We start from the raw sequence: 133,078 nt of genomic DNA, 5'->3' as shown, positions 1-133,078 counted from the left end.
TGACAATTGTACATGATATCTTTTTAGCATTTCCGTGCACAGATCTGAAACATCGTTTTCCAACTTTTGAGAGGACTCTCTCTCCTATGCTCTCATGTAGTTAGAGGTACCGTAGTCCTTCTGGTCAGCCCATATCTAGCCTCAGTTCCTCTATGACCAATCACGAAGAGCTGTGGAACCCAGGAACAGCAATTCTTAGAGGCATGTTCAGGTTTCCACTGGAGCAATGCAGCAGTCCTAGTAAGTAAGGGGGATGTAGGTTGGCTGTATGCCGTTATGAGGACATGGATATGGGAGTTGGTGGCGAAATATAATTACAGAAGTGTAATGGTTATGCAAGGATGTTAATAATTGGCCTCTGATAAGAAAAGAGGATAAATGAAGGATAAAGGGGTTGTTAATAGGGGGGTAATATATGCCGTTAATCACTGATAATGAGGCAAATATAAAAAAATTACAAATATTGGGTGCACACCCTAATGAAATGTTCTGTACATGCCTGTTGGTGCTTTTAATGGTCTAGATCAGGGGTTCTCAAACTCGGTCCTCGGGGGCCCACACAGTGCATGTTTTGCAGGTCTCACAGAATCACAAGTGAAATAATTAGCTCCACCTGTGGACCTTTTAAAATGTGTCAGTGAGTAATTAATACACCTGTGCACTTGCTGGGTTACCTGCAAAACATGCACTGTGTGCGCCCCTGAGGAACCCCTGGTCTAGATCAAGTGATCCAAGACTATATCCTTCACACCTCATGTTTCCACTCCATCGGAGAACTAGATTGATTAACTGAGCACCGTGCAGGAATAAACACATTACGGGTGTACTTTTCAGTCATTTTTTGACAAGAAGTAGTCATCCAGTGGACTCTTAATGGTTGACAGTTGTCAAGTCCAAGTTTAACCCTACCCGTAGTGCCTAAACATAGTGTCAAAGTCGAAAAAATAAGAATTTACTTACCGATAATTCTATTTCTCGGAGTCCGTAGTGGATGCTGGGGTTCCTGAAAGGACCATGGGGAATAGCGGCTCCGCAGGAGACAGGGCACAAAAAGTAAAGCTTTAGGATCAGGTGGTGTGCACTGGCTCCTCCCCCTATGACCCTCCTCCAAGCCTCAGTTAGGATACTGTGCCCGGACGAGCGTACACAATAAGGAAGGATTTTGAATCCCGGGTAAGACTCATACCAGCCACACCAATCACACTGTACAACCTGTGATCTGAACCCAGTTAACAGTATGATAACAGCGGAGCCTCTGAAAAGATGGCTCACAACAATAATAACCCGATTTTTGTAACTATGTACAAGTATTGCAGATAATCCGCACTTGGGATGGGCGCCCAGCATCCACTATGGACTCCGAGAAATAGAATTATCGGTAAGTAAATTCTTATTTTCTCTATCGTCCTAGTGGATGCTGGGGTTCCTGAAAGGACCATGGGGATAATACCAAAGCTCCCAAACGGGCGGGAGAGTGCGGATGACTCTGCAGCACCGAATGAGAGAACTCCAGGTCCTCCTTAGCCAGGGTATCAAATTTGTAGGATTTTACCAACGTGTTTGCCCCTGACTAAATAGCCGCTCGGCAAAGTTGTAAAGCCGAGACCCCTCGGGCAGCCGCCCAAGATAAGCCCACCTTCCTTGTGGAATGGGCATTTACATATTTTGGCTGTGGCAGGCCTGCCACAGAATGTGCAAGCTGAATTGTATTACACATCCAACTAGCAATAGTCTGCTTAGAAGCAAGAGCACCCAGTTTGTTGGGTGCATACAGGATAACAGCAAGTCAGTTTTCCTGACTCCAGCCGTCCTGGAACCTATATTTACAGGGCCCTGACAACATCTAGCAACCTGGAGTCCTCCAAGTCCCTAGTAGGCGCAAGGCACCAAAATAAGCTGGTTCAGGTGAAACACTGACACCACCTTAGGGAGAGAACTGGGGACAAGTCCGCAGCTCTGCCCTGTCCAAATGGACAACCAGATATGGGCTTTTTTGAGAAAAAAACCACCAATTTGACACTCGCCTGGTCCAGGCCAGGGCCAAGAGCATGGTCACTTTTCATGTGAGATGCTTCAAATCCACAGATTTGACTGGTTTTAAACCAATGTGATTTGAGGAATCCCAGAACTACGTTGAGATCCCACAGTGCCACTGGAGGCACAAAAGGGGGTTGTATATGCAATACTCCCTTGACAAACTTCTGGACTCCAGGAACTGAAGCCACTTCTTTCTGGAAGAAAATCGACAGGGCCGAAATTTGAACCTTAATGGACCCCAATTTGAGGCCCATAGACACTCCTGTTTGCAGGAAATGCAGGAATCGACCGAGTTGAAATTTCTTCGTGGGGCCTTTCTGGCCTCACACCACGCAACATATTTTTGCCACATGTGGTGATAATGTTGTGCGGTCACCTCCTTTCTGGCTTTGACCAGGGTAGGAATGACCTCTTCCGGAATGCCTTTTTCCCTTAGGATCCGGCGTTCCACCGCCATGCCGTCAAACGCAGCTGCGGTAAGTCTTGGAACAGACATGGTACTTGCTGAAACAAGTTCCTTCTTAGCGGCAGAGGCCATAAGTCCTCTGTGAGCATCTCTTGAAGTTCCGGGTACCAAGTCCTTCTTGGCCAATCCGGAGCCATGAGTATAGTTCTTACTCCTCTACGTCTTATAAGTCTCAGTACCTTAGGTATGAGAAGCAGAGGATGGAACACATACACCGACTGGTACATCCATGGTGTTACCAGAACGTCCACAGCTATTGCCTGAGGGTCTCTTAACCTGGCGCAATACCTGTCCCGTTTTTTGTTCAGACGGGACGCCATCATGTCCACCTTTGGTATTTCCCAACGGTTTACAATCATGTGGAAAACTTCCCGATGAAGTTTCCACTCTGCCGGGTGGAGGTCGTGCCTGCTGAGGAAGTCTGCTTCCCAGTTTCCATTCCCGGAATGAAACACTGCTGACAGTGCTATCACATGATTTTCCGCCCAGCGAAAAGTCCTTGCAGTTTTTGCCATTGCCCTCCTGCTTCTTGTGCCGCCCTGTCTATTTACGTGGGCGACTGCCGTGATGTTTTTCCCACTGGATCAATACCGGCTGACCTTGAAGCAGAGGTCTTGCTAAGCTTAGAGTATTATAAATTTACCCTTAGCTTCAGTATATTTATGTGGAGAAAAGTCTCCAGACTTGATCACACGCCCTGGAAATTTTTTTTTTTTTTTTTCCTTGTGTGACTGCTCCCCAGCCTCTCGGGCTGGCCTCCGTGGTCACCAGCATCCAATCCTGAATGCCGAATCTGCGGCCCTCTAGAAGATGAGCACTCTGTAACCACCACAGGAGAGACACCCTTGTCCTTGGATATAGGGTTATCCGCTGATGCATCTGAAGATGCGATCCGGACCATTTGTCCAGCAGATCCCACTGAAAAATTCTTGCGTGAAATCTGCCGAATGGAATTGCTTCGTAGGAAGTCACCATCTTTACCAGGACCCTTGTGCAATGATGCACTGATTTTAGGAGGTTCCTGACTAGCTCGGATAACTCCCTGGCTTTCTCTTCCGGGAGAAACACCTTTTTCTGGACTGTGTCCAGAATCATCCCTAGGCACAGCAGACTTGTCGTCGGGATCAGCTGCGATTTTGGAATATTTATCAGGAGATCGTCCAAGTAAGGGATAATTAAGACGCCTTTTCTTCGAAGAAGAGTCATCATTTCGGCCATTACCTTGGTAAAGACCCGGGGTGCCGTGGACAATCCAAACGGCAGCGTCTGAAACTGATAGTGACAGTTCTGTACCACGAACCTGAGGTACCCTTAGTGAGAAGGGCAAATTTTGGACATGGAGGTAAGCATCCGTGATGTCTCGGGACACTATATAGTCCCCTTCTTCCTGGTTCGTTATCACTGCTCTGAGTGACTCCATCTTGATTTGAACCTTTGTAAGTGTTCAAATTTTTTTAGATTTAGAATAGGTCTCACCTAGCCTTCTGGCTTCAGTACCACAATATAATGTGGAATAATACCCCTTTTCTTGTTGTAGGAGGGGTAATTTGATTATCACCTGCTGGGAATACAGCTTGTGAATTGTTTCCCATACTGCCTCCTTGTCGGAGGGAGACCTTGGTAAACCAGACTTCAGGAGCCTGCGAAGGGGAAACGTCTCGACATTCCAATCTGTACCCCTGGGATACTACATGTAGGATCCAGGGGTCCTGTACGGTCCCAGCGTCATGCTGAGAGCTTGGCAGAAGCGGTGGAACGCTTCTGTTCCTGGGAATGGGCTGCCTGCTGCAGTCTTCTTCCCTTTCCTCTATCCCTGGGCAGATATGACTCTTATAGGGACGAAAAGACTGAGGCTGAAAAGACGGTGTCTTTTTCTGCAGAGATGTGACTTAGGGTAAAAACGGTGGATTTTCCAGCAGTTGCCGTGGCCACCAGGTCCGATGGACCGACCCCAAATAACTCCTCTTCCTTTATACGGCAATACACCTTTGTGCCGTTTGGAATCTGCATCACCTGACCACTGTCGTGTCCATAAACATCTTCTGGCAGATATGGACATCGCACTTACTCTTGATGCCAGAGTGCAAATATCCCTCTGTGCATCTCGCATATATAGAAAATGCATCCTTTAAATGCTCTATAGTCAATAAAATACTGTCCCTGTCAAGGGTATCAATATTTTTAGTCAGGGAATCCGACCAAGCCACCCCAGCTCTGCACATCCAGGCTGAGGCGATCGCTGGTCGCAGTATAACACCAGTATGTGTGTATATACTTTTTATGATATTTTCCAGCCTCCTGTCAGCTGGCTCCTTGAGGACGGCCCTATCTATAGACGGTACCGCCACTTGTTTTGATAAGCGTGTGAGCGCCTTATCCACCCTAAGGGGTGTTTCCCAACGCGCCCTAACTTCTGGCGGGAAAGGGTACACCGCCCATAATTTTCTATCGGGGGGAACCCACGCATCATCACACACTTTATTTAATTTATCTGATTCAGGAAAAACTACGGTAGTTTTTTCACATCCCACATAATACCCTCTTTTGTGGTACTTGTAGTATCAGAAATATGTAACACCTCCTTCATTGCCCTTAACGTGTGGCCCTAATAAGGAATACGTTTGTTTATTCACCGTCGACACTGGATTCAGTGTCCGTGTCTGTGTCTGTCTCGACCGACTAAAGTAAACGGGCGTTTTAAAACCCCTGACGGTGTTTCTGAGACGTCTGGACCGGTACTAATTGTTTGTCGGCCGTCTCATGTCGTCAACCGACCTTGCAGCGTGTTGACATTATCACGTAATTCCCTAAATAAGCCATCCATTCCGGTGTCGACTCCCTAGAGAGTGACATCACCATTACAGGCAATTGCTCCGCCTCCTCACCAACATCGTCCTCATACATGTCGACACACACGTACCGACACACAGCACACACACAGGGAATGCTCTGATAGAGGACAGGACCCACTAGCCCTTTGGAGAGACAGAGGGAGAGTTTGCCAGCACACACCAAAAACGCTATAATTATATAGGGACAACCTTATATAAGTGTTTTCCCTTATAGCATCTTTTATATATTTCTAACGCCAAATTAGTGCCCCCCCTCTCTGTTTTAACCCTGTTTCTGTAGTGCAGTGCAGGGGAGAGCCTGGGAGCCTTCCCTCCAGCCTTTCTGTGAGGGAAAATGGCGCTGTGTGCTGAGGAGATAGGCCCCGCCCCTTTTTCGGCGGGCTCGTCTCCCGCTCTTTAATGGATTCTGGCAGGGGTTAAATATCTCCATATAGCCCCCGGAGGCTATATGTGAGGTATTTTTAGCCAAAAAAGGTTTTCATTTGCCTCCCAGGGCGCCCCCCTCCCAGCGCCCTGCACCCTCAGTGACTGCCGTGTGAAGTGTGCTGAGAGGAAATGGCGCACAGCTGCAGTGCTGTGCGCTACCTTAAGAAGACTGAGGAGTCTTCTGCCGCCGATTCTGGACCTCTTCTCGTTTCAGCATCTGCAAGGGGGACGGCGGCGAGGCTCCGGTGACCATCCAGGCTGTACCTGTGATCGTCCCTCTGGAGCTAATGTCCAGTAGCCAAAGAAGCCAATCCATCCTGCACGCAGGTGAGTTCACTTCTTCTCCCCTAAGTCCCTCGTTGCAGTGATCCTGTTGCCAGCAGGACTCACTGTAAAATAAAAAACCTAAGCCAAACTTTTCTAAGCAGCTCTTTAGGAGAGCCACCTAGATTGCACCCTTCTCGGCCGGGCACAAAAATCTAACTGAGGCTTGGAGGAGGGTCATAGGGGGAGGAGCCAGTGCACACCACCTGATCCTAAAGCTTTACTTTTTGTGCCCTGTCTCCTGCGGAGCCGCTATTCCCCATGGTCCTTTCAGGAACCCCAGCATCCACTAGGACGATAGAGAAATATAATGATACATATGCCTTGCACTAACCCCATGCACATGCCCGCTGCTCGTGCACTCAGTCCTCCGTGCGTGCACATATACGCAGTTTGCGTAGGAGTCGCTCCAGCGATCCTGTACGTGATACGCGGTTTGCGTAGGAGTCGCTCCAGCGATCCTGTACGTGATACGCGGTTTGCGTAGGAGTCGCTCCGGCGACCCTGCACGTGATATGGGTATTTACGGTAGAGTTTGTGAGCGTTTAGCGTGTTATTAGAACATTACATATTTAACTCAAATAGTGCATTTTGTACCCACAGTTCCCCTAGACCATGTCAGCGAGTATTATTAGTTTAAACAGTTCCTGGACAGAGAGATTCCTCTTTGCATGATAGGAAGGGTCAGATAACGGTTGGAAGGTGATGACTAGTATCCAGCTGTAGGGTATTTTGAGAGTAACATTCCGGTGTTGGTTAGAGAAGGATCGCATGTTCCTGCGTATAGTTATGTACAAAAGTATAATATAGATATTTACTGTATTTATTGTATATTATGTATGCGGCGGGAATCCAGAGGATACCACCCACAAGAGCAGTTGGGGAAAGACACAGCCCATCTCTTCAAATCCACCTATGACCTTTACTGTAATGTAGAGACACATCTCTGTGTCCAATGAACAATGAGATTACAGTGACCATTGTATTGTGTATGCATGTTGTGTATAAAAAGACCACTGTTGCCTGGCCAGCTGGAAGACTCTGAACGCTATCTACCTGATAACGGAGGACTGGACCGTTTGCGCTTGCGAATGATTCTCAAGTATGTACATTCTCTGTAGCCATTATTCTCACTTATTCTGTTTAGATTTCCTTGTTAGTCTGTAGTGTATAAAGTGTACTGTTTTTACCTTTTATTGGAATCAATCCACGGAGGCCGTAGAACCCTGTGGTTTCAACTACAATCAGTGTTGTGTTTTCACTTTCCTGCCTGGGCTTTTAAAGTGGATTAACCTGTTTAAGGTGTATAAGCATTGTTAAGGTGTATGCACTGCGGATACTTTGTATCACCAGCGCTACTTAAGGTTTAAAGGTATTAACATCGTTGCAGTGCTTTGCTGCTAAGGTTTAAAGTATAAGTATATCCTTACATTGTTTCATTAATAAGGTTTACAGTATTTCACTCTGTGTGCGTCCAGGCCGCATGTACATTGTACCCACGGCACAGCATCTGATACGCTAAGAGCGTATCAATACGGTACTCAGTGCGCAAATAGCGTACTTAGTACGTAGCGTGAATCCGTGTGCGTAAGTGCCGCGTGTGTGTTGTGCCCACGGCACAGCGTCTGATACGCTAAGTGCGTATCAATACGGTACTCAGTACGCAAATAGCGTACTTAGTACGTAGTGTGTGTAATTAGTCTAGCGGCCATAGCGGCTCCACGGTAATAGCGAGTCTAGTGATATAGCTTTGTGTTTTAAGATAATAATTGACATTATCAATAGCCTCCCTTCTCATAGCCTAGCCCTCTCCCTAGTGTCTAACCCTCCCTGTAGTGCCTAACCCTAACCTCCTCTCTCGTAGCCTAACCCTTCCCCTAGTGCCTAACCCTCCCTGTAGTGCCTAACCTCCTCTCTTATAGCCTAACCCATCCCCTAGTGCAGGCATGTCCAAACTGCGGCCCTCCAGCAGTTGAGAAACTACAAATCCCAGCATGCCCTGACACAGCTTTAGCATTCTCTGACAGCAAAACTGTGTCAGGGTATACTGGGATCTGTAGTTTCACAACAGCTGGAGGGCCGCAGTTTGGACATGCCTGCCCTAGTGCATAACCCTAACGTCTCCTCCCATAGCCTAACCCTTCCCCTATTGTGTCACCCTAACCACTGCTCTCGTAAGCCTAACTCTCCCCTAGTGTCACACCCTCCCCCTATTACCTAAACCTAACCTCCCTTCTCACAGCCTAACCCTCCCCCTAGTGCTTAACCCGAATACCCCTCCCATAGCCTAACCCTCCTCCTAGTGTCTAACCCTCCCTCTAGTGCCTAACCTGATCCACCCCTCCCATAGCCTAACCCTCCCCTTAGTGCCTTACACTAACCTTCTCCCTAGTACCTTACCCTAAATCCTCCCCCTAGTACCTTACCCTAATCCTCCCCCCTAGTGTCCAACCCTCGCCCTAGTGTCCAACCCTCACCCTAGTGTCCAACCCTCACCCTAGTACCTTACACTAACCCTCTCCCTAGTACCTTACCCTAATCCTCCCCCTAGTACCTTACCCTAATCCTCCCCCCTAGTGTCCAACCCTCGCCCTAGTGTCCAACCTTCGCTCTAGTGTCTAACCCCACCCCTAGTGTCTAACCCTCCCCCTAGTGTAACCCTCCCCCTAGTGCCTTACCCTAGCCCTCCCCCAGTACCTTACCCTAATCCTCACGTTGGGGCTAACCCTCCCCCTAGTGCCTTACCCTAACCCTACCCCAGTACCTTACCCTAATCCTCCCGTTAGGGCTAACCCTGCCGCTAGTGCCTAACCCTAACCCTCCCCATAGTGCCTTATGGGTATGGGACTCAGGGTTGACAGTGCCTACGTCGACACCTATTGGTCGACAGTGAATAGGTTGACACAGAAAACAGGTGGACGCGACCATTAGGTCGACATGAACAAAGTCGACATGGAAAAAGGTCGACATTAGTTTTTTTGTGTTTTTTGGTGTCATTTTCTGCGTAAAGTGACCGAGAACCCCAATTAGTGCACCGTGTCCCCTTGCTTCGGGTTAAGGTGCCTCGCTCCACTATCGCTGCGCTCGGCAAAGCTTACTATTCCCAGTTGTAGTTTGCGTGGATCGTAATGTATGAACAAATAAAAAAAAATATAGAAATGTAATACTTACCGGTAATTCCTTTTCTCGTAATCCATAGTGGAAACTGGGGTTCTGTACTTTAGTACCATGGGGTATAGATCGGGTCCACTGGAGCCTGGCACTTTAAAACCTTTTAGTGTGTGTATGTGTGTGCTGGCTTCTCCCCTCTATGCCCCTCCTACCAGACTTAGTCTATGAAAACTGTGCCCGAGGAGACAGACCTATCACGAGAGAAGGAATACATACAACAGCGGTGAGGCAACAAGCCAATACACAACCATAGCCATAAGGAGGGCACTAACCAGAACAGAGGATAGCAACACTAACCTAACCAGGATAGCAAAGACAACCCAACAACATAAGGGGACCGCAATGGCGGGCCAACCAAATATCTACACAGGTAAGCAGGATCGAAGCACTGAGGCGGGCTCCCAGTATCCACTACGGACTATGAGAAAAGGAATTACCGGTAGTTATTAAATTCCTATTTTCTCTTACGTCCTAGCAGATACTGGGGAACTGTACTTTACTACCATGGGGAAGTCCCAAAGCTCTCAAACGGGTGGGAGAGTGCTGAGACCCCTGTAACACCGCCTGACCAAACTGAAGGTCATCCTTAGCCAAGGTATCGAACCTATAGAATTTAACAAACGTGTTCGAACCAGACCAAGTAGCAGCTCAGCACAACTGCAAGGCCGAGACACCCCGGGCAGCCGCCCAGGAAGAGCCCACAGACCTCATCGAGTGTGCCTGAATAGACGTCGGCAAAGGCAGAGCCGCTGAAGTATAGGCCTGTTGAATGGTCAACCTGAGCCAACGAGCAATGGATTGCTTGGAAGCCAGACGACCAATATAGGTGGCATCATAAAGGACAAACAGCGAAGCAGATGTCCGATGATGGTCCGGATTGACATAAATCTTCAGAGCCCTGACCACATCCCAGGATTCACAATAGGTTGATTCACATGAAAAGCTGATACCACTTTCGGCAAAAACAGGATGGGTCCTAAGTACCGCCCTGTCTTCATGAAATATCAAATAGGGGCTCTTACAGGATAAGGCCCCCAATTCAGAGACTCGTCTGGCAGACGCCAATGCTAATAAAATTTCTCACTTGGAAGACGGTGATGTTAACTCTACCCTATGTAAGGGATCAAACCAGTCCGATTTGAAGAAAGGTCAGAACCACATAGAGATCCCACGGAGCTGTGGGAGGTACAAAGGGCGGTTGCATATGAAGAACACCTTTAAGGAAAGTTTGTACTTCCGGCAACATTGCGAGTTGCTTCTGGAAGAAAATAGAAAGTGCAGAAATCTGCACCTTGATGGAACCTAAACGCAGGCCCATGTCCACTCCCGCTTGTAGGAAAAGTAGAATCTGACCAATTCTAAATTCCATGGGAGAAACCTTTCTACTTTCACACCAGGAAACATAGTTTTTCCAGATACGAAGATAATTTTTTTACATAACCATCTTTCTGGCCTGAACCATGGTGGAAATATCTCAGGAGGGAAACCTTTCCTTGCTAGAATCTCCCTCTCAACCTCCAAGCCGTCAAACGTAGCCACTGTAAGTCAGGACAGATTAATGAACCTTGCTAAAGAAGATCGCCTTGGAGCGGTAGAGGCCATGGATCCTCCAGAGCCATGGCTAGAAGGTCCGTGTACCACACACGTCGAGGCCAATCGCAATTAGAATTGCCTGAATGCTTTCCCTTCTTTGTCTTTTTAGAACCCTTGGGCTTAGCGGTAGAGGAGGGAACAGATACACAAACTGGTATGTCCAAGGTGTCGTCAGCGCGTCCACTGCCACAGCCTGCGGATCCCTCGTCCTGGAACAGTAATGACATAGCTTCGTGTTGAGATGGGAAACCATCAGATCTATCTGCGGACAGCCCCACCGGTGAATTAACTGTTGAAACACCTGAGATGTAGGCCCCATTCCCCCGGATTGAGGTCGTGCCTGCTGAGGAAGTCTGCTTCCCAGTTGTCCACTCCCGGAATGAATATGGCTGAGATGGCCCTTGTGTTGGCCTCAGCCCAGAGGAGGATCTTTGACACCCCTCGCATCGCCGCTCTGTTTCTTGTTCCCCCTTGTCGGTTTATGTACGCCACCGCCATGGCGTTGTCCGATTGAACCTGGATCCCCCGATCCTTCAGGAGATAAGAAGCTTGCAGATCATTGTAAATCGCTCTGAGTGCCAGGACAGTTATCGGCAGAGTAGACTCCTGATAAGACCATAACCTCTAGAAGTGGGCCCCTTGGGTCACGGCCCCCTAACCCCGGAGGCTGGCATCCGTAGTCAGGAGAATCCACGAGTGGATATTGAAACTCCTGCCTTCTACCAGGTGAGAAACTTGTAGCCACCATAATAAAAAAAAAAATAAGGTCATTTCCTGATGCATGTGAAGATGAGACCCCGACCATTTGTCCAGCAGATCCAACTGAAAAGGCCGGGCATGAAATCTGCCATATTGAATAGTCTCGTAAGCAGCAACCATCCTGCCCAGTAGGTGCATGTAAAGGTGTATGGATACCTTGCAAGGATGAAGCACCGAGCAGACCATAATCTGGATAGTCAAGGCCTTGTCCATTGGGAGAAACACCTTCTGAGACACTGTATCCAGAAGCATTCCCAGGAACTGAAGACGTTGGGTCGGTTCCAGGTGAGATTTCTGAAAATTTAGGATCCACCCATGATCCGTAAGTAGGCGAGTCGTCAGATCAATGCTGTGCAGTAGACACTCCCTGGACATAGCCTTGGTCAGGAGATCGTCCAAGTAGGGGACTATGTTGACTCCCATCATAAGCAGTTGCAGCATCATCTCCACCATAACCTTGGTGAAAATCCTCGGAGCTGTGGACAGGCCGAAGGGCAAGGCCTGAAACTGGAAATGGTCGTCCAGGATGGCGAACCTGAGGTAAGCCTGATGAGGGGGCCACATGGGAATGTGTAGGTAAGCATCCTTGACATCTAGAGACACCAGGAACTCCCCCTCCTCCAGAGGGTAGGGACTGCCCGTAGGGATTCCATCTTGAAATTGAACACCCGTGGATACGGGTTCAGAGACGTCAGGTTCAAGATGGGGCACACCGAACTGTCTGGTTTGGGAATGACAAAAAATACTGTAGTAAAAACCCCTGTTGTGTAACGGAGGAGGTACCGAAACCACCACCCCTGTCTGCAAAAGTCTTTGAATAGCCTCTTGCAAGGTAACTTTTGCTGCACGTAAAGCTGGTGAGCCCAACTTGAAGAATCTGTGAGGAGGGAGTGCTTGAAATTCCAGCAAGCATCCTTGGGAAATGAGATCCCTCACCCAAGGATCCCGGCAGGACTTTGCCCATATGTGGGCGAAGTGTTGAATACAAGCACCCACCTGAAAATCGCCTTGCCGCTGGGGCCAACCATCACACAGAGGGCTTAGTGGCAGGGGATCCGGTGTTCTAGTTCAGGGAGGCAGCAGCTGCTGCTGGTTTACTGGACTTACCATGGGATCCTCTCGGAGTGGTGGAGACACCCCTGCCTCTGAACATTGCCACACGAAAGGACTGCAAGGAGGGTCCTGTGTTAGAACGACTAGCAGGCGATGCATCCGACGGCAGGTAGGTAGACTTTCCCAGCGTTGCCTGAGAGATCCATTTATTTAATTAGTCTCCAAACAAGGCATCGCCTGTAAAGGGAAGATTTTCTACACCCTTTTTGGAATCAGCGTCCGCTGACCATTGACGTAACCACAGAGCTCTGCATGCCGAAACAGCCGTAGCAGTAGTGCAGCCATTTATCTTGCACAATTTCTTTACAGCCTCGCTCATAAAATTAGCAGCATCCTGTATGTGTTGCAACAGATTAAGGTTAGGAGGAAAAAAAGAGGAGGAATCTGTATTGTCGACGCACTGGAGGAAGAGTTAGTTTAACATAAAATATAACCTTTATTAGATATACGCTAAAATAAGATGTAACTGAAATTAATATCCCAGACTACAGTGAAACATAGAGGTTAAAATCACGAAGACTAACAAATATGTAAATGCAAAGAATTGGAAAGAGATGTGAGTAAAGAATAAATAAGATTTTACTTACCGATAAATCTATTTCTCGTAGTCCGTAGTGGATGCTGGGGACTCCGTCAGGACCATGGGGATATAGCGGCTCCGCAGGAGACAGGGCACAATAATAAAAGCTTTAGGATCAGGTGGTGTGCACTGGCTCCTCCCCCTATGACCCTCCTCCAAGCCTCAGTTAGGATACTGTGCCCGGACGAGCGTGCATAATAAGGAAGGATATTGAATCCCGGGTAAGACTCATACCAGCCACACCAATCACACCGTACAACCTGTGATCTGAACCCAGTTAACAGTATGATAACAACGAAGGAGCCTCTGAAAAGATGGCTCACAACAAGAATAACCCGATTTTTGTAACAATAACTATGTACAAGTATTGCAGACAATCCGCACTTGGGATGGGCGCCCAGCATCCACTACGGACTACGAGAAATAGATTTATCGGTAAGTAAAATCTTATTTTCTCTGACGTCCTAGTGGATGCTGGGGACTCCGTCAGGACCATGGGGATTATACCAAAGCTCCCAAACGGGCGGGAGAGTGCGGATGACCCTGCAGCACCGAATGAGAGAACTCCATGTCCTCCTCAGCCAGGGTATCAAATTTGTAGAATTTAGCAAACGTGTTTTCCCCTGACCAAGTAACTGCTCGGCAAAGTTGTAAAGCCGAGACCCCTCGGGCAGTCGCCCAAGATGAGCCCCCTTCCTTTTGGAATGGGCTTTTACCGATTTTGGCTGTGGCAGGCCTGCCACAGAATGTGTAAACTGAATTGTATTACAAATCCAGCGAGCAATCGTCTGCTTAGAAGCAGGAGCACCCATCTTGTTGGGTGCCCTACAGGCTAAACAGCGAGTCAGATTTTCTGACTCCAGCCTTCCTGGAAACATATTTTTCAGGGCCCTGACAACGTCAAGTAACTTGGAGTCCTCCAAGTCCCTAGTACCCGCAGGTACCACAATAGGTTGGTTCATGTGAAAAACAGAAAACACCTTAAGGAGAAATTGAGGACGAGTCCTCAATTCTGCCCTGTCAGAATGAAAAATTAAGTAAGGGCTTTATATATGATAAAGCCGCCAATTCTGACACACGCCTGGCTGAAGCCAGGGCTAATAGCATCGTCACCTTCCATGTGAGATATTTTAAGTCCACAGTGGTGAGTGGTTCAAACCAATGTGACTTTAGGAAACTCAAAACAACATTGAGATCCCAAGGTGCCACTGGGGCACAAAAGGAGGCTGTATATGCAGTACCCCTTTTACAAACATCTGAACGTCAGGCACTAAAGCCAGTTCTTTCTGGAAGAAATTCGACAGGGCCGAAATTTGAACCTTAATGGACCCTAATTTTAGGCCCATAGACAGTCCTGTTTTCAGGAAATGTAGGAAACGACCCAGTTGGAATTCCTCTGTAGGGGCCTTCTTGGCCCCACACCACGCAACATATCTTCGCCAAATGCGGTGAAAATGTTTTGCGGTTACATCCTTCCTGTCTTCGACCAGGGTAGGGATGACTTCATCTGGAATGCCCTTTCAGGATCCGGCGTTCAACCGCCATGCCGTCAAACGCGGCCGCGGTAAGTCTTGGAACAGACAAGGCCCCTGCTGGAGCAGGTCCTTTCTTAAAGGTAGAGGCCACGGGTCTTCCGTGAACATCTCTTGAAGTTTCGGGTACCAAGTCCTTCTTGGCCAATCCGGAACCACGAGTATCATTCTTACTCATCTCCCTCTTATGATTCTCAGTACTTTTTGTATGAGAGGCATAGGAGGGAACACATACTCTGACTGGTACATCCACAGTGTTACCAGAGCGTCCACCGCTATTGCCTGAGGGTCCCTTGACCTGGCGCAATATCTAGTTTTTTGTTCAGGCGGGACGCCATCATGTCCACCTTTGGTTTTTCACAACGGTTTACAATCATGTGGAAGACTTCCCGATGAAGTCCCCACTCTCCCGGGTGGAGGTCATGCCTGCTGAGGAAGTCTGCTTCCCAGTTTTCCACTCCCGGAATGAACACTGCTGAGAGTGTTATCACATGATTTTTCGCCCAGCGAAGAATCCTTGCAGTTTCTGCCATTTCCCTCCTGCTTCTTGTGCCGCCCTGTCTGTTTACGTGGGCGACTGCCGTGATGTTGTCCCACTGGATCAATACCGGCTGACCTTGAAGCAGAGTTCTTGCTAAGCTTAGAGCATTGTAAATTGCCCTTAGCTCCAGTATATTTATGTGGAGAGAAGTCTCCAGACTCGATCACACTCTCTGGAAATTTTTTCCTTGTGTGACTGCTCCCCAGCCACTCAGGCTGGCATCCGTGGTCACCAGGACCCAGTCCTGAATGCCGAATCTGCGGCCCTTTCATAGATGAGCACTCTGCAGCCACCGCAGAAGAAACACCCTTGTCCTTGGAGACAGGGTTATCCGCTGATGCATCTGAAGATGCGATCCGGACCATTTTTCCAGCAGATCCCACGTAAAGGTTCTTGCGTGAAATCTACCGAATGGGATCGCTTTGTAAGAAACCACCATTTTTCACAGGATCCTTGTGCAATGATGCACTGATACTTTTCCTGGTTTTAGGAGGTTCCGGACTAGCTCGGATAACTCCCTGGCTTTCTTCTCCGGGAGAAAACATCCTTTTCTGGACTGTGTCCAGAATCATCCCTAGGAACAGTAGACGTGTCGTCGGAAAAAACTGCGATTTTGGAATATTTAGAATCCACTCGTGCTGTCGTAGAACTACTTAAGATAGTGCTACTCCGACCTCCAACTGTTCTCTGGACCTTGCCCTTATCAGGAAAGCGTCCATATTTCTTTTAAGAAGAATCATCATTTCGGCCATTACCTTGGTAAAGACCCGGGGTGCCGTGGACAATCCAAACGGCAGCGTCTGAACTGATAGTGACAGTTCTGTACCACGAACCTGAGGTACCCTTGGTGAGAAGGGCAAATTTGGACATGTAGGTAAGCGTCCCTGATATCCAGTGACACCATATCGTCCCCTTCTTCCTGGTTCGCTATCACTGCTCTGAGTGACTCCATCTTGATTTGAACGCTTGTATGTAAGTGTTCAAATATTTCAGATCTCACCTAGCCGTCTGGCTTCAGTACCACAATATAGTGTGGAATAATACCCCTTCCCTTGTTGTAGAAGGGGTACTTTGATTATCACCTGCTGGGAATACAGCCTGTGAATTGTTCCCAATACTGCCTCCCTGTCGGAGGGAGACGTTGGTAAAGCAGACTTCAGGAACTTGTGAGGGGGAGACGTCTCGAATTTCCAATGTACACCTGGGATACTACGTGTAGGATCCAGGAGTCCACTTGTGAGTGAGCCCACTGCGTGCTGAAACTCTTGAGATGACCCCCTACCGCACCTGAGTCCGCTTGTACGGCCCCAGCGTCATGCTGCGGACTTGGCAGAAGCTGTGGAGGGCTTCTGTTCCTGGGAATGGGCTGCCTGCTGCAGTCTTCTTCCCTTTCCTCTACCCCTGGGCAGATATGACTGGCCCTTTTGCCCGCCTGCCCTTATGGGGACGAAAGGACTGAGACTGAAAAGACTGTGTCCTTTTCTGCTGAGATGTGACTTGGGGTAACAAAAGGTGGATTTTTCAGCTGTTGCCATGGCCACCAGGTCCGATGGACCGCCCCTTTATACGGCAATACTTCCATGTGCCGTCTGGAATCTGCATCACCTGACCACTGTCGTCTGGCAGATATGGACATCACATTTACTCTTGATGCCAGAATGCAAATATCCCTCTGCGCATCTCGCATATATAGAAATGCATCCTTAAAATGCTCTATAGTCAATAAAATCTTGTCCCTGTCAAGGGTATCAATATTTTCAGTCAGGAAATCCGACCAAGCCCCCTCAGCGCTGCACATCCAGGCTGAGGCGATTGCTGGTCGTAGTATAACACCAGTATATGTGTATATACTTTTAGGATATTTTTCAGCTTCCTATCAGCTGGCTCCTTGAGGGCTGCCGTATCTGGAGACGGTAACGCCACTTGTTTTTATAAGCGTGTGAGCGCCTTATTCACCCTAAGGTGTGTTTCCCAACTCGCCCTAACTTCTGGCGGGAAAGGGTATACCGCCAATAATTTTCTATCGGAGGAAACCCACGTATCATCACACACTTCATTTAATTTATCTGATTCAGGAAAAACTACAAGTAGTTTATTCACACCCTACATAATACCCTTATTTGTGGTACTTGTAGTATCAGAAATATGTAACACCTCCTTCATTGCCCTTAACATGAAATGTGTGGCCCTAAAGGAAAATACGTTTGTTTCTTCACCGTCGACACTGGAGTCAGTGTCCGTGTCTGTGTCTGTGTCGACCGACTGAGGTAAATGGGCGTTTTTACAAGCCCCTGACGGTGTCTGAGACGCCTGGACAGGTACTAATTTGTTTGCCGGCCGTCTCATGTCGTCAACCGACCTTGCAGCGTGTTGACATTATCACGTAATTCCTAAATAAGCCATCCATTCCAGTGTCGACTCCCTAGAGAGTGACATCACCAATACAGGCAATTTGCTCCGCCTCCTCACCAACATCGTCCTCCTACATGTCGACACACACGTACCGACACACAGCACACACACAGGGAATGCTCTGACAGAGGACCGGACCCCACTAGCCCTTTGGGGAGACAGAGGGAGAGTTTGCCAGCACACACCAAAAACGCTATAATTATACAGGGACAACCCCTTATACAAGTGTTTTCCCTTATAGCATTTTTATATATGTAATCATATCGCCAAATAAGTGCCCCCCCTCTCTGTTTTAACCCTGTTTCTGTAGTGCAGTGCAGGGGAGAGCCTGGGAGCCTTCCTCACAGCAGAGCTGAGCAGGAAAATGGCGCCGTGTGCTGAGGAGAATAGGCCCCGCCCCCTTTTCGGCGGGCTCTTCTCCCGGAGTTTGTGAGATCTGGCAGGGGTTAAATACATCCATATAGCCTCAAGGGCTATATGTGATGTATTTTAGCCATAAAAAGGTATTATACATTGCTGCCCAGGGCGCCCCCCCCAGCGCCCTGCACCCTCAGTGACAGTTGGTGACTGTTGGTGAAGTGTGCTGACAACAATGGCGCACAGCTGCAGTGCTGTGCGCTACCTTATGAAGACTGAAAGTCTTCTGCCGCCTGTTTCTGGACCTCTGGACGTCTTCAACTTCGGCATCTGCAAGGGGGTCGGCGGCACGGCTCCGGGACGAACCCCAGGGTGAGACCTGTGTTCCGACTCCCTCTGGAGCTAATGGTGTCCAGTAGCCTAAGAAGCAAATCCATCCTGCACGCAGGTGAGTTTTCTTCTCTCCCCTAAGTCCCTCGTAGCAGTGAGCCTGTTGCCAGCAGGACTCACTGAAAATAAAAAACCTAACTTAAACTTTTATTCTAAGCAGCTCAGGAGAGCCACCTAGATTGCACCCTTCTCGTCGGGCACAAAAATCTAACTGAGGCTTGGAGGAGGGTCATAGGGGGAGGAGCCAGTGCACACCACCTGATCCTAAAGCTTTTATTATTGTGCCCTGTCTCCTGCGGAGCCGCTATATCCCCATGGTCCTGACGGAGTCCCCAGCATCCACTAGGACGTCAGAGAAACAAACGTGTCCACATGTGTTTTTTTTATGATATATAGCACTCTTAAGCTTTCTATCGGTATCCGAGTGTTTTTGATGTTGATTCACTCGTATATTGATATCTGAAAGCTGTCTTTAGTTTATACTCAAGTCGTCCCTCTATCCTGATTATCAATCTTTAGAGGTCGAGCCTATCGCTAATACAAGTTGAGTATCCCTTATCCAAAATGCTTGGGACCAGAGGTATTTTGGATATGGGATTTTTCCGTATTTTGGAATAATTGCATCCTATAATGAGATATCATGATGATGGGACCTAAATCTAAGCACAGAATGCATTTATATTTCATATACACCTTATACACACAGTCTGAAGGTACTTTTAGCCAATCTTTTTAATAACTTTGTGCATTAAACAGTGTGTGTACATTCACACAATTCATTTATGTTTCATATACACCTTATACACACAGCCTGAAGGTTATTTAATACAATATTTTAAATAACTTTGTGTATTAAACAAAGTTTGTGTACATTGAGCCATCAGAAAACAAAGGTTTCACTATCTCACTCTTACTCAAAAAAGTCCGTATTTCGGAATATTCCGTATTTCGGAATATTTGGATATGGGATACTCAACCTGTACACCAATTTACTCGATTGACTTTTTAACCTCAGGGGAACCTTCCCTACTATAGGGGCTACGAGCGTAGATAGATGCAAATGCAGTAGTCTCCCAGTGAGAGTTATGAAAGTCAAATATGTCTTCAATAATTATTACTGTATATCCTCTGTATGTATGATCCCAAGTTGGCTTTAATTAGGGAGTAGATCTTCAAATATCTCAAACGCGCCACATTGGATGTTGACATGGTTATGTGTGCTGCTTGTAACTCTACCCCGTCTTCAGCGGGGTCACTCATGTGTGAACAATGTTCCTTATCTCCACAGGGACCAAATTCACAGGCACCTGACTGGCTAGATAGTTTTAAAAGCATGATTCAGAATGTTAATTCAGAATTAGCCGCGGCTAAAAAAAGAGAGTCAGGTATTAAAGCGCTCTATTGATTGTGTGGCTAAAGCAGCATATACCAAGAAGGCTTCTCAGCCCCCTCTAGTGGTTTCACATAAATGCTTTTAGATATCAATATACGAGTGAATCAACATCAAAAACACTCGGATACCTATAGAAAGTTTAAGAGTGCTATATATCATCAAAAAAAACACACGTGGACACGTTTTCTATTCTTTATTCACATTTCTGTCCAGTTCTTTGCATTTACATATTTGTTAGTCTTCGTGATTTTAACCTTTATGTTTCACTGTAGTCTGGGATATTAATTTCAGTTACATCTTATTTTAGCGTATATCTAATAAAGGTTATATTTTATGTTAAACTAACTCTTCCTCCAGTGCGTCAACAATACAGATTCCTCCTCTTTTTTCCTCCTAACCTTAATCTATGCATACTGTAGTTGACAGCATCCCCCATACATACTGAGCATTGTTCAAGATACAAGATAGGGGTTTATACCTGTGGGCATGTGGTGATGATCCACATACACACACAATAATATAAGAATACATGTCTAGTGTGCGGATAGACAGTTTTCGTGTGTTGCAACAGAGTAATGACCTCATCCCGGGGCAGAGAGTCTAAACCATCAATAACCAAATCAGACCACTTAACCATTGCCCTGGAAATCCACCCACAACCTATTGTGGGGTGCTGTGCTACGCCTGCTGGCGTATAAATTGCCTTTAGAGTAGTCTCAATTTTACGGTCAGCCGGTTCTTTTAGGGATATAGCCCCTGGTAACGGCAGCACCAATTTCTTAGACAGTCTGGACACAGACGTGTCGACTGATGGGGGGTTTTCCCATACCTTCCTGTCCTCAGCTGGGAGAGGAAAAGTAGTTAAAAACCTCTGAGGAGTTTACATTTTTTTTATCAGGGTTTAACCAAGTTTCCCTGGCCAGGGAGTTTAATTCTTTAGACACCGGAAAAATTGCTGAGCTCTTGTGTCTAACATTAAAGTATAACTCCTCATCTGGTTCCACCTCCTGATCCGGTATATGGAGAACCTCTCTTGCAGCAAAGATGAGAGCCTCCACCGCAGGGGACAGAGAGCTGTCCTCATCCATATCATCATCATCCACATCAGGCTGATCAGAATAAGACTGGAGCACCTGTGGCAGTCAGCGTTGATGTGAAACCACTAGAGGGGGCTGAGAAGTCTTCTTGGTATCTGCTGCTTTAGCCACACAATCAATAGAGCGCTTTAATACCTGTCTCTCTCTTTTAGCCGCAGCTAATTCTGCATTAACATTCTGAATCATGCTTTTAAAACTATCTAGCCAGTCAGGTGCCTGTGAATTGGGTCCCTGTGGAGATAAGGAACATTGCTCACACATGAGTGACCCCGCTGAAGACGGGGTAGAGTTTCAAGCAGCACACATAACCATGTCAACAGACATTTTACACAATAGTAATACAGCGCAGCTCAGCGACCAACACCTCCACACAGACCCCAGAGAGCACCTGGAGTGACCAACAGCAGCACAGTGTGTAGAAATATCTGTATGATCTGATAGGAGCACAGCGGCGCTACCACTGGCGTGCTTCTCCCCTGCTATGACCCCCTGGTACCAGTGCACAGTCCGTAACAGCGTGGGTCCCTGGAGGAGCAGCGTGCATGCAACCTTAAAGATCCGCAGCAGCAGGAAATGGCGCCTTCCCGCCTCGTCCCTCTCCGGGAAGCCCCGCCCCTTGCAATGGTGCGTGGTTCCTGATTAATAGTTTATACTGGCCATGTAATTAAACATCAAAATAAGTATAACAGTACACACAAAGCCTTGGGAGACAGTGGGCACTGCGGAGAATTAGGCCAGAGTCAGTTCGTCCGCGGCGGGCACTGCAGCTCATGGCCCGTGACCGCTGCGCAACATGCGCCCAAAACTGTATCGGGGATCCGCTAAGTAACACTCAACGCACCTTGTAACTTCGGCATCTGTTAGAGGGTGGCGGCTAGCTGCCGGCGTGTGCACACAAACTAATGATGTGTGATCAGTACCTCAGGAGCTTATTTCCTGTCAGCTGGGATTACGAACAATTAACCCTCAGGAGGTTGGTTCGGTCCCCCCTCTAAGTCCCACGAAGCAGGTAGACTGGTTGCCAACCAGAGCTACCTGATAATAATAAACTAAAATAAAAATAAAGGAAAATCTCTGGAGCTCCAGAGAAATGCACCCGGCTCCTTGGGCACATTTTTCTAAACGGAGTCTGGTAGGAGGGGCATAGAGAGGAGGAGCCAGCACATACACACACTAAAAGGTTTTAAAGTGCCAGGCTCCAGTGGACCGATCTATACCCCATGGTACTAAAGTACAGAACCCCAGTAACCACTAGGACGTAAGAGAAAATGTGAAAAACTCGTGTCAACCTTTTTCCATGTCGACCTAATGCATGTGTCGACATATTTCTGGTGTCGACCTAGTCACTGTCGACCATTAGGTGTGTCGACATAAGTGCTGTCGACCCAGAGTCTGGATACCATGCCTTTCCCTAATCTACCCCCTAGTGCCTCACCCTAACCCTCCACCAAGTGCCTCACCCTAACCCTCCATTAAGTGCCTCACCCTAACCCTCCCCCCTAGTGCCTCACCCTAACCCTCCCCCTAGTGCCTTATCCCAAGTCTCCCCCTAGTGCTTCACCCTAGCCCTCCCCGTAGTGCCTCACCCTAACCCTCCCCTAGTGCCTCACCCTAACCCTCCACCAAGTGCCTAACCCTCCACCAAGTGCCTCACCCTAACCCTCCCCCCTAGTGCCTCACCCTAACCCTCCCCCTAGTGCCTTATCCTAAGTCTTCCCCTAGTGCTTCACCCTAACCCTCCCCGTAGTGCCTCACCCTAACCCTCCCCCTAGTGCCTCACCCTAACCCTCCAAGTGCCTCACCCTAACCCTTGTCAAAGTCAGAAAAATATCTCTATGCACACTGCCATATTTGCACCTCGCACTGGTCTGCGCTGCGCATGCGTGCACTCTCCCGTGAGTGCGCATACTCGCTGTTGCGGGCACCCGCGGGCGCGCGGTATGTGCATTTACGGTAGAGTTCATGTGTTCGTAGCGTGCGACTCAATCGTTACATATTTTCACCATATAATGTATTTTGTAGATCATGGTCCCTTTGATAGAATCTGAAAGTTTGGTTAATATAGAATGTTCATGAACAGAGAAATCCCCCTTTGTTTGATACGAAGGGTCAGACAGGAGTAATACAGTGGTGTTTAGTACCCATCGGAAGAGTATTTAATTAGCAATATTCCGGTGTTGGTTTGAAGCGGATTAATCGCTCGTGCGAATAGTTATGGACATAAGAAGTTTATGTCCATTTACTATTATTTGCACTTACTTATCCATGCGGCGGGAAACCCAGTTCCCCACCCACCTGAGCAGTTGGAAATCGTCACAGCCCACCTGTATGAATCAACCTATGACCTTTTGTTATAATGCGAGGAGGAATTCCTGTGTCCAATGAACAATGAGATTGTAGGGACCATTGAAGTGCATTGTGTGTGGGGCATAAATAGACAAGCCGATCACATCCAGCTCACTCTTCAACGGTTATCATTGCTGAAAATCGGGAGCTGGATGTCCAGAGGCGCATGCGATCGTTTCCTTTGTGCGTAAGTTTTCTCCGCAATCATATTATCTTTCTTGTTGTTATGGGCCATATCTCTCTCTCTCTCCCTCTTCTCCTCTTTCTCTCGTAGTCTCTTAAACGTAATAGTATTGTATTGTATTTTCTGTGTAGTTATCTGGTTAGGTAGTCTATGTTATATTGTAGTGTATGACTTGTATTGTATTAATTCTTTTGCAAGTATAACATTCATAATATATATATTAGGCGTTGGACCCTAAGCACGGTATCTGTGTATTTCTTATAGTGTTAAGTATTCACAGAGCGTCGGTGACGCTCAATCAGCTTTTAAGTTAATAAGGTTACACTGTGTTGCATCTACACCCTATCTCTACACTAAGGTTTTACAGCATATTACATTGTTTATGGTTTAGATTTGAAGGTTTAACATTGTGAGCGTCAGCGCCGCTGGTGATCTCCTCGTGGTCCCGAGCGTCCGCTACGCTATAGCGAATCATTACGTTAGTCGGCAGCCAATAGCGTGCCTGCCTGTGATCTCTCGGCCGTGAGCGAACGTGACGCTTGAGCGTCTCGACCACGGCTAAGCGATCGTTACGCAACGAGCGTACCCTTACGGTACTCCATACGTAAATAGCGTACAGTGTTCTTAGACCTCATAAAGGGTTTTATATAAGATAAATATTTAGCTTTATCACCCTCCCCCCTAGTGCTTCACCCTAATCCTCCCCGTAGTGCCTCACCCTAACCCTCCTCTAGTGCCTCACCCTAACCCTCCACCAAGTGCCTCACCCTAACCCTCCACCAAGTACCTCACCCGAACCCTCCCCCTAGTGCCTTATCCTAAGTCTCCTCCTAGTGCTTCACCCTAACCCTCCCCCTAGTGCCTCACCCTAACCCTCCCCCCTAGTGCCTCACCCTAACCCCCCCTAGTGCTTTATCTTAAGTCTCCCCCTAATGCTTCACCCTATCCCTCCCCCTAGTGCCTCACCCTAACACTCCCCCCAGTGCCTCCCCCTAGTGCTTTATCCTAGGTCTCCCCCTAATGCTAACCCTCCCCCTAGTGCCTCACCCTAATCCTCCCCCCTAGTGCCTCATCGTAACCCTATACTAAGTCTCCCCCTAATGCTTCACCATAACCCTCGCCCTAGTGCCTCACCCTAACTCTCCCCATCTAGTCCATACAAAATGTTGAAATTTCATATGTCGACATCAGCTTTGTAACAATGCCAACATCACGGCTACATCCCCCTCCTGAGAGGATGGTGTGCTGTCATATCTTTTTTATACACTGAAAACATTGAGAAAACCTCTGAACAGTACACAATATGGGGCTAATTCTGAGTTGGGAGCATTGCAAAACAAGTAACTTGGCACCTGGAACAAACCATGCTGCAATACACGAGAGTCAAATGCATTTATCATGTTTGCATGCAGGGTAGATACTGGCTGCTTTTGCATGTAGCCCACACATGCTGGACTACTTTCTTTTTACAATGCAAATGACATTTGAGTTTGGACACATCCCACCCAATTCTAACTCTCTCTGCACCTGTTACATCTGCCCCACCTGCAATGCAACATGGATTTGTCCAGGTGCAGTTACTGGCTCTTTCTGGCTTTACTCCCACCTCAGATCAGCCCCAATATATGTTTTTTTTTCTTCACTGTGCTTTTCACTCTTTTATCTCCATGTGGGCCTGAATACTGTTTATGTCTTAGGGTGTGTACACACGGTGAGATATTTTATTTCGATTTTGACTATATAGACAAAATCGCAAGAAAAGTTAGTGCAGATCGCAAGGTTAAAGTCACCTTGCGATCCCGATGCGCGGTCCCGCCAGGTCGGCATCGCAAGAAAAGATAAACTGTGCAGGCAAGTCAATCCTTGCTAGATCGGTGTACTATCTAGTTCATCTCACATGTCAATGACATCTCACATAAGCCAAAATCTCACATAAGCCAAAATCGTAAGCACGCATAGTCCATAGCTCAAGAAAAGTTAGTCAAAATCGGTGGTGCTGGGCTCCGGGGGAGTTCAGGGGAAATCGCAAGTAAAAATCAGGCATAGCAAGGATCTCACCGTGTGTACACACCCTAAATCATCCGAGAAGTTAAAAGCTTCTTCCCTTCGTGGCTGCAATATTTAGTACATATCTGATTGATGTGTTCTACGCAATAAGTTCGGTAGTGCCGGCTTGATGCTGGAATTACTTTTCCTTAAGCTTACTCATCACAGAGCAAACATGACATATGGGATCCTGCCAGCACAGAGCGGTGGAAGAAGATTATTAAGCTCTAGGTTCACCCAGATCTCCTTCATAATGTCATCTGAAACGGACGTCTACCAGGAGCATTAGACTCTGACCAGGAAGATAATAAGAGTTATGGAGACTAGACATTTTTGGGTTGGTAACACACAGTGACATGATATGAGGGTTAGAGCAGGAGTATAACAAGGGCTGATGACTCCTGATGTATGAGATACCTCAGAGAGTGTGGGGGAGGAGACTGGTCAGATCTCTGGGCTGGTAACACACAGTGACATGATGTGAGGAGGAGAGCAGGAGTATAATAGGGGCTGATGGCTCCTGATGTATGAGATACACCAGAGAGTGTGGGGAGGAGACTGGTCAGATCTCTGGGCTGGTAACACACAGTGACATGATGTGAGGGGGAGAGCAGGAGTATAATAGGGGCTGAAGGCTCCTGATGTATGAGATACACCAGAGAGTGTGGGGAGGAGACTGGTCAGATGTCTGGGCTGGTAACACACAGTGACATGATGTGAGGGAGAGCAGGAGTACAATAGGGGCTGAAGGCTCCTGATGTATGAGATACCTCAGAGAGTGTGGGGGAGGAGACTGGTCAGATCTCTGGGCTGGTAACACACAGTGACATGATGTGAGGAGGAGAGCAGGAGTATAATAGGGGCTGATGGCTCCTGATGTATGAGATACACCAGAGAGTGTGGGGAGGAGACTGGTCAGATCTCTGGGCTGGTAACACACAGTGACATGATGTGAGGGGAGAGCAGGAGTATAATAGGGGCTGAAGGCTCCTGATGTATGAGATACACCAGAGAGTGTGGGGAGGAGACTGGTCAGATGTCTGGGCTGGTAACACACAGTGACATGATGTGAGGAGAGCAGGAGTATAATAGGGGCTGATGGCTCCTGATGTATGAGATACACCAGAGAGTGTGGGGAGGAGACTGGTCGATCTCTGGGCTGGTAACACACAGTGACATGATGTGAGGAGAGCAGGAGTATAATAGGGGCTGAAGGCTCCTGATGTATGAGATACACCAGAGAGTGTGGGGAGGAGACTGGTCGATCTCTGGGCTGGTAACACACAGTGACATGATGTGAGGAGAGCAGGAGTATAATAGGGGCTGATGGCTCCTGATGTATGAGATACACCAGAGAGTGTGGGGAGGAGACTGGTCAGATCTCTGGGCTGGTAACACACAGTGACATGATGTGAGGGGGGGAGCAGGAGTATAATAGGGGCTGATGGCTCCTGATGTATGAGATACACCAGAGAGTGTGGGGAGGAGACTGGTCAGATCTCTGGGCTGGTAACACACAGTGACATGATGTGAGGGGGGGAGCAGGAGTATAATAGGGGCTGATGGCTCCTGATGTATGAGATACACCAGAGAGTGTGGGGAGGAGACTGGTCAGATCTCTGGGCTGGTAACACACAGTGACATGATGTGAGGGGGAGAGCAGATATTTTGAGATAAGCGAAGTGATGTACATTGGTGTAGTTTGGATAATTGCCTTGTGTGTGGGTAAAAGTATTTTATATCGAATATGGTAGAATACAGGTAACCAATGGAGGGACTGACAGAGCGGATCTACAGACGATGAACGTCTAGCGAGGAAGATTAGCCTTGCAGCTGCATTCAGAATGGATTGCAGTGGTGAGAGTCTCGTTTTGGGAAAACCAGTTAGGAGACTATTGCATTAATCAATGCGGGAGATATACGTGCAGCTCATATTATCTGTCGTTATCGTATGCACATCGTACCATGTTTGATGCACATATGCTGCATCGTACGATTTTGAGTGGCATTTCCCAGGAATTTTTTTTTGGTGAGGCAAACCATTGATCGTTAAACGACCCGTCATGTGTCCAGAGCCCCAATTCATGTGTCCAGAGCTGCCGGGGGAATTGAAGGGAAATTGTGCCTGGAATTGGATCAGGTGTTCAATCTAAAGCAAACATAAAGAAGTATCTATAGATTATATATAGCTCTACCAAGATATATATAAAACAGGCGCTACCATGGTGGGATAGATAGACCTTTTCCTTCCTACTGGTCTATTTTCATGGGATCAGTCACTGGGCTTGTACATATGGATCCTAGGCCTGGTAAATGGCAGATAATCTGGCCTTCTGGGAATGTTTGTCCAGGCTTGTATTAAGCAGTTACTGGTCCTGTGGCAATGCTAGGGTTTTCCAGTTAGTGATGGTCCAAGATGGCAGCAATGTAGTCCAACGCATAGAATATGGAATCCCTTGGTCCACAGTCAGCCAGCCGGAGATCCCAAATGGCCATGAATAGCTGTGCAACGTCCCAGGAATATGAATCACAAGGCCCACTGGCCAGAGGAGGGTCACCTGACACGCTTCGTTGTCTTATGGCAGCTTTGTAGCGTGTCAAGCCACATAATTCAGCTTAGTGGAGTGGCTCAACACTGTCTCGTCTCATGGCTCTTCACTCAGGACTCAGCAAGAGAGCCAGGGCCTGGAGGAGAGACAAGGGGTCTGAGCCAGAGCTTGGAGTCACTCAGGATCCAGCAGGAGAGCTTGAGCCCGGAGGAGAGACAAGGGGGCAGAGCCGGAGTTACTCAGGATTCAGCAGGAGCCCGGGGAAGAGACAAGGGGGCAGAGCCGGAGTTACTCAGGATTCAGCAGGAGAGCCGCAGCCCGAAGGAGAGACAAATGGGCCGAGCCGGAGCCTGGGAGTCACACAGGATTCAGCAGGAGAGCCGGAGCCCGGTGGAGAGACAAGGGGGCAGAGCCGGAGTTACTCAGGATTCAGCAGGAGAGCTGGAGCCCGGAGGGAAGACAAGGGGGCTGAGCCGGAGCACAGAGTCACTCAGGATGCAGCAGGAGAGCTATGGTCCAGAGGAGAGACAAGGGGGCTGAGCCGGAGTCACTCAGGATTCAGCAGGAGTGCTGGAGCCCGGAGGAGAGACAAGGGGTCTGAGCCAGAGCCCGGAGTCACTCAGCACTCAGCAGGAGAGCTGGGGTCCGGAGGAGAGACAAGGGGCTGAGCCGGAGCCCGGAGTCACTCAGGATTCAGCAGGAGAGCTGGGGTCCGGAGGAGAGACAAGGGGGCTGAGCCGGAGCCCGGAGTCACTCAGGATTCAGCAGGAGAGCTGGGGTCCGGAGGAGAGACAAGGGGGCTGAGCCGGAGCCCGGAGTCATTCAGGATTCAGCAGGAGAGACGGAGCCCGGAGGAGAGACAAGGGAGCAGAGCCGGAGTTACTCAGGATTCAGCAGGAGAGCTGGAGCCTGGACAAGGGGGCTGAGCCGGAGCCCAGAGTCACTCAGGATGCAGCAGGAGAGCTATGGTCCAGAGGAGAGACATGTTACGATTCCTGTACTCCAGACTGGAGAAGATCTTATGGCAGAGATCTGAGTACAGGAATGAAATACAGGTTGTGGGAGCTGGAGAGCCTAGTAACCCCTGGCGCCCTAACTCCGTTGTCTCGCCCGTGTTATCAGAAATCCCCTGCGAGACTATGGTTGCTTGAGCCCATGGCAGCCGCGTTCGAAGGGCGGATTATGTCTGCCCAACCCCGATGCCCCCGCAGGTCTTAATGGGAGACAAGGGGAAGTCCGAGACAGGGAGATAACAAGGGGCCCTCTGACTAAGCAACCAAGCCAGGGGTTACAAGCTAACTTAACTAAATCAAAAGGTATGTGCGGACTAGCCGCCAGGGAAAAGGACAACCAAGGATCCACGGATCCGACACTCCTATCCGGCACCGCTGGACACCAGAGTGGATCTTGTGGAAGCGGAATCCTCCGCAAAGCACCAGAACTCAAAATAAACACAATAATAAATAGTAGCGGACAAGCCGCAACACACGGCTGCGCCGCGACTCACGAACACCACCAGATGTTAAAGGTGCTCGGTCAGACTCCAGGAACAGATGGTAACTTCCGAGTACTGGATCACTGAGAACAGGAACAAACGAACAGACCGGGACTGGGAACTCTCTCTGCAGCAGAATCAGGCAAACAGGAAGCTATCACCGGCGTCTGTGAGGAGTCCTGGGAGTGCTTTTAACAGAGAGTCTTCCAATCAGCTGTTTGGAGGCTGATTGGATTAAATGCCATGCAGCTGACAAGCTGCATGGCCAGGGAAACAGATGAGTGATAATTACAACATGCCGTGCAGCTGCATGCTACACAGCCAGGAAACCAGTGATGATATAAACTTAGACCCAGCAACGGGGAACACGATCCGACAGTGGCGTCCCCGTTGCTAGGCGCCGGCCGCACTGACGAGCGGACCCTCGGCGCCTAACAGTACCCCCCCCTTGAGGAGGGGTCAAGGAACCCCTAAATCCGGGTTTCTGAGGAAATTCTTGAAAAAATGCCCTTTTGAGCCTTGGGGCATGAAGGTCCTCATCTAGGACCCACGACCTTTCCTCAGGACCATAACCTGTCCAATGCACCAAAAAATAAAGCCGACCCCGGGACAGCTTGGAATCGAGAACCTTCTCAACCACGAACTCCTGCTGACCCTGTACATTAACTGGTGATCTCCCCTGAGGTTTTTTACGAGGAAATCTGCTAGATGAAACATATGGTTTGAGCAAAGAGCAATGGAAGGTATTTCCGATTCGTAACGTTTTTGGTAGCTGTAACCGGAAAGCAACTGGATTGACTTTTTTGATAATGAGAAATGGTCCAATAAATCTAGGACCCAATCTGGCTGAGGTTTGTCGAAGTTTGATATTGCGAGTCGACAGCCACACCCTGTCTCCTACTCTAAAAGTGCACGGCCGCCGGAACCTGTCCGAAAAATCTTTTTCCTTGAAAGCTGCTTTTCTGAGAGCTATGTGCACTTTTTTCCAAATAAGTTTAAGATGAGAGGTCAGGGCCAGAGAGGAGACAGAGGAATGTTGGAAAAATGAATTAGCTCTGGGGTGGAAACCAAAAACTGCAAAAAATGGAGACACATTGGTAGAGGAATGACAGGCATTATTATAAGCAAACTCTGCCAATGGAAGAAACTCAGACCAGTCATTTTGGAGTTTGGCCGAGTACAAACGCAAATATTGTTTTAAGGATTGGTTCACTCGCTCAGTCTGTCCATTTGATTGTGGATGATAACCGGAGGTTAATGATAATTTCATTTTTAACGAAGCACAAAAAGACTTCCAAAACTGTGCAATGAATTGTGGACCCCTGTCAGAAACAATATCAGTGGGTAACCCATGGAATCTGAAAACATGACGGAGGAACAAGACTGCCAATCCCTGGGCAGATGGCAATCGGGGAAGACCAATAAAATGAGCCATCTTACTAAAACGGTCCACTACCACCCATATGACTGTGCATCCAGCTGACAGAGGGAGATCCACCACAAAATCCATGGAGATATGCGACCATGGTCTAAGAGGAACATTCAATGGCATAAGTTGACCAATAGGCAAAGAACGGGGAACTTTATGCTGTGCACAGACCTGACACGAAAAAACAAACTCTTTAATGTCTTTAGAAAGACCAGGCCACCACACTGCGCGGGATACCAATTCAAAAGTTTTAGCGACTCCCAGATGCCCTGCAACTTTGCTATCATGAAATTCCTCCAAAACAGTTGCTCTCAAAAACTCAGGAACAAAAAGACGACCAGCAGGAGTATTTCCCGGAGCTTGATGTTGAAGCAGCTTCAATTGAGAAAAAACATCCTGTGTGAGACCTGCCTGAATGACTGAAGGCGGAAGTATGAGAGTAACAGGACTGTTGTCTTGAGCGGGAAGAAAACTGCGTGAGAGGGCATCTGCCTTGGTATTCTTGGAACCAGGTCTGAAGGTGATAATGAATTTGAAACGAGTGAAAAATAAAGCCCAACGAGCCTGTCGGGCATTCAGTCGCTTAGCTGATTCAATGTATTGAAGATTTTTGTGATCTGTCAAAACAGAAATGGTATGGGTCGCTCCTTCAAGCCAATGTCTCCACTCCTCAAAAGCCCATTTAATAGCCAGCAACTCCCGATTACCAACATCGTAGTTGGATTCAGCAGATGAGAATTTCCTGGACATAAAGGCACAAGGATGTAACTCAAGGGAATCTGGATCCTTCTGAGAAAGGATAGCCCCTACACCAACCTCCGAGGCATCTACCTCAACGATGAAAGGCAATTCTGGGTTGGGATGTCTAAGGACAGGGGCTGAGACAAAGGCTTGTTTCAAGGCCTGAAAAGATACTTTAGCTTCACATGACCAATTGGTAGGATCTGCTCCCTTCTTAGTGAGTGCCACAATGGGAGCAACTATGTCAGAGAAAGAGTGAATAAACCTTCTGTAGTAGTTCGCAAACCCTAAAAAGCGCTGAATTGCTTTTAAGTTGGTGGGTTGCGCCCAACTCAGGATGGCTTGGAGCTTCTTAGGTTCCATTCGGAATCCCCGAGGAGAAATAATGTACCCTAAAAAGGATACCTCCGTGACGTGAAATTCACACTTCTCCGGTTTGGCATACAAGTGATTTTCACGTAATTTCTTAAGTACCTGACGCACCTGGGTAACATGTTGTTCTATAGAGTCAGAATAAATCAAAATGTCGTCTAAATAGACCACAACGAATCTTCCCAGAAACTCACGGAGCACATCATTAATGAGATCCTGAAAGACTGCCGGAGCGTTAGATAGGCCGAAAGGCATGACCAGATACTCATAGTGACCTGATTGAGTACTGAATGCCGTTTTCCACTCATCCCCCGATCTGATTCTAATGAGATTATATGCTCCTCTCAGGTCAATCTTGGAAAAAATAACAGCCGAACGTAGCTGATCAAAGAGGACAGAGATCAGAGGCAGAGGGTAAGTATTCTTTACTGAGATTTTATTCAGGGCTCGAAAGTCAATGCAGGGTCTGAGGGAACCATCCTTCTTCTCTACAAAGAAAAAACCTGCACTTAAAGGGGATTTAGATGGCCTGATAAACCCTTTCTCAAGACTTTCTTTCACATACTCATTCATGGCCACAGTTTCAGGACCAGACAATGCATATAACCTTCCTTTAGGCAACGTGGCACCAGGAATTAACTCTATGGTACAATCATAAGGCCTATGGGGAGGCAAAATATCCGCATTGCCCTTGGAAAACACATCCAAAAAATCTTGGTACTCTCCAGGAATATGTGCGGGCCTGGCAGCAGCTACTCGGATAGGAAGTGTAATACATTCTTTATCACAGATGGTACTCCATTGTAGAATCTCCCCAGACTGCCAATCTATGATGGGATTATGAAAGGCCAGCCAAGGGTGACCCAGAACCACAGGAACTGCTGGACAATGGGTAAGAAAAAACTCAATCTTTTCAGAATGTAGAGCTCCCACCGAGAGCAAAACAGGAGGTGTACATAGAGAAATAACCCCATTGGATAAGGGACTCCCATCTAAACCATGCATGGTGATACACCTACTTAAGGTTAACTGAGGAATACCTAAGGCCTTGGCCCATGTTAAGTCCATAAAGTTTCCTGCAGCTCCACTGTCCACAAAAGCAGAGACCGAGGAACAGAGGCTGTCATAAGAAACTTTAGCAGGAACCAATAGTGAATTATTTGAGGAGATGAGCTGTAGACCAAAGTGAACCCCCTCACTATTCACTTGGTCAGGAAGTTTCCCGACTTGTTTGGGCAACTACGGGCAAAATGTCCCTTACCTCCGCAGTACAAACACAGACCAGAATTTTGCCTCCTGGTTCTTTCTTCCGGAGACAATTTGGAGAGACCAATCTGCATAGGCTCCTCCATGTCTATCGGAACGGAAGAAACACAGGGAAAAGAAACTACAGATGCCCCTTTCTCAGTCCTCCGCTCTCTGAGCCGACGATCTATTTTAATAGAGAGCTCCATGAGTTTATCAAGGTTCTCAGGAGCGGGATACTGAAGGAGGCTGTCTTTTATAGATTCAGATAAGCCGAGGCGAAACTGACTGCGCAGGGCAGGATCATTCCAGCCACAGTCGTTCGACCAACGGCGAAACTCCGTACAATAATTCTCTGCAGGATTCCTACCCTGTCTTAGAGCACGCAACTGACTTTCTGCGGATGCCTCTCTATCAGGGTCGTCATACAATAGCCCTAAAGATTTCAAAAAAGCGTCTACAGACGATAAGGCCGGATCGTCTGTCTTTAAACCAAAAGCCCAGGTCTGAGGATCCCCCTGAAGCAGAGAAATTATAATTCCAACCCGCTGAGCCTCCGTACCTGAGGAAACTGGTCTTAAACGAAAATACAGTTTACAAGACTCTTTAAAATTAAAAAACTGTTTTCTATCCCCAGAAAAACGGTCAGGCAGATGCATTTTTGGTTCAGGGATGACCCTCGGGGAAGTCCGTAACAGATCTTCCTGTGAGCTCACCCGGAGGGACAGATCCTGAACCATCTGGGTAAGTTCCTGAATCTGACTAACCAAAAACTGGCCAGGATTTGGCCCAACACCGGTGGGATTCATGAGGCCGACAAAATTCTCCCTACTGGATAAGTGAAAAAATTAACTCCTGTTGAAATTTTTTCTTTTGTCTGGCCGGTGATAATGTTACGATTCCTGTACTCCAGACTGGAGAAGATCTTATGGCAGAGATCTGAGTACAGGAATGAAATACAGGTTGTGGGAGCTGGAGAGCCTAGTAACCCCTGGCGCCCTAACTCCGTTGTCTCGCCCGTGTTATCAGAAATCCCCTGCGAGACTATGGTTGCTTGAGCCCATGGCAGCCGCGTTCGAAGGGCGGATTATGTCTGCCCAACCCCGATGCCCCCGCAGGTCTTAATGGGAGACAAGGGGAAGTCCGAGACAGGGAGATAACAAGGGGCCCTCTGACTAAGCAACCAAGCCAGGGGTTACAAGCTAACTTAACTAAATCAAAAGGTATGTGCGGACTAGCCGCCAGGGAAAAGGACAACCAAGGATCCACGGATCCGACACTCCTATCCGGCACCGCTGGACACCAGAGTGGATCTTGTGGAAGCGGAATCCTCCGCAAAGCACCAGAACTCAAAATAAACACAATAATAAATAGTAGCGGACAAGCCGCAACACACGGCTGCGCCGCGACTCACGAACACCACCAGATGTTAAAGGTGCTCGGTCAGACTCCAGGAACAGATGGTAACTTCCGAGTACTGGATCACTGAGAACAGGAACAAACGAACAGACCGGGACTGGGAACTCTCTCTGCAGCAGAATCAGGCAAACAGGAAGCTATCACCGGCGTCTGTGAGGAGTCCTGGGAGTGCTTTTAACAGAGAGTCTTCCAATCAGCTGTTTGGAGGCTGATTGGATTAAATGCCATGCAGCTGACAAGCTGCATGGCCAGGGAAACAGATGAGTGATAATTACAACATGCCGTGCAGCTGCATGCTACACAGCCAGGAAACCAGTGATGATATAAACTTAGACCCAGCAACGGGGAACACGATCCGACAGTGGCGTCCCCGTTGCTAGGCGCCGGCCGCACTGACGAGCGGACCCTCGGCGCCTAACAAGACAAGGGGGCTGAGCCAGAGTCACTCAGGACTCAGCAGGAGTGCTGGAGCCCGGAGGAGAGACAAGGGGTCTGAGCCAGAGCCCGGAGTCACTCAGCACTCAGCAGGAGAGCTGGGGTCCGGAGGAGAGACAAATGGGCTGAGCCGGAGCCTGGGAGTTACACAGGATTCAGCAGGAGAGCCGGAGCCCAGTGGAGAGACAAGGGGGCAGAGCCGGAGTTACTCAGGATTCAGCAGGAGAGCAGGAGCCCGGAGGAGAGACAAATGGGCTGAGCCGAAGCCTGGGAGTCACACAGGATTCAGCAGGAGAGCCGGAGCCCGGAGTAAAGACAAGGGAGCTGAGCCGGAGTCACTCAGGATTCAGCAGGAGAGCCGGAGCCCAGAGGAGAGACAAGGGGGCTGAGCCGGAGCCCAGAGTCACTCAGGATGCAGCAGGAGAGCTATGGTCCGGAGGAGAGACAAGGGGGCTGAGCTGGAGTCACTCAGGATTCAGCAGGAGTGCTGGAGCCCGAAGGAGAGACAAGGGGTCTGAGCAGGAGCCCGGTGTCATTCAGGACTCAGCAGGAGAGCTGGGGTCCAGAGGAGAGACAAGGGGCTAAGCCGGAGTCACTCAGGATTCAGCAGGAGTGCTGGAGCCCGGAGGAGAGACAAGGGGTCTGAGCCGGAGCCCGGAGTCAGTCAGGACTCAGTAGGAGAGCTGGGGTCCGGAGAAGAGACAAGGGGGCTGAGCCGGAGCCCGGAGTCATTCAGGAATCAGCAGGAGAGCCAGAGCCCGGAGGAGAGACAAATGGGCTGACCCGGAGCCTGGGAGTCGCACAGGATTCAGCAGGAGAGCCGGCGCCAGTGGAGAGACAAGGGGGCAGAGCCGGAGTTACTCATGATTCAGCAGGAGAGCCGGAGCCCGGAGGAGACAAATGGGCTGAGCCGGAGCCTGGGAGTCACACAGGATTCAGCAGGAGAGCCGGAGCCCGGAGGAGAGACAAGGGGGCTGAGCCGGAGTCACTTAGGATTCAGCAGGAGAGCCGGAGCCCAGAGGAGAGACAAGGGGTCTGAGCTGGAGTCACTCAGGATTCAGCAGGAGAGCCGTAGCCCGGAGGAGAGACGAGGGGTAGGCTGCATTAGTGAGTATCATGTCTCAACACATCAACTGTTCCTGACTTGAATCGTTCAAACATCTACAAGATTCTAGTGCAGAGGTTCTCAAACTCGGTCCTCGAGAGCCCACACAGTGCATGTTTTGCAGGTAACCCAGCAGGTGCACAGGTGTATTAATTACTAACTGACACATTTTAAAAGGTCCACAGGTGGAGCTAATTATTTCACTTGTGATTCTGTGAGGAGACCTGCAAAACATGCACTGTGTGTGCCCCCGAGGACCGAGTTTGAGAACCTCTGTTCTAGTGAATGTGTTGAGACATTCACTCAGTAGCCATCTCTACTCTGTGGTGGTCTGCTCCCAGGAGGCTTAGGCTATACCGCCATCTGGGCTGTGAGCAGAAGCAGTAGCTCACCTGGCAGTAAAAGAACACCCTGTGCTGTGTCCAAATACAGGACAGCCCTCAGGAACGTGCAGGTGCTATACCCTCAAAAGCAGAGCAGATGATGGGTGTCAGCCACAGAAAGGAGTGAGCGGGTCACAAATCGAAGGTTTGGGGGTCTCCAAATGGGCACAGGTTATATCTGGTTTAATGAGGAAAAGAGGGCAACTCCGGTATCCTCTAGCTGAGTGGTTGTAAGGTGGCTGCAGGATGCCATGACGATACAGAAAATCCAGACACTGAGGGAGAGGGTTGACCTGCGGTTCCTGCCCTGTGGACAGTACACATAGCCTTCATCAGGTGTAGCGTGCGGGTCTTCATGGCAGCTCTGGGCGATGAGCACTGCTGATTCAGGCCTGGAGTGATATAAGGTCCGTGGGAACAATATTATGAACTGTGGGTTCAGCCAACTTTACGAAGAAAATTACACACACAAAAAAACACCTCATGTCGACCTTTTCCATGTAGACCTAATGAGCGTGTCAACCTATTTCATGTGTAGACTTAGTCACTGTCGACCAATAGTGGTTGACCTAATGACTGTCGACCTAGTTAATGTCGACCCAATGAACCACACCCTGGATGACCACAGGATGCACTGGGCATCTTTAAGCAGAAGGGTCAGCCATATGAGGCGGGCAATATCATATTAATATATGGAGATGTAAGTGCAGGTCTGCAGGCGTTTCAAAGCAGACACATATGCCCAGTGAAGCCGCTAAGCCATGCGAAGTTTCTGCATATATTCCAATGGGCAATTCTTTCCATTGGGTGTTTGGCGCTGCAAGTAGAAACACCATCGGAATGAGTGAACCACTGGCATAGATGGGGAATGTTACGTCTTTTTGTTAAGAGTGAGATATTCATGGCCAATCAAGTTGCAGATGCTGTAGCAAACCATATATGATTGGCTGTAGAGGAATACAATGTTCTCATATGAAGTATAAGAACAGCACTTATAATCACACCTAGTTTACCTCAGGCAATACTCATTGCTTATTACAGTGACAGTCCATTGATGTGACACAGCATTACCCAGAGACAGCCTCAGTGTGAGGGATGAGCAGCATGGTGTTACTCTCCACTGCGCATTCTGCTGCTGCTTTATAACTATTATTATTACGCTGCGTATAATATACCACGTGATAACAGGAGTGGGCGGGACTGAGCGTGTGTGACGTCACAGTCACGGGACCAGGATGCGTAAGAAGAGAGCTAGGCAGAGAACACATGCGCAAACTACATTACCCACAATGCACTGCGCTGTCACGGGCATTAGAAGTGACGTCATCAGCTTGTGTCTCTCTCTCTCCCTGAGAGCCAGACAGAGGTATGTTACATCCATGTACATTATCTTTCTATATATTATATATGGCTATAGTCACTGTCAGTATGTATTATGTTGCTGTAGTCCCTGATGTGCCCTGTGTAATACAGTATATAGATTATATTGTTATATGCAGTGTGTAACATATAGGTACAGGCATTGTATACAGTGTGTAATATATAGGTACAGTTACTATATACAGTGTGTAATATATAAGTACAGTCACTATATACAGTATGTAATAGGTACAGTCACTATATATAGTGTGTAATATATAGGTACAGTCACTGTATACAGTGTGTAATATATAGGTACAGTCACTGTCTACAGTGTGTAATAAATAGGTACAGTCACTATATATATTTGTGTAATATATAAGTACAGTCACTTTATACAGTGTGTAATATATAGGTACAATCATTGTATACAGTGTGTAATATATAGGTGCAGTCACTATACAGCATATAATATATAGGTATGGTCACTGTATACAGTGTGTAAAACACAGGTACAGTCACTATATACATTGTGTAATATATAGATGCAGTCACTATATGCAGTGTGTAATATATAGGTACAGTCACTATATGCAGTGTGTAATATATAGGTACAGTCACTGTCTACAGCAGGCATTCCCAACCGCGGTCCTCAAGGCACACCAACAGTGCAGGTTTTAGTGATATCCAGGCTTCAGCACAGATGGTTAAATCAAATAACTGAGGTACTAATTAAGTCACCTGTGTTCAAGCCTGGATATCACTAAAACCAGGACTGTTAGTGTGCCTTGAGGACCGTGGTTGGGAAACACTGGTCTACAGTGTAATATATAGGTGCAGTCACTATATACATTGTGTAATATATAGGTACAGTAACTTTATACAGTGTGTAATATATAGGTACAATCATTGTATACAGTGTGTAATATATAGGTGCAGTCACTATACAGCATATAATATATAGGTACGGTCACTGTATACAGTGTGTAAAACACAGGTACAGTCACTATATACATTGTGTAATATATAGATGCAGTCACTATATGCAGTGTGTAATATATAGGTACAGTCACTATATGCAGTGTGTAATATATAGGTACAGTCACTGTATACAGTGTGTAATATATAGGTACATTCACTATATACAGTGTGTAATATATAGGTACAGTCACTGTATACAGTGTGTAATACATAGGTACAATCACTATATATACAGTGTGTAATATATAGGTATAGTCACTATATACAGTGTGTAATATATAAGTACAGTCACTATATACAGTGTGTAATAAATAGGTACAGTCACTATATACAGTGTGTAATATATAGGTACAGTCACTGTCTACAGTGTGTAATAAATAGGTACAGTCAATATATATATATATATATATATATATATAAAGATGCAAGGATAGGCACTCCACAATGCTCAAATATAGAAGTGCTGGTGCCTCCGTGAATATAACATACACAGGACCAAAGACGTGGCACTCACAGCATAGTTACAACAGATCAAAAGGACATCAGTCGCTGTTTTGCAACGTTTCAGTGGTAGTCCACTGTCGTCAGGCTTTATTTGAAAATGCATTAAAATCATCTTACCTTTATAGAACCCCCGCGTGCATGTTCGAAAAACAGTCCGGACCCGAACTTCCGGTCGGGCGGACGGAAATGACGTGATAGTGCCGTCAGCGCACTGAAAGAAGAAACCATCACCATAGTAACCAGAAGCGTACATAAAAACAATCATTGCAATCTACTTGCAGAAATGGAAAGTCACGATAAAGTTCTCACCAATAGTACACATGCATATTACTACATGCAGTATACATATATGGATACATTCTTAATAACCCAAATGGTAACAGAGACAGTTCCTCATAATTTCTTAATATGCTGCAATCATGTTTATACAGACAAACAGAGAGACCCCTGATTGTCTGAGATGTTACTGTCCCAGCCTAATCAATCTTATTGACACAAACATATTATGTAATGATAAAAATAATAAAGGAAGGAAATATAATATTATAGAGAATATATTACTAAAGAAAACAGGCATACGACAGTTGTTCGTTCAAACCATTAGGATGCAACACCCCCAAATATGTTATCCATTTTGTCTCCATTTGGAGTAGTTTGGACGACCGATCTCCACCCCTAATGTTGTTAGGGATGTGATCGATCATTCTGTAACGTATACTATTAATGGGGTGTTTATAAGTAGCAAAGTGTCTTGCTACGGGTTGTTCACTGCTGCCCGTTTCTAGTGCTTTTCTTATGGCCGACCTATGACAGGTCATTCTCTCTTTGAATTTCCTTTCTGATTTACCTACATAACTGTAGCAACCTTTGAGATATCGGTTTTAACCAAATAGTCTCTGAGATTTTTCCCTTTGGTGTAACACGGCATAAGCCTTGAACCAGATAAATGTAATTGTTCATCGGTTTCTATTAAGGGCCAATGTTTTTTAGCAATACATGTAATAGCATTGGATTTTACATTAAATTTGTTTACCCAAGGGAATTTGGTTTGATGCTGTTCATCTTTTTTGATCTTATTATTTAATAAAGCTATCCTGTCCATACTCATAACTTTAGATTTAGCTGAGTTGAGCAACCCTTTGGAATAGCCTCTTAGCAATAATTTGGTAATTAGAGTATCAATCTGAGCCGAGGCAACCTCTGTCTCACTGTTTATACGTCTAATCCTAATCATTTGAGACTATTTGGTTAAAACCGATATCTCAAAGGTTGCACAGGATGCAGTAATACCCAGCACACATTTTTTGTCTCAGACAATCACTAAATTAGGGTGCTTTAAATGCACATGTGTGACGTGTCAATACTTACTTACAGGAGATTCATTTAACCACCCACAAACAGGTAAAAAGATTTCAATTCGACATCGATTAACCTGCAATTCCACATTCACGGTCTATCAGATTATCTGCCCTTGTGGCCTCAGTTATGTAGGTAAATCAGAAAGGAAATTCAAAGAGAGAATGACCTGTCATAGGTCGGCCATAAGAAAAGCACTAGAAACGGGCAGCAGTGAACAACCCGTAGCAAGACACTTTGCTACTTATAAACACCCCATTAATAGTATACGTTACAGAATGATCGATCACATCCCTAACAACATTAGGGGTGGAGATCGGTCGTCCAAACTACTCCAAATGGAGACAAAATGGATAACATATTTGGGGGTGTTGCATCCTAATGGTTTGAACGAACAACTGTCGTATGCCTGTTTTCTTTAGTAATATATTCTCTATAATATTATATTTCCTTCCTTTATTATTTTTATCATTACATAATATGTTTGTGTCAATAAGATTGATTAGGCTGGGACAGTAACATCTCAGACAATCAGGGGTCTCTCTGTTTGTCTGTATAAACATGATTGCAGCATATTAAGAAATTATGAGGAACTGTCTCTGTTACCATTTGGGTTATTAAGAATGTATCCATATATGTATACTGCATGTAGTAATATGCATGTGTACTATTGGTGAGAACTTTATCGTGACTTTCCATTTCTGCAAGTAGATTGCAATGATTGTTTTTATGTACGCTTCTGGTTACTATGGTGATGGTTTCTTCTTTCAGTGCGCTGACGGCACTATCACGTCATTTCCGTCCGCCCAACCGGAAGTTCGGGTCCGGACTGTTTTTCGAACATGCACGCGGGGGTTCTATAAAGGTAAGATGATTTTAATGCATTTTCAAATAAAGCCTGACGACAGTGGACTACCACTGAAACGTTGCAAAACAGCGACTGATGTCCTTTTGATCTGTTGTAACTATGCTGTGAGTGCCACGTCTTTGGTCCTGTGTATATATATATATATATATATATATATATATATATATATATATATATATATATATATATATATATATATATATATAGTGTAATATATAGGTGCAATCACTATATACATTGTGTAATATATAGGTACAGTCACTATATACAGTGTGTAATATATAGGTGTAGTCACTGTATACATTGTGTAATATATAGGTGCAGTCACTGTAGACATTGTGTAATATATAGGTACATTCACAATATACAGTGTGTAATATATAGGTACAGTCACTGTATACAGTGTGTAATATATAGGTACAGTCATAGTATACAGTGTGTAATATATAGGTACAGTCACTGTATACAGCATGTAATATATAGGTACAGTCACTGTATACAGTGTGTAATACACAGGTACAGTCACTATATACATTGTGTAATATATAGATGCAGTCACTAGATGCAGTGTGTAATATATAGGTGCAGTCACTGTATACAGTGTGTAATATATAGGTACAATCTCTATATACAGTGTGTAATATATAGTCACTATATACAGTGTGTAATATATAGGTACAGTCATTGTATACACTGTGTAATATATATGTATAGTAACTATATACAGTGTGTAATATATAGGTGCAGTCACTATGTACAGTGTGTAATATATAGGTGCAGTCACTATATACAGTGTGTAATATATAGGTACAGTCACTATATACAGTGTGTAATATATACGTACAGTCACTATATACAGTGTGTAATAAATAGGTACAGTCACTATATACAGTGTGTAATATATAGGTACAGTCACTTTATACAGTGTGTAATATATAGGTACAGTCACTGTATACAGTGTGTAATAAATAGGTGCAGTCACTATATACAGTGTGTAATAAATAGGTGCAGTCACTATATACAGTGCAATATATAGGTGCAGTCACTATATACACTGTGTTAGATATAGGTGCAGTCACTATATGCAGTGTGTAATACAAAGGTACAGTCATTGTATACAGTGTGTAATAAATAGGTGCAGTCACTATATACCGTGTGTCATAAATAGGTGCAGTCACTATATACAGTGTGCAATATATAGGTGCAGTCACTATATACAGTGTGTTATATATGGGTGCAGTCACTATATACAGTGTGTAATATATAGGTACAGTCATTGTATACACTGTGTAATATATATGTACAGTCATTGTATACACTGTGTAATATATATGTACAGTCACTATATGCAGTGTGTAATATATAGGTGCAGTCACTATGTACAGTGTGTAATATATAGGTACAGTCACTATATACAGTGTGTAATATATAGGTACAGTTACTATATACAGTGTGTAATATATAGGTGCAGTCCCTATATACATTGTGTAATATATAGGTACAGTCACTTTATACAGTCTGTAATATATAGGTACAATCATTGTATACAGTGTGTAATATATAGGTGCAGTCACTATACAGCATATAATATATAGGTACGGTCACTGTATGCAGTGTGTAATACACAGGTACAGTCACTATATACATTGTGTAATATATAGATGCAGTCACTATGTGCAGTGTGTAATATATAGGTACAGTCACTATATGCAGTGTGTAATATATAGGTACAGTCACTGTATACAGTGTGTAATATATAGGTACATTCACTATATACAGTGTGTAATATATAGGTACAGTCACTGTATACAGTGTGTAATACATAGGTACAATCACTATATACAGTGTGTAATATATAGGTACAGTCACTATATACAGTGTGTAATATATAGGTGCAGTCCCTATATACATTGTGTAATATATAGGTGCAGTCACTGTATACAGTGTGTAATATATAGGTGCAGTCACTGTGTACAGAGTGTAATATATAGGTACAGTCACTGTATAGGTACAGTCACTATATATATATAACAATAGCGGGCGACCAAACTAATTAAGGGCATGGAGACGATGGAATACAAGGAAAGGCTTGAAAGACTAGGCATGTTTACATTGGAAAAGCGGAGACTAAGAGGGGATATGATCAACATCTACAAATATATAAGGGGACAATACTCATAGCTTGCGCGGGACCTGTTTTTGGTTAGATCAACACAGAGGACTCGTGGAAACTCGCTCAGGTTAGAGGAGAGGAGATTCCGCACAATACGGCGTAAAGGCTTTTTCACGGTAAGGACAATAGGTGCAGTCACTATATACAGTGTGTAATAAATAGGTGCAGTCACTATATACATTGTGCAATATATAGGTGCAGTCACTATATACAGTGTGTTATATATAGGTGCAGTCACTATATACAGTGTGTAATATATAGGTACAGTCATTGTATACACTGTGTAATATATATGTACAGTCATTGTATACACTGTGTAATATATATGTACATTCACTATATGCAGTGTGTAATATATAGATGCAGTCACTATGTACAGTGTGTAATATATAGGTACAGTCACTATATACAGTGTGTAATATATAGGTACAGTCACTATATACAGTGTGTAATATATAGGTGCAGTCCCTATATACATTGTGTAATATATAGGTGCAGTCACTGTATACAGTGTGTAATATATAGGTGCAGTCACTGTGTACAGAGTGTAATATATAGGTACAGTCACTGTATACAGTGTGTAATATATAGGTACAGTCACTGTATACAGTGTGATAAATAGGTGCAGTCAATATATACATTGTGTAATATATAGGTGCAGTCACTATATACAGTGTGTAATACATAGGTACAGTCATTGTATAGTGTTTAATATATAGGTACAGTCACTGTATACAGCGTGTAATATATAGGTAGTCACTGTATACAGTGTGTAATACACAGGCACAGTCACTATATACATTGTGTAATATATAGATGCAGTCACTATATGCAGTGTGTAATATATAGGTGCAGTCACTGTATACAGTGTGTAATATATAGGTACAATCACTATATACAGTGTGTAATATATAGTCACTATATACAGTGTGTAATATATAGGTACCGTCATTGTATACACTGTGTAATATATATGTACAGTCACTCTATACAGTGTGTAATATGTAGATGCAGTCACTATGTACAGTGTGTAATATATAGGTGCAGTCACTATATACAGTGTGTAATATATAGGTACAGTAACGGTATACAGTGTGTAATAATAAGATTTTACTCACCGGTAAATCTATTTCTCGTAGTCCGTAGTGGATGCTGGGACTCCGTAAGGACCATGGGGAATAGCGGCTCCGCAGGAGACTGGGCACAAACTAAAGAAAGCTTTAGGACTAACTGGTGTGCACTGGCTCCTCCCACTATGACCCTCCTCCAGACCTCCGTTAGGATACTGTGCCCGGAAGAGCTGACACATTTAGGAAAGGCTTTTGAATCCCGGGTAAGACTCATACCAGCCACACCAATCACACCGTACAACTCGTGATACTATACCCAGTTAACAGTATGAAAAACAACGAAGCCTCTCAACAGATGGCTTCTCAACAATAACCCGTTAGTTTAACAATAACTATATACAAGTATTGCAGACAATCCGCACTTGGGATGGGCGCCCAGCATCCACTACGGACTACGAGAAATAGATTTACCGGTGAGTAAAATCTTATTTTCTCTGACGTCCTAAGTGGATGCTGGGACTCCGTAAGGGCCATGGGGATTATACCAAAGCTCCCAAACGGACGGGAGAGTGTGGATGACTCTGCAGCACCGAATGAGCGAACTCTAGGTCCTCCTCAGCCAGGGTGTCAAACTTGTAGAATCTAGCAAACGTATTTGACCCCGACCAAGTAGCTGCTCGGCAAAGTTGCAAAGCCGAGACCCCTCGGGCAGCCGCCCAAGAAAAGCCCACCTTCCTCGTGGAATGGGCTTTTACAGATTTAGGATGCAGCAGGCCAGCCGCAGAATGCGCAAGCTGAATTGTGCTACATATACAGCGAGCAATAGTCTGCTTCGAAGCAGGAGCACCCAGCTTGTTGGGTGCATACAGGATAAATAGCGAGTCAGTTTTCCTGACTCCAGCCGTCCTGGAAACATATATTTTCAAGGCCCTGACTACGTCCAGTGACTTGGAGTCTTCCAAGTCCCTAGTAGCCGCAGGCACCACAATAGGTTGGTTCACGTGAAAAGCAGATACCACCTTAGGGAGAAACTGGGGACGAGTCCCCAATTCTGCCCTATCCATATGGAAAATTAGATAAGGGCTTTTACATGACAAAGCCGCCAATTCTGACACACGCCTGGCCGAAGCCAAGGCCAACAGCATGACCACTTTCCACGTGAGATATTTCAAATCCACGGACTTAAGTGGTTCGAACCAATGTGACTTTAGGAAATTCAACACCACGTTGAGATCCCAAGGTGCCACTGGGGGCACAAAAGGGGGCTGAATATGCAGCACTCCCTTAACAAAAGTCTGCACTTCAGGCAGTGAAGCCAGTTCTTTCTGGAAGAAAATCGACAGAGCCGAAATTTGGACCTTAATGGAACCCAATTTTAGGCCCATAGTCACCCCTGACTGTAGGAAGTGCAGGAATCGACCCAGCTGAAATTCCTCCGTTGGGGCCTTCCTGGCCTCACACCAAGCAACATATTTCCGCCATATGCGGTGATAATGTTTTGCTGTAACATCCTTCCTAGCTTTAATCAGCGTAGGAATGACTTCCTCCGGAATGCCCTTTTCCTTTAGGATCCGGTGTTCAACCGCCATGCCGTCAAACGTAGTCGCGGTAAGTCTTGGAACAGACAGGGCCCCTGCTGCAGCAGGTCCTGTCTGATCGGCAGAGGCCATGGGTCCTCTGATATCATCTCTTGAAGTTCTGGGTACCAAGCTCTTCTTGGACAATCTGGAACCACGAGTATAGTTCTTACTCCTCTTCTTCGTATTATTCTCAGTACCTTGGGTATGAGAGGCAGAGGAGGGAACACATAAACCGACTGGTACACCCATGGTGTCACTAGAGCGTCCACAGCTATCGCCTGAGGGTCTCTTGACCTGGCGCAATATCTTTTTAGCTTTTTGTTGAGGCGGGACGCCATCATGTCCACCTGTGGCCTTTCCCAACGATTTACAATCATTTGGAAGACTTCTGGATGAAGTCCCCACTCTCCCGGGTGGAGGTCGTGCCTGCTGAGGAAGTCTGCTTCCCAGTTGTCCACTCCCGGAATGAACACTGCTGACAGTGCTAACACGTGATTTTCCGCCCAACGGAGAATCCTTATGGCTTCTGCCATTGCCACCCTGCTTCTTGTCGGTTTACATGGACGACTGCCGTGATGTTGTCTGACTGAATCAGTACTGGCTGGTTCTGAAGCAGGGGTCTTGCTTGACTTAGGGCATTGTAAATGGCCCTTAGTTCCAGAATATTTATGTGTAGGGAAGTCTCCTGACTTGACCACAGCCCTTGGAAGTTTCTTCCCTGTGTGACTGCCCCTCAGCCTCGAAGGCTGGCATCCGTGGTCACCAGGATCCAGTCCTGTATGCCGAATCTGCGGCCCTCTAGAAGATGAGCACTCTGCAGCCACCACAGCAGAGACACCCTGGTCCTTGGAGACAGGGTTATCAACCGATGCATCTGAAGATGCGATCCGGACCACTGGTCCAATAGGTCCCACTGAAAAGTTCTTGCATGGAACCTGCCGAATGGAATTGCTTCGTAGGAAGCTACCATCTTTCCCAGGACTCGCGTGCAGTGATGCACCGACACCAGTCTTGGTTTCAGGAGGCCTCTGACTAGAGATGACAGCTCCTTGGCTTTCTCCTCCGGGAGAAACACTTTTTTCTGGTCTGTGTCCAGAACCATCCCCAGGAACAGTAGACGTGTCGTAGGGACCAGCTGTGACTTTGGAATATTGAGAATCCAACCGTGCTGTTGTAGCACCTCCCGAGATAGTGCTACCCCGATCAACAACTGCTCCCTGGACCTCGCCCTTATCAGGAGATCGTCCAAGTACGGGATAATTAAAACTCCCTTTTTTCGAAGGAGTATCATCATTTCGGCCATTACCTTGGTAAATAGCCTCGGTGCCGTGGACAGACCGAACGGCAACGTCTGGAATTGGTAATGACAATCCTGTACCACAAATCTGAGGTACTCCTGGTGAGGATGATAAATGGGGACATGCAGGTAAGCATCCTTGATGTCCAGTGATACCATGTAATCCCCCTCGTCCAGGCTTGCAATAACCGCCCTGAGCGATTCCATCTTGAACTTTGATTTTTTTATGTATGTGTTCAAGGATTTCAAATTTAAAATGGGTCTCACCGAACCGTCCGGTTTCGGTACCCCAAACATTGTGGAATAGTAACCCCGTCCTTGTTGAAGGAGGGGTACCTTGACTATCACCTGCTGGGAATACAGCTTGTGTATTGCCTCTAACACTGCCTCCCTGCCTGAGGGAGTCGTTGGCAAGGCAGATTTGAAGAAACGGCGGGGGGGAGACGTCTCGAATTCCAGCTTGTACCCCTGAGATACTACTTGAAGGATCCAGGGATCCACCTGTGAGCGAGCCCACTGATAGCTGAAGTTTTTGAGACGGGCCCCCACCGTACCTGACTCCGCCTGTGGAGCCCCAGGGTCATGCGGCGGACTTGGCGGAAGCGGCGGAGGACTTTTGCTCCTGGGAACTGGCTGCATGTTGCAGGTTTTTCCCCCTACCTCTGCCTCTGAGCAGAAAGGACGCGCCTCTAACCCACTTGCCCTTATGGGGCCGAAAGGACTGTACCTGATAATACGGTGCTTTCTTTGGCTGTGAGGGAAACTGGGGTAGAAACGCTGACTTCCCAGCTGTCGCTGTGGAAACAAGGTCCGGGAGACCATCCCCGAACAACTCCTCACCCTTATAAGGCAAAACTTGCATGTGCCTTTTAGAATCTGCATCACCTGTCCACTGCCGAGTCCATAAACTCCTCCTGGCAGAAATGGACATTGCACTAATTTTAGATGCCACCCGGCAAATATCCCTCTGTGCATCTCTCATGAATAAGACTGCGTCTTTTATATGCTCTATGGTTAGCAATATAGTGTCCCAGCTGCAGCACTGCACATCCATGCTGAAGCAATAGCAGGTCTCAGTATAATACCTGTGTGTGTGTGTGTATATACAGACTTCAGGATCGCCTCCTGCTTCCTATCAGCAGGCTCCTTTAGGGCGGCCGTATCTGGAGACGGTAGTGCCACCTTTTTTGACAAGCGTGTGAGCGATTTATCTACCCTATGGGGTGTTTCCCAACGTGACCTATCCTCTGGCGGGAAAGGATACGTCATTAGTAACCTTTTAGAAATTACCAATTTCTTATCGGGTGAAGCCCACGCTTCTTCACACACTTCGTTTAATTCCTCAGATGAGGGAAAAACTACTGGTAGTTTTTTCTCCCCAAACATAATACCCTTTTTTGTGGTACCGGGGGTAATATCAGTAATGTGCAACACATTTTTCATTGCCTCAATCATGTAACGTGTGGCCCTATTGGAAGTTAAATTTGTCTCATCGTCGTCGACACTGGAGTCAGTATCCGTGTCGACGTCTGTGTCTGCCATCTGAGGTAGCGGGCGTTTTAGAGCCCCTGGTGGCTTTTGAGACGCCTGGGCAGGCACAGGCTGAGAAGCCGGCTGTCCCATGTCGTCAAACCTTTTATGTAAGGAGTTGACACTTTCACGTAATTCCTTCCATAAGTCCATCCACTCAGGTGTCGACCCCGCAGGGGGTGACATCACATTTACCGACATCTGCTCCGCCTCCACATAATTTTCCTCATACATGTCCACACAGCCGTACCGACACACCGCACACACACAGGGAATGCTCTGACAGAGGACAGGACCCCACAAAGCCCTTTGGGGAGACAGAGAGAGAGAGTATGCCAGCACACACCAGAGAGCTATATAACACAGGGATCCCACTATAATGAGTGTTTTTTCCCTTATAGCTGCTTATATTATATATACTGCGCCTAAATTTAGTGCCCCCCCTCTCTTTTTTACCCTTCTGTAGTCAGGACTGCAGGGGAGAGCCAGGGAGCGATCCTTCCAGCGGAGCTGTGAGGGAAAAAATGGCGCCAGTGTGCTGAGGGAGATAGCCCCCCCCCTTTTTCGGCGGACTTCTCCCGCTTTTTCTGGAAATCTGGCAGGGGTATTTTTACACCTATATAGCCTTACTGACTATATATAGTGTAGATTTGCCAGCCAAGGTGTATTATATTGCCCTCAGGGCGCCCCCCCCCCGCCCCCTAGCGCCCTGCACCCATCAGTGACCGGAGTGTGAGGTGTGCATGAGGAGCAATGGCGCACAGCTGCAGTGCTGTGCGCTACCTTGTTGAAGACCGGAGTCTTCTGCCGCCGATTTTCCGGACCACCTTCTTGCTTCTGGCTCTGTAAGGGGGACGGCGGCGCGGCTCCGGGACCGGACGATCGAGGTCGGGCCTTGTGTTCGATCCCTCTGGAGATAATGGTGTCCAGTAGCCTAAGAAGCCCAAGCTAGCTGCAAGCAGGTAGGTTCGCTTCTTCTCCCCTTAGTCCCTCGTAGCAGTGAGTCTGTTGCCAGCAGATCTCACTGAAAATAAAAAACCTAAATTATACTTTCTTTTCTAGGAGCTCAGGAGAGCCCCTAGTGTGCATCCAGCTCAGCCGGGCACAAAAATCTAACTGAGGTCTGGAGGAGGGTCATAGAGGGAGGAGCCAGTGCACACCAGTTAGTCCTAAAGCTTTCTTTAGTTTGTGCCCAGTCTCCTGCGGAGCCGCTATTCCCCATGGTCCTTACGGAGTCCCAGCATCCACTTAGGACGTCAGAGAAATATAGGTATAGTCACTGTATACAGTGTGTAAAATATAGGTATAGTCACTGTATACAGTGTGTAATATATAGGTACAGTCACTGTATACAGTGTGTAATAAATAGGTGCATTCACTATATACAGTGTGTAATAGGTGCAGTCACTATATACAGTGTGTAATATATAGGTGCAGTCACTATATACAGTGTGTTATATATAGGTGCAGTCACTATATACAGTGTGTAATACATAGGTACAGTCATTGTATAAAGTGTGTAATATATAGGTACAGTCACTGTATACAGCATGTAATATATATGTACAGTCACTGTATACAGTGTTTAATACACAGGTACAGTCACTATATACATTGTGTAATATATAGATGCAGTCACTATATACAGTGTGTAATATATAGGAACAGTCACTGTATACAGTGTGTAATATATAGGTGCAGTCACTATATACAGTGTGTAATACATAGGTACAGTCATTGTATAAAGTGTGTAATATATAGGTACAGTCACTGTATACAGCATGTAATATATATGTACAGTCACTGTATAAAGTGTTTAAGACACAGGTACAGTCACTATATACATTGTGTAATATATAGATGCAGTCACTATATACATTGTGTAATATATAGGTGCAGTCACTGTATACAGTGTGTAATATATATACATATATGTACAATCACTATATACAGTGTGTAATATATAGTCACTATATACAGTGTGTAATATATAGGTACAGTCATTGTATACACTGTGTAATATATATGTACAGTCGTATACACTGTGTAATATATATGTACAGTCACTATATACAGTGTGTAATATATAGGTGCAGTCACCATGTACAGTGTGTAATATATAGGTACAGTCACTATGTACAGTGTGTAATATATAGGTACAGTCACTATATACACTGTGTAATATATAGGTACAGTCACTATATACAGTGTGTAATATATAGGTGCAGTCACTATGTACAGTGTGCAATATATAGGTACAGTCACCATATACAGTGTGTAATATAGGTACAGTCACTATATACAGTGTGTAATATATAGGTACAGTCACCATATACAGTGTGTAATATATAGACGCAGTTACTATATACAGCGTGTAATATATAGGTGCAGTCACTATATACAGTGTGTAATATATAGGTGCAGTCACTATATGCAGTGTGTAATATATAGGTGCAGTCACTATATAAGGTGTGTAATATATAGGTGCAGTCACTGTATACACTGTGTAATATATAGGTACAGTCACTATATACCGTGTGTAATATGTAGGTACAGTAACTGTATACAGTGTGTAATATATAGGTACAGTCACTATATACAGTGTGTAATATATAGGTGCAGTCACTATATGTACAGTGTGTAATATATAGATGCAGTTACTATATACAGTGTGTAATATATAGTCACTATATACAGTGTGTAATATATAGGTACAGTCATTGTATACACTGTGTAATATATATGTACAGTCGTATACACTGTGTAATATATATGTACAGTCACTATATACAGTGTGTAATATATAGGTGCAGTCACCATGTACAGTGTGTAATATATAGGTACAGTCACTATGTACAGTGTGTAATATATAGGTACAGTCACTATATACACTGTGTAATATATAGGTACAGTCACTATATACAGTGTGTAATATATAGGTGCAGTCACTATGTACAGTGTGCAATATATAGGTACAGTCACCATATACAGTGTGTAATATAGGTACAGTCACTATATACAGTGTGTAATATATAGGTACAGTCACTATATACAGTGTGTAATATATAGGTACAGTCACTATATACAGTGTGTAATATATAGACGCAGTTACTATATACAGCGTGTAATATATAGGTGCAGTCACTGTATACACTGTGTAATATATAGGTACAGTCACTATATACCGTGTGTAATATGTAGGTACAGTAACTGTATACAGTGTGTAATATATAGGTACAGTCACTATATACAGTGTGTAATATATAGGTGCAGTCACTATATGTACAGTGTGTAATATATAGATGCAGTTACTATATACAGTGTGTAATATATAGGTACAGTCACTATATACAGTGTGTAATATATAGGTACAGTCACTATATGCAGTGTGTAATATATAGGTGCAGTCACTATATGTACAGTGTGTAATATATAGATGCAGTCACTATATACAGTGTGTAATATATAGGTACAGTCACTATATACAGTGTGTAATATATAGGTACAGTCACTATATGCAGTGTGTAATATATAGGTGCAGTCACTATATGTACAGTGTGTAATATATAGATGCAGTCACTATATACAGTGTGTGATATATAGATGCAGTCACTATATACATTGTGTAATATATAGGTACAGACACTATATACAGTGTGTAATATATAGGTGCAGTCACTGTATACAGTGTGTAATATATATATGTACAATCACTATATACAGTGTGTAATATATAGTCACTATATACAGTGTGTAATATATAGGTACAGTCATTGTATACACTGTGTAATATATATGTACAGTCGTATACACTGTGTAATATATATGTACAGTCACTATATACAGTGTGTAATATATAGGTGCAGTCACTATGTACAGTGTGTAATATATAGGTAGTCACTATATACAGTGTGTAATATATAGGTGCAGTCACTATATGTACAGTGTGTAATATATAGATGCAGTCACTATATACAGTGTGTAATATATAGGTACAGTCACTATATACAGTGTGTGATATATAGATGCAGTCACTATATACATTGTGTAATATATAGGTACAGACACTATACATTGTGTAATATATAGGTACAGACACTATATACAGTGTGTAATATATAGGTGCAGTCACTATATGTACAGTGTGTAATATATAGATGCAGTTACTATATACAGTGTGTAATATGTATGTGTTCTTGGTGGAACCAGGGATGGGATAAAGTTACAAAGGTTAATTATGGAGACGTAACACAGTAATCTCAGCAAGTAACAATTTTATGATGACATTAAAATATATCAGATTAACTTCCCAAACGCGGCCCCCAAGGCGCGCTAACGCTCCAGGTTTGAATTATATCCATGCTTGGCCACAGATGACTTAATTAGCACCTCAGTCAATTTGATTTAACCATCTGTGCTGAGCCATGGATATACCTAAATTCTGGACATTTGGGTGCCTTGAGGTCACCAGATAGAGAGGGGATGGGAGGTCAGGGCGTCATAGATGGGAGGAATCCATTAAATTGGACATATTCCGTAGTGGATATGGACAGTATTATTCACTATATATAATATATATTCTGGTGGGAAACGGAGCTCAGCCTAGCATTATATACAGTATACGTAACCTGCTACATTCCTGAAAGACACTGTTATTGGGTGATGTCTAGGCAGCTATAAGCCGTGTCACCAATACTGTAGTAAAGTTATTTTATTCTGGGGGAGATGTGTCAAGCCTTGGAGAAATATAAAATGGAGCAGCTGCCCTAAGCAACCAGTTAGGCTTCAGTCATTCCAAAGACTGTGCTAGATAAATGACAGAAGCTTACTTGTTGCTCGGGCAACTACTCCACTTTATCACTCTCCAAGGCTTGATGCATCTCTCCCTCTATGAGATGTGAGGAGATATATCTGGTCCGTACTATGCCACGGGCCACGGAAATCATCCTGCCTGATTGGCTTGCTGCTATCATAAGACACTACACACTTATGATAGAGGTTCCTGCGTTGTCTCACCTCGTTTTGGAGACACCATGACGGTGGTAAGCAAATAAGAATTAAACAGGGCATGCTTCCACCTGAATGGGGATCAGGAGCGTGTGCGTGAGGTGGACTTCAGAGTGTGGTCACATCTCCTCTGCCCTGTCTACAATGTCCTTTATGGCCACCTCTTCTCATTATTGGGATAAGGCTAAATCTTAACGCCCACTGTCTCATGACAGACCATAAACTCTGGATGTCTAGAGATTACAGTTTTTCATTTGTACTTGCGGAGGTGACCTCAAACTTGGCCGCCCCTAATCTAGATAGAACCCATACTCCGAGTCCTCAGGATGGGCAAGGACAGGATTCACTTGACAGAATATTAAGCGTCACCCTGGAGACCATGTATCTGCTGACTGGGGAGGTGAAGGGTACTGGGAGTGTCACAGTGACATCACTCTTATCTCTAGACGCAGCACTCAAATCACAGATGCTGGCAGTAGGCATTTATTTCCTACAGATGCCTACTGTAGCATTAGAATAGTTGTGGTGCGGTATTGCCCAGCCACTTCCTTTTGGCTGTGCTATGCCAACCACATCAGAATCATGCCCTATATTACCAGGCACCTGGGACACAGGGACCTGACTGGGGAGGTGAGGGAGTCTGGAAGTGCCACAGTGACATCACTCTTATCTCTATTACTAACACAGGGACCTGACTGGGGAGGTGAGGGAGTCTGGGAGCGTCACAGTGACATCACTTTTACCTTTCTTTAAAAAACAGGGATATGACTAGTAAGGTGATATTAAATACCTTGTCTCTCAACATACAGGATTACACCGTAGTGAAGAAGACATCCGGTGAGGGTGTTACACCCAACAGCCATCCCCATGTGCCAGGAGGACTGAGCAGGACCCAGAGCCCCATCGTGGTGCCTCCACCTCACTCACTGATACATGAGAGACACAATGACCAGAAGATCCTGGAACTCGCCAACAAGATCATTCAGCTGCTGACTGGAGAGGTGACTGCTGGGAATTGGACATTATACAGTGACACCAGGGGATGTGTCTGGGTGATGACTGTATCATTGTGTGTGTCAATTTCCTATAAGGTGTGAGGATGTCACTGTCTATTTCACCATGGAGGAGTGGGAGTATATAGAGGAACACAGGGGTCTGTACAAGGACGTGATGGAGAATCACCGGCCCCTCACATCACTGGGTAAGAGGAGACTGTCATGTAGTGTAATGGAGAGAGCAGCTATGGGGGCCACCTAGATGCACATCACCTGATAATCACATTTCTCTAACGTCCTAGTGGATGCTGGGGACTCCGTAAGGACCATGGGGATTAGACGGGCTCCGCAGGAGACAGGGCACTTTAAGAAAGAATTTTGATACTGGTGTGCTCTGGCTCCTCCCTCTATGTCCCTCCCCCAGTTTGAATCTGTGCCCGGACGAGCTGGGTGCTACTTAGTGAGCTCTCCTGAGCTTGCTAAAAAGAAAGTATTCTGTTAGGTTTTTTTTTTTTATTTTCAGAGAGATCTGCTGGCAACAGACTCTCTGCTACGTGGGACTGAGGGGAGAGAAGCAGCCCTACTCTCTGAAGATAGGTCCTGCTTCTTAGGCTACTGGACACCATTAGCTCCAGAGGGATCGTACACAGGATCGCACCCTTGGTGGTCCGATCCCGGAGCCGCGCCACTGTCCCCCTCGCAGAGCCAGAAGACAGAAGCCGGCGTCAGAAGCAAGAAGACTTCAAAATCGGCGGCAGAAGACTCCAGTCTTCAAACTAAGGTAGCGCACAGCACTGCAGTTGTGCGCCATTGCTCCCACACACTCCGGTCACTGTAGGGTGCAGGGCGCAGGGGGGGCGCCCTGGGCAGCAATTAGGAACCTCTTGGCAAAAAGCAGCATATATACAGTTGGACACTGTATATATGCATGAGCCCCCGCCATTAATTTACACACGAACGCGGGACAGAAGCCCGCTGCTGAGGGGGCGGGGCTTCTTCCTCAGCACTCACCAGCGCCATTTTCTCTCCACAGCTCCGCTGAGAGGAAGCTCCCCAGGCTCTTCCCTGCAGAATCACGGTAGAAGAGGGTAAAAAGAGAGGGGGGGGGGGGGCACATAATTTTGGCGCAAAAACAGTATATACAGCAGCTACTGGGTTAACACTAAGTTACTGTGTGATTCCTGGGACATATAGCGCTGGGGTGTGTGCTGGCATAATTTCTCTCTGTCTCTCCAAAAGGCCTTGTGGGGGAACGGTCTTCAAATAGAGCATTCCCTGTGTCGGCATGTTTGACGAGGAAGGCTATGTGGAAACAGCGGGAACAAATGAATGTGGGGTCGCCGACGACGGCGCCGACACCCGATTGGATGGATATGTGGAAGTTTTTAAATGATAATGTTACTTCCTTGCATAAAAGGTTGGATAAAGCTGAAGACTTGGGACAGCCGGGGTCTCATCCCATGCCTGATCCTATGTCGCAGAGGCCGTCAGGGTCTCTGAAGCGCCCACTATCCCAAATTGTTGACACAGATGTCGACACGGATTCTGACTCCAGTGTCGATGGCGATGATGCAAAATTACAGTCTAAAATGGCTAAAGCCATCCGTTACATGATTATAGCAATGAAAGATGTGTTGCACATCACAGAGGACCCCCAGTCCCCGGCGAGGGTTTATATGTATGGGGAAAAACGGCAAGAGGTGACCTTTCCCCCTTCACATGAGTTAAATGAGTTATGTGAAAAGGCTTGGGAATCTCCAGATAGGAAACTGCAGATTTCCAAACGAATGTTTATGGCGTATCCCTTCCCGCCAACGGACAGGTTACGCTGGGAATCCTTCCCTAGGGTAGACAAAACTTTAACACGCTTATCCAAGAGGGTAGCCCTGCCGTCACAGGATACGGCCACCCTAAAAGATGCTGCGGATAGAAAGCAGGAGGGTATCCTGAAGTCCATTTATACGCATTCAGGTACCTTACTAAGGCCGGCGATTGCATCGGCCTGGGTGTGTAGTGCTGTAGCAGCTTGGACAGATACCTTATCTGAGGAACTTGATACCTTGGATAAGGATACTATATTACTAACCCTGGGGCATATAAAAGACGCTGTCCTATATATGAGGGATGCTCAAAGAGACATTAGCCTACTGGGCTCTAGAATAAATGCAATGTCGATTTCTGCCAGGAGGGTCCTGTGGACTCGGCAATGGACAGGCGATGCCGACTCAAAAAGGCATATGGAGGTTTTACCTTACAAGGGTGAGGAGTTGTTTGGGGACGGTCTCTCAGACCTGGTCTCCACAGCTACGGCTGGAAAGTCAAATTTTTTGCCATATGTTCCCTCACAACCTAAGAAAGCACTGTATTACCAAATGCAGTCTTTTCGATCACAAAAAGGCAAGAAAGTCCGATGTGCGTCCTTTCTTGCCAGAGGCAGGGGTAGAGGAAAGAAGCTGCACAATACAGCTAGTTCCCAGGAACAGAAGTCCTCCTTGGCTTCCACTAAATCCACTGCATGACACAGGCGGAGCTAGGCCCGGTGGCGGCGCGTCTCCGAAATTTCAGCCACAAGTGGGTTCACTCCCAGGTGGATCCCTGGGCTATAGAGATTGTGTCTCAGGGATACAAGCTGGAATTCGAAGAGATGCCCCCTCACCGTTACCTCAGATCGGCCCTGCCAGCATCCCCCTTAGAGAGGGAAATAGTGTTAGCTGCAATTCACAAATTGTATCTTCAGCAGGTGGTGGTAAAGGTTCCCCTCCTTCAACAGGGAAGGGATTACTATTCGACCATGTTTGTGGTACCGAAACCGGACGGTTCAGTCAGACCCATATTGAATTTAAAATCCCTGAACATATACCTGAAAAGGTTCAAGTTCAAGATGGAATCGCTCAGAGCGGTCATCGCAAGCCTGGAAGGGGGAGATTTTATGGTGTCTCTGGACATAAAGGATGCATACCTTCATGTCCCCATTTATCCACCTCATCAGGCGTACCTCAGATTTGTGGTACAGGATTGTCATTACCAATTCCAGACGTTGCCGTTTGGTCTCTCCACGGCACCGAGAATTTTCACCAAGGTAATGGCAGAAATGATGGTGCTCCTGCGAAAGCAAGGGGTCACAATTATCCCATACTTGGACGATCTCCTCATAAAGGCGAGGTCCAGATAGCAGTTGCTGATCAGCGTAGCAGATTCTCGGGAAGTGTTACAACAGCACTGCTGGATTCTGAATATTCCAAAGTCGCAGCTGATTCCTACGACGCGTCTGCCCTTCCTGGGCATGATTCTGGACACAGACCAGAAGAAGGTTTTTCTCCCGACGGAGAAGGCTCAGGAACTCATAACACTGGTCAGGGACCTCTTAAAACCAAAACAGGTGTCAGTGCATCACTGCACGCAAGTCCTGGTAAAGATGGTGGCATCATACGAGGCCATTGCCTTTGGCAGGTTCCATGCGAGGACCTTTCAATGGGATCTGTTGGACAAGTGGTCCGGATCTCATCTACAGATGCATCGGATGATCACCCTATCCCCCAGGGCCAGGGTGTCTCTTCTGTGGTGGCTGCAGAGTGCTCACCTTTTCGAAGGCCGCAGATTCGGCATTCAGGACTGGGTCCTGGTGACCACGGATGCAAGCCTCCGAGGGTGGGGGGCGGTCACACAGGGAAGAAATTTCCAAGGTCTGTGGTCAAGTCAGGAGACTTGCCTTCACATCAATATCCTGGAACTAAGGGCCATATACAACGCCCTAAGTCAAGCGGAGACCCTGCTTCGCGACCAATCGGTGCTGATTCAGTCAGACAACATCACCGCTGTGGCTCATGTAAACCGCCAAGGTGGCACAAGGAGCAGGGTGGCGATGGCGGAAGCCACCAGAATTCTTCGCTGGGAGGAGAATCACGTAAGAGCACTGTCAGCAGTGTTCATTCCGGGAGTGGACAACTGGGAAGCAGACTTCCTCAGCAGGCACGATCTCCACCCGGGAGAGTGGGGACTTCATCAAGAAGTCTTTGCGCAGATTGCAAGTTGGTGGGAACTGCCACAGGTGGACATGATGGCATCCCGCCTCAACAAAAGCTACAGAGGTATTGCGCCAGGTCAAGAGACCCTCAGGCGATATCTGTAGTCGCACTAGTGACACCGTGGGTGTTCCAGACGGTTTATGTATTTCCTCCTCTTCCTCTCATACCCAAGGTGCTGAGAATCATAGGAAAAGGAGGAGTGAGAACAATACTCATTGTTCCGGATTGGCCAAGAAGGGCTTGGTATCCAGAGCTGCAAGAAATGCTCACAGAGGACCCTTGGCCTCTGCCTCTAAGACAGGACCTGTTGCAACAGGGGCCCTGTCTGTTCCAAGACTTACCGCGGCTGCGTTTGACGGCATGGCGGTTGAACGCCGGATCCTAGCAGAAAAAGGCATTACGGATGAGGTCATTCCTACGCTGATAAAGGCTAGGAAAGACGTGACGGCTAAACATTATCACCGTATATGGCGAAAATATGTTGCTTGGTGTGAGGCCAGTAAGGCCCCTACGGAGGAATTCCAGCTGGGCTGGTTCTTTCACTTCCTACAGTCGGGAGTGACTTTGGGCCTTATGGTCCAGATTTCGGCCCTTCAAAAAGAACTGGCTTCTCTTCCTGAAGTCCAGACGTTTGTAAAGGGAGTGCTGCATATTCAGCCTCCTTTTGTGCCTCCAGTGGCACCTTGGGATCTTAACGTGGTGTTGAGTTTCCTGAAGTCACACTGGTTTGAGCCACTCAAAACCGTGGAGTGAAAATTTCTCACGTGGAAGGTGGTCATGCTATTAGCCTTGGCTTCGGCTAGGCATGTGTCAGAATTAGCGGCTTTGTCACATAAAAGCCCCTATCTGGTTTTCCATATGGACAGGGCAGAACTGCGGACCCGTCCACAATTTCTGCCAAAAGTGTTGTCATCCTTTCATATGAACCAACCTATTGTGGTGCCTGTGGCTACTACTGACTTGGAGGATTCCGAGTTACTAGATGTGGTCAGGGCTTTGAAGGTTTATGTAGCCGGAACGGCTAGAGTCAGGAAAACTGAGTCGCTGTTTATCCTGTATGCACCCAACAAGCTGGGTGCTCCTGCGTCAAAGCAAACTATTGCTCGCTGGATCTGTAACACGATTCAGCAAGCTCATTGTGCGGCTGGATTGCCGCTTCCAAAATCAGTAAAAGCCCACTCCACAAGGAAGGTGGGCTCTTCTTGGGCGGCTGCCCGAGGGGTCTCGGCATTACAGCTTTGCCGAGCGGCTACTTGGTCAGGGTCGAACACTTTTGCAAAGTTCTACAAGTTTGATATCCTGGCTGAGGAGGACCTTGTAATTGCTCATTCGGTGCTGCAGAGTCATCCGCACTCTCCCGCCCATTTGGGAGCTTTGGTATAATCCCCATGGTCCTTACGGAGTCCCCAGCATCCACTAGGACGTTAGAGAAAATAAGATTTTACTTACCGGTAAATGTATTTCTCGTAGTCCGTAGTGCATGCTGGGCGCCCATCCCAAGTGCGGACTTCTTCTGCAATACTTGTATATAGTTATTGCTTGAATAAGGGTTATGTTATGGTTGCATCAGTGTTGATCTGATGATCCGTTGTTGTTCATACTGTTAACTGGGTAAGTTTATCACGAGTTATACGGTGTGACTGGTATGAGTCTTGCCCTGGATTCCAAAATCCTTTCCTTGTACTGTCAGCTCTTCCGGGCACAGTTTCTCTAACTGAGGTCTGCAGGAGGGACATAGAGGGAGGAGCCAGAGCACACCAGTATCCAAATTCTTTCTTAAAGTGCCCAGTCTCCTGCGGAGCCCGTCTATTCCCCATGGTCCTTACGGAGTCCCCAGCATCCACTACGGACTACGAGAAATAGATTTACCGGTAAGTAAAATCTTATTATATACAATGTACTCAGTCACTGTGTGTCTCCTACAGATGGATCCAGTAACAGATCTACCCCAGACAGAAGCTCTAGTCCTCTTTATTCCCAGGATTCTTTAGACGAAAATGACAATTATGACGATTATGAGGTGCGTTTATTATTTCAAAATAACTAACTACTCTTTAGGGGAGATCATTAAAATAACTAAATCTTACTGAGCCTGCCGTCTCCTAGTCACGTGATCTGTTGTGTCCATCGATGTATGCATCTTTCCTGCTTGGCCTGATCCTTCTTTAAGTTTCACAGTGCAGCAGACGTGTGAGGAAATACCTGCCTTGAGCAGGAGAGAGGATTTCCTGCTTGCTCCATTACAGGTGCTGGATGAGGGGATCAGCGGTTTAGTTATGTTATTGATCTCTCCTTTTTACTCCCCAAACTTTTATCTTTCTGCAGCGGGGTACACTGTGAATCCACAGGGAATTACATCGGAGGGTAGAGTTGGATCTTGATCCCAGGCACAAACAGGCTAAAAGCTTTGACTGTTCCCAGGATTCATAGCACCGCCTCCTCTATATCGCCACCTCCAGGCACTGGAGCTCAGCTTGTAAGTTGGTGCCTGCAGTGCAAGCAGCTAATGCAGCCCTGAAAATATATTTTCTGAAGAAAGAAGACTTCAAGTGCCGCAGCACAGGCACTTAGAAGTGCTATATGTCACCTCCCCCAGTGGCGCTGTATACTCCTGCACCCAAGTTGCCGGGTACTTACAGCGGAGGGCTCCGGTCACTTCAAGGCACACATCACCGCTACTGCTCTCCTGGATCGCGTGGCTGCATCTTCGGGAGGAGGTAAGAGAGTCCCCCAGGCGGGACCCGCTGAAATCGCGATCAGGTGCGGTCTCCGGAGATGGACTGCGTACGCTGGCGTGGACACTGAGCCATACAGGGACCCCATTAGACCACCAGGGCAAGGGGCACAGGTCGGATTTCTTAAAATCCGTTTCAGATAGGCCCCGCAGTACCCAGTGGTGAAGTCCAGCAGAGGGGATAAGGCTCTGACCTGTAGCCCCTCCCCCAGCTCCAGGCGCCATTTACTGCAAATGTTCCCGCCTTGGAGCTGCATCTCTCTGTCTCCCTCACTCCCTGTCAGCATTTGGGCGCCATTACACCCAAGCTGAGCTGATCCTGGGACTGATGGGCGATGCCTCCTCTGTAAAACCGCCTGCCTCATCAGCGATGTGCATTTACAGGACACTTAAGTATTCTACATGTTGTTTAGACAGTGTTAGTTAAGAACAAGTGTATAACTTTAGGGATATTTAGTACACGTACCCTGTGATATACATCCAGTCTTTACTGTGCATTGTTATATCTATATATATATATATATCTATATATATATATCTATATATATATATATATCTATATATATATATATATATATATATATACATAGCTTTACGTAGTAGTCCAGCTACTTAGTATTGCTAGTCCAGTGCAGTTTTATTGTTTGTAATAATTTCTGCATTGTACATGTGATTGTGTGTGCCAATAGCTGCTGTGTGGTCTCTATTCAGTGTATCTCGCACGTATCACTATCCCGATATTCTGTACCCTGAAGGGGGCAAAGTGCATCAGGGTTCTCATATAATATAGGGTCTCACAGGATAAACTACTTTGGTATTTTTCTCTGTGTGTTTCAGTCACCATATACCTCTTAGATTCTCTGTTTGCGTTCTGCTTTGCAGTCACACTATACAGATTTTTTTTTTTAGTCAGGTAATTTGCTTTCATTGTACTATTACACCCTAAGGTTACACTTACAAATAATGTCTGATAAACAGGTTGGTAGATCCATGGCTGATCCTGCACCGTGTAGTGCTGACGCCACAGATTGCTCAGAGGAAAACATAGCAGCTGAGGGTTCAGGTACCGGGGGTTCTATACCCCTCAGTCAGTCTGCAGCACCGGGGGCACACCAAGACCCACCTTAGGCTGCCTTTTCTAATTTACTGACTACGCTGGTAACTAGACTTGCGCCCCCTGTGGGACCTCCTGTGCCATTACAGCCACATATTGTCCCTGCAGTTAATCCGCCGTGGGAAGATAATCTGTCCACTCAGTTACATTAATCAAATCAGTCTTTGGCAAAACAAAAACCTAACCCTCGTCCACCTAGGACCAAGGGGTCCTCTAAGCGGGCCATTACCTCCTCACAATCTACACATGTTTCGGACACTTCATCCGATGAAGATGGCGCATATACTGACCCCTCAGACACTGATACAGCTGCTTCTGATGGGGACTCTATTACACAGGTGGATGTTCCTGACCTCTTGGAGGCTATCAGACTTATTCTTCAAATTGATGATGATGCAGAACCTCCAGATACCTCTAAGAAACCTGATAAATTCAAGTGTCAGAAGGTTACTAAATTAGTTTTACCCCATTCTGACCATTTGGTTGACATACGTCAGGAATCCTGGGAGTATCCAGGAAAGAAATTCTCCCTGTCTAAGAAGATGCTGGCTCATTATCCCCTCGCTGCAGAGTTAAGTAAAAATTGTGAAACACCGCTGCCGATGGACTCGCAGGTTGCGGGTCTGGTGGTGTCATCTGCTCGGCCCATCGCTACCGTCACCTCTCTGAAGAAACTGACGGATAAGCTTGTGGAGGGTTGCTTGAAGTCTATTTACACTCTCGCAAGAGCTGTGCATAGGCCCACTATTGCGGCTTCTTGGGCTGCAAAAGCTATTGAAGCGTGAGTTCTGGAAGTTGAAGCAGAACTACCGTCGGATTTTCCTGATAATGCCAGACAGTGTCTGTGACCGGACGGTCCCGTACGAAAGCCTTCACAGCTTTTGCGTCCCGTCCCCAGTACACAGAATGGATGTTTAGGTCATACGAGACCTGGCCACATAAAGGATTCCCGCTTAGTGTCAAACTCCACCCACTGCGCAATGGGCGGGTTTACGCTGCCACCACCAAACTCCTAAACTGCCGTGGCGTTTGGAACCATGGTTGTGCTCTGTATGTGTCGACACGCCACCTTACCACACCTGTGTGGTGCTGACGAATCCCCACTAGTCACTTGACTAGGCCTCTGCCGGTAGATGCCTACACCCCGGTAGCTGGTTACACCCCGGACAGCTGGAAAACAGAGCTAGATTTCGCCTAGCCCTGCAGGTCACAAGATGAAGCGGTCTTCTTTAAGCAAATGATGTTTATTTGCAATAGTTCTAAAGAGAACTCTTCCCTATTGCTAGGGGAAACCGCATACAGCAAGATGTTCACAGCAGAAAGTAGTTGATATAACACACTCTGAAGCTCACAGGCTTCCTCTTTTTATCTCAATTCTACACACAGTACCACAGGGGGGGTTAGCCCTCCCTGTCTTCTCCAACCAATCAGGTTATCGCACAAAATATAAATAAATACAAAGTTACATTTCAAAAGTTAAGAATTAGATTAAGCACATTTCTGCTTCTTTTCATATATAACCAAACCAGTGTGCTTTCCCAAACACAATCTGATTAACAGGTTCCTGTCTCTTTCACAAATGTAAATATAACTTGAATTTCAATTGCATTCATCCTCTCACACACAGACAATGTTCTTGTAATTTAACTATAAATCTGCATAGTATATAATGCAGCCTAGGAAATCTTACATCAAACTGTTGTTAAATGAAACCCACTAGTTTGCATTCATAAAATACAATGTGATTAACATGTTCCTGTCTCTCTCACAACTCTATGTAAAACCAGCATGGCTTATCACACATCATGAGATGCTGGAAACACAAACTGTCTTCCCAAACCTTCGTTTGTATCTCAAAGAAAAGGTTTGGCCACCGAAAGGCCTGCTTATTGACACTTGCTTGTACATAGCAAGTCTGGAGCTAGGACAATTACCATATGACTTGCTATGTACAAGTTGCTGAAGAACAATCAAAGCCCTTAAGAATCAAAAATAACTGATACTGTACTTTTCTCATAAGTGCCCTGTCCCTGCAGTTCTATAACCGTGCAGTTCACAATTCTCCAACTACGCACAGCGCAGCAATATAACATATTTAGACACATTATTAAACATACATTTAGTTATGTATAGTGCATGGTGCCTAGAGCCAAGTGTTCATTTTTAAAATGGCACCTAGTGCCCATTGTCCATTTAAAATGGGGCATGGCAGCTGAGGGTTAACCTCTTCAGCGCCGCGGCTGCCATGTGGCTGGGGGTCTCTCCGACCACAGTGTCTTTCATATATTATTACAGCCTCTCATATTGAGGAGGTGGCATCTGATGCTGGTGTCCTGGCGGCCAAAGCGTCTACTACGTCCATTCTGGCTCGCAGGATTCTCTGGTTGCGGTCCTGGTCTGTAGATCTGGACTCTAAAAAGACCTTGGAGTTGATCCCCTTTAAGGGAAACATCCTTTTTGGGGAAGATCTCAACAAGATTGTTGCTGACTTGGCATCCGCTAAGACTGCCTGTTTGCCTAGTACTAATCCTTTGACTCCGAAGGCTAAAGGTACTTCCTTTCGCTCCTTTCGACCTCCAAGAAAAGCAAAGGGTCAGGCATACCCGAAACAGGCTCACACTTCCAAATCCACTACGCCGAAACCTAAACGTTCCTAGGCTGCCCGTCAGCCTGCTTCCAAAACAGACAAGCCTGCTGCATGACGGGGCGGGCCTCCTCCTGGGGGAGCCCAGGGTGGGAGGCCGACTTCTGCGGTTTGCTCAGGTATGGTACGACGCCTGGGTAAGGGAAGTCGTCACTCACTGATACGCCATCTCTTTCAAGAAACGTCCCCCTTTGCTCAACAAACATCACTTCGTATACGGTAAAAGCAAAAACTCTCCATCTGGTGGTACAATCCCTCCTGGACACAGGGGTGATAGTGGCGGTGCCTCTGGCTCAGAGAGGCAGTGGGTACTATTCAACGTTGTTTCTAGTTCCGAAACCGAATGGGTCTTCCAGGCCCATTCTCAACCTCAAGTCTGAACAAATTTGTGAAGGTATCCAAATTCCGTATGGAAACTCTTCGCTCTACTGTTCTGGCCATGGAGCCCATGGACTATATGGTATCCCTGGACATACAGGATGCTTACTTGCATATACCTATTGCCATGTCGCATCAGCAATACCTGTGGTTTGCTATTGGCAACCTACATTTTCAATTCCAGGCCTTACCTTTTGGTCTGACCACATCTCCGAGAATCTTCACCAAGGTCATGCCGGCTATGCTCCGCAGTCAGGGTATCAGGATCCTGCCGTATCTGGACGACTTATTGATCCTGGCGAACTCTCCAGAGGTTCTCCTCCGTCATCTGGAACTGACGTTCCAATTCCTGCAAGCCCACAGGTGGCTCATCAACTGGAAGAAATCCTCACTGGTCCCTGCTCAGAGCATGGTCCACCTGGGGGCATTATTGGACACCCACAACCAACAGTTGTTCTCATCTCCAGAGAAAGTCCTGAAACTTCAGGACAAGATAGGATGCTTCCTATCTCACCCACGTGTGTCGACACACTCTGGTATGCAAGTACTAGGCCTCATGGTGTCGGCTTTCGACATGGTGGAGTACGCTCAATTTCATTCCCGCCCTCTGCAGAGGTTAATCCTTTCCAAATCGGACGACCTGCCTCACCGGATCAGAACTCACATAATCTCCTTGACTCCGGAGGTTTGCCTGTCACTGACATGGTGGCTACAGGACCAGCAATTGAGCAGGGGTCGTCCCTTCTGGAACTCCAACTGGGTCCTTCTAACGATGGATGCCAGTCTGCGGGGTTGGGCCGCGGTGTTCGAGTAACACTCTCTTCAGGGTCGATGGACCACGGAGGAATCTCTCCTCCCGATAAACATTCTGGAGTTGCGGGCAGTGTTCGATGCTTTGAAACTGGCCCTGCCTCTGGTACAGAACAGGCCTGTTCAAGTACAGTTGGGCAGCGCCACCACGGTGGCGTACATAAATCATCAAGGCGGCACTTGAAGCCGCATGGCAATGATGGAAGTGTCATAGATTCTTCTATGGGCGGAACGCCATCTGCCAGCCATATAGGCAGTGTTCATTCCGGGGGTCCTCAACTGGAAAGCGGACTTCCTCAGTCGTCACATCCAGAAGTATTTCAACTCCTAGTGGACAAGTGGGGCCTACCAGATGTAGACCTGATGGCGTCTCGACACGATCACAAGGTTCCGGTCTTCGGAGCAAGGACAAGGGATCCTCAAGCAGCGTTCGTGGATGCCCTGGCAATTCCATGGAACTTTCGGCTGCCATACGTGTTCCCTCCAGTGTTACTCCTACTCAGGGTAATAAGGAAGTTCAAGCAGGAAGGAGGATTACTACTTCTAATCGCTCCAGCGTGGCCCAGACGGCATTGGTTCTCAGACCTGTAGGGTCTCTCGATAGAGCGTCCTCTTCTACTTCCACAATGCCCAGACCTCCTCGTTCAGGGCCCTTGTGTCTACCAGGCTCTGGCCCGACTGGCTTTGACGGCATGGCTCTTGAAGCTTCAGTTCTGAGGACCAAGGGATTTTCTCAGGTGGTCATTCAAACTATGTTGAAAGCCCGTAAACCGGCTTTGACTCGGATTTATTATAGGGTCTGGAATTCTTACTTCACCGGGTGTGTGGCTAAGAATTATGATGTGTACAAGTTCAGTACTGCCAAACTTTTGGCTTTTTTGCAACAGGGCCTGGACTTAGGCCTTCGTCTGGCCTCCCTCGAGGTTCATATTTCGGCCTTGTCGTTATGGTTTCAGAGAAAAATTGCGTCTCTACTTGACGTTCATACTTTTACTCAGGGTGTTTTACAGATTCAACCTCCCTATGTTCCTCCTGTGGCTCCTTGGGATTTGTCAGTTGTTCTGGATGCCCTACAAGAATCTCCGTTTGAACCACTTGAGTCTGTGGACCTTAAGTGGCTTACTCTTAAGGTCTTGTTTTTGCTGGCTATTGCCCCTGCTAGATGGGTTTCAGACTTGGGTGCCTTGTCCTGTCGGTCAACTTTTCTGATTTTTGACCGTGACCGGGCGGTTCTTAGAACTCGCCCTGGTTATCTGCCGAAGATGGTGTCCTCTTTCCACCTTAACCAAGAGATTGTGGTTCCGGCCTTTACCTCTCTTGGTTTATCCTCCAAAGAGCGTGCTTTGGATGTGGTATGGGCTCTCCGTATTATTCATGTGAAGAGAACCGCTTCGCTTAGGAGATTTGAGTCTCTTTTTGTTCTTTTTGGTTTTCACAATTGTGGCTGGCATGCGAATAAGCAGACCTTGGCCAGATGGATTAGAATGGTGATTGCACATGCTTATGTACAGGCTGATACCATCAAAGCCCATTCTACTCGGTCTGTTGGACCTTCTTGGGCTGCCCGCGGTGGTGCGACCCTTGAACAATTGTGCAAGTCAGCTGCGTGGTCCTCAGTGGACACATTTATAAGGTTCTATTCCTTCGATACTTCCACCTCCCAGGATGCCTCCTTTGGACGCCGGGTTCTTGTGCCTGCTACAGTGCGTTTCCCCCCATTCGGAACTGCTTTAGGACATCCCTGATGTAATTCCCTGTGGAATCACAGTGTACCCCACTGCAGAAAAGGAGATTTATGGTAAGAACTTACTGTTGTTAAATCTCTTTCTGCGAGGTACACTGGATTCCACAGGGCGCCCACCCTGACACACTTTGGGGTTGTATGGCATTATCCGCTGGTACCTTCTCCTGTCGTGAGAATGTTAGTGTATGTGGCTACTAACTGTTGTTGTTTCTCTTACCTGCTACTGCATTGGACTGGTTAACAAAACTGAGCTCCAGTACCTGGAGGCGGGGATATAGACGAGGCGGCGCCTCCTGGGAACAGTCAAAGCTTTTAGCCTGTTGGTACCTCGGATCAAGATCCAACTCTACACTCTGATGTAATGCCCTGTGGAGTCCAGTGTACCTTGCAGAAAGAGATTTAACAAAGGTAAGTTCTTACCATAAATCTCTCCTCCTTTTTTTTTTTTTTATATTGGATGGAATTATACTTTGGTATTTTAATTGTTTCAGTGTGAAGACCTGATTGTTATTAAAGTGGAAAATATAGAGGACGAAGAAGAACAGATGTATGTGAGGGGTAATCGGCAGTGTAAGGAGGAGGAAATCCCCACAGATATCAGTACAGGTGAGTAATAATCATGAAGTACAGAGTCACATATTCTCCTTGTTCTGTCACTACAGCAATATCTTATACTACACCCTCCTCTGTCACTACAGACTAATGAGGGAAATGTATTTATCCAGTGGGGCAGTAAGGAGCCATCAGCCCCTATTATTCTCCTGCTCTTCTCCTCACATCATGTCACTGTGTTACCAGACCAGAGATCTGACCAGTCTCCTCCCCACACTCTCTGGTGTATCTCGTACATCAGGAGCTATCAGCCCCTATTATACTCCTGCTCTCCCCCTCACATCATGTCACTGTGTGTTACCAGCCCAGAGATCTGACCAGTCTCCTCCTCACACTCTCTGGTGTATCTCATACATCAGGAGCCATCAGCCCCTATTATACTCCTGCTCTCCCCCACACATCATGTCACTGTGTGTTACCAGCCCAGATATCTGACCAGTCTCCTCCCCACACTCTCTGGTGTAGCTCATACATCAGGAGCCATCAGCCCCTATTATACTCCTGCTCTCCCCCTCACATCATGTCACTGTGTGTTACCAGACCAGAGATCTGACCAGTCTCCTCCTCACACTCTCTGGTGTATCTCATACATCAGGAGCCATCATCCCCTATTATACTCCTGCTCTCCTCCTCACATCATGTGTGTTACCAGCCCAGAGATCTGACCTGTCTCCTCCCACACTCTCTGGTGTATCTCATACATCAGGAGCCATCAGCCCCTATTATATTTCTGCTCTCCCCATAAAAATGGGGTGAGTGTCATTGCAATTTGAGTAATAGAAGAATTGTAGATGTGGTAAATTTGTTTACTAAGGTAGATTCAGTGGCGCACGCAGGGGGGGGGGCTTTCTGAGTACCTTGAACCCACCCCTGCCCCCTGATGGACCGATTTCTTTCCCCTTACTGGCTGATTTGGGTGTGGTTCGTCAAATTGGACTTGCTTCTCACCATATCCCAGTGAAAGGATAGGGCCTAATGATGTGAGGTACCTACCCCCACCAGCAGCCTGCATCAAGTGTAAGTATGCACGTAGGTATGTATTCAGTGTAAGTGTGTGTTTATATGTATGTGTGGGTGAGTGTTCTATACATTTGCCCCTGATTTTATGTGCTCCTGGAATTGGCATCTGTGAAAGGAAATTTTCTGGCCAGAGAGGTGTATGCTGATATAAGTAAGAACCAGTAATAGCTTCTTGACCTCTCCGTAGAATTTCAGTAATGTAGGACAGCTCCACCAGGTGTGAGTAAAAGTTAAATGTACCAATGAAGAAACACCAGCATTAACATCAATCCCAAGATGACGGAGAGTAGACACAAATCAATAAAGATACGAAGCACCACCTATAATACAATTTATAGACGTGTTCCTTATTTTGGGTTCATGCTGAAGTCTTGGAGAGCTTTTGATGAATTACCGGCAAATCCTCCTATGTGATCCCCATCTACAGTTCCCATTTAATTTGAAAGCAGTATCATTATTTGGCTAGCACTCACCAGGTCCTTCAGCGCCCAGCTCTCATGGTCACCCTGTTAAACCCCTATGCCATTTTACTGGACTTTGTCTTCCAGCAAATGAAATACAGATTCTCTATTTAAATCTTTCTATGTCTGCTGCGAGCAATACTCGCCACCTAGCTCCATCGGCTTTGTATACAGCAGGCCTGCCACGTGACCAGCCAAGACCTCATTGTATACCAGTTCTTGGCTTGTATTGTGATCATCCGAAGTCTTATCCTCATGGCATATCTGTGATCTCTCTGTGTACCAGTCCTTGGAGAGCTGACATTTCTCCTTTTTTTTACCACTACCAGTCTATTATGGTAGGAATTGAGGCCACTGCGACCTGCTAACTGGGTGTAGTGAAGGCTAACCCTCCTTGCATGGGTCCCTGGTGAAAATCACTTGTGCAGTAGACTTTTACTCCCCTGTTTCTGGTAGTGCAAATTCCAGCTAACACAGTTACGATCCAAAGTCCTCACAGCTTGTGACCTGATACCTGCTAGACACTTTTCTGGTTGGTGATGCCGACTCAAGGACTTTAGTGCCAGCTATTACAGTTAGCTTTTGATAGTCTCTTCTCTGACCCACTTTCTCCAAATGTGCTCTCAATCTGCTTTGTGCCCCTCTTGCCAACTTCCTTCATTTAAAGTTCATTCTCTCATCTCACTGGCTAAACTAGTTCAAAGCCACCAACTTCACCTCCACAGTTCGAGTTCATCCACCATTACATATTACTATTTCAGGCCCCTCTTCCCTGACAACCAGGACTGCCAACCTTGTCCTCCTTCACTCTGGTCTCCAGAACTGAAGTCTGTGACCTCCTCTCCCACTGCTCCCTTAATCCCACCCCCTTCCCCCAATCTCTCCTCCCTGATACATCCTTCCACCTTACTTGCCTAGTCAGTATCTCCTTCTTCTCTGGCACCTTTCCTCGAGATTTGGGAATATGGCTGAGGAGAGTCGCATCAATTTAGCCACAAACTATCATGATTGAGGTTAGGCACTGGTGTTTGGTGATAAGGCCTGGCTCCCAGATAGCGTTCCAATCTATCCCAGAGGTGTTACGATGAGGTTGATGTGATGGCTGTGTGTTGATAAAGTGCTTTTAGTAAGTAAAATAAAATATAACTGTTTTTCTTCCCAGCACATGAACATAACAGCAAGAATACTTCGAAGGAACATCTCCTTTCATCTCCAGACTATAAAGTAGATGTCGATAACGATATGACACAAGATTCTTCAGAAGAAGACCCCATTAGCCCAAACATAAACCCAGTACATCACAGTGCAGATCTTTCACCTGACTCCTCTAACCATGAGGAATGTTCTCCTGATACGTCAGATATTGTAACACATTCTACAGCTCATAGAGGTGATAAAAGGTTTCCATGTTACGAATGTGGCAAATGTTTTAACAAAAATGCAAATCTTATTACACATCAGAAGATTCACGCAGGTGAGAAGCCGTTCCCATGCTCTGTGTGTGGGAAATGTTTTACGCACAAATCGGATCTTGTCAGGCATCACAGAATTCACACCGGCGAGAAGCCGTTTTCATGTTCAGAGTGTGGGAAATGTTTTTCTCAGAAATCGGTGCTCATTCAGCATCAAAGAATCCACAATGGCGAGAAACCATTTTCATGCTCTGAGTGTAGGAGATGTTTTACACAGAAATCTATTCTTGTTAAACATCAGAAAGTTCACATAGATGAGAAGCCATTTTCATGTTCCGATTGTGGCAAGTGTTTTAAACGGAAATCAGTCCTTGTTGAACACCAAAGAGTCCACTTCAGTGAGAAGCCATTTCCATGTTTCGATTGTGGGAATTTTTTTGCACAGAAGTCAGACCTTGTTGAGCACCAGACAATTCACACAGATGAGAAACCGTTTTTATGCTCGGAGTGCGGGAAGTATTTTAAATTTAAATCGGATCTTGTTAGACACCAGAGAATTCACACAGGGGAGAGGCCATTTCCATGCTCCGAGTGTGGGAAATGTTTTACACAGAAATCAGATGTTGTTATACATCAAAGAATTCACAATGGTGAGAAGCCTTTTCCATGTTCTGAGTGTGGCAAATCTTTCACGCAGAAATCTGTTCTTCTTAACCATCAGATCATGCACACAGGTGAGAAGCCATTTTCCTGCCCTGATTGTGGGAAATATTTCACGCGGAAATCCAATCTGGTTAAACATCAGATGACTCACACCAGTTAGAATCCATATCCGTGTTCTGAGTTTGGAAATGTTTTACATGGAAATGACGTCTTCCTTAATGCAAGCAAAGTCATGTACTGTTACACAGATAAAAAGCTGTCTGGATAGTTCTAGGTGGAAACCAACGCGTTTCTCCATCCCTGATGTGGACTAATCATTCATCTATTCACATACAAATGACTGTGCTGGCTACCTGTTTGCTATCATTTTAATTATTACACTATTAAATTGGAGAAAACGAAAACAGAATGTTATATTCCTGCATTTTACAGGAAACGTTCATCAGGAAAAACTGGACACAGTTGGTGCGCTGAAGATGTCAGTGTTTGTATTTCTGAATCTTTGTACTGATATTACTGGATGTTTATCCAGACCCACCAATACAAGGCCTTCCTCTCTGTTGTAATCCTGCACTTCCCATCTTATTGCATAGGGATTTAAACCTCTGTAGATGAATGCAATTGGGTTTTTGCCATTTGGTAATTGCGAGTGGAGAAACTGTGTAGCGTACTCGTGCCCTGCAGCATTTAATACAGAAATGTTTGAAATAAAAGAACACGTCATACCATATAAGTGAAAATGTGTTGGAGGGAGCCTCGAGCGATTAAAAAAAAAAGATAAAAGTATGGTATCAAGTTTTAAAGTGGATACAAAAATAAAAGATATAATAGATTATGATGCATGGATATCCTTAAAACCTGTACTGTAATAGTGGAGATTGGGAAACTATGGCTTAGACTAATATCTAGGAAATAAATCGCTTTGGGAATTAATATTTGTGTGCCGCATTAGGTTTCTATTGCTTTCTAGGTTTGCAAAAAAAAAATGGGCTAAATAAAAAAAAATCTGACGCCATGAAATCATCACAAAAACTGCCAACATTTAACTGTACATTCCCTGTATCTGTGACAAGATTGAGCTATTTTGAAGTACATGATGGTAGCTGAATTTTAGGTTGCGTTCTATCCTTATCAGACAGAAATCCGAGCCTTTCAGTGATGGGTAGTTTTGCTGTTCCCTGCCTGACCCCCCTTTTACACAGAGAAGCAAATTTACCGGGTCAAGAATTTCTACCTAGTAATTTGCGGATCAACACGGGTTTTCCTCTGTGTGAAAGGGTCAACTCGGGTAGAAATTCCTGGGTCGAAGTCCCAGGAATTTCAGCCCTCGTTGACCCTTTCACACAGAAAAAGGACCCCTGTTTATCAGCAAATTACCGGGTAGAACTGCTTCACCTGGTAATTTTTGTTTTCTGTCTGAAAGGGGTATCAATCGTAAAAAAACAAACAAACAAGAAGCATTTGTTCACTGGCGCAAAAATCTCTGTATATGAATGAACTGGAAGCTGCCTCATGGGGTATCGCAACTCTGCAAAAACACCATAATGTACAAAATTGTTTAGAAAATAAATTATTTGAATTTCAAGAACGGAGTCGGTAATTCATTGTCTGCATGCTGCCATTATAATCCTAATATCTATTTAGCGCCGGCAATTTTGTGATTTAATCTTGTGCCTCTGAGCGGCCATCTTGTGCCTCTGAGTATGGCTCTTGTTAGTGTTATATTGCCTCCTTGTAGAACTGGTTTACAGTGTTTTTATCTAGTTTGGTTCAATTCTCTTGTATTGCAACCAGTTATCTGACTGTTGAGATCTGAGGAGTTATGGATCAGATTTTTTTTTTTTTGTGCTGGATCACGCTTGCAAAGACATAGGGCCTAATTCAGTACGGATTGCAAATTCTGCTAATTACCAGAATTTGCAATCCTTTGGATGCATGCTGACCGGAGCCTTCCCCTGTTCAACAAGCAGAAATTGCGAACGCATCGCAATTTATGCTTGTTAGCAGAAACTGAGGTAACCTCCTGCTGGCGCCCGCAGGAGAGCCACCGCCATGTTCTTGATCGCGGCGGCTGCATGTGACGTCACGCAGCCGCCGTGATAACGCCCACATTTGTCCGCCTCTGCCCCCGTTTACGCCGCACCTCCCCCGCAAGGCTCTGTCTCCGCCCTGTAAATGGAGCATTGTCTCCCCTGCCCCGTGACCACCTCTACCTGTCAATCGATCGCATTTTTTGCCCCTCCCCCCTCTCTCAGAAAGTGTGGGCGCATGTGCAGGACGGGCGATGCGCATGCGGGGCGATCGTAATAATTCCAGGAGGGAACGCGATTTGCGATCCAACCTGAATTAGCCCCATAACCTATAATTATGTCGAACAACCGAACCACCAATCCGAGTCAGCAATGAGATTACAAGCAGCCAATCAGAAGCCGTTCCCAAGTGCCGGCAGCCATCTTATTCATAATGCACTATTTGTTCCTGCCCAGGGCCTGATTCAGGTATGTATGCTATTTTCCCTGTGCAGTGGCTCTGCGCACAATGGCAGCTTCTCTGATCTGCTGCTGAATCCAAAGAAGCCGCATCAGAAGCCCTTCGGTTCCTCAAGATGTCAGGCGAAATCACGCTGTTAGAGCCAGTGAAGCTGCATCACCAGCTTTTGGCACACCCAGAAAACAAGACCAACATGCCCCCGTTTTTTGGAATGCTCCCCATCGCCACCCCTATACGCCAAGGACATGTCGATCCTGTTGCGGCTTTTGGGGAACTGCGACCAACGTGCTGCTCCTGTGCATGTGCAGATCTGAAAACATCTGAGATTTACATACATCTGTGAATCAGGCCCATATTGCATACACATCCTGTTTCCTTATCTTCCTCTGTTTGAAATTTCACAAGCACGCCCTTGACCTACGTTATTGTTATTCACCCCTCCCCACACAAAAAATGCTACGCCAAATGTCCTAGTGCTCACGCGGCTTCAGTCCCACTGTTTATGCAAGGAAACATGGAGTAACAATATTGGTTTGTGTTTTTATCAGTACCACTTTATCTGTTTAGACTGTTGGGCGTTGTAAAGTGCTATAGAGGCTGTATGTCTCCTTAATGTAATAACTTGGTTAATACTTGATGAAATCAAATGTCAATAAGGTGAGGACTTTAGATTTGACAATGTTTTATTTTTACAACAGTTTATTTAATACTTTTTTTCATTTATTTTTTTATTACAGCTGTTCATAAACTGATAAATGTTCTAAAATCCGATGTGCCTCCATTTGTTTTCATAGCTAGAAGTCGAAAATAAAAAAATGCTGAAATAAGGAAAAGATAAAAACATCAGATTTTTACTACTGAATTCTATAATGGCAACAGTTCCACTTACCATTTCTTTAGCAGACATCAGGAAACGTTTGCCACTGACAAATATCCATGATGATGCTTACTACTTTAGACCACTGTATTTCTGGTGTATATGTTCAAAATTCATGATCGGGCTTATGTATACTTACCCCACATCGTCTATATACCATCACATACATGTGTAAAAGTTGCCAGGGGTATAAAACCTTCGAAACGCGTTGTTCTATTTTCCTACAAAGAACTGGTTGATAATTTGGGAGCCTTATCGCAGACTTTGGATCATAATTTCAGACAACTCTTTCTTTAGAGACTGTTATCTATTCCGGTTGGCAGGAGGTACAATCCAGTATGACGTGTGTTGTAGAAATTAATCTTCTTGGAATGCACATATAGCAAAGAACGAATGTAGACCGTTAAGCTCGGAAGCCTGTAACCTCTAGAGTACGGGTATTTTGCTCGGGGATGGTTAAAACAGGGGCCCTCGTTCCGAGTTGTTCGCTCGGTAAATTTCATTGCATCGCATCGCAGCGATTTTCCGCTTAGTGCGCATGCGCAATGTCCGCACTGCGACTGCGCCAAGTAAATTTGCTATGAAGTTAGAATTTTTACTCACGGCTTTTTCATCGCTCAGGCGATCGTAATGTGATTGACAGGAAATGGGTGTTTCTGGGCGGAAACAGGCCGTTTTATGGGCGTGTGGGAAAAAACGCTACCGTTTCCGGAAAAAACGCAGGAGTGGCTGGAGAAACGGGGGGAGTGTCTGGGCGAACGCTGGGTGTGTTTGTGACGTCAAACCAGGAACGACAAGCACTGAACTGATCGCAGATGCCGAGTAAGTCTGAAGCTACTCTGAAACTGCTAAGAAGTGTGCTAATCGCAATATGGCGAATACGTCGTTCGCAATTTTAAGATGCAAAGATTCACTCCCAGTAGGCGGCGGCTTAGCGTGAGCAACTCTGCTAAAATCGCCTTGCGAGCGAACAACTCGGAATGACCTCCAGTGTTTAGCTGCACACTTTAGAAGGTACATAGAGTTCCACATATTTTTCTATTTGAGCCCATATACAAGGGTGCTTCAGTAAGTAAGGTAACAAGACGTCACACGTGTGTAATGTTCTCTATTTCATTCTAATTTCTCACCAGGCCAGAGCAGGTAGACCACTGCTTCCCCTCACGGGCATTAGACTGTGCCTCATATTAGTCAAACTGTCCCAACTTCAGCTGTAAGTGGCGGGGCTGGCGGAGACATGGTCAAACACTGAGGTGCATAGTGTGGTCAGATTTCTGCGTCTAAAGGGCACATCGGCAGCTGAGATTCATCACCAACTTGTCAAGGTGATTGGTACTCCGGTATGCCGTGACGCTTTGTCGGTGGGCTGAGTTCCGTCTTCCCCGTGGTGTCGGTGCTCCCTCCCTCCCCTAACTCTAGGCCGATTCATCTATTATACCAACTGTTGCCACAGGGCGTCTAGGCTGGAACTGCGGCTATGAAGTTGCTGGGTGCCGCCCACTATGCAAATAACCCAGCCGCAGCTAGTGCAGTCCGGGCATCACACTTATCCAGACCGGCGGCCTCTCACTGCGCTGGCTGTGGCTGGGTTATTTGCATAGTGGCTGGCACCCAGCCGGGACTAACCCAACCTACCATGGAACCGGAACTGCTGATGAGCGCACACTTGATGGGTGTGTACCTTAGCTGTTGATCACGGACACCAGCGTCAGGCAGCAGGACTTGGAAAGCGGGAGGGGAGCTGGCCGGCTTTGCTGCTGGGAGGCAGCCCCTGGCCTGTGATCGACTCTGTTACTCACTACCCTGGCTGCAGCCCATGTGAGAACTCTCTCCAACCCCACACTCTGGCACGCAGGGCCTAATTCAGACCTGATCGCAGCAGCAAGTTTGTTAGCTAATGGGTAAAACCATGTACACTGCAGGGGAAGGGGGCAGATATAACGTGCAGAGAGAGTTAGATTTGGGTGAGGTGTGTTCAAACTAAAATCTAATTTGCAGTGTAAAAATAAAGCAGTCAGTATTTACCCTGCACAGAAACAAAATAACCCACCCAAATCTAACTCTTTCCCCCTCCCCGCAGTGTACATGGTTTTGCCCATTAGCTAACATTTGCTGCTGCGATCAGGTCTGAATTAGGCCCACTGTCCCCTATACACACACACACACACACACACACACACACTGCCCTCTGTACCCAACACCACATACACTTACACACAGCCCCCTGTACCCAGCACCTCACACGCTGCCCCCTGTACCCAGCACCTCACACACAGCCCCCTGTACCCAGCACCTTACACACTGCCCCCTGTACCCAGCACCACATACACTGCCCCCTGTACCCAGCAACTCTTACACTGACACACAGCCCCCTGTACCCAGCAACTCTTACACTGACACACTGCCCCCTGTACCCAGCACCTCACACACAGCCCCCTGTACCCAGCACCGTACACACTGCCCCCTGTACCCAGCACCACATACACTGACACACTGCCCCCTGTACCCAGCACCTCATACACTGCCACCTGTACCCTGCAACTCTTACACTGACACACAGCCTCCTGTACCCAGCACCTCACACACTGCCCCCTGTACCCAGCACCTCACACATTGCCCCTTGTACCCAGCACCTCACTCGCTGCCCCCTGTACCCAGCACCACATACACTTACACACAGCCCCCTGTACCCAGCACTTCACACGCTGCCCCCTGTACCCAGCACCACATACACTTGCACACTGCCCCCTGTATCCAGCACCTCACATACTGCTCCCTGTACCCAGCACCTCATACACTTGCACACTGCCCCCTGTAACCAGCACCTCACACACTGCCCCCTATACCCAGCACCACATACACTGACACACTGCCCCCTGTACCCAGCACCTCATACACTGACACACTGCCCCCTGTACCCAGCACCACATACACTTGCACACTGCCCTCTGTAACCAGCACCTCACACACTGCCCCCTATACCCAGCACCACATACACTCACACACTGCCCCCTGTACCCAGCACCTCACACACTGCCCCCTGTACCCAGCACCTCATACACTGACATACTGCCCCCTGTACCCAGCACCTCATACACTGACACACTGCCCCCTGTACCCAGCACCACATACACTGACACACAGTTCCTCACCAGCACCTCACACACTGACACAGACCCCTGTTCTCAGCCCCTCACACACTGACACAGCCCCCTATCCACACAACTCAACTTACACTGTCAGTATTGCTATTGGGTGTTCCTAGGCGGTTGTCTAATCAGACACAGTTGTAACATAGTATGGGCATGTTATAGGAGCAGTGGTGCAAGTAGAAAAAATGTCTTACAGGTACTGTGCGCGCACGCCAAAAATGGGTGTGGCCAAATGCCACATGGGGCGTGGCCAATGAAAATGGGGTCGTGATACACATATGGGGGGAGGGGCAGATACACATATGACCCCAATAGTGCCAGATACACAAATGCCCCCAGAGTGCCCGATACACAAATGCCCCCAGGGTGCCAGATACACAAATGCCCCCACTGTGTCATAAATACATTGCCCCCCAGTGCCAGATACAGAAATACCCCCCAGTGCCAGATATGCCCCCAGTGCCAGATACAGAAATGCCCCCAGTGCCAGGTACACGTCCCCCCAGAGCCAGATATGCCCCCAGTGCCAGATACAGAAATGCCCCCAGTGCCAGATACACATGTCCCCCCAGTGCCAGATACAGAAATGCCCCCACAGTGCCAGATACACATGTCCCCTCCAGTGCCAGATATGCCCCCAATGCCAGGTACACATGTCCCCCCAGTGCCAGATATGCCCCCAGTGCCAGATTCACATGTCCCCCCAGTGCCAGATATACCCCCCAGTGCCAGGTACACATGTCCCCGCAGTGCCAGATATGCCCCCAGTGCCAGATATACATGTCCCCACAGTGCCAGATATGCCCCTAGTGCCAGATATACATGTCCCCACAGTGCCAGATATGCCCCCAGTGCCAGATACACATGTCCCCCCAGTGCCAGATACAGAAATGCCCCCACAGTGCCAGATACACATGTCCCCCCAGTGCCAGATATGCCCCCAATGCCAGGTACACATGTCCCCCCAGTGCCAGATTCACATGTCCCCCCAGTGCCAGATATACCTCCCAGTGCCAGGTACACATGTCCCCGCAGTGCCAGGTACACGTGTCCCCGCAATGCCAGATACACATGCCCCACAGTGCCAGATATGCCCCCAGTGCCAGATATACATGTCCCCACAGTGCCAGATATGCCCCTAGTGCCAGATATACATGTCCCCACAGTGCCAGATATGCCCCCAGTGCCAGATACACATGTCCCCCCAGTGCCAGATACAGAAATGCCCCCACAGTGCCAGATATGCCCCCAATGCCAGGTACACATGTCCCCCCAGTGCCAGATATGCCCCCAGTGCCAGATTCACATGTCCCCCCAGTGCCAGATATACCTCCCAGTGCCAGGTACACATGTCCCCGCAGTGCCAGGTACACGTGTCCCCGCAATGCCAGATACACATGCCCCACAGTGCCAGATATGCCCCCAGTGCCAGATATACATGTCCCCACAGTGCCAGATATGCCCCTAGTGCCAGATATACATGTCCCCACAGTGCCAGATATGCCCCCAGTGCCAGATACACATGTCCCCCCAGTGCCAGATACAGAAATGCCCCCACAGTGCCAGATACACATGTCCCCCCAGTGCCAGATATGCCCCCAATGCCAGGTACACATGTCCCCCCAGTGCCAGATATGCCCCCAGTGCCAGATTCACATGTCCCCCCAGTGCCAGATATACCTCCCAGTGCCAGGTACACATGTCCCCGCAGTGCCAGGTACACGTGTCCCCGCAGTGCCAGATACACATGCCCCACAGTGCCAGATATGCCCCCAGTGCCAGATATACATGTCCCCACAGTGCCAGATATGCCCCCAGTGCCAGATACACGTCCTCCCAGTGCCAGATATGCCCCCAGTGCCAGATACACATGTCCCCGCAGTGCCAGATATGCCCTCAGTGCCAGATACACATGCTCCCCCCTTCCACTGCTGCAGCGTGTGCCTCTCCTGCCCCTCAGTCTCCGGCGGCAGTGCGGGTGTCTATCTTCAATTTAGCGCTGATCCAGGGCGGTGCTGAATTGAAGGTAGACACTGAAGGGCAGGAGAGGCGCATGTTGAGCTCCCCCCCGCAGCAGTGGCGGAAAGCAGCAGTAGAGGGAGGGAGGGAGGGAGGGAGCGTTTGCAACCATGTAAGTTGGGTACGTTCCCAATTACTAATAGGATTTATACCATCTTTGGAAACCTTTGTACATTTTATCTGACAACATTATATTGAACGTATCACACTATTGGGGTTTCCATACCCCTTTGTCTCCCCTTGCTTTTATCTTTGAGGGGAGAGTGCAAGGAAAGAAGACTGACGAAATCTGTCTTATTATATGGAGGAGAAAGATACCTTTATGGATACTACACGCACATTGTATATGTGAGCACAGTGCGTACCTACAAAGAGTTTTCTTATTCCACACTCACGTCAGACTTTTGTCAATTATTGTCATTTGGGATTTCACAGCACCACTTACCTGGGAACATCTAGATTGTGGATGGTTTTCTTTCCTGGACTTTGAACCAGATACTTTTTCTTACCATTGTTTGATAAATTATCACCTAAAAATCATTTGAGGACTTACGGATAGCGCAGCGGAAGGCGGACTCTTGTTCTTGTTGTAGTATTGTTTTGGTGGAGAGACAGTGACATCTCCTTGGACGCCCTCACTGCTGCTGTCTGTGGGCGCAGTAGATACTCACCTTTCTCTTGTTTGTAAATTACTTAAAAAAAATAGTCCCCAAACAGCACATGATGCAAAGAAAAAAAGAGGCGCAATGAGGTAGCTGTGTGACTAAGCTAAGCGACCCAAGTGGCTGACTCAAACACCTGGCCCATCTAGGAGTGGCACTGCAGTGTCAGACAGGATGGCACTTCAAAAAAATAGTCCCCAAACAGCACATGATGCAAAGAAAAAAAGAGGTGCAATGAGGTAGCTGTGTGACTAAGCTAAGCGACCCAAGTAGCCGACACAAACACCAGGCCCATCTAGGAGTGGCACTGCAGTTTTCTAGCGAGAGGATGAGTGCTTCCATCCTCATGTGAATCTGAACCACTAGCCATGAACATAGGCCAGGGCCTCAGCCATTCCTTGCCACTCCGTGTCGTAAATGGCATATTGGCAAGTTTTACTCTTCTCATCAGACGCTTTTAATTTTGATTTTTGGGTCATTTTACTGAACTTTTGCAGTATACTTGACGACACAGAGGTAGGTTGAGCAGTGGACTACCGTACCGTACTGCTATATTAATATATATATATATACTGGTGGTCAGCAAAATTATGGACTGCCTCCTACTATATATATACTGTGCAAAACTTAACGCACCACAGGTATGGATGGGATAGTATACTTGACGACACAGAGGTAGGTAGAGCAGTGGCCTACTGTACCGTACTGCTATATATTATATACTGGTGGTCAGCAAAATTATGCACTGTCCTCCTACTATATATATATACTGTGCAAAACTTAAATGCACCACAGGTATGGATGGATAGTATACTTGATGACACAGAGGTAGGTAGAGCAGTGGACTACTGTACAGTACTGCTATATATTATATACTGGTGGTCAGCAAAATTATGCACTGTCCTCCTACTATATATATATACTGTACAAAACTTAAATGCACCACAGGTATGGATGGATAGTATACTTGACGACACAGAGGTAGGTAGAGCAGTGGCCTACTGTACCGTACTGCTATATATTATATACTGGTGGTCAGCAAAATTATGCACTGTCCTCCTACTATATATATACTGTGCAAAACTTAAATGCACCACAGGTATGGATGGATGGTATACATGACGACACAGAGAGGGTGTGGCTCATCAAATCGACAGTATCTAGGTCGACAATGTTTAGGTCGACCACTATAGATCGACAGTCACTAGGTCGACATGGATGGAAGGTCGACAGGCTTTCTAGGTCGACATGTGCTAGGTCGACAGGTCTAAAGGTCGACATGAGGATTTTTTGGGGGGTCGTTTCCTTCGTAGAGTGACCGGGATCCCGAATTAGTGCACCGCGTCCCCTCGCATGGCTCGCTTCGCTCGCCATGCTTCGGGCATGGTGCCTTGGCTCCGCTACCGCTTCGCTCGGCACAGATTATAGTTCCAATCGTAGTCCACGTGGATCGTTAGTATGAAAAAATTCAAAAAAAGAAAAAAAATAAGAATTTACTCACCGGTAATTCTATTTCTCGTAGTCCGTAGTGGATGCTGGGGACTCTGTAAGGACCATGGGGAATAGCGGCTCCGCAGGAGACTGGGCACAAATAGAAAGCTTTAGGACTATCTGGTGTGCACTGGCTCCTCCCCCTATGACCCTCCTCCAGACCTCAGTTAGGATACTGTGCCCGGAAGAGCTGACACAATAAGGAAGGATTTTGAATCCCGGGTAAGACTCATACCAGCCACACCTATCACACCGTACAACTTGTGATATGAAACTCAGTTAACAGCATGATAACAGAGGAGCCTCTGAATAGATGGCTCACAACAATAACCCGATTAGTTAACAATAACTATGTACAAGTATTGCAGACAATCCGCACTTGGGATGGGCGCCCAACATCCACTACGGACTACGAGAAATAGAATTACCGGTGAGTAAATTCTTATTTTCTCTGACGTCCTAGTGGATGCTGGGGACTCTGTAAGGACCATGGAGATTATACCAAAGCTCCCAAACGGGCGGGAGAGTGCGGATGACTCCAGGTCCTCCTCAGCCAGGGTATCAATTTTGTAGAATTTTGCAAACGTGTTTGCCCCTGACCAAGTAGCAGCTCGGCAAAGTTGTAAAGCCGAGACCCCTCGGGCAGTCGCCCAAGATGAGCCCACCTTCCTCGTGGGATGGACTTTAACAGATTTAGGCTGCGGTAATCCCACCGCAGAATGCGCCATCTGAATAGTGTTACAAATCCAGTGCGCAATAGACTGCTTAGAAGCAGGAGCACCCAGCTTGTTGGGTGCATACAGGATAAACAGCAAGTCAGTCTTTCTGACTCCAGCCGTCCTGGAAAAGTTAATTTTCAGGGCCCTGACTACGTCCAGCAACTTGGAATCCTCCAAGTCCCTAGTAGCCGCAGGCACCACAACAGGTTGGTTCAAGTGAAAAGCTGAGACCACCTTCGGGAGAAACTGAGGACGAGTCCTCAAATCTGCCCTATCCATATGGAAAATCAGATAAGGGCTTTTACAAAACAAAGCCGCCAATTCTGAAACTCGCCTGGCCGAAGCCAGGGCCAACAGCATGACCACTTTCCACGTGAGATATTTTAAATCCACAGTCTTAAGTGGCTCAAACCAATGTGATTTCAGGAATTCCAAAACCACATTGAGATCCCAAGGTGCCACTGGGGCACAAAAGGAGGCTGAATATACAGAACTCCTTTGACAAAAGTCTGAACTACAGGCAGTGAAGCCCGTTCTTTCTGGAAGAAAATCGACAGAGCCGAAATCTGGACCTTGATGGACCCCAAATTGAGGCCCAACGTCACTCCTGCTTGCAGGAATTGTAGGAATCGACCCAGCTGAAATTCCTCCGTCGGGGCCTTCTTGGCCTCACACCACGCAACATATTTTCGCCCAATGCGGTGATAACGTTTTGTGGTGACATCCTTCCTGGCTTTGAGCCGGGTAGGGATGACTTCCTCCGGAATGCCCATTAGGATCCGGTGTTCAACCGCCATGCCGTCAAACGTAGCCGCGGTAAGTCTTGGAACAGACAGGATCCCTGCTGCAGCAGGTCTTGTCTGAGCGGCAGAGGCAAAGGGTCCTCTGCAAGCAACTCTTAAAGTTCTGGGTACCAAGCTCTTCGTGGCCAATCCGGAACCACGAGTATAGTTTCCACTCCTCGCTTTCACATGATTCTCAGTACCTTGAGAATGAGAGGCAGAGGAGGAAACACATAAACCGACTGGTACACCCACGGTGTCACTAGAGCATCCACAGCGATCGCCTGAGGGTCCCTTGACCTGGCGCAATATCTTTTCAACTTTTTGTTGAGGCGGGACGCCATCATGTCCACCCGTGGACATACCAAACGGTTTACCCGCCTTTGGAAAACTTCTAAATGAAGTCATCGGAGAATCCTTGTGGCTTCTGCCATCGCCATCCTGCTTCTTGTGCCGCCCTGTCTGTTTACATGGGCGACCGCCGTGATGTTGCCTGATTGGATCAGTACCGGCTGGTTCTGAAGCAGGGGCCTTGCTTGACTTAGGGCATTGTAAATGGCCATTAGCTCCAGAATATTTATGTGAAGCGAAATTTCCTTGGAAATTTCTTCCCTGTGTGCCTGCACCCCAGCCCCGAAGGCTGGCATCCATGGTCACCAGGACCCAGTCCTGTATTCCGAATCTGCGGCCCTCTAGTAGATGAGCCCTCTGCAGCCACCACAGCAGCGACACCCTGTTTCTTGCTGACAGGGTTATCCGCTGTTGTATCTGTAGATGGGACCCGGACCATTTGTCCCACAGGTCCCACTGGAACGTCCTTGCGTGGAACCTTCCGAATGGAATTATGCTTCGTACGAAGCTACCATTTTTCCCAGGACTCGTGTGCATTGATGCACCGACACCTGTCCTGGTTTTAGGATGTCTCTGACTAGAGATGACAACTCCTCGGCTTTTTCCACTGGAAGAAACACTCTTTTCTGGTCTGTGTCCAGAATCATTTCCAGGAACAGAAGACGTGTCGTCGGGACCAGCTGTGACTTTGGAATATTGAGAATCCAGCCGTGCTGTTGTAGCACTTCCCGAGAGAGTGCTACCCCCACTACCAACTGTTCTTTGGACCTCGCCTTTATCAGGAGATCGTCCAAGTACGGGATAATAAAAACTTACTTCTTGCGAAGGAGTATCATTATTTCGGTCATTACCTTGGTAAAGACCTTCGGTGCCGTGGACAACTCCAACGGCAGCGTCTGGAACTGATAGTGACAGTCCTGTACCACACCTCTGAGGTACTCCTGGTGAGGAGGGTAAATGGGGACATGCAGGTACGCATCCTTGATGTCCAGGGAGACCCTGTAATCCCCCTCGTCCAGGCTCGTAATAACCGCCCTGAGCGATTCCATCTTGAACTTGAATCTTCTGATATCAAAAATTAAAGTATTTTAATTTTAAGATGGGTCTCACCGAACCGTTCTGTTTCGGTACCACAACCATTGTGGAATAGTAACCCCTTCCTTGCTGAAGGAGGGGCACCTTGACAATCACTTGTTGTGATTATACTGTTGAATAGCCATCAACACTGCCTCCCTGGCAGAGGGAGGTGCCGGTAAGGCAGATTTTAGGAAACGGCGGGGGGAAGAACGTCTCGAACTCCAGCCTGTACCCCTGAGATACTACTTGAAGGACCCAGGGATCCATGTGAGAGAGCCCACTGGGCGCTGAAATTTCTGAGACGGGCCCCCACCGTACCCGGGTCCGCCTGAGCAGCCCCAGCGTCATGCTGTGGGCTTACCGGACGCAGGGAGGACTTCTGCTCTTGGGAACTAGCTATGTGCTGCAGCTTTTTCCTCTACCTTTGCCTCTCTGCAAAAAGGATGAGCCTCTAGCCCTCTTGCTTTGCTGGGGCCGAAAGGACTGTACTTGATGATACGTTGCTTTCTTTTGTTGTGGGGTAACCTGTGGCAAAAAAGTCGATTTCCCAGCAGTAGCTGTGGAAACGAGGTCTGAAAAAACCATCCCCAAACAGTTGTACCCCCTTATAGGGCAAACTTCCATGTGCCGATTCGAGTCGGCATCGCCTGACCATTGCCGAGTCCATAACCCCTGTCTGGCGGCAATGGACCTAGCGCTTATTTTTGATGCCAGCCGGCAAATATCCCTCTGTGCATCACGCATGTATAAGACCACGTCTTTTATATGCTCTATTTTCAGCAAAATATTGTCCCTATCCATAGTTATTTTCCGACAGGGAATCTGACCACGCAGCGGGAGCACTGCACATCCATGCCGAAGCAATGGCTGGTCGCAATATAATGCCCGAGTGTGTGACTATATCTTTTAGGGTAACCTCCTGCTTTCTATCAGCAGGTTCCTTCAGGGCGGCCGTATCCGGAGACGGTAGTGCCACCTTTTCTGATAAGCGTGTAAGCGCTGTATCTACCCTATGGGGTGTTTCCCCACGTGACCTATCCTCTGGCGGGAAAGGGTACACTGCCAATAACCGTTTAGAAATTATCAATTTCTTACCGGGGGAAGACCACGCTTCCTCACACACCTCATTTAATTTCTCAGATGCAGGAAAAACTACTAATAGTTTTCTCTCACCAAACACAATACCCTTTTATGTGGTACCTGGGGTATTATCATAAATGTGTAATACATTTTTCATTGCCTCAATCATGTAACGGGTGGACCTATTTGGAGGTACACTAGTCTCATCGTCGTCGACACTGGAGTCGGTATCCGTGTCGACATCTGTGTCTGCCATCTGAGGTAGCGGGCGTTTTTAGAGCCCCCCATGACATTTGAGACGCTGGAACAGGCCCAAGCTGAGTAGCCGGCTGTTCTGTGTCGTCGACCTTTTGTGTAAGGAGTTGACACTTTCACATAATCCTTCCATAAGTCCAACCACACCGGTGTCGGCCCCGCAGAGGGTGACAACATATTTACAGGCATTCGCTCCGCCTCCACATCATTATCCTCCACATACATGTCGACACAGCCGTACCGACACACAGCACACACACAGGGAATGCTCTGACAGAGGACAGGACCCCACAAAGCCCTTTGGGGAGACAGAGGGAGAGTATGCCAGCACACACCAGGGCGCTATATATCCCAGGGATATCACCTATAAAAAGTGTTTTCCCTTATAGCTGCATATATATTGTATACTGCGCCTAAATTGTGCCCCCCCCCTCTCTTTTTAACCCTTTCTGTAGTGTATTAACTGCAGGGGAGAGCCAGGGAGCTTCCCTCCAACGGAGCTGTGAGGGAAAAATGGCGCCAGTGTGCTGAGGGAGATAGCTCCGCCCCTTTTTCGTGGACTTTTCTCCCGCATTTTTATGGATTCTGGCAGGGGTTAAAAAGCACCTATATAGCCTCTGGGGCTATATATGGTGCCAGTTTGCCAGCCAAGGTGTCAGTATTGCTGCTCAGGGCGCCCCCCCAGCGCCCTGCACCCATCAGTGACCGCAGTGTGAGGTGTGCATGAGGAGCAATGGCGCACAGCTGCAGTGCTGTGCGCTACCTTGGTGAAGACTGATGTCTTCTGCCGCCGATTTTCTGGACCACTTCTTGCTTCTGGCTCTGTAAGGGGGCCGGCGGCGCGGCTCCGGGACCGGACTCCGAGGCTGGGCCTGTGTTCGATCCCTCTGGAGCTAATGGTGTCCAGTAGCCTAAGAAGCCCAAGCTGGCTGCAAGCAGGCAGGTTCGCTTCTTCTCCCCTTAGTCCCTCGTAGCAGTGAGCCTGTTGCCAGCAGGTCTCACTGAAAATAAAAAACCTAATTCTAACTTTCTTTCTAGGAAGCTCAGGAGAGCCCCCTAGTTTGCATCCAGCTCGGCCGGGCACAAAGATCTAACTGAGGTCTGGAGGAGGGTCATAGGGGGAGGAGCCAGTGCACACCAGGTAGTCCTAAAGCTTTCTATTTGTGCCCAGTCTCCTGCGGAGCCGCTATTCCCCATGGTCTTACAGAGTCCCCAGCATCCACTAGGACGTCAGAGAAAATTGTGAAAAACTCATGTCGACCTTTAGACCTGTCAACCTAGCACATGTCGACCTAGAAACCCTGTCGACCTTCCATCCATGTCGACCTATAGTGGTCGACCTAAACATTGTCGACCTAGACAGTGTCGATCTTCAGACCGGATCCCCACAGAGGTAGGTAGAGCAGTGGACTACTGTACCGTACTGCTATATATATACTGGTGGTCAGCAAAATTATGTACTGTCCTCCTACTATATACTACAATGCAGCACAGATATGGAGCGTTTTTCAGGAAGAGAACATATAATACTGGTGGTCCCTGGTCAGCAAAACTCTGCACTGTCCTCCTACTATATAATACTACTGGTCCCTAGTCCCCACAATAAAGCAATTAGCACACTGAGCACAGATATTTGCAGCACACTGAGCACAGATATGGAGCGTTTTTCAGGCAGAGAACGTAGATATTTGCAGCACACTGAGCACAGATATTTGCAGCACACTGAGCACAAATACTTGCAGCACACTGAACATAGAAACTGAGAGGACGCCAGCCACGTCCGCTCGCGATCATCTCCAATGCACAAGTAAAAAATGGCGGCAACGCGCGGCTCCTTATATAGAATACGAATCTCGTGAGAATCCGACCGCGGGATGATGACGTTTCGGGCGCGCACAGGTTAACCGAGCAAGGCGGGAGGATCCGAGTATGCTCAGACCCGTGCAAAAAAGGCTGAAGTTCGGGGGGTTCGGATCCCGATGAACCGAACCCGCTCATCACTAACTCAAACGATCAGAAACAGACTCCATGAGGGTGGTATGAGGGCCCGACGTCCACAGGTGGGGGTTGTTCTTACAGCCCAACACCGTGCAGGACGTTTGGCATTTGCCAGAGAACACCAAGATTGGCAAATTCGCCACTGGCGCCCTGTGCTCTTCACAGATGAAAGCAGGTTCTCACTGAGCACATGTGACAGAGTCTGGAGACGCCAAGGAGAACGTTCTGCTGCCTGCAACATCCTCCAGCATGACCGGTTTGGCAATGGGTCAGTAATGGTGTGGGGTGGCATTTCTTTGGGGGGGCCACACAGCCCTCCATGTGCTCGCCAGGGATAGCCTGACTGCCATTAGGTACCGAGATTAGATCCTTAGACCCCTTGTGAGACCATAGGCTGGTGCGGTTGGCCCTGGGTTCCTCCTAATGCAAGACCATGCTAGACCTCATGTGGCTGGAGTGTGTCAGCAGTTCCTGCAAGACAAAGGCATTGATGCTATGGACTGGCCCGCCCGTTCCCCAGACCTGAATCCAATTGAGCACATCTGGGACATCATGTCTCGCTCCATCCACCAACGCCACGTTGCACCAAAGACTGTCCAGGAGTTGGCGGATGCTTTTGTCCAGGTCTGAGAGGAGATCCCTCAGGAGACCATCCACCACCTCATCTGGAGCATGCCCAGGCGTTGTAGGGAGGTTCATACAGGCACGTGGAGGCCACACACACTACTGAGCCTCATTTTGACTTGTTTTAAGGACATAACATCAAAGTTGGATCAGCCTGTAGTGTGTTTTTCCACTTTAATTTTGAGTGTGACTCCAAATCCAGACCTCCATGGGTTAATAAATTTGATTTCCATTGATAATTTTTGTGTGATTTTGTTGTCAGCACATTCAACTATGTAAAGAACAAAGTATTTAATAAGAATATTTTATTCATTCAGATCTAGGATGTGTTATTTTAGTGTTCCTTTTATTTTTTTGAGCAGTATATATATATATATATATATATATATATATATATCAAGAAATAGTATATCTCTGTGGAGCGCACTTAATGACTGAAATAAATATATTTATGTATAATACAATTTAATATGGTTATATTGGTTTCTGACAAAGAGAGGATGACATCACACAAACACCCTTTTAACTTTAAAACATTTGTTGCTTTTTATTGCTAAAATAATGAAATTTCAATACTGCAAAAAAATTATGTACACTTTTACAATGTGTTATTGTTCATTACAGCCAAAAAATTGAATAACAACTTTTCCAAACAATAAAAGATTTTTATTGTTTGGAAAAGTTGTTATTCAATTTTTTGGCTGAAATGAACAATAACACATTGTAAAAGTGTACATCATTTTTTATCAGTATTGAAATTTCATTATTTTAGCAATAAAAAGCAACAAATGTTTTAAAGTTAAAAGGGTGTTTGTGTGATGTCATCCTCTCTTTGTCAGAAACCAATATAACCATATTAAATTGTATTATACATAAATATATTTATTTCAGTCATTAAGTGCGCTCCACAGAGATATACTATTTCTTGATTCCTATTTTTGGTCTTGTTCTGTGTAGAAGCTTGCCCCTTAATAAAAGTATTGAGTACAATCAAAGGTATAGGTCCAATTTTAGAGCGCAAAAAGGATCTCCTATTCTCTCCCATATATATATATATATATATATATATATATATATTTCTTCTACGCTACTCCATGGCAGTCATTACTCTGGGGATTTATCCCTACTCCTAGATTTTAGACAGGAAGTTTTTTTCTATTTTAGGCTCCGCCCCCTCTGGGAATATAGGTCCGTCCGCCCCTGGCTTCCTCAGTCTTTTTCCTGTCTCCTTAGATAGTGACAGTGTAGTTGTTTGTTATTTTTTTTCTCAAATATGAGGCTTACCAGGATTTTCCCGGCCTAATGCGCCTCTGTGAGCCGCGGCTGGAAGGGGTTTGGCACCCAGGATCAATAAGCAGCATTATAATTACTGCCTGTGGCAGTATAAAGCTGAATGAAACCATAATAATTGCTGCCTGTGGCAGTATAAATATGGAATTCCACTGCTTGATTTATAAATGGTACCTGCTTGGAGGAGATGGAATATACTGGACTGCAGTGCCTGGCTGGATTGCTGTGGAGAGGTGCCCCCGCTCCCGTTGCCGCTGGTGACCGACGAGACGCCGGAGACTGGAGGGCGGAAGTAGCGCTGAGCCTGGAGGGCAGCGCTGGACGCGGCGGGCGGAAGTGCGCGGCCGAATACCGGAAGTTGCCGCGGATCGGTCTGCGCATGCGCCGCCCGGAGGCTGAGAGTCAGAGGGATAAAAATGGCGCGGTCCACCGCTGAGAGTGAGAGAGGAGCAGTGGTCAGTGTTCCCAGAGATAAGGGAATAAACAAGAATCGGGGAAAGAATTCTGAAGATTTGTCAGATATGGATAAAGAGATGTCTCCCTCCACGCCTACATGTGCCCAGGAATGGTAAGCAGTCTCATTTAGGGCACTTATTATGCTATGTAGTTAGGGTGCTTAGGATATCATTTGCTTTGGTTGCAGTGTGTCTGATGCTCCTAGGAACAGAACATGTAAAAAGAAGCATCATTTGGCTTGTTCTGGATGTAGGAAAAGCTTTTCTGGAGATAAACATAGCAAGTTATGCGATGATTGTGAAGCGCCCCAGGGCCAATCTAAGCAGATTCAGGATCTGATGGAATGGATGAAAAAGTCATTTGTAACAAAGGATGAATTAAAGGAGCTTCAGGGGGCTAAAAGATCCAGGTCGCAGACCAGTCTAGATGCTGCTGAGGATTCGGATAGTCTCGTTGTATTAGTTTATGCTGATAGTCCCTCTCCGGCAGAGTCAGAGGAGGCTCAGGAGCCAGATAGGTCATTTAATTTGGATATAGTGGATAGCTTACTAAAGCATATGTATAGAGCTTTAAATATTAAGGATGAAGCATAGGATGATGCTCAGGATCCTTTATTTGAAGATAGGATTAAGAAAAGCCAATGTTTTCCGGTGCATAAAGTATTGAAGGAGATTATGTCAGTGCAGTGGCAGACTGCGGACAAGCGTCTCAATTATATGAAGAGGTTGGAGCGTATGTTTCCGGTACAGGATGTAGAATTTATTAAATGGTGTGAATTGCCTAAAGTGGATGCTGCTGTGGCAGAAGTAGTTTCCAAAACCACCATCCTGTTAGAAGATGGTGCGGTGCTTAAGGATGCGATGGACAAGAAGGTTGAGAGTTCCTTGAAAAAAGTCCACAAAGCATCAGCAGTGACGCTGAAGGCTGGGGTAGCGATGGCGTCAACAACCAGAACCCTGAGACTATGGGGTAACAACCTGCATCGTGATTTGGAGGATCAGGTATACAGACATCACCTGCAGAAAGACCTGCTGTGATAATGAAGGCGGTGGAATATCTGTGTGAGGCCTCTCTTGAGGTAGTAGAGTATGCAGCAAAATCATTAGCAGCAGGTGTAGCGGCTAGAAGGTCACTGTGGCTGCGTACCTGGACAGCAGACGTCCACTCAAAAAATAGATTGGTAGCTCTTCCTTATGAAGGATCTCGCCTCTTCGGAAGTAAGCTGGAGTCCATAATCAATGTAATGTCAGGCGGTAAATCCGCAAAGCTGCCGTTTGATAGGAAAACAAGGTTTAGGGCTTCTTCACCTAAACAGCAGTTTAAAGAAGCCAGGTCATACAGGCCAGGTAGGCAGTATGGTAGATACACTCCAACAACTACCAGGCAGTCCTTTCGTCAGTCTGGCAGAAGAGGAAATAGGAAATTCTGACTATATGATGCCCCAGAGTGCTGCGCCAGTAGGAGGCAGATTAATGAAATTTGCGGATCAGTGGCAGGAGTCAACTCAAGAAGCCTGGGTATTAAAAGTAATCTCCCAGGGTTATCGCATAGAATTTATAAAGAGGCCGACAGGGCGGAATTTTGTAAAGTCAAAAAGTTTAACGTCAAAAGAACAGATAATAGCCTTTCAGGATATTATAGAAAACCTCATCAAAACACAGGCGGTTGTAAAGGTACCGGTGGCAGAGGAGAGAAGAGGTTTTTATTCCAGGATGTTCTTGATTCAGAAACCATCAGGGGAATTCAGGGCAATTCTGGATTTAAGAAGTTTAAACAAATTTCTTATAAAGAAAAGGTTTCACATGGAAACATTGAAGACCATATTATTAGAGATAAAGCAGGAAGACTTTATGGCCTCTATAGATCTGAAGGACGCCTACTTTCATGTGCCAATTCACAGGGACGACCAGAGGTTCCTAAGGTTTTACGTCCTTGGAAAACATCTTCAATTTACCTGCCTGCCGTTCGGCCTGTCTTCCTCACCAAGAGTCTTCACGAAAGTGCTTCTAGCTCTAGTGGCACATATGAGAGTGATGGGCATAGCATTGTGGCCGTACCTGGACGACTTGCTGATCTGTGCGAGTACAAAAGCGACTCTAATAACAACGGTACAGAAGACTTCAGATTCTTCAAGCTCGTGGTTGGCTAGTGAATTGGAAGAAGAGCAAGCTAGATCCAACACAAGGTCTGCAGTTCCTAGGGGTTTGGATAGATTCAAAGAAGTACACAGTAGCATTATCAGAAGACCGATGCAAAAAGATTCAAGATCTTTCATCCCTGGTTCAGGTAGAGGACAGCATTTCACTCCGTCTGGGCCTGCGTCTTGTGGGGATGTTGTCTTCTACGATAGATGTAGTACCCTGGGCCAGGTGGAAAATGAGAACGTTCCAGTGGGACATAATCAGAGCTGTCCGTATAGGCAGAGACCTAGACCACAAGATAATCCTCACTCAAGGAGCAAAGAAGTCCCTGGATTGGTGGATGGACCAGAGTTTAAGGCAGAGGTCAGTGTCCTTAGCACAACCCAAGTACGCTGTCTTAACAACAGATGCAAGTGCCACAGGTTGGGGAGGTCATCTGTTAAGTCACACATGCCAGGGGTCATGGTCCACCCAAGAAAAACTCATGTCTTCCAACAAACGAGAAATGAGGGCAGTGTGGAATTCGATATGTTGTTTTCAGATGTTGCTGGTGCAGTCTCATCTGAGTGTTCTCGGACAATGTGACAGTCGTGGCATATTTAAACCGACAAGGAGGCACCAGAAGTCGAGATCTATGGGTGGAAGTAGCGAAGATTTTGGATTGGGCAGTACAAAATCTAAAGTCCATAACAGCCCTTCATGTTCCAGGAGAATCCAATTTAGTGGCGGATTACCTGAGCAGACACGAGATATTACCAGGAGAATGGGAGCTGAATCCTCAAGTGTTCCACTTAATAACACAGAGGTTTGGGTACCCTCAGATAGACCTGATAGCCACATCCCAGAATACGAAAGTGGAACATTTCTTTTCAAGGTACCAGTCCCCAAATTCCAACGGGACAGATGCTCTCTCCCAGAGGTGGAACTTCAGTCTCAGTTATGTGTTCCCTCCACTACCAATGATACCTCGAGTTCTACGGAAAATCAGAGAGGAGAAAGCGGTAGTTATAATAATTCTACCTCACTGGCCAAACAGAGTGTGGTTTCCCACGGTACTCAGAATGGCAGTACAGGGTCCATGGATCTTACCAGTAGAACCAGAGTTACTACGTCAAGGACCAGTCTGTCACCCGAACCCACAGAGTCTTCATTTGACGGCGTGGAAGTTGAGAGGTCAATCCTGAAAAGTAAAGGCCTTTCAGAACAGGTTGTCACCTTACTTATGAAAGCAAGGAAGAGCATCTCTTCAAAATCCTATTAGAGTGTGGAGAAAATTTGGAGATTGGTTGGGAGATGATGCCGAAATCTCTAAGGTTGAAGTTCCTCAGGTACTGCAGTTTTTAAGCGAAGGTTTTCAGATGGGTTTGGCAGTATCAACCATCAAGGTACAAATATCAGCCTTAAGTATATTGCTGGATAGGAAGTTGTCGGAGGATAACCTGGTACAGAGATTCTGTCAAGCCATCAAGAGGGAACGTCCTAGAGTTAGATCAGTTATGCCAACCTGGGATCTGAACCTTGTTCTGAACACGCTGATGGATTCACCTTTCGAACCTCTGCGGGAAATCTCTTTAAAAATGCTTACCTGGAAAGTAGTTTTCCTCATGGCAATAACTTCGGCGAGAAGGGTTGGAGAACTACAGGCTCTCTGGGCTGAGGAGCCCTACCTGAATATTCTTCCAGACAGAATAATATTAAGGAATAATCCTGAATTTCTACCAAAAGTAGTATCAAACTTCCATATGAGTCAAGAAATCATTCTACCATCTTTCTTTCCGTACTCAACGGATGATTACGAAGAAAGACTACATATGCTGGATGTTTTGCGGGCAGTCTCTATATACTTGGAGAGAGTGAAAGACTTCCGGAAAATTAAGAATTTGTTTGTTCTACACTCTGGAGTCAAAAAAGGCGAATCGCCTTCTAAAAACACGATTTCTAGGTGGATCTGATTGCATTCACCTATCAAGAAAATGGCCGACCAGTTCCAGACCACATTAAGGCACATTCTACGAGGGCTGTGGCTACATCCTGGGCAAGAAGAGCGCAGGTGTCGATTAAAGAGATATGTGCAGCAGCGACGTGGTCGTCCATCCATACATTCACCAGACACTATGGCTTAGATGTCTCTGGTGGTCACTTTGGAGAAGCAGTACTGAAGGAAGCAACTGCATAAAAATTCACTTTAAGCATAATTTGGGTTCTGTGTGGTTTATTTCCCTCCCTACTAGTATGCTTTGGTATATCCCAGAGTAATGGCTGCCATGGAGTAGCGTAGAAGAAAGTAGCAAATTATACTTACCGATAATTTCATTTCTTCAAGATACTCCATGGCAGCCTAGTTTTTCCCACCTCAATGTATCTTGTTTTTTCTTAGGCTCCGTCAAGGAGACACTCAAAAGACTGAGGAAGCCAGGGGCGGACGGACCTATATTCCCAGAGGGGGCGGAGCCTAAAATAGAAAAAAACTTCCTGTCTAAAATCTAGGAGTAGGGATAAATCCCTAGAGTAATGGCTGCCATGGAGTATCTTGAAGAAATGAAATTATCGGTAAGTATAATTTGCTACTATATATAAATAAATAAATACAACTCAGCCGGCACTCAATTCAACTTAATGCCGCTTGCCCCGGTGCCATAATCCAGAGAAATACATACACCTCCAAACGCGGACAATGAGGCACTCCAGAGGCTGAATCCAGAAAAAAAGGTATATTTAAATGTAACGTTTTGGGGAAAACCCCTTCCTCAAGACATGCCATACATTTTAAATATACCTTTTTCTGAATTCAGCCTCTGGAGTGCCTCATTGTCCGCATTTGTATATATATATATATATATATATATATATACACACTGCCCCAGGCCGCTGACACTGGTTTACTAGTATGTATACATATACTAGACTAGCACAGACAGTGTACCTCACTCAGGCAGTCAGACTCAGGCTGATCCCCGTCCCAGGCTCCGCACACCAGACTGCGCCTAATGTGGCACGGCTCCCCCATCCTGAGTGTCCCTGCTACTTGCCGCTGCTCAAGCCTCACGAGTCACGCCACGCCCAGCCAGCCCCCAGCCGCGGGCGCGTGATGACGTCACGATCACACTCCCAGCAGGCTGAGAAGGGGAGGCGCACAGCGGCAGCAGGGGGACCCAGTGAGCACATCACAGTCACAGTGAGCGGCGCGGGCCGGCGAAGTAGGTACGGCATACCTGCAGCAAAATTCTTAAGGGTACGCCGTACCCGCCCACTTGCATGGCTGTATAGGAGTGACACGAGCATGTTGCTGATAGTGGTTATGTACAGGGGATGCAGTCAATTTACCGACAATCAAAATCCCGACGGTTGAAATCCCGACAGCAATTGACCGACTGTCGAAATCCCGACAAAGTCAAAATCCCGACATGGACAAAATACAGACATTTAAAATACCGACAAGGTCAAAATACCGACATGTAAAATGTTGACAGGTCAAAATGCCGACATGATTTTTTCATGATTTTTTAATTGAAACAGACTTGTTCATACTTTACCATCCCAGTGGACCTGGAGGGGGGGAATATAATAGTGTGCCGAGCGCAGCAAGGCACTGTGCCCGAAGCATGGCGAGGGGACGCGGTACACTTATATGGCGTCCATGTCAACCTATATCGACATACACACCAAAAACCAATGAAAAACTCATGTTGGCATTTTGACCTGTCTACATTTTACATGTCGGTATTTTGACTTTGTCGGTATTTTAAATGTCGGCATTTTGTCCATGTCGAGATTTTGACCTTATCGGGATTTTGACCATCGTCAATTGCTGTCGGGATTTCAACCGTCGGGATTTTGATTGTAGGTATTTCATACCGATCCCATGTACAGTATACAGACACTATCTCGCTCACATTGGAGCCATACTCAGACGGATAATTGAAAGGATTGCCCCTATATTCTTTAACCCTCGATGTGATGGCCTCTCAGACGTCCGTGAGTGTAAACCTTTAGCCACAAGTTACATGCACAACACAAGCAGTAAAGATTCACACTGTTTATTGTTCGTTTAACAAAAGTATATAAAAGAAAGGATTTAGGGCGTGTATATCCCAAGTCAATAACTAATTGGACAGAACACAAAAAAGGGGCTAACATAACATGATTGGCTAGGAACTGCCGCAGTGGAAGGATATGCATATATGGGCAAGTTTGTATTTCAAATAGGGAGGTTGTTCACACGGTATAAAAAAAAGATAAGAGACAAGGACAGTAGCAAGGAATGTGCTGGAACATTAAGTTCTATAACACAAGCAATTCTATGACATTGAAGCAGAGACGAGCTTTAACCCTTTCAATCCCCTCTTAGAATCATGATTGTTATATGACATGATTCTTGAGTGAGGCTCCTTTCTTGTTCCTCCAGTTCTTGAGATATTGGACATAATCGTCGGGTCCCTTACTATCAGAGGAGGTGACAGGACTGGTGGTTATATCATAGTACATCAGGGCCTTATCAATGCCTTTGGAGGTAAGTTTCTTTCCACAGGGAATTACACAATAAACTATAATGCCTACAAGAATTAAAGTTACAAGTATGAATATGCTTATTTGCACAAGAGCCTGTTTCCAATTTTCAAACCACCCAAAATATTGGCTCCATGGGTTATCAATACCTGAATTTTTCTTAAGTTCTATGGATAAGGTTTCTAACTTGTTTATGGCTAAAGTAACCTTACCATTGGGACCAGTGTTGTCAGGAATATATGTACAACAGCCTTCCACCTTACTAATGTAAACACATGTACCGCCTTTTTCTGCTAGAATCATGTCAAGGGCCATTCTATTTTGGAATGTCATTTGGGAAGTGGCTTCTAGCTGTTCAGCTATACCTTTAAGAGCATCTTTGGTATCATTAACAAATCTTTGTTGATTATAATATATATAATTAATCCAGGCTACGTTTTTATTTACAGTTACTATAGGAAACAATGACTCAAAACCCGCAGCCACCTCATCTCTAGCTTTGAACTCATTTGGAACACCTCTTGGGACCCCTATAGCATCAATGTATACGTGGGGGTCAAAGCTACCTCCTGGGAGTGCTCTTTTCTTTCGATTAGCAGGAGTATTAGAGGGAGGAGTGGGGTCATCGGTGATCATTAGGAGTGGCATTATGACTTTGGCCAGGGCACACTCACCATACCATGGTGTGTCTAATTTAATTCTAAGCTTCATATCCCCACATATGTAATAAATGTCGCCTAATGATCTAGTTTGGTTGACTAAAACAGTTGTTCTTTTATTTGCACAATACCCTGGTGGGAAGGTTTTTAAATTTCTCCCTGTGGTGGTGTTAGATGTATAACAGGTATAGTTTCCAGGATATATGGTTATGGTGCTTCCTGGGTTGGGATTTTTTGACAATATGGGATATTCCCTTTTCCACATTTCGCACTGACTGTCATTTGTTTTGGTGTCATTAAAAAGGCTGAAAAAACAATTTTCCTGTTCTAGGGGTATATTAAGGGGCACTGTACCTAGGTGGGGCCTAGATTTGCCACAGACATAGCAGTTGCTTTTATTGTGTTTGTTAGCACTATACTTCATCCATTCCAACCAAAAATTAATGTCAGAGAAACCAGTTTCAATAGCTAGGGTGTCTTCAAAGGTAGGGTTAGTAATAGCCACCATATCTTTAGAAGTGGCAATATGGGGCTTTAAAGGTTTGTTTTGGGGAGCAATTTTAGGCTGGTATTTTGGGTTTTTATACATGTCCCACAAATAAAACATTTGCCTTGCACTATAGTACCCTGCTTGCCACCATATACCAAGTACATAAGTCTCATTGTCGCTTCTGCTAGGGTTCACTATGTTTAGTCTAAACCTGTATGAATTTGGGCCTTCATCCATCTTATGAATGGATAGTCTAGAAAGTAGGGGTACTCCATATTTGCTCCATCTATTTTTTGCAAATGATGGGCCATATTTCCAATCTGCTCCTGTATTCCACCCCACAGATTCCCAGTAATCACAGTTGGATCCATGATAGGATATTTCCATCCACCATTCATCAGTGACACAAATGTACATTGTCTCAGACATCCCTGATTTTCTTTTCTGCTGTATGAAATGTTTGTTGTCAGCAAGTTTAGGGAACATGAAATAATCAAGGATGTATGTGGCTACGTGTGTATTGGAGGAATTGTACCACAAGGTGGGGACCCCATCTGTTTGTGTGATGTCGACTTCACATATTGTGAGGTGAATGAGGGCCAGTAGGGCTATCGAGATAGTCCCCAGGATAGAGATAGGGGGCAGGTTCTTCATCGTTTTCTGTTCTTCTGTCTTCGCTAGGTGGGAGGTCAGGGCTGTCTGCCCCGGTTCGTACCTCACTGGAATCACTTGCTTCCCTCTCTAGGTCTGGTCTAGGAACCTTTTTTACTCGGGATGCATGGATCCAGGTAGGACTTTCCTCTGTCAGGACTGCTGTTCGGGTAACTGCTACGACCTCTGTCTCTGGACCATAGGTGAAGTCTCCTGGGCTCTTGTTCCTGGGGAGCACCTTCACCACGACTCTGTCTCTGACTTTAAAGGGGTGTGTAGGTTCCTGTGGATTCAAAGGGTTTTTACAAACAACCTCATGTTCAATTTCATTCAGTTTTGTTATCAGGGACCTGACATACTCTTCTCTGATGAGTTCTAGATCTCCTTCCTGTATTACTAGTGGTTTCTTAGCCCAGGGTGTAGGAAAAGGGTCTACCCATTAGTATTTCAAAGGGTGAGTATCCTAGAGTTTTCTGTGGGGTATTCAAGATGCTGGTGTTTAGCTTTATTAGGGTTGTTCCTGAGGCAAGTGATGCATCTGCTAACATACTGGTCCACAAGTGATTTGGCATTAGTAACATAAAAATCATTGGTTAGTAGGAGGAGTGTTGTGGCTTCACCACGGTGACCAACACCACGGCAATGGGCAACGAGCAAAGGGGCACTGGACTGGGGTATACAGGGTTTCCCCTCTTTGCAGATTAATCCTGATTTAGGATTTTTACTGCAGAATTGGGTAAGTCCAGTCGGAGAGATCAGCATTAGTCGCAGCAGCTTGAAGTTGAGTGAGCAGATGGACGTTGTCAAGGGAGGGACATGCTCTAGTGAGTGCAATGAGTTCTGCAGCTTGCGCGGACTGATAAGGTATTGGTAGGGTTTCCAACACAGTGTCAGGGAGGGTGACAATGGCATAGCCAGCCTGGTATGTATTGTCATTGGGCCTACTACAGGAGCCGTCAACAAAAACTATGTCTGCGCCTGGTATGGGAACGGGAGACATGTCAAGTCTGGGAGAAGTTTCAGCTTCAATGGAAGCAGCACAGTCATGTAGGTCGGGTGGTTCATCCTCGGGACCTTTCAAGCCTAAAAGGGCATTGAGAATGGGTGCAGGGCCAGAAGAACTAGCAGTGTACTTAATGGTAAGGGTAGGGTTACTCAAAAGGAGTACTTCATATCCACTAAGGCGTTGTGCTGACATGTGCTGTGTGTGTAAGCCTTTAAGTATTGCCAGGACATCATGTGTGGTGTGGAGTACTGTGATGTGGCCTAAAGTGAGGGTAGTGGCCATTTCTGCAACCATTGCACAGGCTGCCAAAGCCCTGAGGCAGGCAGGCATACCTTGCACAGACACTGGCATGACTTTGAAAAAAAAAATGCCACGGGGCGCAACTTCCCTCCATGAAACTGTGTGAGCACCCCCGCCATGGTTTTACAATTGTCCCTTGCATATAGATGGAAAGGTAGTACATAATTGGGGAGGCCAAGTGCCGGACTTTTCATCAACATACATTTTAAACTTTCATATGCAGTTAACATTTCTTGTGACCATTGTACAGTTTTAGGTTTGTCCTTCAGTGTGGCTTGTCTCAAAATGTTATCATAATAAGAGCAATCAGAAATCCACTGTCTGCAGTAATTTACAATACCCAGGAAGGACAGTAGTTCCTTCTGGGTAGTTGGGGTGACCAGGCCCAATACAGACTGTATGCGTTGTGGACTGATTTTCCTCTCTCCCTGAGTGAGCACAAAACCTAAGTAATCAACATGCTTTTTACACCATTGCATTTTTGTTTTGGACACCTTGTGTCCACATTCACAAAGCCAGTTTAGTAATGAAACACCATCCTCTCGGCAGGCCTCCTCAGTTTGACTACAGAGCAGCAGATCATCTGCATACTGTAGCAGGACTGAACCATGGTGAGGTTGCCAGGGCCCCAATGTGGCCTGGAGACAACAGGTGCGTCAATAATCTGCACCAGGTAAGTTGTTTACCCTCAAAAGAAAAGGCAAAAAGTAATTGTGTCTGTGAATCTACAGGTATGCTGAAAAAGGCATTCTTCAAATCAATTACAGAGAAGAACGCAGCATCTGCAGGGATTGCAGAAATGAGTGAGTTTACATCTGGGACAATTAACTGATTGATCGCTCTGAGATCCTGTACAAATCTTATACTGCTATCAGCTTTGGCAACAGGGTTCACAGGAGTACAGTATGGTGATACAATATGTCTGAGAATACCCTGTTGTAAGAATTGCTGTATGAGACCTTCTATAAACAGGTTGTGAGTCGGGTTTGAGATTGGCCTTATGTGGTGTGCATGAGATTAGGCCAGTGTCATATGGACCTTCTGACCAAAGAGCGGGGTTTACTTGAGCTAAGTCAGGCATTGGTGGGTAGGTTGTTAATGAAGGTGGAAATGAGTAAGCTTTCTGAGTTAAGCAAAGGTAAGCCAGCGTCATCTGTCCAGCAGTCCTTAAACCTTTTCCAAAACTCAGTAACAGACTCCGAAGGTTTCTGTTTACAAGCTACAGCGACAGGCAAAAAAGCACAGGCAAAGGAGCACGGGTTTTAAAGACTTCCTTCATATGTGTATCGCTGCGTCCTTTGCAAGCTTTGCGCAAATAAGATATACAGCCATCGAGGGTAATAGTGGGCTTGGGACAGTGTTTTACTATTATCTAAACTCTGGGTTACTGGTGCGTTAGGGATAGAGCTAGTGGACGCACCCTCCAGCAGTGGAGTTGGAGGCGATCCCATCTGGTGTGAAAGGGTTACTGCTGCCAAGAGATCTGTGTCTCCGAGCGCAGGATATATTGGAATGTAAGGGGGAGGGAGAGGGTTTTCAAAGATTTACAGTTTCTCACTTCTTCGCTTCTGTGCTGTTGGGAACTGACATTTTTGTAATCCTCCATATAGAAAGGGTAATTACTGCCTTCCCGTAGGAATGGGTCCTGTCCTGCTTTCTCTGTCCATCCCTGCTAAATTATCCACCCAGGGGTTAACTAAGTAATACTCTGAGGTAGAGTTGCGGGCGACATACATCTTGCATGTCTCACCAGGGAGGGGCGGGGGATATGTAGTTTTTTTTACTCTGACTAGAGCCCATTGTCAGACAGTAATATAAATCAACAGTACAACTTTAAAAGAAAATATCTAAAATTTACAACACTCTACTATACATGCATCAGCTAACCAGTTAATTAGTCATTGACAATATCACAATATTATCTGTATAGTGAGAACATGAAATCTTTTGACGTGTACGATACTTACCATTCGTACAAGATGTCAGAAAAATACAGCGTTTTAAACAGGAAGCAGGAAAAGTGTTTGAGTAAAGATATCTGGCAGACGAAAACTTACCAGCCGTCTGATCAAATATAAGAACTTATCTCACTACAAACATACAAGAATATATAGACGATCAAATCGAGGTATTCTCTACGTTACGTATAGACCCCAGGTCTATTTTAAGTATCCCAGATACTAACGTCACGTTATGTATAGACTCCCAGGTCTATTTTAAGTATCCCAGATACTAACGTCTTTGGAGAATTGCGCTTGGACCCCTGGTCCCTTCTCAGACGTATCTTTAAGTCCCAGACATTAAAGATGTTTGGTCACGTGTTCCCAGAACACTGACACGGATTCAGCTTCAGTGTATGACCGCAATCCCGTATGGCAAAGACAGACAATAAATTCTCTATCTTACCATTCGGGGACGATCACTGAATCGCGGACGGAGCCCCCACTTGAAAGGATTGCCCCTATATTCTTTAACCCTCGATGTGATGGCCTCTCAGACGTCCGTGAGTGTAAACCTTTAGCCACAAGTTACATGCACAACACAAGCAGTAAAGATTCACACTGTTTATTGTTCGTTTAACAAAAGTATATAAAAGAAAGGATTTAGGGCGTGTATATCCCAAGTCAATAACTAATTGGACAGAACACAAAAAAGGGGCTAACATAACATGATTGGCTAGGAACTGCCGCAGTGGAAGGATATGCATATATGGGCAAGTTTGTATTTCAAATAGGGAGGTTGTTCACACGGTATAAAAAAAAGATAAGAGACAAGGACAGTAGCAAGGAATGTGCTGGAACATTAAGTTCTATAACACAAGCAATTCTATGACATTGAAGCAGAGACGAGCTTTAACCCTTTCAATAATCTACACCTTGCATTGGGCTGGTGAAAGTGGCGTGACCGATGGTGGCATCTAATGACGCACAAAGCATGATTCACTGGCGTTTCTATAATAGGAGCAGTGTGCGCTGTGCACACAGGCCCCTGAGTCCAGAGCACACACTGCACCCATTTTCTGAATACTCACCCTTCCGGAGTCCCACGGCGACGCCCACGGCGGTGTTAAAACTCAGTGAAAATGGCCCAGCGGCAATTTTCACAGAGTTCTGCGCATGCGCAGTGGAGAAATCTCAGGGAAAATGGGCGCCTCGCCATTTTCCCGGAGATCTGTGCATGCGCAGTAGAGTCTGAACGCTCATACGCACGGATGTACACCAGGGCGCTGCATTAGCAGAAAGTAGTAGACACAATTTCTGTAAAAGTCCCAAGAGAGGCTGCAACTGCATCCAGCAGAATCAGGCCCTATGAGGAGCAAGTTTCCTGCCCCGCACAACAGACTCCACCCCCTCAGCAGACTCCGCCTCCATTAGGGCTGCATCCAGAAATTTCCCGTGCTAGTTTTCTATCCCAATCCGCCCCCGCAATGTAACTGTGACAGGGAAGGTGGGCCCCTCTCAGCTGGTGTGAATTAGAGGAAAGACAGTACATAAAAACAGGCAATAGGCTGACGGAATGTAAAAGGTTGACAGTTAAATGGTCAACATGGACTTAGGTCGACGGGATCAAAAGGTTGACATGAGTGTGTCAACACAAAAAAGGACAACAAATGTCATTTATTTTAACCCTAACCCTCCCCCTAGTGCCTAAAATCATGTAAAAACATGAAAACAATGTGTCGACCTTTTCTGTGTCAGCCATTTGCATGCCGACATCTGGTGACGACCTATTGACTGTCCACCTTCGTAAAGTCTATCTACCATCCACATATGTAATAATAGTAATTATGCTGATTCAGTGTCCCTGAGATTCATACAATGGGAGCTGCTCAGGAATGCAATATACAGTATAGGTGTCAGCAGCTGTGTGTAACCCCATCACCCCTGATCCCTGCCACAGCTCCCTGCTATAGACACCTCTTACCCAGTAACTGGGTAATACATTGCTACTGTGGGGGAGAGACATCCCCTCATGTCTGAGTCTCTGTCTCCTCATCAGCACCAGTCTGAGCAACAGGGGTGAGGAGGAGAGCAGCAGCAGCAGCAGCAGGGGAGACTGCGTGCAAAACTACAACATCCACAATGCACTACGCCCTCAGTGCAGTGACATCATCAGCCAGCAGCCTCATCTGACAGCCAGACATAGAGGTATCTCATATATCCATGTATTACTGCTTATTATATATATACAGTCACTATATACAGCGTGTAATATATAGGCACAGTCACTATATACAGTTTGTAATATATAGATACAGTTACTATATACAGTGTGTGTAATATATAGATACAGTCACTACATACAGCATGTAATATATACAGTCAGTATATACAGTGTATAATATAAAGGTACAGTCACTATATACAGTGTGTAATATATCGGTACAGTCACTATATAAAGTGTGTTATATATAGGTACAGTCTCTATATACAGAGTGTAATATATAGGTGCAGTCACTGTATACAGTGGATAATATATAGGTACAGTCATTATATACAGTGTGAAATAGATATATAGCCACAGTCACTATATACAGTTCATGATATATAGGTACAGTCACTATATAGAGTGTGTAATATATAGGTACAGTTACTATATACAGTGTGTAATATATAGGTACAGTCACCATATAGTGTGTAATATATAGATCCAGTTACTATATACAGTGTGTAATATATAGGTACAGTCACTACATACAGCGTGTAATATATAGATACAGTCACTATATACAGCGTGTAATATATAGGTACAGTCACTATATACAGGGTGTGATATATAGGTACAGTCACTATATACATCGTGCAATATATGGGTGCAGTCTCTGTATACCGTGTGTAATATATAGGTGCAGTCACTGTATACAGTGTGCAATATATAGATACAGTCACTATATATAGTGTGCAATATATAGGTACAGTCACTATATACAGTGCATAATATATAATGGCCCTCATTCCGAGTTGTTCGCTTGCTAGCTGCTTTTAGCAGCTTTGCACACGCTAAGCCGCCGCCTACTGGGAGTGAATCTTAGCTGTGCAGAATTGCGAACAGAATAGCAATTAGAAATTTCTGTGCAGTTTCTGAGTAGCTCGAGACTTACTCTGCCACTGCGATCAGTTCAGTCAGTTTTGTTCCTGGTTTGACGTCACACACACGCCCAGCGTTCGCCCAACCACTCCCCCGTTTCTCCAGACACTCGCGTTTTTCCCTGACACGCCTGCGTTTTTTCACACACTCCCATAAAACGGTCAGTTTCCGCCCAGAAACACCCACTTCCTGTCAATCACACTCCGATCACCAGAACGAAGAAATCTTCGTTAAGCCGTGAATAAAATACCAAACTTTTGTGCTAATTTACTTGGCGCAGACGCACTGCGAACATTGCGCATGCGCAGTTTGCGACTTATCGCACCGATGCAAAGAAAAAGAACGAGCGAACAACTCGGAATGAGGGCCTATATACAGTGCGTAATATATAGGCACAGTCGCTATATACAGTGTGTGATATGTAGGCACAGTCAATATATACAGTGTGTAATATATAGGTACAGTCACTATATACAGTGTGTGATATATAAGTACAGTCAGTATATACAGTGCATAATATATAGGTACAGTTACTATATACAGTCTGTAATATATAGATACAGTCACTATGTGTGTAATATATAGGTACAGTCTCTATATACAGTGTGTGATATATAGGTACAGTCAGTATATACAGTGAGTAATATATAGGTACAGTCACTATAAACAGTGCGTAATATATAGGAACAGTCACAATATAGCTTGTGTAATATATAGGTGAAGTTACTGTATACAGTGTGCAATATATAGGTCCAAACACTATATACAGTGTGTAATATATAGGCACAGTCACTATATACAGTGCATAACGTATAGGTACAGTCACTATATACAGTGCGTAATATATAGGCACAGTCACTATACACCGTGTGTGCTATATAGGTACAGACAGTATATACAGTGGGTAATATATAGGTGCAGTCGCTATATACAGTGTGTAATATATAGGTGCAGTCACTGCATACAGTGTGTAATTTATATGAACAGTCACTATATTCAGTGTGTAATATATAGGAACAGTCACTACATACAGTGTGTAATATATAGGTACAGTCACTATATACAGTGTGTAATATGTAGGTAGAGTCACAATATACAGTGTGTAATATATAGGTGCAGTCACTGTATACAGTGTGTCATTTATATGAATAGTCACTATATTCAGTGTGTAATATATAGGAACAGTCACTACATACAGCGTGTCATATATAGGTACAGTCACTATATACAGTGTGTAATATATAGGTAGAGTCACTATATACAGTTTGTAATATATAGGTGCAGTCACTGTATACAGTGTGTAATATATAGGTGCAGTCACTATATACAGTGTGTAATATATAGGAACAGTCACTATATACAGTGTGTAATATATAGTTACATTCACTATATACAGTGTGTAATATATAGGTACAGTCACTGTATACAGCATGTGATATATAGGTACAGTCACTATATACAGTGTGTAATATATAGGTGGAGTCGCTGTATACAGTGTGTAATATATAGGTGCAGTATCAATATATGCAGTGTGTAATATATAGGAACAGTCACTATATACAGTGTGCAATATATAGGTGCAATAACTGTATACAGTGTGCAATATATAGGTACAGTCACTATATACAGTGTGTAATATATAGGTACAGTCACTGTATACACTGTGCAATATATAGGTACAGTCACTATATACAGTGTGTAATATATAGCAACAGTCACCTTATACAGTGTGTAATATATAGATATAGTCACTGTCACTATATACAGTGTGTGATATATAGGTACAGTCACTATATACAGTGTGTAATATATAGGAACAGCCACTATACCACTATATACGGTGTGTAAGATATAGATATAGTCACTGTCACAATATACAGTATGTGATATATAGGTACAACCACTATATAGAGTGTGTAATATATAGGAACAGTCACTATATACAGCGTGTAATATATAGGTAGTCACTATATACAGTGTGTAATTTATAGGTACAGTGAGTCACTGTATACAGTGTGCAATATATTAGTACAGTCACTATATACAGTGTGTAATATATAGGTACAGTCACTGTATAGTGTGCAATATATAGGTACAGTCACTATATACAGTGTGTAATATATAGGAACAGTCCCTATATAGAGTGTTTAATATATAGGAACAGTCACTGTATAGAGTGTGTAATATATAGGTATAGTCACTGTCACTATATACAGTGTGTGATATATATTCATATAGTCATTGTCACTATACACAGTGTGTAATATATAGGTACAGTCACTATATACAATGTGTAATATAAAGGTACAGTCACTATATACAGTGTGTACAATATAGGTACAGTCATGGTATAGAGTGCAATATATAGGTACAGTCACTACATACAGTGTGTAATATATAAGAACAGTCACTATGCAGTGTAAGATAGAGAGCAAAAAAGATGGCTTTTAGGAAATATAAGCAGACACAAAATAATGAAGACAAAAAGATATATCTTGTTAGACAGAAAGAGACAAAGAAGGTAATCAGATGTGCAAAGGCACAAGCTGAGGAGAAAATGGCCCAGTCAGTGGGTAAAGGAGGCAAAACTTTTTTTTAGGTATATAAGCGAAAATAGAAAAACAAAAGGTGGAATTATAAAACTAAAGACGGACACTGGGAGTCTTGTTGAAGGAGACAATTTAATAGCAGATCATCTTAATGATTATTTTTGCTCAGTATTTACTACTGAAAGAGAGGGGAAGGGGCCACAGTTAAGTTGCAGGGATATTCAGGAAAATGAAACAAGTACATTTACAGAGGAGAAGGTCCTAACAGAACTCACAAAGCTGAAAGTGGACAAATCTATGGGGCCAGATGGGATACATCCAAGGATACTAAAAGAACTTAAAGAGGTGCTGGTAGCACCATTGACAAAATTATTCAACCAGTCATTAGCTACAGGAGTAATTCCAGGGGACTGGAAAAGAGCAAACGTAGTCCCACTGCACAAAAGTGGAAGCAAGGAAGAGGCAAACAACTACAGACCAGTGAGTCTTACATCAGTAGTAGGGAAATTGATGGAAACACTCTTAAAAGAAAGAGTTGTAGATTATCTCAAATCCGGCAATTTACTGGATCCCAAACAGCATGGATTCACTGGGGGGAGATCATGTCAAACAAATCTTATTGACTTTTTTGATTGTGTGACTAAAGTGATGGATAAAGGTGGAGCCATGGATATAGCTTATCTAGACTTTAGTAAGGCTTTTGAGACAGTTCCACATCGCAGACTGCTAAATAAACTTGAAAGTTTGGGATTGGATATTAGGATTATTGAATGGATAAGATCTTGGTTGAAGGATAGAAAACAGAGAGTTGTGGTAAATGGAGTGCATTCACAGGAGGGAAATGTTACCAGTGAAGTACCCCAGGGATCTGTACTTGGACCAGTGCTTTTTAATATCTTTATTGGTGACATTGCAAATGGTATTAAAGGGAAAGTATGCCTTTTTGCAGATGACACAAAGGTATGCAACAGGGTAGACACACCAGGTGAGGTAAAACAAATGATTGAGGATCTAGGTAGACTAGAGGAATGGTCAAGAGTCTGGCAATTACAGTTTAATGCCAAAAAATGCAAAATCATGCACTTGGGTCTCAAAAATCCTAAAGCTAAATACAGTATTAATGGCACTATACTGGAAACTACTGAGGAGGAAAGGGATCTAGGAGTTACTATTTCAGATGACTTAAAGGCAGGTAAGCAATGTAACAAGGCAATGAGGAAGGCTAGTCAGATGCTTGGCTGCATTGGGAGAGGAATCAGCAGCAGAAAGAAAGAAGTAATAATGCCACTGTATAGGTCATTGGTACGGCCTCATCTAGAATACTGTATTCAGTTCTGGAGGCCATATCTTCAAAAGGATATTAATACATTAGAAACTGTACAAAGGAGGGCAACTAAAATGGTGCATTGCCTACATCACAAAACATACCCAGAAAGACTAGGAAATCTCAATATGTATAGTTTGGAGCAGAGAAGGGAAAGGGGGGACATGATAGAAACTTTCAAATATATCAAGGGTTTTAACAAAGTCCAGGAGGGAAACATTCTCCAAATGAAGAGAAGCAAAAGGACACGAGGACATGCACTGAGATTGGAGGGGGGGATGTCCAGGGGAAATTTGCGGAAAAATTATTTCACAGAAAGGGTAGTGGACAAGTGGAATAGCCTCCCATCAGAGGTGGTAGAGGCTAAGACAGTAGAGCAATTTAAACATGCATGGGATAGACATAAGGATATCCTTACAAAGAAATAAGGATCAAATAAGGTTAGAGATAAAAAATAATATAAAAAAAAAAAAAAGGGGCAGACTAGATGGGCCAAGTGGTTCTTATCTGCCGACAAATTCTATGTTTCTAAGATATATAGATATAGTCTCTGTCACTATATACAATGTGTGATATATAGGTACAGTCACTGTATACAGTGTGTAATATATAGGTACAGTCATTATATACAGTGTGTAATATATAGGAACAATCACTACATACAGTGTGTAATATATAGGTATAGTCACTGTCATTTTATACAGTGTGTGATATATAGGTACAGTCACTATATACAGTGTGTAATATAAAGGTACAGTCACTAGATACAGTATGTAATGCATAAGTACAGTCACTATATACAGTGTGCAATATATAGGTACAGTCACTATATACAGTGTGAGTATACAAAGGTGACTCTCACTTTCCGGCGCTGATCCTTCTGGGTAATCTAGAAGGTGTGATCACTCTAGATGTATGGTTATGTACATCAATTGTCAGAGTGAGTAGTTAAAAATTGTGCTTATTACAAAATAATACATATAAAAACATATACACATCTGACAAATTCATCAAATTCATTAATACCCCTTTCACATCGCACTAAAAACCCGGTATCGACACGGCATATTGCCGTGTCGAAACGGGTCAGTGTGCGATGTGAAAGCTTCTTTTCAGAATTAGCGGGTCGCCTGACCCAGTAATTAAACCCGGTAAAAAAGAAGGGTTATTACCGGGTTGATTACCGAGGCAGGCGCAGTGTGAATGGGAGCCGTTCCGATGCGACACGGCTCCCATTCACAGCATAGGGAGAGGCGGCGCAGGAGGTGAGCTCATCTCCCAGCGCCGCCCCCGCCCCTGCTACTGCTGCGCCCTCCGCTGCTATGACAACCGACCCGGTATATTGCCGGGTCGGAAAGCCAGCAACGGAGCGCAAATGCCGGATCCCACCCGGTAAGTACACGTTTCTCTTACCGGGTAGGATCCGGCATTTGCGATCTGAATGCAGCATAAGTAAAACTGACTGTCTGTGAAAAAGGAATCGTACCCATTAAGGTGAATGGAGCCGCAAGGGTACCCCGGGAAAATACACAATACTGATGTCTGAATATTACAGCTTTACTTCATTATTATTTTTATTTGCACCTACAGAGGTTACCACAAGCTTAGCCACAAGGATCATAATCTATTTGCAGCGTCCTCAGGATGGACAAGGACAGAAGTCACATAACAGAGAAGATATTAAACCTCACCCTGGAGATCATCTACCTGCTGACTGGGGAGGTGAGGGAGTCTGGGAGTGTCACAGTGACATCACCATTATCTCTATTACTAGCACAGGGACATATGGAATATAGATGTTGTGACAGCTGCGCAGAGTACACTGTAGAATTAGCAGCACATACACTTTGTGAAAAAATCACAAAAATTTCAACAATATACAGTAAAGAGTAAAATAAAGTGTATGATTGCGCTTACACTGTACAAGGATGTAGCAATCTGGGTATGAGGCTCTCATGGGTTTCAAATGAAGATAAAACAATGAACCAGAGAGGAAAACCTTTCAATGATAAAAAACAAACACAATGGTGCAAGTATGCCAGAATAAAATGCAGTTCCCTTTTAATAGTAGGTATATCAAACTCACAAACGTAGTTTTTTTCAAAGCATGTCAGAATATGATGATTCACAGTTATGAATATTGGATGAATCGTACTTCTTCCTTATGGTGAGATGGACTGGAAGATAATAGAAAGTGCAATAGTGCAAAAACCTTATGTGCAAAATAGCAATTTTAATTAGCACCAAAATGCACTCACAAACATAAAATAAGACAAGGCTTGTAATAAAGAACCAACGGGTTCTTCCCCTAAACGCTTCTGAGGAAGAACCCGTTGGTTCGAAATGCATTAAGCAGCTGTGGCTATACTTGGACATTCTGGACCTGGAGCTTCTCTGAGAATCCCCTGGAGTATCCGGACCTCTGTGGGACCTTCATGAGACTTATCTCTTGATAAGTATAGACTCCATCTACCAGCTTTTTTATTACAAGCCTTGTCTTATTTTATGTTTGTGAGTGCATTTTGGTGCTAATTAAAATTGCTATTTTGCACATAAGGTTTTTGCACTATTGCACTTTCTATTATCTTCCAGTCCATCTCACCATAAGGAAGAAGTACGATTCATCCAATATTCATAACTGTGAATCATCATATTCTGACATGCTTTGAAAAAAACTACGTTTGTGAGTTTGATATACCTACTATTAAAAGGGAACTGCATTTTATTCTGGCATACTTGCACCATTGTGTTTGTTTTTTATCATTGAAAGGTTTTCCTCTCTGGTTCATTGTTTTATCTTCATTTGAAACCCATGAGAGCCTCATACCCAGATTGCTACATCCTTGTACAGTGTAAGCGCAATCATACACTTTATTTTACTCTTTACTAGCACAGGGACATGACTGGGGAGGTAAGGGGAGTCTGGGAGTGTCAGTGACATCACTCTTATCTCTATTACTAACACAGGGACCTGACTGGGGAAGTGAGGGAATCTGGTAGTGTCACAGTGACATCACTCTTATCTCTACTACTAATACAGGGACCTGACTGGGGAGGTGATGGTAGTCTGGGGGTGTCACAGTGACATCACTCTTATCTCTATTACTAACACAGGGACATGACTGGGGAGGTAAGGGAGTCTGGGAGTGTCACAGTGACATCACTCTTATTTCTATTACTAACACAGGGACCTGACTGGGGAGGTGAGGGGAGTCTGGGAGTGTCACGGTGACATCACTCTTATCTCTATTACTAACACAGGGTCCTGACTGGGGAGGTGAGGGAGTCTGGGAGTGTTAAAGTGACATCACTATTATCCCTATTAGTAACACAGGGACCTGACTGGGAAGGTGAGGGAAGTCTGGGAGTGTCACAGTGACATCACTCTTATCTCTATTACTAACACAGGGACCTGACTGGGGAGGTGAGGGGAGTCTGGGAGTGTCATGGTGACATCACTCTTATCTCTATTACTAACACAGGGTCCTGACTGGGGAGGTGAGGGAGTCTGGGAGTGTTAAAGTGACATCACTATTATCCCTATTAGTAACACAGGGACCTGACTGGGAAGGTGAGGGAAGTCTGGGAGTGTCACAGTGACATCACTCTTATCTCTATTACTAACACAGGGACCTGACTGGGGAGGTGAGGGAATCTGGGAGTGTCACAGTGACATCACTCTTACCTCTATTACTAACACAGGGACGTGACTGGGGAGATGAGGGAGTCTGGGAGTGCCACAGTGACATCATTCTTATCTCTGTTACTAACACAGAGACCTGACTGGGGAGGTGAGGGAGTCTGGGAGTGTCACAGTGACATCACTCTTATCTCTATTAGTAACTGGGAAGGTGAGGGGTTCTATTAATGTCACAGAGACATAACTCCTATTTTGTTAATAATCCTTAGACCAGTGGTTTCCAAACTTTTTTGAATCACGGCACCCCAGAATATCAGAATATCAGAATTCTTTTTACGGCACCCCAGGCCAAAAATTTCTTATTGAGAAATTTAGAAAGAAATATTACATTAAGTAGATCGCGCTTATATGTCATCCTTAGGGTCAGTTGTGTGGTGAGGGACAAGATTTGCTTCTGTTTGGCCACATATTTTATGACTGGCAGCCACCAGCACTGGTTTTGCCTATTATATTGACCATGAATAATTTGAATTGGTCCTGGACCACCAACCCAGGGCACCCCTGCAAGTGTCCCGAGGCACCCCAGGGAGCCACGGCACACAGTTTGGGAACCTCTGCCTTAGACAATAATATAGGAATCCCAAGCCATCCATATTGACAAATATCACTGTTTCTGTCAATACACAGGATTACACAATCGTGAAGAAGACATGTGACGAATATGTGCCACCCAGGATCTATCCCCGTGTGTCAGGTGGATGGTACAATAGTCCCATCCCCTTCTTTGTGGACCCCTATCACTCCTTGATACCTAAGAAACACAGTGACCAGAAGATCCTGGAACTCACCAACAAGATCAATCAGCTGCTGACTGGAGAGGTGACTGCTGGGAATGGGACATTGGGGGTCATTCCGAGTTGTTCGCTCGCTAGCAGATTTTAGCAGCATTGCACACGCTAGGCCGCCGCCCTCTGGGAGTGTATCTTAGCTTAGCAGAATAGCGAACGAAAGATTAGCAGAATTGCGAATAGAAAATTCTTTGCAGTTTCTGAGTAGCTCAGGCTGTTTTGTTCTTGCTTTGATGTCACAAACACGCCCTGCGTTCGGCCAGCCACTCCCCCGTTTCTCCAGACACTCCCGCGTTTTTCCCTGACACGACTGCGTTTTTTCCGCACACTCCCAGAAAACGGTCAGTTTCAGCCCAGAAACACCCACTTCCTGTCAATCACACTCCGATCACTACAACGCTGAAAATTCTTCGTTCGGACGTGAGTATATCTACTAAGTTTTGTGTTAAAATACTTAGGGCATGCGCACTGCGTACCATGCGCATGTGCATTTTAGCCTTAATCTCTCTGTTGCGAAAATCGGCAACGAGCGATCAACTCGGAATGACCCCATTATACAGTAACACCAGGGGATGTGTCTGGGTGATGACTGGAGAGGTGACTGCTGGGAATGGGACATTATACAGTAACACCAGGGGATGTGTCAAGGTGATTACTGTATCATGGTGTGAGGATGTCGCTGTCTATGTCTCCATGCAGGAGTGGGTGTATATAGAAGAAGACAAGGACATAAAGAATGAAGTTGTAATGGAGAATCACCAGATTTCTATATCGCTGGGTAAGAAGAGACTTTCATTTATTGTATAGGAGAGATCTGATAGTCACATATATACATTATACTTAGTCACTGTGTCTCCTACAGATGGATCCAGTAACAGATCTACCCCAGAGAGAGGTCTTCATCCTCTGTGTTCACAGGATGATAGAGAGGACAATCATAGAGTCCTACAGGAGGATCAGGTAGGTTCCAAATACTAATGTGACAGTATAGAAGGTGTCTGGTGCTTTGTATTCTTCTACGTAATCTCATTTAATTGAACATGGATTTGTGGACTTTTTAGGATGAATACCTGATTGGTATTAAAGTAGAAGATATAGATGAAGAAGAAGAGGAGACGTATGTGAGGGGTGATCAGCAGTGTAAGGAGGAGGAAATCCCTACAGGTATCAGCACAGGTGACTTCCTCTTCCTCGGATACATTATATGCACCCAGCAATCCTAGCAAGGCCAGTCCTATGTGACCCTCACTAGCCTGAGTGCCCATTGTTAGCAATACATATACCCAGTATTATGAAACACATGGCTTCCATCTGTCTTCTGCCAGATATATGGGATGGAGCTCCATAACTTTCCCTATCATGCCTTGTTGGCCTAGTGCAACTGAAGCAACCTGACGGCAGCAAAGAGGGCTCAATATATTCCATGCCCAGAAAAGTGATCTCCGCCTCCTTGTCACAGCTCCCTTGTACCATTGGTTCACAGGTCACGCTTTCCAGGTCACCCGGCAGGTGCACTGTTTGCAAACCAAAAAAGTAAGCAATTGGGCAAAACCATGTGCACTGCAGGTGGGGCAGATATAACGTGCAGAGAGAGTTAGATTTGGGTGGGTTATATTGTTTCTGTGCAGGGTAAATACTGGCTGCTTTATTTTTACACTGCAATTTTTAACACACCCCACCCAAATCTAACTGTTTCTGCGCATGTTACATCTGCCCCACCTGCAGTGCGGCATGGTTTTACCAAATTGCTTACTTTTTTGGTTTGCTAACAAACCTGAATAAGTCTCATATACTTTTGTGCACATCTAAATTCCTCTTCTCTTCACCACTTTGGGCCTTTTTTTTTTTACAGAGGAGTGACAATGTTCCCTGCTTTATTCCCGCCAGATGGACACAACAGCGTGAATACCTCGGAGGGACATTTGAATTTATCTCCAGACTGTAAAACAGATAATAACATTGTCACGCAAGATTCTCCAGGAGAAGACCCCATTACTCCAAACGTTACTCCTGAACACCTCACCTTAGAACTATCACCTGATCCCTCTAATCACAAGGAAGGGTCTCCAGATGTATCGGACATTGTCACACATAGCACAGCTCCTAGGGGTGATAAAATATTCCCATGTCCTGAATGTGGCAAATTTTTTACTCAGAACATAAATCTTATCCGGCATCAGCGCATTCATAAAGGTGAGAAGCCGTTTCCATGTTCTGAGTGTGGGAAATGTTTTACGCAGAAGTCGCATCTTGTGGAACACCAAAAAATACACACCGGTGAGAGGCCCTTTCTGTGCTCGGAATGCGACAAGCGCTTCACCCACAAGTCGGACCTCGTTCGACACCACAGAATCCACACCGGTGAGAAGCCGTTCACCTGCTCTGAGTGTGGCAAGTGTTTTGCCCAGAAATCCGTTCTCGTCCAACATCAGCGGATCCACAATGGCGAGAAGCCGTTTGTCTGTTCTGATTGCGGCAAGTGTTTCACACAGAAGTCCATTCTCGTTAAACATCGGAGGATTCACACGGGCGAGAAGCCTTACCCCTGCTTGGAATGTGGTAAATGCTTCACGCGGAAGTCGGTCTTGGTGGAGCACCAGCGGTTTCACTCCAACGAGAAGCCATTCCAGTGCCCAGACTGTCTGAAATTCTTCGCCCACAAGTCACACCTTGTGGAGCACCGGAAAATACACACGGGCGAAAAGCCCTTCCAGTGCTCCGAGTGCGGAAAATAGTTTCGGTTCAAGTCGGATCTGGTAAGACATCTGAGAATCCACACCGGGGTGAAACCGTTTCCCTGCCCCGAATGTGGGAAATGTTTTACACAGAAGTCAGATCTGGCGATACATCAGAGGATTCACAAAGGCGAGAAGCCCTTTTCCTGTGTGGAATGTGGGAAGTGTTTTACACAGAAGTCCAACCTTATGAATCATCAAAGACTTCACTCATATTTACACAGGTGACAAACTATTGGTGGGTTTTGTAAGTGTATTGTGTTCTGTCCGGTGAATGATGCTCATGAAGTATAAATTATTGCTCCAACCCCTAACCTCAGACTTTGCATCAGTTTCTCCTTTCACTTCGGTTTCCATGTATGAAGAGCCTGTGGTGGTACATTCTATGTTATTGTTCTAGATGTATGTTTTTTTTATCTTACTTTTCGAAGATCTTACCTTTTTCCAGGTCATTCTATTTATCCACGTAGGGTGTCCATTACAGGACATTTTACAATTTCATATCTGAGACATTGGTGCTCGGGATGTACAGAAACGTACACAACTTATTCTCCAAGGTTGAATTACTCCACTGGTGACAATGAGGTCCATGTTATTTTTTGTCCTCGCATACATGACCTGGTATGGTCAGATCTCATGGAATTGGGACAATATTTTGAGTTTGATGCGGTTTCTGGATACTGAGCGTCTTTTTATGGATTTGTTGGAACGATGGAAGATCCTTTCAGGCATGTCCACTTGTAAGCAACGTGTTAAACCCACCTTCACAGTCCAGTGGCCAAAGCATGTAGAAGAGGGCTTCAGGCCTGAGGAACTCCTGTGATGTGATGCACAGTCGTTAGAATAGGAACCTGAATATCTCACAGTCGCTGGTATAGGAACCCATCTTTGGGGAAACAATACAATGTGTCAGCGTCCGGAGTCTTACCGGTACGCTGGGGCCGCGGGGCTGGCTTCTCTGGTGGTGTGCGGGTAGCAGCGGAGGTGGGCTGCTGCGCCGGGTCCGTGGGCAGCAGTGGCAGAGGTGAGGGGGTCCGCTCGTGGCGGCGGGACGCCGCTACAGCGGGTCACTCTTGCTGAGCCGTTACTAGGAGACCAGAGGCAGTGAGCAATGTGGCTTTGCAGAAAGGTCTGCATTACTGGGTGCTGCCATGTTGGAGACCAAGATTTAAGCATAGTTCCTGTTTCCTGTTTCTTCCAGCCAATCCAGGGGAAGCTCTCCCTATAAAAGGGGGCTGGTTTAGGACAGGGACACCAGTGCTTCAAGTTACAACCCTGTTGTAGGTGCTTTAGCCTGTGCTCCCAGGATCCTTGTCGTATTCTGTTTACTCCTGATCCTGTTTGGTCGGTTCTCTGTTGCTGCTGCAGTCCTGCCGTTCCTAACCTGCTACTGCCTGTGGAAGCGCTCCTGGAAAACCCGGTCCAGTAAGACTCTTTGGGCACAGTCGGGCCCGGGTCTTCTGCCTCGTCTTTCAAGCCACACTCCACAGATCTACTTCACCAGCCACGTCTTTGTACCACTGACCACAACCTGCATTGTTATCTTCAGCCTCATCTTCCAAACCATAGTCCACAGTCCTTGTCTCCAGCTACGTCTTCAACTACCATCCACAGTTCCATAGATCATCATCTACAGTCTCGTCTTTCAAATCACAGTCCAGAGTTCTTTGCCTCCAGCCACGTCTTTTAACCACTATCCACAGTTCCGCAGTTCATTATTCACAATCTCGTCTTTCAAGCCACAACCTGCAGTTATTTATTCACTATGTTCTTTAACCATCGTGCTCCAGCCACAGTTCTCTACCTCAGCCCTGTACATAATAAATACTATTCATTGACTCTCAACCCCACCTACGATCTTCATTGCTCCGTGTCCCATGCGAAGGAACTATATCCAACCCCCTCATCTTGTTCACCCACAGCCAACTACCTCCTCGGGCAAGTCTCAGCTGCAGGATCCTCAAACTTTGCTAGACGTGACAGTAAGCACTGGCCCAATGGATTCGACGGGTGATCAGGCCTCCGGAGGGAATTCAACTGCAGTTATCTGGTCTCGCTTAAGTAAGCAGGAGGCCACACAATCTCAAATTGTGCAGTTCATGCAGAATATGTCCGAACGTTTCGACTCCCTCTGTATTGCCATGACGGCCCCTCAAGTATCTACAGCTGCTCCCACATTAGCACCCCCGGTCCCGCTTCCTACTGTACCAGTACCACTACCACGGTTGCATTTGCCATCTCTCAGTAAGTTCGATGGGAATCGAAAACAATGCCGCAGGTTTCTTAACCAGTGTGAAATCCAGTTTGAACTACAGTCGGCCAGCTTCCCATCAGCACGAACCAAAGTAGCTTATATAATTTCTTTACTTACCGGGCAAGCGTTGGACTGGTCTTCAACCTTGTGGGAGAGGATGGATCCCATCCTGTCTAACTATTCAGAATTTGTGGCCACCTTTCGAAGAATCTTCGACGAACCGGGCAGGACTTCTGCCGCCTCATTGGAGATCAGGGCACGCGTACGGTCAGTCAGTACGTGATCCAGTTTCGTAGTCTCTCCTCAGAACTAAACTGGAATGAGGAGGCTCTCATTGCAGCTTTCTGGAGCGGTCTCTCCGAAAAGATCAAAGATGACCTCGCAACTCAGGACGTACCTGATAAGTTGGATAAATTAATTTCTTTATGCAATAAATTAGACCTGAGTGTTATGATTCCAGCACTCCTGGTCAGAGGAGATCTTATGGCAAGGACCGGAGCACTGGAACGGAATGCTGGGGACGGGAACAGGAAAGAACAATAGCCCCTGGCGCCCTAACTCTGTTGTCTCATCCGTGCTGTCAGAAATCCCTTGCGAGACTATGGTTTCTTGAGCCCTTGGCAGCCGCGTTTGAAGGGCGGATTATGTCTGCCCAACTCCGATGCCCCCCGGTCTTAGTGAGAGACAAAGGGAAGTCCGAGACAGGATGATAACAAGAGGCCCTCTAACTAGACAACCTGGCCAGGGGCTACAAGCTAACTAAAAACCTAAAGTATGTGCGGAGAAACCACCAGGGAAAAGGACAACCAAAATATCCACTTGTCCAATATTCCTACCCGGCACCGCCGAATACCAGAGTGGACCTGTGGAAGCGGAACCCTCCGCAAATGCTTCAAACACAAAATACAAGGGGTAAAGCGGCCGAACCGCTACATACGGCAGAGCCGCGACTCACGAACACCACTGGATGATAAACGGTGATCAGTCAGGACTCCAGGGACGAGATGATAACTCCCGAGTACAGGACTTCAGAGGACCAGAATGACCGGATACAGCTGGACTGGAAACAGACTCTCAGCAAACAAGACAGCATGCAGGAAGCTATTACCGGCGTCTGTGAGAAGCCCTGGGAGTGTATTTAATCAGGAGTCCTCCAATCAGCTGCTAAAAGAGCTGATTAGAATCAATGCCGTGCAGCTGCCTTGCTGCACGGCCAGAGAACAGGTGCACCTATTAATTCAAAGGACCCAGCAACGGGGAACGCGGTCCGCCAGTGGCGTCCCCATTGCTAGGGTCCGTGCGGCTCAGCGCGCCCGGCGTCTAGCGTTGCTAGGGAGCCGGCAGCTGTACACGCACGGCGTCCCTAGTTGCTAGGCGCTGGCCCGCGCAGACAAGTGGACCCCGGCGCCTAACACTGAGGTACAGAGAACGCTGTATGGAGAGGTTGCGGTCAGATCGCCCTAAGCCTAGAGTTGTTCTTCCACCAACACCATCATCACCAACTGCGGATGAACCCATGCAGATCAATCGCTCCGCCTCTCCAACCAAGAACGCCACAGACGGCGTCAAGGGAACCTCTAATTGTATTGTGGTGCATCTGATCACTTTGTCAAAACTTGCAATCTATGTCCGGGAAACGCCCGCTCCTAGCTTGTGCTGGAGAGGTCAAGCAAGGAGAATTCTCAGAATTGCATACCAAGAAAGAGTCTGTCTTGTTAACCCAATTGGAGCTCCCTTCTTCTTCTCTTCTCATCCCTGCACTACTCGACTCCGGAGCAGCCGAAAGCTTCATTACGTCAGCTCTGGTCAAACGATCTGGAATACAAACGGTTCCTTTAGATCGTACCATTTCTGTTACTGCGGTGGATGGAAGTTATATCCCTGAGGGTATTATATCCTTTCGTACTATTCCTCTCAAGATGAAGGTCGGAGTTCTTCATTCAGAAAAAAATCTTTCCTTGTAATTCCTAAAGCCTCTCATGAACTGTTCCTAGGGTTTCCATAGTTAATCAGACACAATCCCCACATAGACTGGCAAACAGAACTGTTTACCTTCAGTAAGGCCGCTCAGTACTTCCAGTCCTACCAGCCTTCCTGTGGAATACCAAGCCTTTCAAGATGTTTTCAGTAAGCATGGAGCGGACACCTTGCTTCCACATCGTACTTGGGATTGTCCCATTGAGCTAGTACCTGGGAAGACTCCTCCCCGAGGTCGAATTTACCCTCTCTCACTTCCCGAGACACAGGCCATGTCGGAGTATATCCGGGAGAATTTGGATAAAGGGTTCATCAAGTCTTCCACATCTCCGGCCGGGGCGGGGTTTTTCTTCGTCAAAAAGAAGGATGGGGGTTTGCGGCCCTGTATTGACTATAGAGGTCTCAATTACATAACAATTAAGAACAGGTATCCGTTACCCCTGATTCCAGAACTGTTCGACCGTGTTAAAGGAGCTACTGTATTCACTAAGCTGGACTTACGGGGGGCCTTGAATCTTATACGTATTCGTCCAGGTGACGAATGGAAGACAGCATTTAATACCTGCGACGGCCATTACGAATACCTGGTAATGCCTTTTGGCCTATGTTACGCCCCAGCCGTCTTTCAAGAGTTCGTTAACGAAATCTTCAGAGACCTCCTTTATGACTGCTTGGTAGTGTATCTGGATGACATCCTCATTTTTTCTAGGGATCTGAAGACCCATCGGGAACAAGTCAGAGAAGTGCTAACTCGTTTACGAAGGAATCAATTATTCTGTAAATTAGAGAAGTGCACCTTCGAAGTACCCACTATTCCATTCCTCGGTTACATCCTCTCGGGGCAGAGGTTACAGAAGGATCCTGCTAAAGTCCAGGCGATTCAGGATTGGGCACTTCCAGCTACCCTTAAAGGAGTTCAACGTTTCCTGGGTTTCGCTAACTTCTACCGAAGATTCATTCAAAATTATTCTTCTGTCATAGCTCCTATAACCGCATTAACTAGGAAAGGAGCCGATCCTGCCAAGTGGTCTCCGGAGGCTTTGGAAGCCTTTTCGTCTTTAAAGGAAGCCTTCACAACTGCTCCAGTTCTTCAACAACCTGATCTCAGCCGTCCGTTCTTGATGGAGGTTGATGCCTCTACTGTAGGAGTAGGAGCAGTATTATCCCAGCTCTTCGAGGACAAGAATGTCCATCCTTGTGCGTTCTTCTCGCAAAGATTTCCCCCCGCTGAACAGAATTACGCTATTGGGGAACAGGAATTACTGGCAATTAAGTTGGCCTTTGAGGAGTGGAGGTATTTGTTGGAGGGAGCTCAGCATCCAATCTCTTTAACCACAGATCACAAGAACCTCCTGTATCTACAGTCAGCCCGATGTCTGAACCCACGCCAAGCAAGATGGGCACTCTTCTTTACCCGTTTTAACTTTAAACTTAGTTACCGACCAGGTTCCCTCAACAAAAAGGCAGATGCATTATCTCGCTCCCTAAGTTCTGAAGAACCCTCTGACCGTTCTAAAGAGCAATTCATCCTGGAATCCACCTCTTTTTCAGCAACTAATACCTCTCCACTTCCTCCTCCAGGAAAGATCTTCGTTACACCAAATCTTCGCAAGAAACTTCTTACATGGGCTCACTCCTCCTCCTTCATGGGTCATGCAGGCGGTCATAAAACACTCAAATTCATTCAGCGTTCCTACTGGTGGCCTTATCTCAGGACTGACGTTCCGGAATTTGTGGCTGCCTGTCCAAAATGTGCCCAGCATAGGAGTCCCAAAGGTCCTCCAGCCGGGTTACTCCATCCGTTACCTGTGCCACTAAGACCATGTACGCATATTTCTATGGACTTTATTACTGATTTACCTACGTCTGGTGCCGATTCTCTAAAATGGCACACTTCGTTCCTCTGGCTAATCTTCCATCAGCATCCGAGTTGGCAAAATTATTTTTAGCAGAGATCTTTCGACTTCATGGTCTACAGCAGGAAATCGTGTTTGATAGAGGTCCTCAGTTTGTGGCCAAGTTTTAAAGATCCCTATGTTCTGCTCTTGGTGTGAAATTGAACTTCTCCTCAGGATATCATCCCCAAACGGATGGTCAAACAGAGAGAGTGAACCAAGATCTGGAGACTTTTCTGTGTTTATTCATGTCCTCCTCACAGGACGACTGGCTGGACTTCCTCCCGTACGCAGAATTTGCCCATAACAATCTCTATCACTCTGCCACAAAATGTTCTCCATTCTTCATTAATTATAATTACCATCCGAGAGTTCCTGACTTCCAACTTCTGCCTACACTCGAGGTTCCTGACGCATAGTCAGCACTTCAACAATTTACTGAAACCTGGAAACAAATTCACAAGGCCTTGCTCAAGACATCCAAGAGGTATAAGACCTACACAGATCTGAAGCGAAAAGATGTACCAAGCCTTAAGGTAGGAGATCGGGTTTGGGTATCCACACGTAACCTAAGATTAAAGGTTCCTACGAAAAAGTTTGCTCCCATATTTATTGGGCCCTACCCAATTGAAAAAGTTTTGAATCCTGTGGCTTATAAAGTGAAATTACCTCCGCAGTTAAGAATCCCTAATGCATTTCATATTTTTCTCTTAAAACCTTTGGTACTTAATCGATTCAGAGCTGCTTTGCCTAAATCACCCATGATCCAATCAGCACAAGCAGACAAATTTGAGATTCACAAGATCGTCGATTCTCGCAGACGTTATGGTCGCCTCCAGTACCTTGTTGATTGGAAGGGATATGGACCAGAGGAGAGATCTTTGGTAGAAGCAGAAGATGTCCATGCTCCAAGACTTCTTTGGACATTTCATGCCAAGTTCCCAACTAAACCATATAGGTGTCCGGAGTCCACCCGCAAAGGAGGGGTACTGTCAGCATCCGGAGTCTTACCGGTACGCTGGGGCCGCGGGGCTGGCTTTTCCGGCGGTGTGCGGACAGCGGCAGAAGTGGGCTGCTGCGCCGGGTCTGTGGGCAGCAGTGGCGGTGGTGAGGAGGTCCGCTCGTGGTGGAGGGATGCCGCTACAGCGGGTCGCTCTTGCTGAGCCATTGCTAGGAGACCAGAGGCAGTGAGCAATGTGGCTTTGCAGAAAGGTCTGCATTACTGGGCGCTGCCATGCTGGAGACCAAGGTTTAAGCATAGTTCCTGTTTCCTCCAGCCAATCCAGGAGAAGCTCTCCCTATAAAAGGGGGCTGATTTAGGACAGGGACGTCAGTGCTTCAAGTTACAACCCTGTTGTAGGTGCTTTAGCCTGTGCTCCCAGGATCCTTGTCGTATTCTGTTTACTCCTGATCCTGCTTGGTTGGTTCTCTGTTGCTGCTGCAGTCCTGCCGTTCCTAACCTGCTACTGCCTGTGGAAGCGCTCCTGGAAAACCCGGTCCAGTAAGACTCTTTGGGCACAGTCGGCCCCGGGTCTTCTGCCTTGTCTTTCAAGCCACACTCCACAGATCTACTTCACCAGCCACGTCTTTGTACCACTGACCACAACCTGCAGATTGTTATCTTCAGCCTCATCCTCCAAACCACAGTCCTTGTCTCCAGCCACGTCTTCAACTACCATCCACAGTTCATCATCTACAGTCTCGTCTTTCAAATCACAGTCCACAGTTCTTTGCCTCCAGCCACGTCTTTTAACCACTATCCACAGTTCCACAGTTCATTATTCACAATCTCGTCTTTCAAGCCACAACCTACAGTTCTTTATCCGCAACTACATTCTTTAACCATTGTGCTCCAGCCACAGTTCTCTACCTCAGCCCTGTACATAATAAATACTAATCATTGACTCTCAACCCCGCCTACGTTCTTCATTGCTCCGTGTCCCATGCGAAGGTACTATATCCAACCCCCTCATCTTTTTCACCCACAGCCAACTACCTCCTCGGGCAAGTCTCAGCTGCAGGATCCTCAAACTTTGCTAGAAGTGACACACTGGAAGAAAGCCCTCAACACTCATTGGATATTGCCGTTTTGGGAGTATATTTACTAAAGTTTAAAAAAATTAAAAGTGGTGGTGTTGCCGAGTGCAACAAATCAGATTCTAGCTAGCATTTATATTGCATCCTAGAAAATGATAGACAAAATCTGATTGGTTGTTATGTGCAACACCACTACGTTTCAGTTTTAGAAGCTTTAGTAAATATACCCCATAGAGTTTATTAAAGCACACTGACTCGCGATTCGAGATATCAGTACATTCTAACGCGTTTCACACTGTGACCAGCTTAGCCACAGATTGGATCAGTAAGATTAAAATGACTTCATAATCTATTGTCAACCACTATCGTGTGACAGTAAGAAAAGATGTGTGCTCCTTAAAGATAATGTCAGCCCAAGGGGAGGAGGGGCGTGCCGCTCAAGTGTTTGCATACAGATGCTCAATCGCTCACATAGGAGGCCACACTCAGATGGACCTAGCGTGCATGGCACCGGTGGAAGTCTAAGGATGCACCAATCTGTATTTCTGCATCTGCAGACGCTGACAGCGGGAGTTTGTCATTGAACAGGCAGACACATTCTTGTACCCCAGGGAAGGGCCGATACTGGCATCTTAACACATAGACCTCACTACTAGAGATGTGCAGTTCGGAATTACTCCGTTATGTTCGTATCTCAAAAACTGCATCTTATTGGCTATCGGCTCTAGTAGTAAGGGAAGGCGGGGAAAGAGGGAGTCTGTTGCACAGGAAATATAGACTTGTAAGAGATACCCCTATTACTAATATTGTATCAATTGGTCGTACAGTTACAGGGGGCGCTACCACAGATCATATAACTGTATATAGGTAAGGAGAAAAGAAAAGAAAAGGATCTGCTTTGTGGTGCACTGAAGGTTGTTTTAAAATATAACTTTTATTTCATATTTATTAAGAAAAATTACATGTTCAATTATTTCATGTCTTACAAATGACACATGTGAAGTATTAAAAAACACTAATAAAGTCTGTGTGATAACGCAACAACACTGTGAATTACAAAAAAGAGAAAAAAAAACATAGAAATAAAAAAAAAAACTATCAGCTCTCATGTATTTTGGATAGCCAATAAGATACATCCGGATAAATCCGAATTTAACAGAGTACATTCGAACCAACTCATCCCTACCGACTACGCCAAAAGACACTGAATTTGTACCCAGTAATGACCCCCTCTAGTTCATGCATCAATTTTTTAATCTTCTATAAAACTTAGGAGCTCGTTTGTCAACGAGTGATAACATTTGGTGTGTGTGATCAAACTCGTTGCATATGATAAAGGGTGCTTCAGCCAATCAGCTACCAGCTGTCATGTATTCAGCTTCTGTCATGTGTTTGTATAATAACAGTTGGGAGTTTTATCACTCACAGCGAGTTTTATCACTCTTTGATAAATGGGCTCCTTAGAACTTTAGGTGAAAATTCTTCCTTGGCTTCAGATCAGGACTGCCAGAATAGGCAGCCCACCCCCTCACCTTCTCCTCCCCCCTGCAGCCCCCACAACTTACCTTTCTGGGCGCCTGTTGCCGGTCCCTGAACAAGGCCGCAGGACACCAGATGGTGCCCCTAGGCAGGACCGCAGCAGGCCGGTACCACAGCAGAAGCACAGGGAAGGAGTCCGGAGCAGGCAGTCTTAGAAGTACTGCACTGGCAGTATTTAAAAGGTTGAGCAGGCCACGAGCCAATCGAAGACCACGGACCAGCAGCCAATCAGGAGCTGCCACAAATTCAAAACCCCACCGGCGCTGCCAGTCTAGAGCAGACTATGGTGCGCTCCAATACACACTGCTGTCATACGGGCCCCTTCGCGGTCAGGGCCCCGATACTGGAGTCCCAGCAGTCCCCCTCTGGTGGCAGTCCTGCTCCTGATGAATCCGTAATGGCCAAGGAGAAAGGAATCTGTACAGATAAGGGAAGTGTATTGTCTGCATGTACGTTATGTTAAAGTTTTTGTTTTCAATCCTGTCACGGTACAAATTCCAGTGTACCCCTGTGGAAGGGTAGAGGCCTGGTAAGTTGCATGGTGAATCTGTGCTGGCACGTACCTAAATAAACGTGATTGGTCATTTTTTCTGCAGACACGCTTCAGTGTATTGATTTCTGCCACACCTGTGCACTATATTTTGGCCCCATCACTATCACTGTGCAGATGAACTAGCTTCAGAGATCCCCACATATAACCAGGGGTTAAAGTGAGCCGGAACGGGGAGGAACTGCGTTCCGTCAGTTCCACTTGGAGACGGAACGCAGTTCCGCCTCCTCCGGCTCACCTAACCCGATGTGTGCCCGGCGCCGCAGGGAGATGCCGGGCGCCCGCTGAGATGGTGTTACCAGCGGGCGCCCGGCTTTCTCTCCACAGTGGTAGCCGGCGGCAGGAGCTCACTACTGAGCTGCGGCTCCCGGCTCTGTCAGTGTGCGCTATGGGAGAGACGTCATGACCCCATAGTGCCGATTAGCGGACGCCGGAAGGACTGTAGCGGTTGGACGCGGGAGCTGTGCTTGGTGAGTATGGTGTGTTGTGTTTTTATATATGTGAGAGTGCTTCTACTGGGGGCAAGCTACAAGGGGGAAAACTACTGGGTGCAAGCTACAAGGGGGCAAACTACTGGGGGCTAACTACAAGAGGGCAAGCTACTGGAAGCAAACTACTGGGGGGAATTACTACCGGGGGCATAATAACTTGGCATTACTACAGGGTCAAACTACTGGGGGCATTACTACTGGGGGCTAAACTACTAGGGGCATAACTACAGGGGCTAAACTACTGGGGGCATAACTACAGGGGCTAAACTACTGGGGGCATTACTACAGGGGCTAAACTACTGGGGGCATTACTACAGGGGCTAAACTACTAAGGGCATTACTACAGGGGCTAAACTACTGGGGGCATAACTGCAGGGGCTAAACTACAGGAGGCATTACCACTGGGGGCTAAACTACATGGGGCAAACTACAATAGGGCTAAACTACTGGAAGCATTACCACTGGGGGTAAACTACATGGGGCAAAATACAATAGGGCTAAACTACTGGGGGCATTACCACTGGGAGGCTAAACTAAAGGGTGGGGAGTAAACTACTGGGGTCATAACTGAAGGGGCATTACCATTGGGGGCTAAACTACGGGGGGCATAACTACTGGGGCTAAATGACTGGGGGAATTAATAAGGCAACATTACTACTGGGGGCAATACTACACAGGGGCATTACCATTAAGGGCATTACTACTGGGGGCACTACAAATGAGGGCATTGTGAAGGGGGCACTTCATAAGGGGCATAACTCCTGGGGACATTAGTGGCACTACTACTGGGGTGCATTGCATAAGTGGCACCACTACTATGGGCTCTATATAAGGGGCACTACCACTGTGAGCACTACCAGTACAGTGGACATTGCATAAGGAGCACTACTACTGTGGGCATTGTATAAGGGGCGCCACTGCTGTGGGCATTATGTGTATTACGGAGTGCTGCTACTGTAGGCATTATTACTATTGTGTGACCACGCCCCTTTTTCGTGGCACGCGTCTACGGCGCGCGCAATAACTCTGTTACATGGGCGCCTTGGGGAGGGGGGGTGAGTTCCACCACCTCTCTAGGATCACTTTAAGCACTGTTAACAAGTAACCTGAAAGCTAGAATCATTGTGGGCGTGGCGGAGGTGCGGTCGGCGGTGAAAGTATTAGTGGCAGGCAGGGATCCAAGATCCCTGCCTGCCATTCTGCAGAGTTTGGCAGCGGAGCGGTACCAATTTCAAGAATGGCGTCTCAGCGTCATTTTTTAAATTCAAGATGGCCGCCATGAGCGCCATCGCCCTGCCCCCTCAGGCTGACTTATATAAGTCAGCGCGAGGCAGTGGCATGTCAGTCCGACGGCGGAGGAGGAGCAGTGAAGAGATCCTGAAGACAGAAGACGCCGGAAGTCATGGCTGGGCGGCGGAAATGCAAAAAAGCTTAAAGGCCGCCGCCCCCCCCAGGTGAAGACGCCGGAAGCCCTGGGAAGGCGGCGGCCATGCAAAAGAGCTTAAAGGCTGCCGCCCCCAGGTGAAGACCCTGACAAATAAACTCTTTTTTTTAAAGATAGTGTGGTGTTTTTATTTTAATATTTTCTTTACAGGTGGACTACAGGTGCCAGCGGGCCCATTATGTCCGGGCATGCTGGAACTTATTGTTCTCCAAGTGCCAGCATGCTGGGGCAGGCTTTCTTGTCCTGTAGGCCACCTGTAAAGAACAATATTTAACAATGAACCCCACACCCACCGCCATCAGGGGTGTGGGGCATAGCACTGGGCTATCAGCCCAGTGCTGGTTATTGCATCGGTAGGGGGACCCCATTTTTATTTTTTTGGGTCCCCACTTCCGAGGAATTCCAGCCCTGGGTTGACTAGTTTTGGGGGGCAGATTAATGTTATGGCAGGGGGACCCCATACCGAGTGTCTCCCCTGCCCAGGCTGGTTCTGCCTGGTTCTGGTTTTAGCAATGTGTGGGGGACTACACTCCCCCCCCCCCCCCACCCCTATTGTGGCGGGGGGGAGGGGAGATGGTTAGCTGCCAGTGCTTCCCAAGCCACTGACCTCACTGCATGCCACTGACTGATTCTAGCTTTCAGGTCAAGGCACCCATGTGACAGAGATATTGCGCGCACCGTAGACGCGTGCCGCAAAAAAAGGGGCATGGTCTCAAAAAGGGGCGTGGTCACACAATAGTAATAATGCCCACAGTAGCAGCACCCCGTAATACACATGATGCCTATAGCAGTAGCGCCCCTTATACAATGCCCACAGTAGTATTGCTCCTTATGCAATGTCCACTGTACTGGTAGTGCCCACAGTGGTAGTAGGGACGTGGAGGCAGCGGAGGTAGGAGGCAGTTCCTCCCCTGTCATTAATTACTAAAATGTGTCATAAGTATCTCCTTTATATTAATGTAATCATTATCCCTGTCTAAATGGGGTTGGGAGGCACCGATCATGGTGCCTCCCGGTGTGAATGAGAAAGGTATGGGAGCGGGGGGCAGGCGCGGGTGGGGCCTAGCAATGGGCATTAAAAGCCCATTGAAAATGCATTGGAAGCGGCACCATTAGAGGTGCCGCTTTCATACAGGGACGTGCTTTCAACCCATGAAAGCACGCCCCTGTCAGTGAAGCCACAGTGATTAGCCAGCGGATCCGTCACTGGATCCGCTGTCAATCAATGTGTGGGCGCGGCGGAGGTGCGGGCGTTGGGGGAGGCGGCAGAGGTGTGGGCAGCGGTGAGAGTATTAGCGGCAGGAAAGGATCCAAGATCCCTTCCTGCCATTCTGCAGAGTTTGGCAGAGGAGCGGTACCAATTTAAAAAATGTCGCCTCAGCGACATTTTTTAAATTCAAGATGGCCGCCGATTGACAATCACGGCTCGCTGCATCATCACCCCGCCCCCTCCGGCTGACTTATATAAGTCAGCGCGAGGCAGCGGCGCGTCAGTCCGACGGCGGAGGAGGAGCAGTGAAGAGCTCCTGAAGACAGAAGACACCGGAAGTCCTGGATGGGCGGCGGCTATGCAAAAGAGCTTAACAGTTGTCACCAAGCAGGTGAAGATGCTGGAAGCCCTGGGGAAGGTGGTGGCCATGCAAAAGAGCTTAAAGGCTGCCCCCCCCCCCCCCCCCCCCCAGGTGAAGACGCCGGAAGCTCTGGAAAGGCGGCGGCCATGCAAAAGAGCTTAAAGGCCGCCGCCTCCTAGGTGAAGACGCTGGAGGAAGACGCTGGAAGCCTTGGGGAGGCGGCGGCTCGCCCCAGGTGAAGACGCCGGAAGCCCTGGGGAGGCGGCGGCCATGCAAAAGAGCTTAAAGACCGCCGCCCCAGGTGAAGACCCTGACAAATAAACTCTTTTTTTAAAGATAGTGTGGTGTTTTTATTTTAATAATTTTCTTTACAGGTGGACTACAGGTGCCAGCGGGCCCATTATGTCCGGTCATGCTGGCACTTGTCGTTCTCCAAGCGGTGCGGGTCATAGCACTGGTTATTGCTTGGGAGGGAGACCCCATTTTTATTTTTTGGGGTTCCCACTTCCGAGGAATTCCAGTCCGGGGCTGACTAGTTTGGGGGGGCTTTTTAATGTTATGGCAGGGGGACCCCATACCGAGTGCCTCCCCCCTAGCTGGTTCTGCCTGGTGCTGGTTTTAGCAATGTACGGGGGACAACACTGCCCCCCCCCCCATTGTAGGGGGTTAGGTTTGAGATGGTTAGCTGCCAGTTCCTCCACAGCCACTGACCTCACCGCACGCCACTTGTCCACACAGTGATTGACCAATCACTGTGGCCTCAATGACAGGGGCGTGCTTTCATGGGTTGAAAGCACGTCCCTGTATGAAAGCGGCATCTCTAATGGTGCCGCTTTCCAATGCATTTTCAGTGGGCTTTTAATGCCCATTGCTAGGCCCTGCCCCGCCCCCACACCTTTCCCATTCACACCGGGAGGCACCACGATCGGTG

At 46.3% G+C, this 133,078-nt stretch overlaps 1 pseudogene; it reads left to right on the top strand.

Annotated features, from left to right (window-relative positions):
- Positions 1–38,057: 38,057 nt before the first annotated feature.
- On the top strand, positions 38,058–126,422 carry LOC134983133 (oocyte zinc finger protein XlCOF6-like; annotated as a pseudogene).
- Positions 126,423–133,078: the final 6,656 nt, after the last annotated feature.

The sequence above is a fragment of the Pseudophryne corroboree genome (assembly GCF_028390025.1).
Source record: "Pseudophryne corroboree isolate aPseCor3 chromosome 3 unlocalized genomic scaffold, aPseCor3.hap2 SUPER_3_unloc_1, whole genome shotgun sequence".
In the NCBI taxonomy this organism is placed as follows: domain Eukaryota; kingdom Metazoa; phylum Chordata; class Amphibia; order Anura; family Myobatrachidae; genus Pseudophryne; species Pseudophryne corroboree.
Note: the sequence above shows the minus strand (reverse complement) of the source record. Positions and strands in the feature narration are given on the sequence as shown.